Source organism: Perognathus longimembris, chromosome 14 (assembly GCF_023159225.1).
Source record: "Perognathus longimembris pacificus isolate PPM17 chromosome 14, ASM2315922v1, whole genome shotgun sequence".
In the NCBI taxonomy this organism is placed as follows: Eukaryota; Metazoa; Chordata; class Mammalia; order Rodentia; family Heteromyidae; genus Perognathus; species Perognathus longimembris.
Window position 1 is genome coordinate 901,378 of NC_063174.1, and position 129,843 is coordinate 1,031,220.

The 129,843-nt window shown below is 52.9% G+C and overlaps 9 protein-coding genes and 1 long non-coding RNA gene across 18 annotated transcripts in view; 4 read left to right on the forward strand and 6 right to left on the reverse strand.

The window, feature by feature from the left end:
• Ajuba (ajuba LIM protein) overlaps positions 1–1,176 on the reverse strand; it is a 10,625-nt gene extending 9,449 nt beyond the window's left edge. Inside the window, exon 1 of the mRNA XM_048362742.1 lies at positions 33–1,176. Coding sequence (XP_048218699.1) covers positions 33–1,050 — 1,018 coding nt within the window. The 5' untranslated portion in view covers positions 1,051–1,176. The remainder of the gene's footprint in view (positions 1–32) is intronic.
• A 5,468-nt stretch (positions 1,177–6,644) lies between these two features.
• Positions 6,645–31,178, reverse strand: C14H14orf93 (chromosome 14 C14orf93 homolog). Its single transcript, XM_048362802.1, has 8 exons — positions 31,026–31,178; positions 20,649–21,085; positions 20,405–20,616; positions 17,917–18,219; positions 9,974–10,035; positions 9,654–9,757; positions 7,714–7,826; positions 6,645–7,260 (listed from the first exon to the last, which is right to left on the reverse strand). The coding sequence occupies exons 2-8, from the start codon at positions 21,001–21,003 to the stop codon at positions 6,835–6,837; spliced, it is 1,575 nt and encodes a 524-aa protein (XP_048218759.1). The 5' UTR covers positions 21,004–21,085; positions 31,026–31,178; the 3' UTR covers positions 6,645–6,834.
• Positions 21,121–30,305, forward strand: LOC125363591 (basic salivary proline-rich protein 2-like). The gene is made up of 4 exons (XM_048362869.1): positions 21,121–21,475; positions 21,589–21,747; positions 28,687–29,145; positions 30,043–30,305. The coding sequence occupies exons 1-4, from the start codon at positions 21,121–21,123 to the stop codon at positions 30,303–30,305; spliced, it is 1,236 nt and encodes a 411-aa protein (XP_048218826.1).
• Positions 31,179–42,842: 11,664 nt separating the features above from the next.
• On the reverse strand, positions 42,843–48,580 carry Psmb5 (proteasome 20S subunit beta 5). Its single transcript, XM_048362775.1, has 3 exons — positions 48,350–48,580; positions 47,073–47,379; positions 42,843–43,278 (listed from the first exon to the last, which is right to left on the reverse strand). Exons 1-3 carry the CDS (start codon positions 48,560–48,562, stop codon positions 42,992–42,994), a joined length of 807 nt encoding a protein of 268 aa, XP_048218732.1. The 5' UTR covers positions 48,563–48,580; the 3' UTR covers positions 42,843–42,991.
• Positions 48,581–54,198: 5,618 nt separating this feature from the next.
• Positions 54,199–55,041, forward strand: Psmb11 (proteasome subunit beta 11). Its single transcript, XM_048362870.1, has one exon. The coding sequence runs from the start codon at positions 54,199–54,201 to the stop codon at positions 55,039–55,041; it is 843 nt and encodes a 280-aa protein (XP_048218827.1).
• A 2,542-nt stretch (positions 55,042–57,583) lies between these two features.
• On the reverse strand, positions 57,584–66,354 carry Cdh24 (cadherin 24). The gene is made up of 12 exons (XM_048362726.1): positions 66,329–66,354; positions 64,955–65,279; positions 64,574–64,868; positions 64,355–64,474; positions 64,114–64,281; positions 63,794–63,981; positions 62,910–63,163; positions 62,278–62,414; positions 60,191–60,312; positions 59,985–60,096; positions 59,626–59,874; positions 57,584–58,083 (listed from the first exon to the last, which is right to left on the reverse strand). Exons 2-12 carry the CDS (start codon positions 65,144–65,146, stop codon positions 57,584–57,586), a joined length of 2,337 nt encoding a protein of 778 aa, XP_048218683.1. The 5' UTR covers positions 65,147–65,279; positions 66,329–66,354.
• A 1,009-nt stretch (positions 66,355–67,363) lies between these two features.
• Acin1 (apoptotic chromatin condensation inducer 1) lies at positions 67,364–110,078 on the reverse strand. 8 transcript variants are annotated; one of them, XM_048362716.1, is made up of 19 exons: positions 109,891–110,078; positions 108,540–108,605; positions 104,802–104,913; positions 104,279–104,398; positions 93,457–93,545; positions 90,645–91,901; positions 89,900–90,121; positions 89,305–89,405; positions 77,928–78,066; positions 74,541–74,583; positions 73,028–73,158; positions 72,777–72,893; positions 72,253–72,391; positions 71,687–71,832; positions 70,499–70,606; positions 70,075–70,182; positions 69,533–69,857; positions 69,350–69,450; positions 67,364–67,728 (listed from the first exon to the last, which is right to left on the reverse strand). In XM_048362716.1, the coding sequence occupies exons 1-19, from the start codon at positions 110,068–110,070 to the stop codon at positions 67,402–67,404; spliced, it is 3,831 nt and encodes a 1,276-aa protein (XP_048218673.1). In that variant the 5' UTR covers positions 110,071–110,078; the 3' UTR covers positions 67,364–67,401. The 8 variants fall into 8 exon arrangements, with proteins under 8 accessions (XP_048218673.1, XP_048218671.1, XP_048218672.1 ...); XM_048362714.1 differs by having other exon boundaries at positions 72,777–72,929; positions 109,891–110,077; XM_048362715.1 differs by having other exon boundaries at positions 73,028–73,161; positions 109,891–110,077.
• On the forward strand, positions 74,055–83,012 carry LOC125363522. Its single transcript, XR_007213238.1, has 3 exons — positions 74,055–74,066; positions 82,361–82,364; positions 82,499–83,012. It is a non-coding gene; the product is annotated as an uncharacterized LOC125363522 (long non-coding RNA).
• Positions 110,079–110,408: 330 nt separating the features above from the next.
• C14H14orf119 (chromosome 14 C14orf119 homolog) lies at positions 110,409–112,036 on the forward strand. 2 transcript variants are annotated; one of them, XM_048362789.1, is made up of 2 exons: positions 110,409–110,485; positions 111,050–112,036. In XM_048362789.1, the coding sequence occupies exon 2, from the start codon at positions 111,051–111,053 to the stop codon at positions 111,477–111,479; it is 429 nt and encodes a 142-aa protein (XP_048218746.1). In that variant the 5' UTR covers positions 110,409–110,485; position 111,050; the 3' UTR covers positions 111,480–112,036. The 2 variants fall into 2 exon arrangements, with proteins under 2 accessions (XP_048218746.1, XP_048218745.1); XM_048362788.1 differs by having other exon boundaries at positions 110,410–110,476; positions 111,049–112,036.
• A 1,221-nt stretch (positions 112,037–113,257) lies between these two features.
• On the reverse strand, positions 113,258–120,701 carry LOC125363477 (ciliated left-right organizer metallopeptidase). The gene is made up of 14 exons (XM_048362731.1): positions 120,404–120,701; positions 119,589–119,682; positions 119,446–119,497; positions 118,756–118,899; positions 117,496–117,621; positions 117,269–117,353; positions 116,984–117,129; positions 116,729–116,900; positions 116,477–116,546; positions 116,298–116,394; positions 115,828–116,100; positions 114,874–115,100; positions 114,108–114,284; positions 113,258–113,493 (listed from the first exon to the last, which is right to left on the reverse strand). Exons 1-14 carry the CDS (start codon positions 120,699–120,701, stop codon positions 113,286–113,288), a joined length of 2,169 nt encoding a protein of 722 aa, XP_048218688.1. The 3' UTR covers positions 113,258–113,285.
• Positions 120,702–129,843: the final 9,142 nt, after the last annotated feature.

Sequence of the window (129,843 nt, forward strand, 5' to 3'; positions counted from 1 at the left end):
GCCCCGGGCCGGCCTCTCACTCACGCACTCACCGAAGTAGTCCTCGCGGGGCTCCGGCTCCCGCAGGCGGGCGCGGGAGGCGTCCGGGAGGAAAGGCTCCTCGGGCCCCGACGGCTCCGGGCCCGGCGGCTCCCCGCGGGCGCCGGCCTCCCGCCCGCCCGCGCCCCCCGCCAGGCGCAGCAGGGCCGAGAGCTCGTCCTGGTAGCGGGCGCCCGCGGCGCAGTCGGCGTAGCCGGTCACCGAGTGCCGCCCGGGCTGCGCCCCGCGCCGCTCCAGCGGCCCCGCCGCGCCCGCCGCGGCCCCGGCCAGGGCCCCCGGGCTGCCCAGGGCCGGGGGGTACGAGTGGCGGCTCTCCTGGCAGCCGAAGCCCGCGGGCCGGTGCGCGCACAGCCGGTCCAGGGCGGCGCGGAGCTCGGGGTAGGCGGACGCGCCGCCCCCGGGGGCGCAGCCCCCCGGGGCCCCGGCGGCGGGCGGGCCGAGCAGGCCGGGGCCGGCGGCGGGCAGCGGGCTCCCGTGGCGCTGGTCGTAGCCCATGCTGATGCCGCTGGTGCGGTTGCTGCAGGGCCGGCTGCCGCCCGCGCCCGCCCCGTCCAGCAGCAGGCTGCCGCGGGGGCTGGACGGCTTGCTGGCGTCGCTGGCCGAGCTGCTGGCGAAGCTGGAGCGGGGGCTCAGGGCCGGGCCCGGGCCCTCGCACCCGGGCCGGAAGTCGGGCGGCGGCGGCGGCTGGGCGGGCGGCGGGGCCCGGCCGGGCAGCGCGCCCCCGGGGAAGGCGCCCTCGTAGCGCGGCGCCTCGAGCGAGCCGCGCGGGTTCCGCTCCGCGTCCGGCGGGCCCGGCTCCCCGGGGGGCGCCGGCTCGGGCGGCTCGGCCCCGGCGGCCCCCGGCTTCCGGGGCGCCCCCGGCCCGCCGAGGCGCCCCTTGCCCGGCCCCGCGCCGCCCTCAGAGCCGGACCGGCTCGCTTCGCCCTTCCGGCGGCCGAACTTGGCGCTGCCGGAGTCCGAGAGCCGCAGCTTCTCCAGCAGGCGGCTGGCCTTCTCCCCGAGCCGCTCCATGGGCCCGCGCCCGGGGGGACGGGCCCGGCGCCGGGGCTTCAGCGCACGGCCCGGGTGCCCGGCGCCCGCAGCCCCGCAGCATCCCCCGGCGGGAGGCGCCGCGTCGTCCCCGCGCGCATCGGGGGGGCCGGCCCGGGCCCGGGGCCGCGGCTGTCGGGGCGGCCGGGGCCGTCGGTGCCTCTCCGCGCTCGCGCTCCGCCGCCGCCGCCGCCGCCGCCCCGCGCACGCCCGAGCCGGCCCCCGCCCCCGGCGCCCGCACTCCGCACGCCCCGAACTTCGCTCGCCAACTTTTGTCTGCCCGGCCGGATCTACTTTCCCGGGAGGGCGGGGCGCGGCGCGGCGCGCGGGGCCGGCGTGCGCGCAGGGATCCCCGGTGCCCGGCGGGGCGGGGCGGGGCGGGGCGGGGGGGGGGACGCGGCCACCTGTCCCGGGGGGGGGGAGGGGGCGGGCGCCCCGCGACGGCGCGGCCCGGGCGCGGGACTCTTTGTCGGCAGCTGGAATGCGCGGAGGGGCACCGTGGGTCCCCGCGGCCGGGGCCGGACGGCGGGAGGCGAGCGCCCCGCACCGTGACTTTGTTCCCGCCGTGGGGGCCGGGGGGGGGGTGCGCGGGGGCAGGGAGGCCGCGGGGCGGGGGCGCGGGGGGGGGGGACAGGTGGGGAAGGGGGACAAAGACCCAGGGCCGCGGGCCCCTCGACGTGGGAGCGGGCTGGGAAGAGGTCCGGGACCGACCCTTACCTTCGGCGCCGGGGGCGGGGACCCAGGGCGCCCACAAAGCGGAGGGCGGGAGCTCCGCCCTCACCCCCGCCCCGTGCCGCGGGCGGGGCCGCGCTCAGCAGCTATTCCCGGTGACCCAGGGCTGGGGGGAGGCCCGCCCGCGCGTGGGGTGAGGGCCCCGGCTGGGGGGGAGGCCCGCCCGCGCGTGGGGTGAGGGCCCCGGCTGGGGGGGAGGCCCGCCCGCGCGTGGGGGTCAGCGGCCCCGGCTGGGGGGGTGGGGAGGAGGCCCGCCCGCGCGTGGGGTGAGCGGCCCCGGCTGCGGGGGAGGCCCGTCCTCCCGCGCGTGGGGTCGGCGGCCCGGCTGGAGGGGAGGCCCGCCCGCGCGTGGGGTGAGCGGCCCGGCTTGGGGGGAGGCCCGCCCACGCGTGGGGTGAGCAGCCCGGGCTGGAGGGGAGGCCCGCCCACGCGTGGGGTGAGCAGCCCGGGCTGGAGGGGAGGTCCGCCCGCGCGTGGGGTCAGCGGCCCGGCTGGGGGGAGGCCCGTCCGCGCGTGGGGTCAGCGGCCCGGCTGGGGGGAGGCCCGTCCGCGCGTGGGGTCGGCGGCCCGGCTGGGGGGGAGGCCCGCCCGCGCGTGGGGTGAGCAGCCTGGCTGGGGGGGAGGCCCGCCCACGCGTGGGGTGAGCAGCCCGGGCTGGAGGGGAGGCCCGCCCGCGCGTGGGGTGAGCAGCCCGGGCTGGAGGGGAGGCCCGCCCGCGCGTGGGGTGAGCGGCCCCGGCTGGGGGGCAGGGCCGCCCACCCGATGACCAGCTATGTTCCCCGAAGGGGAAGCGGAGAAAGGGCAACGCAAGCGAGCAACACGCGAGCATGACCGAGGTGGCGCCGGCCGGGGAAAGGCGACGTCCCGGCGGAGGCCACACGCCGGCCCCGGCGCTGGTCCGGGTAGTGCGCCATCAGGAGAAGGGGCCGGAGAAGAACGGCTCGGTGCCGCAGTAAATGAGCACGAACGTTACCCGCACACGAATCGTGCCTGTGCGTTCCACCTCAACCTTTCCAGCACCTTTTATAAATTAACGTAGCCTTAGGCAATGGAGGCGGGAAGCGCGTGGGATGGTGTACCAGAACTCTCCTGAGCTGGGGGACCCCGAGTTGAGGTCAGCCTGGGCTCCACAGTGAGAACTTGTTTTGTTTTATTTTGTTTAAAAAAAAAGAAGCTGTGGGGGGGGCTGGGGATATGGCCTAGTGGCGAGAGTGCCTGCCTCGCATATGTGAAGCCCTGGGTTCGGTTCCCCAGCACCACATATATAGAAAACGGCCATACGTGGCGCTGTGGCTCAAGTGGCAGAGTGCTAGCCTTGAGCAAAAAGAAGCCAGGGACAGTGCTCAGGCCCTGAGTCCAAGGCCCAGGACTGGAAAAAAGAAGAAGCAACTGTTGGATGCCTGTGGCTCACATCTGTAAGCATAGCTACTCTGGAGGCTGAGATCTGATGATGGCAGTTTGAATCCAGCCTAGGCAGAAAAGTCAATGAGACTCTTACATCAGGAAAAAGCCAGATCCTGAAGAGAGTTTATAGAAACACAAGTAACAGGGGAGCTGTCACATCACATCTAGAATGTGTTGTGAGCAACATCTTCAGAATTAACCTGAGGCTCTCTATTCCTGACTCCAAATGGAAGGAAATCCTGGATTCTTCCAGTTACTTACACCTGAAATATTTGAACAACATTAATATTTGGAAGTTTTGATGACAAGAGAGTAAATCTTGTTGGTTTTTTTTTTTTTTTTTTTTTTTTTTGCCAGTCCTGGGGCTTGGACTCAGGGCCTGAGCACTGTCCCTGGCTTCTTTTTGCTCAAGGCTAGCACTCTGCCACTTGAGCCACAGCGCCATTTCCAGCTTTTTCTATATATGTGGTGCTGAAGAATGGAACCCAGGGCTTCATGCATAGGAGGCGAGCACTTTACCACTAGGCCATATTCCCAGCCCGAGAGAGTAAGTCTTGTATTACAGGCTGGTGACTCATGCCTAGAATCCTCGTTACTCAGAAGGCTGAGTTCTGAGGACTGAAGTTTGAAGCTAGCCCAGGCAGTCAGTCCAGGAGACTCTTAATCTCCAAATAACTAGCAAAAAGCTGGAAGTGGAGGTATGGCTCCAATGATACAGCAAAAAGCCAAGAGCTGCAGTCTCCGCGAACCAGCGCACAGGTGTGCACACACACCCCACACCCCTTAGGACAAGTAGAGAAGCCACTCAAAGCCCACCTAGGAGTTGGTGGCAGCCATGGGCACCGTTGAGAGAACAGAAAGCAGGGACTAGTGAAGAAGGGGCAACAGTGCTCTGACCTCAGCCTGCCACTCCCCAGTTGAACTGGAGCCCGGAGGGCCCTAGGGGCTGAGCTTTCCCCACCCCACAGTAGAGTTTTTGTTGTTGTTTCAAAGGGTGAATTCAGAGCCTCCTATTTACTTGGCTCGCTTGATCGGCTTGCTTGCTTTGTACCACTTGAACCACACACCCAGCTCTGCATTTTGCTTACTGTTTCAGAGATGGAGTCTAGCGTATGTTTCCATCTGAGCTGGCCTTGAACAGAGATCCTTTGGATCTCTGCCTCCTGATGGTCAGGCCACCATCTCTCATGAGTTTCTTGGCCAGGGCTTGTTTCCAAACCATTTTACTTCTTCAAGTCAAGTGATTCTTCTTTGTGTCAGTCATGCGGCTTGCACTCTGGGCCTGGGCACTGTTCCTGAGCTCTTCAGCTCAAAACTAGCGCTCTACCCCTTGAGCCACAGCGCCACTTCCTGTTTTCTGGTGGTTAATTGGAGATTAGTCTCAGGAGATTAGTCTCCAGCCTAGGATGGCTTAGATTTGTGATCCTCAGATCTCAGCCTCCTGAGTAGCTAGGATGACAGGCGTGAGCCACCAATGCCTGGCACTTAGCTTTATTTTAATGATCATTTCTTCCTCCTCCTCCTCCTCCTCCTCCTCCTCCTCCTCCTCCTCCTCCTCCTCCTCCTCCTCCTCCTCCTCCTTTTGGTATAGGGGATTGAATTCAGGGTTTCATCATTCTTGCTGGGCAGGCATCCTACCACTTGAGCCACACCTCCATTCCATTCCATCCATCCATCCATCCATCATCGATCTACCTATCTTTCTTTCTGGTTCCAAGGTTTGAACTCAGGGTCTTGCCCTAGCTTGCTTTGCTTGCTTGGCTGGTGCGCTATAATTTAAGCCTCCAGCCTGGCTTTTTGCTGGTTATTTTGGACAAGGACGCTCATGGACTTTTCTGCCTGGGCTGCCTTCACACAATCCTCTGGGTCTTAGCCTCCTGGGTAGCTAGGATTACAGACAGGCCAGAGCCACTAGCTCCCAGTTCCCATTGGCTTTTACAAGGTTTGCCTTTACAGACTGTTCTCAGCATTTCTTATCCCCTCCCCTAACTAGTTTGAAGAAGCCTTGTCTGTAGTCGCTCTAGCTGCTGGGCTTTTGTACCTGCTTGCTCCATTTGAGACACTCTCCCGCCCTCTGCCTTTCTCTGGATTTAATCTCCCACTTTCAGATATCAGTTTAAACACCATTGCCTCTGAGAAGACTCTGACTGCAAGAGAAGGTTAGCTACCCCTGCTGAATACTGACAGACTTTCCAACTGCATAATAAAACCTGATCATCTAAACACATCAACAGAGTACCCATAGCACCTTGTACCTAGTGAACAATTAGTGTTGTGTGTGTGTGCACGCACACACGTGTGCCCTGGGACTGGGGCTTTAACTCAGGGTTTTAAGCTCTTGGCTGGCTTTTTTGCCCAAGGCTGGTGCACTACCATTTGAGCCGTATCTCCACTGCTGGCTCTTTGCTGGATAGGAGTGTCTCCGGCTTTTCTGCCCAGGCTGGCGTTGAACCTCAATCCTTAGATCTCAGTCTCCTGAGTAGCTAGGATTATAGGTGTGAGCCACCAGTGCCTAGGTTTTTTTCTTCTTCTCACGGCATAGCCCAAGCTGATCTCAAATACTTCCATCTTCCTACCACAGCTACCTAAGTGCTAGAATTACAGGCACGTGCCATCAAACCCAGCTTTCATATTTCTTGTATTACTGAGTGACTAGGAAGCCTTTCATATCTTATCCATTTGACGTGTGTGTGTGTGTGTATGTGTGTGTGTGTGTGTGTGACACATACACCCTCAAACTACAGCTTGGCTGACGGGACTAAGGAACAACTACAAAGCTATATTCAGCTTGGTCACGGGAGTGGAGACAAGCCATCGGTGAAATATGGAAATTCTTTTAGGCTTTCATGTCCTCCTCTTGTAAAATGTGTACAATAAAATCTTTCTTATATAATCCAGTAAACCGTGGCTATTATACCTAGGTCCCGGTTCCCAGTGACAGAGCCCACGGTCCCTTGCTTAGCTCATGATTGAAACTGCCGCCAGGTGGCGGTATTGTGCTGAACAGATCCTGTTTTGCTGCCGCTGCGGAGCCAGACCAGCAGTGAAGGGGAAGCAAAATATACCACAAGGGCTGCTTCCCTTGAGCTTTGGGAGAGATGGGGGAGGGGGGGGGGCAAAAGAAAACTCAGAGACAGGACCGTGTGTCAAAAAGGCCTCATGTTTCTTTGACGCAACCTTATCCCAGGCTCTGCTCAGGAATCAGCATTTTTCTAGCTTGCCATTCACAGTAGGGGAGTCTCCCCTTCTCCATGAGTTCTGGTATCAGAGCTTCCAGCTTCCACGTCAAGCAGAGACTGTGTTATGAAGAGAGGCAGAGGGGCTGGGAATGTGGCCTGGTGGTAGAGTACCTGCTTCATATACATGAAGCCCTGGGTTCGATTCCCCAGCACCACATACATAGAAAAAAGACCAGAGGTGGCGCTGTGGCTCAAGTAGAGTGCTAGCCTTGAGCAAAGAGAAGCCAGGGACAGTGCTCAGGCCCTGAGTCCAAGGCCCAGGACTGGCAAAAAAAAAAAAAAAGGCAGATCTGCTTGTTCAGTCTGCAGAAGACATCTCCAGAGAAACCCCACTGCCCCCTTTTCTGGGATGTGGGGAGTGGCAGAAGCCAGTTTTCCTTGGTCAAAGAACTCACTCATCCCTTTCCACTTTGATTTCAATGAATGAGTTCAAGTCAGGACAGCAGGTTTTATGGGGTTGGTCAAAAGATGGGGAGATGGGTCCATTGTCATGGCTTCCCTCCTCCTCCTCCTCCTCCTCCTGGAAGTTAGGGTTATACAGTTCTGGGGGAAGGAGCTGGGCCTCAGCAGAAGGCAGTCTGTCTGAAGGAGGTCCGTACACACGGTTGGCTTTGGTGCCATGCTTCGAGTTGGCGTCCAGGTGGTAGCAGAGCTGTGTGAGGCGCTGGGCCCGGAACCGAGGAGGGCGGGCCACCCACACGCCTGGCTCGTTGAGACTGTCCTCCTCGTCGGACATCAGCTCTTCTGTCACGTCCTTCCACAGGTGCTGGTCCTCAGGCCCAAAGTGCCGCATGATACTGGATCGGTTGGCAAACAGCTACGGTAGGACCCCCCAAAACAGAGATCAGGAAGAGAAGCACAGACTGGGGATTTGGGGAGTGGGCGTACGTGGGGAAGCAGGCCGTGTCAGACCCAGCCCTTAAGCTCAAAACTGGTTTCCCTCCACCTCCGCCTGCCCAGCCTCAGACGCCATGACCTCTCGCCTTCCCCGCGATGGCTGGTTAAGATTCAGGGCTTGGCATTTTTTTTTGGGGGGGGGCGCTTGTCCGAGGACTTGAACTCAGGGCCTGGGCGCTGTCCTTTAGCTTTATTGCCCAAGGCTGGCGCTCTACCACTTGAGCCACACTTGCGTGCGTGTGTGTGCGTGTGTGTGTGTGTTTAATGGGAGACTCTCCTGCCCTGGGTAGCCTGCTGAGCAGCTAGAATCACAAGAACGAGCCACGCTTGACCAGCTGGCTTTCGCATCTTGAAAGGAGGCCTAGACCCCTACCCGGTACCGGCGGCTTCGGAGTTTCTTCTCTTCTTTCTCCTTCAGGCCTTTGAAGGGGTTCAGCGAGTTGCGGTACTCCCGCCTCTTGGTGAGGAAGTAGGCCACGCAGGCTCCTGGGGAGGGGACGGGGAGTGAGCCACAGAGCCCGTGGGCGCGCCCTTTGCTCTTCTGCCCTCACAGGGTTGGGCGGAAGGCCGGCGTCACCGTCACTCACTACGAAGGCAGTGGCGCGTCTGGCATGCACAGCAGCGTAGGATGGGCCTCCGCAGTCGGGTCCGGATGAGCACCGTCTCCCACACCGTCTCCTCCCGCGGACCTCCCACGGAAAACAACTGCCGCCCAGCGCTAACTCCACCTTATTACTGCTCTGTTAGGAGATATCAATCACTGCTTCTTTTTTTCCTTTACTGGTATTGGAGTTTGAATTCAGGGCCTGTGCTCATTCAGCTAGTGCTCTACCACTTGAGCCATGCCTCCGCCCTTGCTTTTTGCAGGTTGATGGATTTGTATCTCATGGATTTGTATCTATCTGAACGAGCTTTGAAACATGTATCTTCCAGATCTCAGCCTCTTGAGTAGCTAGGATTACAGGCATGAGCCACCTTGCCCAGCTTCAAGCACTTTTTCTTTTTGTCAATTGTGGGGCTTGAACTGAGGACCTAGGTGCTGCCCCTGAGCTCTTTTGCTCGAGGCTAGGACTTTACCACTTTGAGCCACAGCGCCACTTCTGGCTTTTTCTGATTATGTGGTGCTGAGGAATCGAACCCAGGGCCTCATGCATGCTAGGCAAGCACTCTACCACTAAGCCACCTTCCCAGCCTTCAAGCACTTTTTTAATAGAAGCTTTCGTAATATTCTATCAGTGGTGGAAAGCAACATAAAAGAGCAAGGAAAGCAGAAAACTCGGGACATAATATTTAGGGACTGAAGGCCTACTTTCTGATCTCAGATATAGACCCTGCATAAACATAATGTATGAGGGTATCCTGGCCCTTTCCTTCTCCCATTTGCCTTTACAACTCAGAAAGGAAATAAAAGGCAATTAATTTTTTTTTTTTTGGTCAGTCATGGACCTTGAACTCAGGCCCTGGGCTCTGTACCTGAGCTCTTCAGCTCAAAGCTAGTGCTCTACCACTTGAGCCACAGCACCACTTCCAGTTTTCTGGTGGTTAATTGGACATAAGGGTCTCACAAACTTTCTTGCCCAGGCTGTCTTTGAACCTTGATCCTCAGATCTCAGCCTCCTGAGTAGCTAGGATTACAGGCGTGAGCCACTAGTGCCTGGCAATAAAAGGTAATCTGAAGTAATCCTATAAATAAACCATAGGTGAGAATAACAGTCCCCTAAAAAAGAACAAGTTTTGGGCTGGGGATATGGCCTAGTGGCAAGAGTGCTTACCTCCTATACATGAGGCCCTGGGTTCAATTCCTCAGCACCACATATACAGAAAATGGCCAGAAGTGGCGCTGTGGCTCAAGTGGCAGAGTGCTAGCCTTGAGCAAAAAGAAGCCAGGGACAGTGCTCAGGCCCTGAGTCCAAGGCCCAGGACTGGCAAAAAAAAAAAAAAAAGAACAAGTTTTGTTTTGTTTTACTTTGTTTTTTATCTTTTTTTTGGGGGGGGGCGGGCTAGTACTTGGCCTTGCACTTGGGGCCTCAGACTCTTGCTTGGCTTACTTCACGCAACGTTTGTGCCCTACCACTTGAGCCATACTTCTGCATCTGGGTTTCTGCTGGTTAGCTAGAGCTAAGAGTCTCGTGGACTGTCCTGCCCGGGCTGTCTTCAAACTGTGGTCCTCAGCTCTGAGTCTCCTGACACGCTAGGATTATAGGCAGGAGCCCCCAGCGCCAGCTTCAGAAGAGTTTTAAAATGCACTATCTTCAGTGCCTCCTCCCCTGACCTCGGTGCGGGAGGGGAGGGGACGAGGACAGTTTTCCTCACCTTTGAGCTCCTTATCCGTGTAGTTGTGGGGACTGGTGACCAGCTCCTGCTTGAGCTTTTCCAGGAGGAACTTCACGACGGAGATGTTCCAGGAGGACTTGATGCTGCCGGAGGAGAGTGCGGATGAGGCAGGCGGCTTGTGAGGAGACACCGAGTAGAGCCACCCAGCACTCATCAACCAGGTGCCACCTTCCTGGGCCTAACACGGATGCCAGGGGCAAAGGGAGGGGGAGGCGGAGGCCTCCCGCGGTGCGGCGATTCCCCTGCTTCCCTCTCCTCAGCAAGGTGCCCTGCCATCTTCTTCCCTCAAGACACCATACCTTTCAGACCCATTGAATCTCTTGTCATTGGTGATATGGTTATGCACATTGTGGACCAATTTCTAGGAGGGGAAAAAACAAAAACAAAAACAGAATCAAGCCAGGAGTGGATAGAACGACACCCCTCCTCTGGCGCCGATGATTAAAAGGCATTGTCCTTGTGGGACTCCGGTCTGAGTTCTTTCCACAGCCTTGGTACCACTTTTGTATAGACCTCTGCTTAACCAGCCAGCCAATCCAGGTTGTGTGTGTGTGTGTGTGTGTGTGTGTGTGTGTGTGTGCATGCGCCAGTCCTGGGGCATGAACTACGGTCCTGGGTGCTGTCACTAGACTTTTTTTGCTCAAGAACAGCACCCTCCCACTTGAGCCACATCCACGCTTGTGGGGGTTTTTTGGTAGTTAATCGAAGATCAGTCTCACAGCCTTTCCTGCCCGGGCTGGCTCTGAACCATGATCAGATCTCAGCCTCCTGATTAGCTATGAGTACAGGCTTGAGCCGCTGGTACCTGGCCCACAGTTGTATTTCTAACCAAGCCTTCCCTTACCCCCTTTTCTTTTTTCTTGCCCAGGACCAGAGTTTGAACTCAGGGCCTGTGCTTGCTTGGACCTTGCTTGCTCGGCACGCGCTCTACCCCCGGAGCCACATCTCCAGCTCTGTTGTGTGTTATCTTGGAGGCAGAATCCTGTGGTCCTTTCTGCCTAGGCATTGAACTTTGAACCTCGATCCTCTGATTTTCAGCTTCCTGAGTTGCTAGGATTACAGTATGAGCCACGAGGGCCCCTCTTTCCCTTCCCACATTGCCTTTGTTTTTGGCAAATTCTTTATTTTAATATTAACATTAAAAAACATAGAGCAGGTAACAAACAGTAGAAATGTATCCAATGCCTAACGTATGAAACTGTAACCTCTCTGTACAACAGTTTGACAATAAAAAGTAAAAAAAAAAAAACAACATAGAGCACAGAAAAGGAAAAAAAAACATAGAGCAAGGACACAGAAATCCCACTGTTGTGTTTTCAAAGCAGCGTACAAGGATACATACAATGACAAGATGTTTTGAATTTGCTTAACTTCAAACCCTAAAATGGGAGAAGGACCTTGTAGGTCAGGGTAAGGGGACAGCGAGGTAGACCTGGGAGGTGGTCAGCCCAGAGCCTTGGTTTTACTCCTGCTTGGAGACTTCACCCCACCAGTCACCCTACTCCCACCCCCACTTTTTATTTGTTTGTTTTGTTTTTTGGTTGTTTGTTTTGTTTTGTTTTTTTTTTTGGCCAGTCCTGGGCCGTGAACTCAGGGCCTGAGCACTGTCCCTGGCTTCCTTTTGCTCAAGGCTAGCACTCTGCCACTTGAGCCACAGCACCACTTCTGGCCATTTTCTGTATATGTGGTACTGAGGAATCGAACCCAGGGCCTCATGTATACGACACAAGCACTCTTGCCACTAGGCCATATTCCCAGCCCCCCACCCCACCCCCCTGCTTTTTAAAAATGTGTGTCAAGTCAGGCACTGGTGGCTCACGCCCGTAATCCTAGCTACTCAAGAGGCTGAGATCTGAGGATCCTGGTTTAAAGCCAGCCCAGGCAGAAATCTCCATGGGACTCTTATCTCCAATTAATCAGCAAAAAAACCGGGAGTGGGGCAGTAGCTCAAGTGGTCAAGTGAGAGTCTTAAGTGAAAAAGCCAAGAGAGAGCTCAGGGTCCTGAGGTCAAGCCCTGGTACTGGCATATACACACACACACACACACACACACGGTGACACTGTTCTATATTCATAGTGATGTATGAATGTATGTATGTATGTATTTAGATTAGGTCTCACTACACAGCTTAAGTTGGCCTCGAACTCATGATCCTTCTGCCTCAGATACCCAAGTACTGGGATTACAGGTGTGTGCTACCATGCTCAACTTTATAGTTATTTTACCTCTCAGAAATCCAAATGTAAGGCATCACAGAGGAATGTGTGAATGCTGCAGGAAAATTTTAGGAGAGTTTCCAAAGAAAGAAGGAAAAAAAGAGTTGTGTGTCTTCCAACTCAAGTGGCTTGGAAGAGAGCAGGTGATAAAAATCAAACCAGTCTTAAAGTGACAAGGGAAAATGATCTCAACAATAGGAGTTAAGACTGTAAAGGCTCTGGCTCACCTACCTCCTGAGTGAACTGAGAATAAACATGCTCTCCAAGGGCTTGCTGGACTGGCCAGCCTCTCGGGGAGTGAGGGGTGGGGTTTGGGCCTTTTGGTGCACAGGGTCTCCATCAAGAACCCACAGGAGCCCAGAAGGCTAGAGAGACGCCTCTTGGGTTGGAACAGTAAAGATCTCCCACTTTCCTTGCACTGCCAACCCACAGTCTCGCACAGGAACAGTCTGTTTCTTGTTTTTAAGACACAGTCTCCCTAGGCAGTCCAGACTGGCCTTGAGCTTGTCATTCCCACCTGAGCCTCCTTTGTGCTGGAATCACAGGTGTGCCCCCACACACAGCGCCTAGGAGCCTAAGTTAGCCTTTTTTTTAATCAGTACTGGCGGTTGAACTTAGGGCCTGTGCTTGGTTAGACTGGTGCTCTACCACTTGAACTGACTCCAGTCCTGGTTTTTTTTTTTGGTAGTTATTCTTTTCTTTTTTAAATTAAATTGTATTGACAAGGTGATGTACAGAGGGCCTCATGTATACAAGGCAAGCTCTCTTGCCACTAGGCCATATCCCCAGCCCTTTGCTAGTTATTCTTAAGACAGAGTCTTGCCTGCCAGGGTGACTGAGCCTTGTCTGAGCTCCAACCTACTTCTTTATGTCTGAACCCCAATCTGCTACTCTAGGCTTCACAGCGTTTCAGACACACACTCTATCCTCAGATCTCAAAGGTCCTAATGGGATTACAGGCTCGAGCTCCAACTTGCTTTCTGTGCAGAGGGGAGCCTCATGGACTTCGCTGCTGGGCTGGCCTGGACCTGCCACTGTCCCGATCTCAGCTTGGGATAACGGGTAGACGCCTCTGCACACTGCTGCGAGCTGAGAAAAAGTCTCAGGAATTTTCCTGCCAGAGCTAGCCTTGAACTGCAGTCCTCCATTCTTAGGGCCAAGAAGTTAGGATTACAGGTGTGAAGGTCACCATCCCACACCTGACTTCAGTTTTTTTTTTTATTTTTTTTTATTTTTTATTTTTTATTTTTGGCCAGTCCTGGGCCTTGGACTCAGGGCCTGAGCACTGTCCCTGGCTTCTTCCCGCTCAAGGCTAGCACTCTGCCACTTGAGCCACAGCGCCGCTTCTGGCCGTTTTCTGTATATGTGGTGCTGGGGAATCGAACCTAGGGCCTCGTGTATCCGAGGCAGGCACTCTTGCCACTAGGCTATATCCCCAGCCCCCTGACTTCAGTTTTGACTTTTTAAGAAACTGTACTGAGCCAAGTGCCGCTGCCTCGCGCCTGTCATCCTAGCTGCTCAGGAGGCTGAGATTTGAGGATCGCAGTTCAAAGCCAGCCCCGGCAGGAACGTCCGCGAGACCCTTATCTCCAACTAACTACCAGAAAACCGGAAGTGGTACTGTGGCTCAAGTGGTAGAGTGCTAGCCTTGTGCACGCCCAGGCCCAGAGTTCAAGCCCCAGGACCGACAAAAATAAATAAATGAAAAAAAATTGAACTGACTTGTTGAAGGCCACTGGCCTGCAGAATGACTCGCTTCCTGGATTTGCCCTGTTGCTTCTTCCCAGTGTCCTTCAGTTTGTTTCTCTGTCACAGAACTTGCTGTAAATGGCAAGTCATAGCTAATATTTCTTTTTTTAATGTGTGTGGTGGGGGTGAGAAGCAGCTAGAATATATTCTGGGCCCCCTAACGTGCTACTAGCTATACTAAGACTGCTTCTAGGAAATGGGTAATGGTCCTTATGACATGCTTACATTTGCTGCTTCAAATGTACATTGTACAATTATTTGAAGAGAAGAAGAAGCAGCTGAGCCAGTAGCTCATGCCTGTAATCTTAGGTATTCAGGAGGCTAAGATCTGAGATTTGTGACTCAAAAGCCAGTCCAAGAAGAAAAGTATGTGAGACTCTTACTTCCAATTAATCAGTAAAAAGCCACAAGTGGAGCTATGTCTCAAGTAGTAGTGTAAGCAAAAAGCTAAGGCATAATACTTAAGTTCTGAATTCAAGCTCTAGCTTCAACAAGAAAGAAAAGAAAGGAGGAAGGAAAGAAAGGAAGAGAGAGACAGAGAGAGAAAGACTCAGCCTGGCATGGTGGTACACACCTATAATCCTAGCACTTAGGAGGTGAAGACAAGAATGTTGAGTTTGAGACTTTTCTACGTAACATAACATGATCTTATCTGAAAATAAATAAATAGCTGTGTACTGGTGGCTGGTGCCTATAATCTAGCTGCTCAGGAAGCTGAGGTCTGAGGCTCTTGGTTTGAAGCCAGCCTGGGCAGGAAAGTCTGTGAAACTCTTATCTCCAATTAACCACCAAACAGCCAGGAGTGGAGCTGTAACTCAAGTGGTAGAATGCTAGCCTTGAGCAAAAAAGTTCAGGAGAGTTGCACAGGCCCCGAGTTCAAGCCCCAGGACCAACACATGAAAATAAATTAATACTGTAAACGATGTGCTATATATATGTGCTATAAACCTGTTACTATATGATCATCAGTTTTGTTTTGTTTTGAGCCAAGCTCTTGCTAGGTAGCCTAGGCTGTCCTGGAACTTATGATCCCGAGTCTCTCAACCACTGGGATTATAGTTGCATGCCACCGTGCCCAGCTGCAGAAGACTATTTCAGGCATTCTGTGGTGGGCGGCAGAGCTCGACACTGGCCCTGTCAAGCGCAATAACGGCAAGCTTGATGAACAAATACACTCTCTGGTCCACCAAGGTCTCCGAAGGAGAGAAAGAAGCCGGGTCAACCCATACCTCTCCTGAGTTTCATTTTTTGGTGGGGTAGGAGTGCAGGTGCTGGTCTTAACCCCAGGGTCTGGGCAATGTTCCTGAACCTTTTTAAAAGCTCAGGCCTGGCACTCTACCACTTGAGCTATAATTTTATTCACTGATGGCTAATTGGAGACAAGAGTCTCCTGGATTTTATTGCCCAGGCTGGCTTTGAACTATGATCCTCAGATCTCAGCCTCCTCAGTAGCTACGGTTACAGGCATGAGACCCTGGCACTCAACTCAGGAAAAGTTGATTTTATATGGATTATAATGATTACATTTATTTGCGATTCAGACACTCAGGCTTTGGAGCATCCCTTCAGGTACGTTACTAGCCATAGGAGCAGCTCTCATGCATGAGAGAAGCTAAGCTCATCCCTTGTTCTGCTTACTTGAGAGGCCCCTAAATGTAACCCAAACTCACAATGAGGGTTGGAAACAAGTCTGTACTGATTGTGAATGCTGCCTTCCTGAGGGAACAAGAATTTTCAGTGAAAAGCTGAATCAAGTGAGCCTGGTACCTTGACTTACAACTGTAACCCTAGCTTCTCAAGCTCATGGTTTGAAGGCAGCCTGAGCAGCCAGCACGGCTGCCTTCATGAGCCTCTATCTCCAAAACAGCTGGAGAAAAGCAGGCCTCAAGGGGGCGGGCAGCAGCCAAGAAAGCAAGCTGACTAAGCAGGAGGCCCTGAGTTCAAACCCTAGAGCCACCCCCCCCCCCCAAAAAAAAAATCCCCAAACCACCACAACCAAAACAAATCAAAAGAAAGGGTCAGCAAGAATAGGATGTCTGTGCTTGATCTCGTGGTATAAACCTGCAGTGCCAGCACTCAGGAGGCTGAGGCAGAAGGACAGAGAGTTCTAGCCAGTGTGGGCTACATGGTGAGATCCTATTTCAACAAACAAACTAACAGGACCTCTCTGAAAAATGAAAAGGAAAATGGAAACAATATAAATAAAGAAGGCCTTAACTTTTACTAAGCATGTCACAAGAAGAAACGGATCAGAGAGTCCGACAGGATTTCAGTTGTAGTTAGGTGGCCTGGCTTCCATCCCCGACGGGGACTGTGTAGTTGTTGCTGCCCCGTGGGGTTGGACACCACGGCTCATGCCTAAAAGCCCAGCTACTTGGGAGGTGGGGATCACGATTATCATGGTTTGAGAGGAGCCCAGACAAAAAGGGAGCCCCTACCTCCACCCATAAGCGAGGGCATGGTGTTTGCTTTCTGTGGTCCCTTCTACAGGGAGGCCTAGATAGCTGTCACTTCCCATCGGCCAATATGCAGAGAGTGGAAATGTCTTAATCAATAGGGGCATTGCATGATGAATAGAAAGAAGCTTTGGGGGTGACACTGGTCAAGAGGCATTGTACTCATAAATTTGTTGAATCCTTTGTACAGCTAGTTAAAGAGAATAAAATATAACTTTTAAAAGATGCACTGGACACACAAATGGACATAATAAACTGTAACCCCCTTGTACAACTATTTGAAAATATAAAAATAAAGAAATAAAATATTTAAAAATCTTAAAAGAAAAAAGAAGCTTTTGGAAATAGAACTGACTTAAAAGACTGTGACCACTCCTGAAGAAAGTTTCTCTACTTTTGCATATGATATATATATATATATATTTTTTTTTTTTTTGGCCAGTCTAGGGCTTGAACTCAGGGCCTGAGCACTGTCCCTGGCTGCTTTTTGCTCAAGGCCAGCACTCTGCTACTTGAGCCACAGCACCATTTCTGGTCTTTTCTATCTATATGTGGTGCTGAGGAACTGAACCCAAGGCTTCATGTATGCGAGGTGAGCATCTACCACTAAGCCACGTTCCCAGTCTATGATTTGTTTCTGTACTACCAGATATAGGCAAACACTGTAGCACCTGAGCCACACCCCAGGCTCCTGCCCTCAGCAAGACTGAGCAGGGAACGGTGGGGCTAGCATGTTCCCTGGAGGCGGCTCAGCAGAAGACCTGGCTGCACTGGCATTCTCCCCATCCTCCACCCACCTACCCACCAAAGAATGGAACAATTAGAAAACGTTTTGCGTCCTCTGGGGCAAAATTACTCCAGGTTGGAATTACTGTCCTACAAGATCTCTAAGACAGGACGGGCTGCCAGGCTGGGAGGGAAGAGGGGAGTCCCAGCTCAGCAGGGTGTTCTAGAGCTCCGGTTTTTGCAAGACCTTGGAAGTCCAAGTTCAAGTTGTCTCTTCCCTGGCTGCCAAGAGCTCTTGCAATGACTAGATTCTCCAAACCTCTATTCGGGTTATGGAAATACTGGGAGATGTCATGCCGTTCTTCTCTTTTAAGAGACAATAATTGGGGGCTAGGGATATGGCCTAGTGGCAAGAGTGCTTGCCTCGTATACATGTAGCCCTGGGTTCGATTCCCCAGCACCACATATATAGAAAACGGCCAGAAGTGGCGCTGTGGCTCAAGTGGCAGAGTGCTGGCCTTGAGCAAAAGGAAGCCAGGGACAGTGCTCAGGCCCTGAGTCCAAGGCCCAGGACTGGCCAAAAAAAAAAAGAGAGAGAGAGAGACAATAATTTGGGCAGGGGCTGATGGCTCATGCCCGTAACCCGAACTACTCAGGAGACTGAGAGCTGAGGATTGTGGTTTGAAGCCAGCCGGGGCAGACAAATCTGAAAGACTTACTCCAATTAACTACCACAAAGCCAGAAGTGCAGCTGTGGTTTAAGTGGCAGAGTGGCAGTCTTGAGCAATAAAGGGGGGACAGTGCCCAGGTCCTGAGTTCAAGCTCCAGGCCATAAGTTAGAGAGAGGGAGAGGGAGAGGAAGGAGGAGGGGGAGGGAAGGGGATGGGAGGAGAGGGAGAGGGAGGGGGAAGATAACGTTCTACCTAGAAGAACCTAAAAGCTGATCTGATACAGAGGCACGGCTTATACCTAGGGCGACACTGTAGTCCTATACTCTAGGCTTCTAATCAACTCACCCCCTTCACTCTTCACTTATCTTTCCAGACAGGAAAGGAAAAAGAAAACAAGAAAAGGTGGAGATGGAGCTCACTTACTGAAAGTACCAGATCCCGCTTGCGCCTGGAGTTCTTCTGGCCGCTGCCTCTGATCCTGCACGGAGAAGCGGTGAAGCCGGGCGCGGGCCGCAGCTCCCCGGTGCTGCCGGGGCCCGGCTCCTCCAGGACGGCGCTCAGCAGGTCCTCGGTGCGCGGCGCGGGGAGCGTGCTGCCGTTTTCTGGCCCTGGCTCTGAGGATGCCCGCTGGATAGCCAGCTGTGTGGCTGGTGAGAGCTGCTTGGCATAGGCAGGGACCAGAACTCGCTGTATCGCACCCTCGGAGGCCACGTATTCCTCTACCAGCTAGGAATGTAACACAGAAGTCTATTAGCCAGGCAGATCTGTGCAACCATCATTCTTAGGCCAAGAATGGAGGCCTGCGTGGAGAAGAGGGCACGCAGCGGTCTTCCGTGGTCAGGGCTTGTTACTCTGAGTCTCCTAGAGAAGCAGGGGCCAACTACTTCTTGTGTGCACGGGGCCAGTGGTGTGGGGTTGTTGCCACAGGGCTGTCTACACAAGCAAGGTATGTGTTTTATGTTCTTTTTGTGAGTCATTTATAGTTTGCTCTAAGTATAAGAAACCTAGCCAGGTAAGTGTTTTGTCCATGAGGGATTAGAGAGGAAGTGTTGTCAAGAAAAGGAAACCGGGGCTGGGGATATGGCCTAGTGGCAAGAGCGCTTGCCTCGTATACATGAGGCCCTGGGTTCGATTCCCCAGCGCCACATATACAGAAAACGGACAGAAGTGGCGCTGTGGCTCAAGTGGCAGAGTGCTAGCCTTGAGCAAGAAGAAGCCAGGGACAGTGCTCAGGCCCTGAGTCCAAGGCCCAGGACTGGCCAAAAAAAAAAAAAAAAAACAAGAAAAGGAAACCACTCAAGAATAGGAGCAAGAAAATTAAATTAAATTGCAACAGTAAGGAAGGGCGTGTAGTTCAGGGATACAGTACTTGCCTAGTAAGCCACGGCCCTGAGTTCAAACCCCAGTACGGCCAAAAAAAAAAAAAAAAATATATATATATATATATATGGAGAGAGAGAGAGAGAAATGAGAGCAAAGTAGGAAGAGTCAAAGCCTAGAGAGGATGGCTCGGCCTCCCTCCTCCCCTGTGCGGGGCCAGTCTGCGGCCTCCCCCTGATCGTGGCCGACCCAGCCATCCAGCTGGCTGCCTCTGCCCTCATTCAAGGACACACAGGGCAAGGAGAGGAAGGATGGAGGGAAGCAGAGAGGGAGGGAAGGAGGGAGGATCTCTGCAGCCAAGAAAACAAAACAGTGAAAGGGGGGTGGGGAGGAACCACACACCCAGAACAAAGCGGGGGTGAGGCTGAGATTTATAGACCCGTGAGCAGCTATTCTGCACTGTGAAATCTAATTCCATCTTGTCGGTTTGGAAGCCTCCCTGACTGGAAGAACCCACAGCTCAGGGCCTTGCCCGGCCGGGGACTCTCCTGCCACTGAGCGTCCTGACCATGCATAGGTGAGCTGTGGGGACCGCTGCCTCGCACAGCTGTGTCTGGGAGAGGGCAATGACCAGCCAGTTGCTGCCGTAAGGTGGCATCTATGGGAAAGAATTTTCCACTTGCTCCTCAGATCTAGCAGATGGGCTGGGAGTTTCTCCTCCACCCTGTGTGTTCTGGTCTTTAAAGCCTGTTGGAAGGGGAGGAAGAAGAGAGGGGGCAGATGAAGAGAAGGGGAGACGCGACAGAGCTCCCGCTGGCTCTCGAGCGGTGACACAGCTGTTAGGTTCCCTTCTGTAGGATCTCTCTAGTTGCTCCATCTCTTTTTCGCATTTCATGTGTGACATTCTGCAGTTCCTGCTCTACTCTGCCAGGATTTCCCTGCTCACGGGGCCCTCGAGCAGTAAAGGAACTAAAGCAGCACAAATCTCTATGTCCTTCTCTGCTGAGAAGTTGTGATGTCTCCTGCGTGGCTCTCCTTCTTCCAATTTTATTTCCTCTTCCCCCTGCTTCCTGCCCCTCCTCTCCTAGTCATTTACATGGCGGGTCTTCCCTTCGCACGGGTTCACCTTCTGCTCCCCGCCACGCGGCCCTCTCTCCTACTGAGCAGGCTCTTGGCAAGCAGAGGCCCATGATAAAATATGAATGAGCCGTCTGTGCCGGCAGGCGTTCTCCCCGGGAGGGGCAGCGACAGCTGCGGGGAGAAGATGCCGTGGGGAGCTACAGGGAGGGAGGGAGGCCACCCCACCCCCTCACGCCCTGGGGGAGCGGCCTCCCGCCGGAGCGGACGGGCTGGGCCACCTGTCTGACTTCCCATCCCCACGAAAGGCGAGGGCTGCGGGGAGGCCGGGCCGGCCTCGCGCCCCTGCGGGGCGGTGTCCCCGAGGCCCGGCCCTCCACCACGCGAGCCGAGCCCCGTGCCCCGCTCCCTGCCGGGGGCGTGGAGAGGCGCCTCCCTGGGACGCCGGGCCTCGGGGGGCGCCGGGGAGGGGCCGGGGGGACGGACGGGGCGGGCGGGCGGCCGGCGTACTCACGGGATGGGGCAGCGGGGGCCCCGGGGCGGCGGGGGGCCGGGCCTCCCTCGGCGGGGCCGGGAAGCCCCCGGGCGCCCCGGCCTGGGCGGCCCCGAGCTGCCGCAGCTCCTCGATCACCACCTGCACCCCGCTGCCCAGGCTGTCGCACTCCTCCTCCCCGGGGCTCTCCTTGACGGGCGCGGGGGGCGCGGGGGGCGCGGGGGGCGCGGGGCCTCGGCGGGCGGGGGCGGCGGGCTGGGCGCGCGGCCCGCCCGGCCCGCCCGGCCCTCGGCGGCCTCCGGGGCCTCGGCCCCGCGCCGCCGCCCGCCCAGCTCCTCCTGCAGCCGGCCCAGCAGCTCGTGGTTGGCGCGGGCCAGGCCCAGCGCGGCCTCGGCCAGGCCCACGGCCTTGTCCACGCGCTGGTAGATGGCGTGCAGGAGCTGCTCGGTGCCCTGCACCGCCAGGCCGTGGCCCGTCACCGTGATGGGGGTGCCGGCCTGGGGGCTCCCGGCCCGGGGCCCCGAGCCGCCCCCGCCGGCCTCGCTCTTGCACGCGCAGCAGCAGCAGCGGCTCTCGCTGCCCCCGGGAGGGGAGAAGAGGATGGTGGCGCTGAAGGACATGGCTGCCGCGGCCCGGGCCGGGGGCTTCACCGCTGGGTCTCTGGCCGGGCGGGCAGGCGAGCTGGGGTTCCTGGGGGGTGGGCTGGGAGAGCCAGTGAAGGAGAACACGGTCCAAGGATGGCCTCCCCTCCGTCCGGGGGAACGGCACCCCGGGGCCTGCCCCAGGCCCAGGGCACTGCCTCCCCTCCGTCCGGGGGAGCACGGCACCCCGGGGCCTGCCCCAGGACCCCAGGGCACTGCCTCCCACCAGATCAGATCCCATCAGATCGGGAGGAGGACGAAGGTCTGCACCCCCCGGACCCCAGGGCACTGCCTCCCACCAGATCAGATCGTGAGGAGGATGAAGGTCTGCACCCCCCGGACCCCAGGGCACTGCCTCCCACCAGATCAGATCGGGAGGAGGACGAAGGTCTGCACCCCCCGGACCCCAGGGCACTGCCTCCCACCAGATCAGATCGTGAGGAGGATGAAGGTCTGCACCCCCCGGACCCCAGGGCACTGCCTCCCACCAGATCAGATCCCATCAGATCAGGAGGAGGACGAAGGTCTGCACCCCCCGGACCCCAGGGCACTGCCTCCCACCAGATCAGATCCCATCAGATCGGGAGGAGGACGAAGGTCTGCACCCCCCGGACCCCAGGGCACTGCCTCCCACCAGATCAGATCGGGAGGAGGACGAAGGTCTGCACCCCCTGGACCCCAGGGCACTGCCTCCCACCAGATCAGATCGGGAGGAGGACGAAGGTCTGCACCCCTCCTCCTCCCCCACCCCACCTAGCACCGGCCTTTCACTGCCGTGGCATCGCCTCTGAGGAGTTCAGAACATGTCCCCTGGGTGACAACCCAGGCAACCGCACGGGCAAACACACGGGACCACCCGCCCAGCCCGCACTCCACAAAGGAACCAGGCAGACAGGCGGTGGCTTTCTCGAGCCCAGAGGAAGACATTAGAATCCAGGCCTTGCTATTTGCATGTTCGGGTGACACAATTGATCATGACCCTGCCTGCCTGTCTATAATTTTCATAAGGTGCATTCAGAGTAGGACTCCTCAATCAGGACCACAATGTGCACTAGGGCCCCACTGCCCCCCCCCCCCTTTTAGGACATCATGAGTGCTCTGGGGGTGGGGACAGGGAAAGGAACTGAAAGGCTGGGTCACAGAACTGGGCTGGAGTGGGGCGGGCTGTTCTCTACCTGTGGATCTCCAGCTCCCTTGAAGCCACAGGCCTGTAGCCCATGGGAATCACGTCAGGGACTGATCTCCATTCCTCTGATTTCTTAAGAGAAGAACTAGGGGCTGGGAAGGTGGTCTAGCCGTACAGTGCTTGCCTAGCATACAGGAAGCCCTGGGTTTGATTCCTCAGTACCACATACACAGAAAAGGCTGGAAGTGACACTGTGGCTCAAGTGGTAGAGTGCTAGCTTTGAGCACAGAGAAGCTCAGGGACAGTGCTCAGACGCTGAGTTCAAGCACCAAGACCACCAAAAAAGAAATATGCTCAAGTCCAACAGGAATATCTGTGCTGATACTCCACCCTCATGACCCCCGCTACTCCCCCCCCCCCCCCCGCACCAGTGGCTCATACCTATAGACCTAGCTACTCAGAAGGCTAGATCTGAAGACTGAGGTTCAAAGCCAGCCAGGCAGGAAGTGAAACTATGCAGGAACTGGTAAAGTACCAACTTTGAGTGATAAAAAGCTAAGGGAGTCCGGTACTGGTGGCTCACACATGTAATCCTAGCTACTCAGGAGGCTGAGATCTGAGGATGGGGATCTGAAGCCAGCCTGGGCAAGAGAGCCTCTGAGAGATGTTTATCTCCAAATAACAACCAAAAAAAGCAGAAGCAGAGTGGTGGCTCAAGTGGAAGAGCATTAGCCTTGGGCAAAAAGGTTCAGGGACAGCGCTCAGGCCATTTCTCCCAGCCCCAGGACTGGGGCACATGCAGACGGGCACACACATGCACACGCGCGCGCACACACACACAAAACAACCCCCCCACAAAACCTAAGGAACAATACCCAGGCCTAACTTCAAACCCTTCTACTTCCCTGATGGATGTAGTCCTAGCACACACACACACACACACACACACACACACACACGCATGTGTATGTATATGTGTGTTAAACCAAACTGCCTCTCTCTTTTTCAATTACTGTAGTTAAGCACCTAAACTATTCCAGGAGGGAAAAAAAAAAGACAGTGATAGTGAAGGTTTGATTTGTACCACTGAGAACACTCACAGACACTCAATAATTACTGTCATTTTCTAAATGATACTTGATTATAGAAAAAAGAATTTGGGCTGGGAATACGGCCTAGTGGTAGAGTGCTCATCTCATATACATGAAGCCCTGGGTTTGATTCCCCAGCACCACATATATAGAAAAGACCAGAAGCAGCGCTGTGGCTCAAGTGGTAGAGTGCTAGCCTTGAGCAAAAAGAAGCCAGGGACGGTGCTCAGGCCCTGAGTCCAAGCCCCGGACTGGCAAAAAAAAAAAAAAAAAAAAAAAAAAAGAATTCTTAGCTGGGCGCCGGTGGCTCATTCCTGTAATCCTAGTTACTCAGGAGTTGAGATCTGAGATTGCAGCTCAACGCCAGCCTGGGCAGAAAAGTCCGGAGACTCTTATCTCTGAAAAAACTGGAGATAACTGGAAGTTACCACTTCCAAAACTGGAAGTGGCTCTGTGGGAACGCTAGCCTTGAGCTGAAGAGCTCAGGAACAGCGTCCAGGGCCAAGTTCAAGTCCCACGACCAACGAAAATATAAAAATACAAATAAATAAATAAAAAGAGGATTGTTCTGCCTGAAGCTGTGACAAAACCTTAAGTGTGTTTACAAACTCCCTGAAAGATAAATTTCTATCTTACTCAGTAAATTATAACATCATAACTAAAAAAATAAAAGAGGAGGTTAGGAGAATTTTATACAAATTGAGGTTTGAGTCTTTTGCTTTTTTTTTTTTTTGAATCAGCAATCTCATTTTAGAAATAGGCAATATCAATGCCTCTCAGGTCCCAAAAACATAAATCTGACAATGCATTTTAATTACATTTGGTTATTAAACAATAGTCGTTAATTTGCTCTTTCCATCCTTTATATGGGAGAATTACTTCTCCATGCCAGATACTCACTTCTTGCAAGAACTTAACTCAAAGCCATTTGTAGCTTTGCTGTCATTACAGTTACTGGAAGGCATAGCTAAACGTGATGCTAAAGGTTAAACCAAATTAAAACTAAAGGTTAAAGGAAAGCGCTAAGCGAGTGTATGTCAATTTGCAGATGAATTATGGATGTAATGTATTTTTTTCCCTTCCTAAATAAGGGCCTACACTGCCCTTATTTATTTGAGATTTGAGTGGGGTTTTTTGTTGTTGTTGTTAAAAAAACAACTAACATGCAAAGAATTTAGTCTAAAACTTACAAGACTGCTGAGGAAAGGAAGTTATTGCTGTTTGTTCTTTGTGGGGTTTGTTGTTTTTTGGGTGTTCTGAACACTGGGCCTGGTGCTGTCCCTGAGTTTTTGCACTCAAGGATGGTGGCGCTCTACCACATGAGCCACAGCTCCACTCCCATTTTTCTACTGGAGGTAAATCTCATGGATTTTCATGCCTGGGCTGGCTTTGAACCATGATCCTCAGATCTCAGCCTCATGAGAAGCTAGAATTACAGGCCTGAACCACTGGCACCCTGTGACTGAGAAAGATTTCCTGAAAAAGCCAAGCTCTCGGGGCTGAAAATATGGCCTAGTGGTAGAGTGCTTGCCTTGCATACATGAAGCCCTGGGCTGGATTCCCCAGCACCACATATATACAAAATGCCAGAAGGGGTGCTGTGGTTCAAGTGGCAGAGTGCTAGCCTTGAGCGAAAAGAAGCCAGGGACAGTGCTCAGGTCCTGAGTCCAAGGCCCAGGACTGGCCAAAAAAAAAAAAAAGCAGAAGAAAAAGAAGCCAAGCTCTGGGGGCCAAGAATATAGCTTAGGGGTAGAGTGCTTGCCTTGCATGCTTGAAGCCCTGAGTTCAATTCCTCTGCGCCACATAAACAGAAAAAGCAGGCTCAAGAGGTAGAGTGCTAGCCTTGAGCAAAACAAAGCCAGGAACAAAAAACAAAGAAAAATAAATAAATAAATGTGGGGTTAAGCTGGGCACTGGAGGCTTACACATGTAATCCTAGCTGAGATTTGAGGATTGCAGTTTGAAGCCAGCCTGGCAGAAAAATCCCTATGAGACTCTAAATTAACCACTCAAAAATGAAGTGGGGCTGTGGCTGAAAGTGGTAGAGCATTAGCCTAGAGCAAAAAGGAGCTCAGGGAGAGTGCCTGGGCCCAGAGTTCAATCCCCTGACCAACAAAAGTAAGTAAATAATTAAATATGGGATTAAAGGTATTGATTGAGGGCCACAATGAGACAAAGATAAGGCAGTTGAGAAATGCAGCAATATGTTACATATTAAAGTGTGATGTACATTTCTGAAAACAACTGAGTAGGTCTGAGAAACAAAGCACAAGAGAAGGTCAGAGCTACAATGGAGATCTGGGGTCATTAGCAGGAGACTTAGTGTTGAAGATGACTGTGTGGAGACGCTCCCTCCAAGAGTGTCAGGAGCTGAACCCAAAGGCCAAGGGCAGCCCTTCAAGCTTATCCAAGGAGTGGGCTTCATTAAGAGAAACTTGGGGCTGGGAATGTGGCTTAGTGGTACAGTGTTTGCCTAGCATTCATGAACCCTCAGTACTACAGAAACAGAAAAAGCTGGAAGCTCAAGTGCTAGCCTTTATTTTGGGGGGGGGGGGGGCTAGCACTCTATCACTTGGGCCACAGCACCACTTCTGACTTTTTCTGTGTATGCGGTACTGAGGAATGGAACCAAAGGCTTCAGGCATGCTAGGCAAGCACTCTACCACTAAGCCAGTTGCCAGCCCTAGAGTGCTATCCATGAGCAAAAGAAGCTCAGCAACAATGCCCAGGCCCTGAGTTTGAGCCCCAGGACTGTAAAAAAAAAAAATATATATATATATGTATATATATATTAATTAATTAATTAATTAATGAGAAACTTGCAGCTGGATGCCAGTGGCTCATCCCTGTGATCCTAACTACTCAGGGGGCTGAGATCTGAGGATTTGGGTTCAAAGCCAGCCTGGGCAGGAAAATCCCTGAGATTCTTATCTCCAATTAACCACCAGAAAACCAGAAGTGGCACTGTGGCTCAAAGTGGTAGAGTACTAGCCTTGAGCAAAACTGCTCAGGGACAGCTCCCAGACTGTGAGTTCAACCCCCACAAGAGAGAGAGAGAGAGAGAGAGAGAGAGAGAGAAACTTGGTGGGTGCAGGTAGCTCATTAGCTCATGCCTAGAATCCTAGCTACTCAGGAGGCTGAGATATGAGGATCACGGTTTGAAGCCAGCTTTGTCAGGAAAGTCTATGAGACTCTATCTCCAATTACCCACCAAAAAGCCAGAGGTGGAACTGTGGCTCAAGGGGTAGAGCACCAGCCTTGAATGAAAAAGCTCATGGACACTTAAGTCTTTGGTTCAAGCCTCAGTGATAACACGTGCATACATACACACACATACACACACACACAAAGAAACTTGAGAAAAGAATGGTCAGCAACAGGGAAGAAATTAAGGGTTCAATACCCAAAGTAGAGAAAGTAGTTGGAATCAGCTGTGTGACAAATGCAGGAAAGCCATTTTAAAATAGAAAATTTAGGGCTGGGGATATAGCCTAGTGGCAAGAGTGCCTGCCTCGGATACACGAGGCCCTAGGTTCGATTCCCCAGCACCACATATACAGAAAACGGCCAGAAGCGGCGCTGTGGCTCAAGTGGCGGAGTGCTAGCCTTGAGCGGGAAGAAGCCAGGGACAGTGCTCAGGCCCGGAGTCCAAGGCCCAGGACTGGCCAAAAAATAAATAAATAAATAAAAAATAAAATAAAATAGAAAATTTAGGCTGGGGATATGGCCTAGTGGCAAGAGTGCTTGCCTCGTATACATGAGGCCCTGGGTTCAATTCCCCAGCACCACATATACAGAAAATGGCCAGAAGCGGCGCTGTGGCTCAAGTGGCATGTGGTGCCGAGGAATCAAACCCAGGGCTTCATGCATGCTAGGTAAGCACTCTACCACTAGGCCACATTCCCAGCCCACATTTTTTTTTTAATTTGGTGACTAGGGATTGCGCCCAGGGCGCCAGGCATGCTAGGCCAGTACACACTTTCAGCTACACTCCCAGACCTCTCGGTCCTATATTTTGTTTTTGAGACAGGATCTACCTAATTTTGCCTTGGGCTAACCTCAAACTTAAAACCTCCCTGCCTCCAGTCAGAGTAACTGGGATTACAGGCACGAGCCACCACTTCTAGCTCAGATGTTACTTATTTTTTTATTCACAAAATATATAACTTATCTTCTTTCTGTAGTGCCAGGGTCCCATGCAGGCTAAACACCTTCTCCTCTACTAAAGCTATTCTTAACCCAACTGTTTACCCGAAACTAAGATTTAGATTAGAGGAGGTGGCGGGATTACTCATAATCTGAAGCAGGAGCTTTAGTTCCAGGCCAGCCTAGACAACCTAGCAAGGCTGTCTCAGAAAACAAAAACAACCCCCCAAAATCAATTGTGCACTGGTGACTCACACCGATAATGGTAGCTATGAGATCAGAGGATCAAGGTTGAAAGCTAGTCCCTAGCAGGAAAGTGAGACTCCATCTCCAATTAACGAGCCAAAAGCCAGGTTGGAGGTGAAAGCAAAACAAGTATGAAGTTCTGAGCTCAAATCCCAATACTTGCAAACAAAATTAAACAGTCAGAACAATAAAACCAAGAGTTCAGTTTTTTTGGAGGAAAAAAATATAGAAAAAGCTAAACTTGACTGTCATGTAATAATGTGCATGACTTTTACAGACTCTAGAACTTTTAGAAATGGGTGTGAAGATCTACAATTATATGAGTTGCCAACAAAATAACAAGATGCCAAACTGGGGCTTGCACAGAATTCACTACTGGTTTAATTTTAGCCCATGTGAAATGAGCCTGGAAAACGTCCTTCTCAATATCAATAATCTTGATACTTTTTCATATTTAGATTAAAAAAAAATAGAAAACTCATCTCCTCTTAGACAGACAGTTCAGGGTGAGGCCGTCCATAATCTTAACTATCCCTTCCTCCCGAGTCACATGTATTTTTGTTAGGACTAAATATATCATATTCTTGGCAGCTGTCTGGCTTGCTTTTTCCCCATTTTGGGTTTGAATTTTCTGCATGACTGAATTCACCTCCAAACTACGAAAAAAATAAAAGTTTTCTCACGGCTTGATAGATGGGTATGATACGGTATCCCTCAGATGATCTATGTTCTTATAATGGGTCTTTGACTGGTTCAGGGTTAGGCTAGAAATGGACTTTTCTTCACTGTGACTGTGGAAAAGCATGGCAACTCATATCATAATTCTCATTTTAAGAGACAAAAAGGAAAATGAACACTGAAGGTTCCTACTGGCGTCGGTCCTGTTCTTCCACTTCAAGCTGCAACATGGCTCACTTGTTGGGAGATCCTCTCAAGCTCGTGTGCGTGTGCACGCGTGTGCAGACCCCGGGGCTTGAATTCGGGGCCTGGGCACCCACCCGTGGCCTCTCCACTCGAGGCCAGCCCTCCGGGCTCCGTGCTGGCTGGCTGCAGACGAGGACCCGCAGACCTCGGCCTCCCGGGGGGCTGGGGATCCCCGGCTGCGAGGCCTCACCAGCCGCGCCGGCGCGACCGGACGCCACCGTCCTTCATTCCCACACCCGGACGGGGGGTCCGCGGTGCGGGAGAAGAGAACACCCCGTGACCCGGTGCAAAGAGGGCCCCGAAGGCCGCAGGGGGGCGTCCACACCCCGATTCCCCGGGCGCCGGGCCCTCCGCACCCCGAGTCTCACGGCCCCCGCCGGCGAGCCCGGGGCCCAGGTCAGCAGGAGCGGCCGCCAGCCTCGCCGGGGCGGCTAAGGGGCCGCGAGCGCCCGCCTGGCGAGCCCACGCGTCCGTCTCCCCTCGGCGGCCTGGCGGACAGCCCGCCGCGTGTGCCCGCGCCGCCCCGGCGGCCGGCTCGGAGGCCGCGCGCGCCACCCGCAGCCGCCCGGAGGCCGCGGCGCCGGCCGTGTACCGGGCTGGCGCGCGCACGCGGGGAGGCCCCGCCCCGCTGGGCCTTCAGGCTCGCGGTGATTGGCGGCGGGGCGCCGGCCTCGGGACGCCATTGGCCGCGAGGCGCAGGCCTCGGAACGCCATTGGCCGCGCCGCCTAGTCACTCAAAGAGCCAGGAAGGGGGCCTGCTCGGGGAAGGACACGACGGCAAGGCTTTGGCCAGGCCGTCGACGCCATGTTTAGCTTGTTTTCCTGCCGGCTCGCTTTTGTTCTTGGCTGCTCACACAGCTGTGTGTACACGAACGGGCCCGGGCCCCGGCGCTCCGCCTGGACGCGGCGGCCCAGCCCGCGGGCGACCCCCCTCTCGTCTGTCTACCGAGAGTGAGGGCGTGGGGCGCGCGCCGCCCCGGGGGCCGCGGAGAGCCCCGTTCCGCGCCGCGCGGCCAGTCCCGGGCCGGGCGGCCGGCCGCGTGCGCGCCAGGGCCCGCCGCACAGACCGCACAGACCCCCCCCCCCGCCCCTAGACGGGCAGCCCGTGCGCCCTCCTCGCCATCCGTGAGTACACTCTGCGGAGCGCGGGCACCCTCGGCCCGACGCCGGAGACCCCGAGACCGGCGCCGGAGGCCAGGACAGCCCCGGCCCGGGGCGGGGGGGCGGGGACGCCGGGACGCCGATGGCCTTTTCCCTCGGCAACTCCCCCGAAGGGGCGAATCAGCTTTCCCTCTCCGGACCGACTCGCACCCCCCCCCCCGCCTCGAGCTCCCGCCCCCCCCCCGGCGGCCTCGCCCCCACCAGGCACGGTTCTTCTAAGTTGTACTCGACTGGGTCCCGTCCGCCCCCCGCGCCCCCCCGCCCCACCAGCTGTGGAGGTTTCCAAACAACTCCCAATCGATACACGACCATCTTGTCCAAAAGCCAAGCGAGCCCCCCTCCTGGACGAACGCGCCACCCCAGCCCCGCACGCGGGCCGAACGGACGCGGGGCCGCCGGGCCGCCGCGGGCGCCTCGGAGCCCCGGGGATCGCCGGCTCCCGACCCCGGCCCGCCCGGAAGAGCCGCACACGGGAGCCCGAGTGGAAGCGCCCGGGACGCCAGGCGGGGGGAGGGCGCCAAGGGCGACTCGGTTTCGTGGAACCCTCTTTCGATCGCCTCTGGGAACACAACAGAAACACATCCTAGGGTCTCCTTTTTTGCACACGTAAAACCAAACGAGAACTCCTGAAAGTACAACCTGGTGCGGCACATATACACATACGGTACGCAGACACAAAGAATACACTCCAATAAACCGGTCTAGGAACCACACGCGCGCACACGGACTCGTCCTCGTGAAATGGGGGGCTCCAGACACACCACCAGCCGGGCTCTCCCCGGAGAAGTTCGTGTTCCAGCTAGAGCACCCCCACCTTTCCAACCTCATGGCCCCCCGTCTGCCCCGGCCCGGCCGCTCGGTGTGGGACTCTGAGGAGGGTGTGTCAAAGGCACGCCACGCGCCTTCACGAAGGAGCCTTCCACCTGCCTCCTCCGCCGTGGCCCACGGGGGAAACGGACACGATCCCCTCCGCCCAGCGCTAAAGAAGGCTGTCTCCCCACACCTAGGAAGCCCTAAGTCCCTCGGCCGTAGGTTTACCGGTTCTTGGGGTGTGACAGTGAAGGGGGGGGACCTCTATGCATTGGACTGGAAACGGTGGCACACGGCCATCTTGCGTCTCCACTTCGGGGTGTACTCGACCCCTCGGCCGGGAAGAAGGAAGAGGAGGAGAGAGAGGAGAAGACGCGGGGGGCCGCGCGCGGACCCCCGCAGCAGGTTTCCTCACCCAGCCCTGCCACACGGCTCTAGTCGAGAGAGAAATGTTTACACACACACCCCGGAGCGAGGGGGAAATGGAAAAAGGATACCCGAAGGTCGTGTGGCTCTTTGTATTCGTGTGTGTGCACGGAGGAGGCCTGGCGCCGCCGCGCGGCAGGCCCCGCCCCGCCCCGGGCGCCCGCGCCGATTGGCTGCGCGACGCCCCGCCCGCGAGCACACGCGGCGCGCCGGGGGCGCCGGGGCCGGGGCCGGGCGGGGGCGGCCGGGGGCGCGGGGGGGGGGGGAAGGGGGCCTCAGGGGGGCCGCCCGCGCCCCGACCCCGGCCCCGGCCCCTCACGCTGCGCGCGCGTGTGCGTGTGCACCGGCTTGCGTTTGTTACCGTTCGTTGGCTCCCCCGCCCCCCCCCAGCCCCAACCGCGGGCGCGCCGCCGCCTGAGCCGCATCCCCACTGGCGGGGTTTCGCCGGCCCGGACGCGCGGCCCCTGCCCGGGCCCTCGGATGGATCTCAGCCCCGGGAGGAGCTGGGGTGGCGGGGGTCAGCCCCCAGGCCGCTCTGGCGGGAGCTATCCAGTGAGTGCTGGGAAAAGTCATGATTATGGAGGCAAAAACTCCTTCTCTAGGTGACACCGATCCTTAGGTTCAGATCCTGCAGGAATGTGCCTTCCACAGCCATGGCTGTGTGCAGTTACTGTTCAAGAGTTGTTGGGGGCTGGGCATGTGGCTGAGTGGCGGAGCGCTCGCCTCGTGTACATGAGGCCCTGGGTTCGATTCCCCAGTACCACATACACAGAAAACACCCAGAAGTGGCGCTGTGGCTCAGGTGGCAGAGTGCTAGCCTTGAGCAATGAGAAGCCAGGGACAGTGCTCAGCCCCTGAGTCCAAGCCCAGGACTGGCAAAAAAAAAAAAAAAAAAAAAGAATTGCTCTGAACACTTCACACATTAGTTTGTGTGCCACTAGCTCGTGTACCGCTACTTTCTCCATGTTAGAGAAGTTATTAAGGCATAGGGTGGTGCCTCAGTTGATGTAGTTAGCAGAGAAAGCCCATAGCTCAAATTCGTAAACACGGTGACTCACTGATTTTACAGCAGGTTTTTTAAAAATATGGTTATCTTATTTGATCTTTACAATATGCCACAAGACAAATGGCCTGGACGCTTCCAAGATACCAGTGTTGGTACAGCCACACACTGACGTAGTAAGGCTGTTCCAAATTAAAGAATAATAACATAGGACAGCTAAAAGCAAAGTAGGTTCTGGATTTTTTAAGTGATAATGGCTACTACCACCATAAATAGGGAAAATGAAATATAGCCTAGGCAGTCATTCATCTGACATCTCGCTGGCATGAGGGTTTTACAAGAAACAGATTGCTTACTCAAACCAGCTGATCCAACACCTCCTCACACATTTTGGCACTGGCTATCAAACCCTATGCTTATTGGTTCTCAAAGTCCAGAACATTCTTGGTAGAATCTGGTCTCAGCAGAAAGGCCTGCTGTTGCCTCTAATGTTATTATTCCGCAGCACACTGGCTTATGTTCAAGCTTTGTAGTATCTAGCATTGCCTTTACCAGAAAATGAGACGCTGGTGTATATGTTCTTCTTGGTCATAGGCTTTCTTATTATTGTTTCTTTGGGTTTTTTACAGTCTTGGGGCTTGAACTCAGGGCCTGAGCACTGTCCCTGGCTTCTTTTTGCCCAAGGCTAGCACTCTGCCACTTGAGCCACAGCGCCACTTGTGGCTTTTTATGTGTATGTGGTGCTGAGGAATCGAACCCAGGGCTTCATGCATGCCAGGCAAGCGCTCTACTGCCAAGCCACCTTCCCAGCCTTGTTTGTTGTTTTAATATGGCAGAAAAGAGTTTATTAGAGAGCAAACTACCAGCCCCCCAGCTGTGAGGGTCAGAAAAGAAGGGCGGGCCCCAGAAGGGGCGGGAGGAGGTGTGATAAGGAGGTCTAGGATGTGACCTCAGAGGAAGGGGAGGGGTCTGTCACCTGGTATCCCGGGGGCTGGGTGGAAGCAAAGGGCCGGGGAGCACATGCGTGCTGGCAGGGAGGAAAGCTGCGGCTCTTCCCGGGCAGACCTCACCCTCAGGAGACTGAGATCGAGGGGATCCAAGTTGAAGGCCAGCCGGAGCAAAAGGTTCCAGACACCCTTTCTCAACCAGTAGCTGGGTGCAAGTGGTACATCTGTCATCCCAACTCCAACAGGAAGCGGATTGCACTCCCATCTCAAAATAACCTTTGCTGGGGCTCCAGTGGTTCCCACTTGTAATCCTCGCTAGGAAGCTAGCTGGGACAGGAAAACCTATCAGCCTCTTTGAAGGACTGGTTCCTGCCTCATTCCCCCAGGTCAAGCGAGACACCAGGTGCTCACGAACAGGCTTGACCACATGCCTGTGGGCTTGCAGGTGATTCCAATCTGGGCCTGGCCCAGGACCCCACCCCTGGTCCCCAGGGGACAGTAGCCCTCACACCAGGCCGAGCATCCCACTGGGGGCCTGGCCAAGGACACGGCCCCGGGCCAGAGACCATTCCCCCTTCTCTATATTCTGCTTCCTTGTTAAGCCCTATATAAGCCCACCCCAAAATCCAGTTCCTCGCACAACCTCCAAACCCACGGGAAGGTCTGTGCCCCTCGCTGTCCCTCAATAAACAGTCCTCGCCTACTGTTGACGATGGAGTCTGGTCTATTCCTTTTCCATTCTCCTCCATTTTCCCAACACTCTTTTCTCCATTTAACAAGCAAAAAAGTTGGAATTGGGGCCAGGAGTTTGGCCTAGTGGTAGAGTGCTTGCCTAGCATGCAGGAAGCTCTGGGTTCGAGTCCTCAGCACCACATACACAGAAAAGGCCAGAAGTGGCTGTAGCTCAAGTGGTAGTGCCCAGGCCCTGAGTTCAAGCCCCAGGACTGGCAAAAAAGAAGTTGGAATTGGGGCAGTAACAAGTGTAAAGCATCAGCCTTGAGTAAAAAAAGTCAAATGTAAGTGCAAGGCGCTGACTTAAAGCCCTGGTTCCAGAAGGTTTAGAGGTGTGTCTCAAGTGATGGAGGACCAGCTACCCACATTGAGCAAGCCCTGAGTTTAAATTCCTGTACCAGGAAAAAAGAAAAAAAGTTTGAATAAAGCATTTTTGTGCTGTTAAATAGTGAGAAGACAAAGAAGAATACATCTTTTTCGCACCAAAAAAAAAAAAAAAGATAATTCCAACTCTAAAGCACTTCTGATTTCAGATGTTAGACTTCACAGTTGGCTTGTCAGATGAGGAAAAACTGCTTATCTGGCTCTGAGTCCAGCAGATCTTCTATTGTCTCTTCTGTCTGTGCGATTCCCCAAAGGGGCTTTGCTACAGGGAAATGCAGCCGGCCTTGGAGGGAAGCCAGGAAGCCGGTTTTCACAGTCAGCCATTAACACACTGGAGTAGTTTAGAACAGGAGTGCAAGGAACTCCAAGAGCCAGCTGAGAATATGTCTTCAGATACTGGAGAGGGAAACGAGAGAGCCAAGGTTTAGAGATGAGACAGGTTACACAGAGAGAAGACAAAAAGGAAGAGAGGGAAGACAGAAGAGGGAGACAGGTGGCAGAAGACAGTACTTGAGGAAGAATGAATAGGGGTTTGTGTGGTAGCAGCTGGGGAGTCAGGGTTTGTTGTTGCTTTTTGCCGGCTCATGATCTCGATGTGGCTCAACACTGGCACTGTAATACTGGAGCTAAACCTTCCCTGCTGGTTTTTCGGTGATCAGTTGGAGATAAACGTCTCAGCTGGGCTCAACTGTAGCCCTAGCTACTCAGAAGGCTGGGATCTGAGCACCATGATTAGAAGCTAGCCCAGGCAGAAAGGTCTGCGAGACTCTTATCTCCACTTAACCACGGAAAGCCAGATGTGGAGCTGTGGCTCAAAGTGGTAGAGTGCTGGCCTTGAGGAAGAGAGTTCAGGAACAGCACCCAGGCCCAGAGTTCAAGCCCCAGGATGGGCAAAAAAAAAAGTTTCAGATTTGTCTGCTTGGGCTGGTTTTGAAATGTATCCTCCAATTTCCCTGCGTGAAACTTCCAATCCTGCATCGTTGTGGTTTTTGTTTTTTTGAGACAAAGTCCTGTTCTATACTCGGGCTGGCCTCAAATGCTCCAGCCTCCTGAGTGCTGGAATTATAGCTATGCACCACATCTGGCTCAAGAATTCTTTCTTAAAGATCATTAAGTGCCAATTAATTAGTTTATTGCAAAAACAAAAGAAATTAAAGGGCTGGGGATATAGCCTAGTGGCAAGAGTGCCTGCCTCAGATACACGAGGCCCTAGGTTCGATTCCCCAGCACCACATATACAGAAAACGGCCAGAAGCAGCACTGTGGCTCAAGTGGCAGAGTGCTAGCCTTGAGCAAAAAGAAGCCAGGGACAGTGCTCAGGCCCTGAGTCCAAGGCTCAGGACTGGCCAAAAAAAAAAAAAAAAAAAAAAAGAAATTAAAGACAAACAAATGCAAAGAAGTGAAAAAGAAAGATGCCTGCTCTGTAGCAGTGATAGAATGTTTTAAATCACCATTTGCAAACACCAACAGGAAGCAGAGGACGGTGCAGGGTATGGGATTCGTTACTGTATTCGTTTGCTGGGCCTGCATAAAAATTCTACCAAGTCCATGTGTACTGTACAAGAGCTGTTTCTATTTTTGAAACTCTGGAGACAAGATGTCCACGATCAAGGTGTCAACAGAGCTTATTTCTTCTGAGGCCTCTGTTGGTGGTGCCCCCCTCCCTCCCTCCCTTCTTTCTTTTCTCCCTCCCTCCCTCCCTCCCTCCCTCCCCCTTTCTTTCTTTCTTGTGTCCTATGTGGTCTTTCCCCTGCCCACGCTGGTGTCTGTGTTGGTTTAACCTTACTCTTTTTTTCTTTATTTTTTTTTCCAGTCCTGGGGCTTGGACTCAGGGCCTGAGCACTGTCCCTGGCTTCTTTTTGCTCAAGGCTAGCACTCTACCACTTGAGCCACAGCGCTGCTTCTGGTCTTTTCTATATATGTGGTGCTGGGGAATCAAACCCAGGGCTTCATGTATGCAAGGTGAGCGCTCTACCACAGGCCACATTCCCAGCCCCTAACCTTACTCTTATAAAACCCATGGTCAGGTGGATGCTGGTGGCCCACACCTGTAATCTTAGCTAATCAGGAGGCTGAGATCTGAAGATTGAGGTTCAAAGCCAACCTGAGCAGGAAAGTCTGTCAGACTGTTATCTCCATTTAACCACCAGAAAATGAACTGGAGCTATAGTTCAAACTGGTAGAGCACTAGCCTTAAGACTATGGGACAGCATCCAGGCCCTGAGTTCAAGCCCCACAACTGGTACACACACACACACACACACACACACACACACGTAAAAATTAGAACAAATACACACACACACATATATATATATAAATTTATATATTAAAGAGGATGTCAGCCAGGCACTGGTGGCTGGAATCCTAGCAACTGAGGAGGCTGAGATATGAGGGTTGTGGTTTGATGCCAGCTGGGGGAGAAAAGTCCATGAGACTCTTATCACCAGAACACCAGAAGTGGAGCTGTGGCTCAAAGCGATAGAATGCTAGCCTTGAGTGAAAAAGCTCAGAGCCAGTGCCTGGGCCCTGAGTTCAAGCCCCATAACTGATAAATACAATAAATAAAAAAATTTTAAGGGGCTGGGGATATGGCCTAGTGGCAAGAGTGCTTGCCTCGTATACATGAGGCCCTGGGTTCAATTCCCCAGCACCACATATACAGAAAATGGCCAGAAGTGGCGCTGTGGCTCAAGTGGCAGAGTGCTAGCCTTGAGCAAAAAGAAGCCAGGGACAGTGCTCAGGCCCTGAGTCCAAGCCCCAGGACTGGCCAAAAAAAAAAAAAAAAAAAGAAAAAAAGAAAAAACAGGCTAGGCTGGGGATATGGCCTAGTGGCAAGAGTGCTTGCCTTGTATACATGAGGCCCTGGGTTCAATTCCCCAGCACCACATATACAGAAAATGGCCAGAAGTGGTGCTGTGGCTCAAGTGGCAGAGTGCTAGCCTTGAGCAAAAAGAAGCCAGGGGAAGAAGCCAGGGATGGTGCTCAGGCCCTGAGTCCAAGCCACAGGACTGGCCAAAAATAATAATAATAATAATACAAAAATTAAAAATTTTTAAAGGATTCTATTAATTATAGTATATTTTTGTAATACTTCCATTTTATTATTAGTTATTGTTCATCTTACTGTGCTTAAATTATAAAATTTATCATAGGTATATGTATGTAGAAAAAGAAAGCCTTTACAGGGCTCAGCACTTCTCGTGATTTTAGGCATTCACTAGGGCTATCAGAATGTATTTCCTCCCATAAAAGAGACAACTGTACAATGTTGCTTAATCTTGCTAAAAATGTTTAACCTGAGTCTAATCACAAAGAAACAATCAGATAATTCAGATTACAAACATTGACCCAGGCTTTTCAAAATATAAGCATCATGAACAACACACACACACACAAATGAGGACCTATTATAAATCAAAGGAAATAAAAAAAGACTCAAAAATTCAATGTAGGGCTGGGGATGTGGCCTAGTGGCAAGAGCGCTTGCCTCGTATACATGAGGCCCTGGGTTCGATTCCCCAGCACCACATATACAGAAAATGGCCAGAAGGGGCGCTGTGGCTCCAGTGGCAGAGTGCTAGCCTTGAGCAAAAAAAGAAGCCAAACAAGAAAAAGAGGAGGGCAAGCTGCGCGTGTGTGACCAGCGGGCCCCGAGGCCCGCGGCCCCGCGGCCCCGCCTCGCCCCGCCGCAGCTCCAGCTCGCGTCCCCCCCTCCGCGCGCGGTCCCGGCCGAGCCTCAGCGGCCAGCAAGGCGCGCGTTCCCGGCGCGCGGCCCCGGGGGCCGTGCGTGCCCGCGCCTGGCTTCCCGCCCCGCCCTCCGCCCGCCCCGCCCTCCGCCCGCCCCGCCCTCCGCCCGCCCCGCCCTCCGCCCGCCCCGCCCTCCGCCTGCCCCGCCCAGTCTGCTCGCCCCGCCCAGTCCGCTCGCCCTCTCCCCGCGCCCCGCCCCCGCCCGCCCCGCCCAGTCCGCTCGCCCTCTCCCCGCGCCCCGCCCCCTCCCGCCCCGCCCAGTCCGCTCGCCCTCTCCCCGCGCCCCGCCCCCGCCCGCCCCGCCCAGTCCGCTCGCCCTCTCCCCGCGCCCCGCCCCCGCCCGCCCCGCCCAGTCCGCTCGCCCTCTCCCCGCACCCCGCCCCCGCCCGCCCCGCCCAGTCCGCTCGCCCTCTCCCCGCGCCCCGCCCCCGGCCGCCCCGCCCAGTCCGCTCGCCCTCTCCCCGCGCCCCGCCCCCGGCCGCCCCGCCCCCGCACGCCCCGCCCAGTCCGCTCGCCCTCTCCCCGCGCCCCGCCCCCGCCCGCCCCGCCCAGTCCGCTCGCCCTCTCCCCGCGCCCCGCCCCCGTCCGCCTCCGCCGCGTCGCCGTCCGCGCAGGCGCGCGGCGGCCCGCGGCGTTCCGGTGCCCGTCCCCCCTCTGTCTCCGGCTCGCTCTAGCTCCCCTTCTCCCTCCACCTGCGCTCTCCTCCGTGCCAGCCGCTGTCTGGATACCCTGCAGCCAGTGATGACCTTGATGGCGACCTGCCAGCCTGGAAGCAGTCCTTGCTTATTGATTGGTTGGTTTTAACTTCTGTGACAGAAAGTAGAGGGATCTTGATTTTATTTATTTTTGGCCCCCAGGCCTTGCACATGCTAAGCACTCTTTCTCTAAGGGAACGGCATTGCCGACCTACAAAAGGAGAGTTTTCTAAAGGTGCTGGTGGCTCACATCTATACACTTTCACTGCTTAGGAGGCTGAGGATCAAGGTTCAAAGCCAGCCCGTGCGGGAAAGTCTTATGACACCACCAATACACCAGCAAAACGCCAGAAGTAGCTCTGTGGCTCAAGTGGTAGAGTGCCAGCATTGAGTGGAAAAAACTAAGGGACTCTGGCCAGGCCTGAAGTTAAGCCCCATTACCGACTGGCACACATGCAGGCACGCACACACACGTCAACTAGAGAGAATGTGAAATCTGCCTGCGAAGGAGGAAGTCGAGAGGGGCGTCAGAAGAAGTGAACCTGTTTTGGAATAAGTCACATCGAGGGGCAGCTTAATCTGGACCATACAAGGCTGAGTACCGTGTTGGGCTTGGCACCTCACTCAGAGGCAAATGCTTCTGGGAAAAGGAGTTAAGTTGAATAAACCCAAGAAGCTGACCTGGGTAGAATTTCTTCTGCCTGACCCATTACCAAGTGTGGAGGGGACATTTGGGGAATGTTTTGATCGAGATGCTTCAGTGGGGCATAGCCTCTGGAAGCCAGCACTTGGCTCTGAGGCCAGGCCTGGGGAGCACAGGAGGGAGGGAAGAGGAGCGGAGGAGAGGGGCGGGAAGGGGAGAGGGGGAGGGGAGGGGAGGCTGGATCTGGAGCAGCCGCAGCCACTCATCAGGGTAGTTGTGATTGCTGTGTTTACTCTTGCCTGCTGCAATTAAAGCTTTCCCAATATGATTCTGGCTTCCTGGGGAAACCATAATTTATGAAAACAAGTAAGAAATAAAGAGAAACGGCAGAACTGATCGGCTGAAATGTGTGGATCCTTTAAACCATAAAGCACTGAATTGTATTGTTAGGTCACTGGTGCCAATCAGTTTCAAAGAACCTAATCTGTTGTAACCCAGGCAGGAGAGGTTCTTCTAAGAAAACGAACAAAATAATAGAAAATAAAGAGACCCACATTTACTCACCAAAGTCCTGTGCTCTCCACTGGCCCCCAAAATTCTTGTTTGCGCCTACCACAAGAAATTGGTCCTCTCGGAATCCCCTCCATTTTTCTACCTACCTTACTTCTTTAATCCTATCCCTTAATTCTTTCCCACATGGAATCCATGGGCCAGAATAAATGAGATGCTCCATTTCCCCTCCAAGGATGTGACCTTCTACTCCCCTAATGGCTTTGACAGTTTTCTCATTCGTCAGCTGAGGAGGATAGCAAGAGACACGACTTTGTGGTTTTGCCTAAAGAGGGAACACTCAGTAACTATTACGCTTCGGTCTTCTGAGCTGCCTGAAAATACCGCCCCCCCCCCCCATGCCCTCACCTGCCGACCTCTTCACTTTCTTCTTGAACATTCTGCTCACTCTGCAGTGCTGGGCGGCTCCTCAAGCCTGCTCTTGCCTGGTCTAGAAATGCTGTAAGGCACATCTTTCCAAGTTCCATGCTAGCAAGAGTGCTCTAGGAGCACTGTTTGAACCTGATTAGTCCCCTTAACTATTTGAAGACAGAGTTTAGTGCCATTTAGCTATCTATGGAGGGAAGAGAAACTGTCAGACATCACTTAAAGAGCCCTGTCCCTTGGACACTTGGGAACCGCAGACAAATGAATCTTGCAGCTATTTAAGGCTATTTCTTTTCTATCTTCCTTTGTCAAGAGGAGAAATGAATCTGAAGGGAGTCCCCGGACTGGTACTCTCCACTCAGGGGCATCTTCCCATTGCTACGCAACATGTCATCCCCATGCAAGCAGAGATGGACATCTGCACAGCCAACCCCCTGGCAGGACCCAGCAGCTAGAAATCAAGTGCACGGGAGGGACACCACTAGCTTTGGTACTAGCAGTTTTCCCGCATCTTGGTTTTTTTATTCTGCTAGTCTGGGGCTTGAACTCAGAGCCTGGGCGCCGTCCCTGAGAATCTCTGTGCTCAAGGCTAGTGCTCTACCTGCCGCTTGAGCCACAGTGCCACTTCCAGCTTTTTTGAATAGTTTATTAAAGATAAGAGTCTCACAGACTTTTCTGCCTGGGCTGGCTTCGAACCAAGATCCTCAGATCTCTGAGTAGCTAGGGTTACAGGTGTGAGCCACCAGTACCCAGAATACCTACTAAGAAACGATCTCTTCCTTTAGTTTTGGATCCCAGACCCAAGAGGGCAGAAAACTTGGGGCTCGAGGTTATGCATTTTTCTTGAAATGACTCTGGTGGCACAGTGTTCACATTAAACAGACCACTGCCCAAAGCAAGGTGCTAAGGCAGGATCAGGGGAAGTGGTTGTGCTGTTTGAAGACTCAATTTTCTATTTAGGGGGAGACGGGGGAATCTGCGCTCTGGCATCATGTAAGGGAATTTCAACCTCTGACCCTTCTCATCCTCAAGGTTATTTCCCAGGATTATAGTTTCCAAATGTTGAAGTTCCAAGAAGAAGCAGAGTATGTGTGTCTACCTGAGGGAGGAGCCAAATGTGTGGTGGGGGGTGGTTGCAGCAGGAAGCGCAATGGCTGATTCTCTGACCCCTAAGCTCTACTTCAGCCTGTCTTGATTTCTATCAAGTGTTGCAATTTCATTAAAAAAAGAAAAAAAGGTGGGGGGGGGGGAGAATATGGCAAAATGGTAGAGTGCTTGCCTTGCATGTACGAAGCCCTGGGTTCAATTCCTCAGCACCACATAAACAGAAGAAGTCGGAAGTGGCGCTGTGGCTCACATGGTAGAGTGCTAGCCTTGAGCAAGAAGAAGCCAGGGACAGTGCTCAGGGCCTGAGTCCAAGCCCCAGGACTGGCAAAAAAAAAAAAAAAAAAAAAAAAAACCCACAAGAGGCTGAGACAGAGACAGGAGGATCATGAGTTCAAAGCCAGTCTGGACGACCGAGCACAACTGTTTTAAAGAAACAAGGCCTGATTTTGAAAGGTGTGCAAACCAGGGCCTAAGTGAGAAGACGCTGTGGCATCTCACACACCACACAGGGGTAGCCGCTGGCTGACGGCCCACACAGCACAAAGCGAGGCAGGGCTCCTGCCTGTTTCAGCCGTAGTTTATTTGGGTGCATGCTAGTGGACGGCAGGGTCTCCTGAGATACTCGTCAGCAGTCAGCAAGATGAAGCTCCTAAGGCACAAGAGTCATTTGTCTTCCAAACTCCTTTCTCCATCTCACTAATTCCCAATTTCCCTGCACTTGACGCACGCAGTTGACAAGCCTCCATCCGTTCCTGGTGGACGGCGCTCAACAATCAACAATCAACGTGGAAGCTGCACCAGGCTAAGAGGAAGGAAGGAAATGCGCCTCCTCCATCTAGCTGTCTGGAAACACACACAGGGGTCAGGTCGGGCCGTCCTGCCCAGCACCACTCCCTTCCCTCGGGCCAACCACAGAAAAGGCGGTCCTATGTCCTCTGCCATTTTCACAAGACTTCTCCGGCCAGCACCCTGCATCGTCCTGGCCCCCTGCCACCACCGCAGCTTGGGAGCACCTCAAGGGCTGCGGTGACAGCTCAGGAGTCTCTTCCGCCCACCCACTCCAGCGCCAATTCTGGGCTGCCTTTTGCCCAGGAGGCTACAAGACCACCTCCCCGCGCCTGCCACACAGGTAAGCGTGTTGGGAGACCCAAAGGAAAAGGAGCTCCAAAATGCAGTCACCAGGGCCTTCTCACTCTTCTTGAGGCCTAAGCCTTCCCTTCCCAACTGGGTCAACACTCCAGATGTACGTAGGCAGTTCAAGACCAACCGGAGCCACACAGACCCTGCCTCTGGCTGCCCCTGCCTGCAGCTCTGCTGTCCCTTCCCCTCCCCCACGCCGGCCCAGAGCTTCCCCCTGCAGCCTTCCCGGTACAGCCGGTGAATCTTTCCGCCTCATCAACTTTTCATCTTTTTGCAAGTGGAATTGGGAAGTCTCTCCCTCCTCCCTGCCTCTGTGCCCTTCTCCTTTGTTATTAGCTTCATGAGTGGGGACGTTAATGTATTCACTAGACAATGTCTTCCCACTACTGTTTCCTGTAATTACAGTCCCTTCCCTCCCACTGTCCTGGCTTATTTGACTGCAAAGTGCTTGGAGGAGGGACAGTGTGGACAAAGGACACAGACCAGGCTGAGGTTGAGTACTGAGTGCTGAGTGCTGAGATGCTAACGTCCAAGAAAGTAAACAAACAGCGGCCTGTGGCAGCTCATTTATAAGGGGTGACACACAGCAATCAATGTTTCAGGGGCTTTATAAAAACGTACAGATATAACTGTGGACTCCTCTGCTCTAGAAAGGGTGTTGTAATATTACCAATGACAGTCACCCCAAGAAATCCACCCCTCAAGGGATAGACTTGCTGTACTTCTCATGCAGATCGACTACATTATCACTGGAGACGCGGATCCAGCCGTCTTCACGCACGTGGTACAGGTTGACTGAACCTCCCGAGTAGGCGTCTCTGTAGGTAGCTTGGTAGATGGCCCGCCGGGCCAGATCATAGGCCGCAGCCACTTCCAAGTCATAGGAGTAGCCTCGATCCATGACCCCATAGGCATACACAGAGCCAGAACCTACAGAAAAGGCAGCACCAGAAATCCGGTTCCCTTCGCTGTCCACGTAGTACAGGCCTGAAGAGCAGGAGAAAAAAAATCACCATGAATTTGACACTGCTCATCTTTTAGGGCAGCTTCCCTCCCTTTTGAAACCTAGAGGAAACCAATAAACACTCAAACATCTTGACTTGTAAAAACTGATTTGAGCCAAGTGCTGGTGGCTCACGCCTGTAATTGTAGCTACTCGGGAGGTTGAGATCTGAGTCGAAGTTTGAAGGCAATCCAGACAGGAAAATCCTTGAGACTCTTAGCTCCAATTACCCATCTGAAAACTGGAAGTGGCGCTGTGGCTCCAAGTGGTAGAGTGCTAGCTTGGAGCATAAAAGCTCATCAGGGACAGTGCCCAGGCCCTGAGTTCAAGCCCCATGACCATCAACAACAGAAGAATCTACAACATGCCACCTGTCTCCCCCACATTACAATAATTACCCTGCCCGTGTTCTTCTTAGCACACCCAAAAAGCAAATATGACTTTAGTTTGAAGCTTAAGACTCTAAGCACTAACCTCTAGGTTTCAAAAGGGACGGAAAGAGTTCAAATGGCTTAGTCACATAGCAAAGACTTGCACTGTCCAATACGTGACTACTGAACCACTGGGATTACTGTATGCTAAAATAACAATGGTTTGACTATCCAGGGATAAACACAATATATTCATTTCCTTTCCTAAATAAACACGGCTACTAGAAAACTTAAAATCACAGTAGGAGCGCCGAGGGTGTACCTGAGTGGCAGAGCACTGCCGAGCATGGCAGGGCCCTGGGTTCAACTCAGGTACTGCCAAAAGAGGCGGAGAAAAAAAAGCTCACATTTTCGTTGCTACTACAGACCTGGGGTTGGCCAGGCCGATGGCCTGTGTCTGTGCAGAATGTCTCAGTGGAGGGCAGGCGCTGTGCGCCGCATGCTGGCTGCTGGGCCCTGCCAGCACCGTGAGCACTCATGTACTCCTTTTATTTAGCGTCTGCTGCGTGGCTTGAACGGAGGGCCTGGGTGCTGTCCCTGAGCCTCTTTGCGCTCAAGACTAGTGCTCTACCACTTTGAGGCACTGCACCTCTTCTGGTTTTTGAGGGGTTTATTAGAGGTAAGAGTTTCGCAAGGATTTTTCTGCTTAGACCGGCTTCAAACTGTGATCCTCAGATCTTAGCCTCCTGAGTAGCTAGGATGGATTTCAAGGGTGAGCCAGTGGCGCCAGCTCATCTATTTCTGAATAATGGGAGTACATTCTAAGAAATATGTTGATAGAAGGCAGGTACTGCTGGCTCACGCCTGTAAATTCTAAGCACTCCAGTCACGCCAACATTTTGGTCAATGACAGCTATATATCCAATGGTAGTCTCGTGAGATTGTCATGTAGTGGCATTGTAATGGTTTTCATTTGTATCACAGACTAAGTATACACTGTGATACTTGCACAAAGATTCCTGCTAAGAACAAACTTGTTTGCTTATTTATTTTTGTGCTGTACTAGGGCTTCAACACAGGGCTTTGCTTAGGTTTTTCCATCAAGATTGGTACTCCAGGGCTGGGGTGTTGCTCAATGGCAAAGTGCTTGCCTAGCAAGTGCAACATCCTGGGTTCCATCCCCAGTACCAAAAAAGACAAAAACAAAAAAAAAGAAAAGAAACAAAATACAACCCCACCAGAAAAAAAAACAAAACCCCAAAAACCTTTAAAGAAAGCTGGGGAAATGGTGGCTCACATCTGCAGTACTCAGGAGGCTCAGATGTGAGGATCTCGGTTCAAAGCCAGTCCCAAGCCAGGCCCAGCAGGAAAAGCCATACAGCTCTTCTCTCCAATTGGCCACCAGAAATCCAGAAGTGGCGGTGTGGCCCAGGGACAACACCCAGACCCAGAGTCCAAGCTCCACTACTCACAAAAATCAATCAATCTATCTATCTTATAAATTTGTATGCCTGGGCTGGTACCAAATTGCAATAATCCTATCTCAGCCTCCTGAGTGCTAAGATTCCAAGAGTGTGCTTTCATGTTCTCTTCTATTTCTTCTCATATGCTTTTCTGATTGCTGTGTGTAAAGGAACAAGCACAGAGGGGTTCTTTTGATGGCACAGGGAGGGGTTTGAACTGAGAGATATAGGACATAAATGTACTCCAGCTGTACTGGCCAAAGCAGTAACTGCTGGCCACATGTGGCTTAGAGTACTTGAAATGGTGATGTCATAGGTTGAATATTTTATCTTTCTTGTCCTATATGAGCATTAAAACAATTTCTTTTATTTTTTTCTTTTACATGTATCTCTTGGACAGGGTCTCACTGTACAGCCTAGACTGGCATGGAACTGTAGATTCCAGCCTCCTGGACTATAAAGGTGTACCACATCTGTTTTCTTTCTTTTTTTTTTGGCCAGTCCTGGGGCTTGAACTCAGGGCCTTGGCCTCAGGGCCTTGGCATGGTCCCTGAGCTTCTTTTGCTCAAGGCCAGCATTCTTCCACTTGAGCCACAGTGCCTTTTCTGTTTACGTGGTATTGAGGAATCGAACCCAGGGCTTCATTCATGCTAGGCAAGTAATCTACCACTAGGCCACATTCCCAGCCCCTTCTTTTTAATTTTTATATACATCCAAGAGAAATTTCTAAACTATGTGTGTGTTCATACAACTAAAGTTTTGCGTAGAGTTTTTCCTAGAGTTTTTCTCTTAGCCTATTTAATTCTCAAATATAATTTCTAGGTTTTATTTTATGGAGTAGAAAAATGTTATGTACAATATTTCACATTAGTTACTTGACAGCTGTTTATTCCTTTTTATTTTGGGGTTTTACTTATTATTTATATTATCTTTAAGTGGTTCTTACAAAGGGATTTCAATTCAACATGCCAGTTTATGAGTGCAACGAATATTGATCAATGTCACCCTTTCCATCATTTTCTCTTATTTATTTATTTTTTTTTTGGCCAGTCCTGGGCCTTGGACTCAGGGCCTGAGCACTGTCCCTGGCTTCCTTTTGCTCAAGGCTAACACTCTGCCACTTGAGCCACAGAGCCACTTCTGGCCGTTTTCTGTATATGTGGTGCTGGAGAATCGAACCCAGGGCCTCACATATACGAGGCAAGCTCTCTTGCCACTAGGCCATATCCCCAGCTCCCATTTTCTCTTATTTTTGACATTTGGTATTCAGGACCTTGTACTTGTCTAGGCTGCCATTCTATCACTTTAAGTGATGCCCCTAGCCATGCTTTTTGCTGGGCATTTTGGAGATGGACTTGACTGAACTTTTCTGCCTGGAATGGCCTCAAAATGATCCTTCGGAGTAGCCAGGATTATAGGTGTGAACCACTGCTGCCTGGCTTACATGTATAATCTTACTTAACCAATGTTACAGCTTATCACTCAATGTGAGATGAAGAAAGAGGCTGAGAAATTAAGTAACCTGGCCAACTGTTTTTTGTTTTTGTTTTGCCAGTCCTGGGGCTTGCACTCAGAGCCTGAGCACTGTCCCTGGCTTCTTTTTACTCAAGGCTAGCACTCTACCATTTGAACCACGGCACCACCTGTGGCTTTTTCTGTTTATGTGGTGCTGAGGAATCGAACCCAAGGCTTCATGCATGCAAGGTGAGCTCTCTACCGCTAAGCCACATTCCCAGGCCCCTGGCCAACTGACTAAGCCAGTCAATGACACACAGCAGGTCTAACTTAATGCCTTTTCTTACACTACAACCAATGCCTTCCCTGACCAAGAAGGGAAAACTAAGAACCTAATTAACACATCTTATACTGACTCAACACCCCTTCTTTCATCCCTTTCTCTGTGTTGTCAGCTCAAGGTCAAGGGCTGTATGTAGGACAACTCACCAGGGCCTCTCTTATCCCAGCCACAGATCATGGTGCCCATGGACAGCCCCATGCCTTTGTACTGATACACCATATTGGCAAGAAGTTTGGAGGCAGCTGCCACGGAGATGCGTTCCTTATTTCGAAGCTCATAGATTCGACACTGCCGGGCCAACAGCCGCTCCCAGAAGCTGCAATCCGCTGCACCCCCAGCCATGGTGCCCAGAAGGTAGGGGTTGATCTCTATTACTTTCTTCACAGTCTGGGAAGCAATGTAAGCCCCAGCTGTGGCCCGAGAGTCTGCTGCAACAATGACTCCATGGCGAAACTGTTGAGTCAGAGAAAAGCACAAAACAGGCCCCATTAGACAACAAAAACACTCCCTGTATATATATATATATATATATTTATAAAATTTACATATAATACATATTATATCACACCACACATGCATATTTTTCCCCCCTTTTTGGTACTGTCATGGAGCTTGAACTCAGGGCCTGGGCTCTGTCTGTGTGCTTTGTTGCTCTAGGGTCGCTCTACCATTTGAGCTACAGCTCTATTTCAGGTCTTGTGGGGGGGGGGGGCGGCTTATTGGAGATAAAGAGTCTCCTGGAAGTTTTCTGCTGGGGTTGGCCTCAAACTGTGATGTGCTAGGATTACAGGCATGAGCCAACAGGGCGTGGCTTTTTCTCTTTTGGTGGCAGTACTAGGGCTTAAAATTGGGGCCTGGGCACTGTCCCTGGCTTCTTTTTGCTCAAGGCTGGCACTCTACCGCTTGAGCCACAGTTCCGTGTCTGGCTTTCTCCGTGTATGCGGTGCTGAGGAATGGAACCCAGGGCTTCGTGCATGCGAGGCGGGCCCTCAGCCCCTCTCGTGGCCGGGATGGCCCGGCTTCGGAGCTAGCTTTTACAGAGCTGGGCCAGGGATGCCAACTGCCCCGCTCTTCCTCCCTACGACGGTCCCCGGGCTTAACCGGGCTTGCTCCTCTGGCCGGGCTCGGTCCGCCTCGTCTCGGGCGCACCCCGCCTGTGGGGAACAGTGGCCCCGGCCTCGGGTCGCCCGGGGCCCACCGCACTCGGCGCGGCCCGCCCCCACCTTCTCCCGTCGGCGCCCGGGCCCGGGCGGCCGGGCCGGTGAGTCAGCGAAGCCGCCCGCGAGGGCCGGGCCGGGAGCTGCGCGCCTCGCCGCCCGGGGCCCGGGGCCCGGGGCCCGGGGCCGCAGCGCGCTCCCCCCCCCGCCCCATCCCGCCCGCCCGCCCGCCCGCGGCCCCGCCGGGGAGACGGCGGGCTGCGCACCTTGAAGGCCAGCGTGGTGGTGCCGTGAAGCATCTCGATTCGCGGCTCCTCGGGGGCGCCCCAGGCGGGCGCAGCCAGGCTCAGCCCGCCGCTGGGACTCCCCGGACCCAGGTCCGCCAGGTCCGCCAGGTCCGCCCGACCTCCGAGGCCAAAGAAGCCCCGGCGGCCCTCGGGCAGCGGCCGCGGCCGCTCCGCCACACTGGCCAGCGCCATGTCTGCAGCGGGCGGGCGGGCGGCGCGCTCCCAGCAGGCCGCGCGGGGAGGGCGGGCCACGCCCCCCGCGGCTTCACCGCCCGCTCCCGGCATGCCGCGCGGGGAGGGCGGGCCACGCCCCCCGCGGCTTCACCGCCCGCTCCGGGCCCGCGAGCAGCCATCTTCTCTCCTGGCAGCCGCGCCGCCCGGAACCGCGGGCCGAGCGTGGGGGCGGAGCGGCCCCGTGAGCTGTGGCCCGCGACGCCCCGGGGCTCAGGACGGACATTTCGGGTTGGGTGTGGAAGGCCCTGCTGGATCCGCGGGCTTCCTAAGACGCGGCCCGAACGCCCGCGTTGGGTGCACGGAGGCTGGCCCTCGGCGGCCGGCCCCGGCTCCCCGTCCACCTGGGGCCCCACCGGGGCGGGGCGGGGCGCGCACGCCGGCTCCCCGGTGAGGACGCGGAGGCTGGCATCCCGGACGCCGAGAGCCGGCTCACTGGAGGTCCCGCCCGGCCCCTGGCGGCGGCCCCGACGCTCCCCGCCCCCCCAGGCCCACCCCCAGGTGTGCGCGGGCCTGCCCCCCACCGGCACGCCGTCCATCGCGGGCCCGGGACGGGCCACCGACTCCCTACCCCCCCCCATCCCCCAGGTGTGCGCGGGCCTGCCCCCCACCGGCACGCCGTCCATCGCGGGCCCGGGACGGGCCACCGACTCCCTACCCCCCCCCATCCCCCAGGTGTGCGCGCCCCTGCCCCCAGGTGCACACCGTCCACCGCGGGCCCCGGGACGGGCCACCGACTCCCTACCCCCCCAGACCCCCAGGCCCATCCCCCAGGTGTGCGCGGGCCTGCCCCCCACCGGCACGCCGTCCATCGCGGGCCCCGGGACGGGCCACCCACTCCCTACCCCCCCCAGTCCCCCAGGCCCATCCCTCAGGTGTGCGCGGGCCTGCCCCCCACCGGCACGCCGTCCATCGCGGGCCCCGGGACGGGCCACCCACTCCCTACCCCCCTCAGCCCCCCAGGCCCATCCCCCAGGTGTGCGCGGGCCTGCCCCCAGGTGCACACCGTCCATCGCGGGCCCCGGGACGGGCCACCCACTCCCTAGACCTGGTGGGCTTTCAGTCACCTCTGCCCCCTCGCTCAGATCCCATAGAAGCCTGGTCCACCTCCCCCTCGCACAACCTCCAAACCTGGGAGAAGCTCTGTGCCCTTGCTGCTCCTCCATTTTCCTAACACACTTTCTAGGGGAAATAGTAAATGATGAATTGCTTAAAAGGTGAATACAAGAATGAAAGAAGAAGAAGAAGAAAAAAAAAAGGATCCAGTTAATCCATAAACTAGAGTCTCAGCTCCACATCTGAACAATTGCGTCAATACAGATATACCATCCCCAGCCCAGAGGAGGGCTGGAGCCCCATAAAGCGGTACCAAGAGAGCCTCCAGCTTCAGAGGAGGCTCTCTTTACAGGAATGGGCTGTGTTTCACTGCCTCTTCCCCCACCCACCTACACTCTTCCAATCTTTTGGGAACTGTAGCAAGCCAGGAAGTGGGCATGTGTACGAAATGTTGCCTCCTGCTTTATGCTTCTGTGAAATCAGTGCCTGGCCTTCCTGGTTGTATTCCAGCAGCAACATCTAGCAACATCTCAATTCCACTTTCCTCTGATGCCCAACCTGGCCCCTTCCTTTCCCTTAGCAAACTCTGCAAATGCTATATTTTTAATGCTAAAATTTGGCAGCCCTTTTCAAACCCAACCACCAGACTGCAATGAGGTAGATTTTTATTCAGTGTCTCACACTTCAATGGTGTGGAGAATGTGAGAAGTGCCTCCGTTTGTTGAGCATGTATTATTTTGCAACTGGTCCTTGTTCTGACCTTCAGTGGTTCTCCCAGTTTCCACTAATAAACATTGCACCTCTGTTAAGTCCCTTTCACATTTTACCTGATAGAAGTGCTCAAATGTGCATTTGTCTCATTGATTTGGGAGGGTGTTGTTTGTTTTTTAGGGGGGTGAAAGGTGGAGTGGGCGAGAGGATGTTAGGGTTTCCTTCTATGTGGCTCAGGCTGGCCTGGGACTTGAATTTTGGTCCTCCTGCCTCAGTCTCCCCAGTGCTGAGATTAAAGGTATGCATTCTGAAATTACAGGTAAATAACCCAGTGATTGTTAGTTTCATTGTGTGTGTGTGTGTGTGTGTGTGTGTGTGTGTGTGTGAGTGTATTGGAGTTTTGTTCTCACTCAGCTATCTCACTTAGGGTTAGTGCTGTACCATTGAGTGAGCCCTGCTTCCAGTCTGGTAAATTAGAGACAGAGTCTCAGACTACAGACTTTTCCGTCCAGGCCGGCTTCAAACCACAGCCCTCCAGCTCTCAGCCTCCTGAGTAGCTAGGATTACAGGCTGAGTCATTGGCACCCAGCTTTCACCTCTGGTTTATTATGTATTTTCTCACTCTGAAGTTCTGAAGAATTTTTCCTAAATGAATTTTCTGGTCCTAAGCAGTCACTCTGATTCAATTGGCAGAGCACCAGATTCTATTTGCTATTTTTTTAGAGGGGTGGGAGTGGGGAGTGGGGGTGGGAGGGATTATTCAGGATCAAACCCAGGGCCTTGAGCATGCTAGGCAAGTTCTCTACCACTTGAGCCATATTTTTTTTTGTTTTGTGCCAGGCCTGAGACTTGAACTCCAGGCCCATGTGCCATTCCTGAGCTTTTTTGCTCAAGGCTAGTGCTCTACCACTTGGAGCCACAGCTCAAAGATAAGAATTAATTGCAGATAAGACTCTCTCAGGGACTTTTCTACCCAGGCTGGCTTTGAACCACGATCCTCAAATCTCAGCCTTCTGAGTAGCTAGGATGACAGGCCTGAGCCACTGGTGCCCCGCTTAGCTTTTTTGGAAGTTAATCGGAGAAGAGTTTCATGAGTTTCATCACCCAGACTGGCTTTGAGCTGTGATTCTCAGATCTCAGCCTCCTGAGAAGCTGGGCTTGTAGGCCAGGGCCACCAGCGCTGAGCATTATTCTGTGTTTTGTTTTGGGGACCCTTCTGCCTCCCACCTCCAGAATGGAACTGCAAGCAGGTGCCTGCCACTGCACTTGGCTTTAAAGCACCATCTTGTTATTATCACTCATACGCTTAAAAATATCCTGCAGAGCTCAAGATCCTCCACATGCGTTCAGCTGTTTCCGAGCTGCCGCACATCCCGCTCTTGCTCCAGGGTTGCTCCTTGTGGAGTCTCACAGAGAGGCGCTGTAGTTCAGGGTCTCCTAGATCCCTATAGATGGAGTGAAGTTGGGGCTGTAAGATGGCTTTATTCATTTCCCTAACTACCACCTGGCTCGGCTCCCCTTCCTCCTGGAACAGCCTCCCTGGATGTCATGGTGAGGTGGCAGCACACATCCCGTGCGGTAATCCAAACACAGAAGAAGCAGGAGGAGGGGATAGGAATTCAAAGCCAGACTGTGCTACGCGGCAAGGCCTGTCACAAGAAACAAAACAAGGAAAAACTGGTTGCTGGGCACGAGTGGCTCAAGCCTGTAATCCTTGTTACTCGGGAGGCTGAAATCAGAAGATCATGGTTCAAAGCCAGCCTGAGCAGGAAAGTCCACGAAACTCTTATATCCAATTAGCTAGCAAAAAGCCAGAAGTGGAAATGTGGCTCAAGTGGTAGAGTGCCAGGCTTAAGGGAATAAGCTAAGGGACAGTGCCCAGACCCTAAGTTCAAGCCTCTGTACAAAAACAAACAAACTGGGCTGGGGATATGGCCTAGTGGCAAGAGTGCTTGCCTCATATACATGAAGCCCTGGGTTCGATTCCCCAGCACCACATATATAGAAAACAGGCGGAAGTGGCACTGTGGCTCAAGTGGCAGAGTGCTAGCCTTGAGCAAAAAGAAGCCAGGGACAGTGCTCAGGCCCTGAGTCCAAGGCCCAGGACTGGCCAAAAAAAAGGCTGAGATCTGAAGATCACTGTTCAAAGCCAGCCCAGGCAGGAATTCTGTGGGACTCTTCTCTCCAATTAATCTCCAAAAAACTGGAAGTGTAGCTGTGGCTCAAAGTGGTAGAGCACTAGCCTTGAGCAAAAAGAGTTCGGGGACAGCGCCCAGCCCTGAGTTCAAGCCCCACAACTGACAATAAAAACAAACAAGCAAACAAAATAAAATAACAATCAGGGTGCTGGTGGCTCACACCTGTAATGGTAGCTCCTCAGGAGGTTGAGATCAGAGGATGGTTGTTCAGAGCCAACCTGGGCAGGAAGGTCTGTGAGACTTACTCCAATCAACCACCAAGAAACTGAAAAGTGGCGCTGTGGCTCAAAGTGCTAGAGTGCTAGCCTTGAGCAAATAAGCTCAGGGACAGCGCCCAGCCCTGAGTTCAAGCCTTAGGACCCACCAAACATAAAATAACATATTTTGCTCATGGCTGGCACTTTACCACTGGAACCCACATCTCCGGTTCTGGCTTGTTACTGGTTAATTGAAGACAAGAGTATCAGATCTGTCCACTAGAGCTGGCTGATCATATCCTCCATCCTCCAATCTGAGCCTCTTGGATAGATATGGCTCAAAGTTACCAGCACGCACTTTTCTTTTGTGTTTATTTAACTCATTAACCATTCATTCATTGTGTGTGTGTGTGTGTGCGCTCACGTGTGCCAGTCCTGGAGCTTGAGGTCGGGCCCTAGGCACTGTCCCTGAGCTTTTTTGCTCAAGGCTTGTGCTCTACTACAGCTCCACTCCTACTAGCTTGTCAGTGGTTAACTGGAGATAAGTGTCTCATGGACTTTCCTGTTTGGGCTGACTTTGAACTTGGGCCTCCTGAGTGCTGGGGGGTTGGGTCACATCCGGCCGCCCTCAGGACTTGGGCAAGTGCTCGGCCTCTGAGCTCCATTCCCTCCCAGCCGGGAATGCCACTTGTATTCGCTGACAGGGCACCCACCATCAGCTCCAAGGCAGAAGAGTGGAAGCCTCCCCCCCCCATGCTTCCCTTCACCTCCGCCTTTCAGTGGCCTGCCTCTCTGGAAGGAGCTTGACCTCAACAGCACTGTATTTCACTGTGTCAGACTAGAATGTCCTCATGCGCTGGTGGCTCTCTCAGAACCGAGCAGGGCCTGTGTGCGTGCGCGTGCGCGTGCGCTCACACACGCACTGGGACTTGAACTTAGGGCCTGGGCACCGTCGCTTGGTGTCTTGCTCACGGCTGGCCCTCTACCACGCGCAGGCTGGTCGGAGGGGGGCTGGCTTCAAACTGCCCACCTCAGACCTCGGCCTCCCCTGAGCGGCCAGGACCGCAGGAGGGCGCGACGGGCGCCCGGCCTTCCCACGAGGGAAACGCCCAAGAGGCTCAGCCCCGCGCCTGGTCGGGTGCCCGCTTTCCCTCCTGGTCTCCCCGCCCCCGCCCCTGGGGCTCAGGACGGGGCGGGGGGGGGGGGGCGCCGCCTCTCCCGCTCCGAGGGGAAGGCCTGACGCCCGCTCAGGGGCCGCCCCCAAGCCCGATGCCGAGTGGGGAGACGCTCGCCCGCTCGCTCCGGGTTCTGGCTGCCGTCCAGCTTCTCCTCAGCGTCCCCGGCGCCGCCCCCCCCCCGACCGCGGCCAGCCTTCAAATCCCGGCCCGCCCGCCCCGTCCGGCCTTCACACCCGCGCCCGCCCCTTCCAGCCTCGATGGCGCTGCAGGACGTGTGCGGGTGGCGGGCCCCGGCCCCGGCCGCCGAGGAGGAGGCGGGGCTGGCCCGGGCCCTGCGCGCGGCCGGGGCCGGCGGCGGGGACCCGCAGGGCTGCGCGCGGAGCCCGGGCCCCGGCCCGGCCCACGGCACCACCACGCTGGCCTTCCGCTTCCGGCACGGGGTGGTGGCCGCGGCGGACACGCGCTCCTCCTGCGGCGCCACCGTGGCGTGCCCGGCCGCCCGCAAGGTCCTGCCGGTGCACCGGCACCTCGTGGCCGCCGCGTGCGGCGCCGCCGCCGACGGCGCCTTCTGGGTCCGCGCGCTGCGGCGGGCGCTGCGGCTGCGGGCGCTGCGCGAGGGCCGCGTGCCGGGCGTGGCCGGCGCCGCCCGGCTCCTGGCCGCCCTGCCGCGCGCCCACCGCGGGCCGGGGCCGTGCGTGGCCGCCGCGCTGGGCGGCTGGGACCGCTCGGGGCCCGCGCTCTTCTTCGTGCGCGGCGACGGCGCGTGCCTGCGCGGGGACGCGTTCGCGGCGGGCTCCGGCGCCCCCTACGCCTACGGCGCGCTGGACGGCGGCTACCGCTTCGACATGAGCGTCCCCGAGGCCTACGCGCTGGCCCGCCGCGCCGTGGCCCTCGCCGCCCGCCGCGACGCCTACTCGGGGGGCGGCGTGGACCTGGTCCACGTGCGCGAGAGCGGCTGGGAGCCCGTGCCCCGCCGCGACGTCGGCGAGGCGCGGGGGCGGCCGGGAGCGCCCCGGGAGGGAGAGGCGGCGGCCGACGAGGGGCCGCGCGGGGACCCGGACGCCCGGACGCCCGCCGAGACGGAGCCGCCGCCGCCGTGAGACCCGAGCCCGCCCGCCCGCGCGCCCCCGGCGAGGGCTCCCGTCTCCTTCTGCTCCAAGTCGACCTGCAGCCCACGCGGGTCGGGTGCCCGGGGCGCCCCAGAACCCGGCCCCGGGGTCGGGGCCGCCGGCCACCCGCTGTTCTGCGTGTCTCCATCCCCTCCCCGGCCTCTGTGCTTCCCTGGCGCGTGTGCGTGCGCGTGCGTGTGCGTGCGTGCGCGTGCGCGTGAATACCGAGGCGCGAACTCAGGCCTGGTGCCCCCCGTCGGCCTTCGCTGCTCCAGGCCAGCACTGTACGACTTGAACCCCAGCTCTGCCTCGGCCCCCCCCCGCCCCCCGCCCCCCTCCAGGCGCTTCTGCCCCGCCGGGTGAGCCGCCTCCCAGCTCCGGCTTCTGCTGGTTAATAGGAGATGAGAGCCTCACAGACTTTTCTGCCCAAGCTGGCTCCGATCCGCAGATCTCAGCCTCCTGGCGCCCCGTGTCCCGCCTGCTGGTGGCTCCCCCCCCCCCCCGTGGAGTCCGGATAGCGACGGTTGCCTTCCCTGCACTTCAGCCTCTCCTTCCTGACACTTCCTCTCTACTTCCTCTGGAGAATTAAAAAAAAAAAGCAAGATGGAAGGAAGTCCACGAAACTTTCTCTTTTTTTTGGGGGGGGGGCATCGGGGGCTTGAACACAGGGCCTGGGTGCTGTCCCTGAGCTTTTTTTTGTTGCTTGGATTCAGGGCCTGAGCACTGTCCCTGGCTTCTATGTGCTCAAGGCTAGCACTCTGCCACCTGAGCCACAGCGCCACTTCTGCCCTTTTCTGTGCATGTGGTGCTGGGGAATCGAACCCAGGGCTCCATGCGTGCTAGGCGAGCATCTACCACTAAGCCACGTTCCCAGCCCCGAGCTCTCTTTGTTCAGGGCTAGCTCTGTACCACGTTGAGCCACAGCGCCAGTTCTGGTTTTCTGGTGGGTACTTGGAGATAAGCGTCTCACGGACTTTCCTGCCTGGGCTGGCTTTGAACCAGGATCCTCAGACCTCAGCCTCCTGAATAGCTAGGATTATAGGCGTGAGCCACCAGCCCCTGGCCCAAGAGACTGTTATCTCCAAGTAACCACCAAATAACCGGAAGCGGCGCTGTGGTTCAGGCGGCAGAGTGCTGGCCTTGAGCAGAAAGAAGCCAGGGACAGTGCTCAGGCCCTGAGTCCAAGGCCCAGGACTGGCCAATAAATCAACAACAACACCCCCAGAAAAGGCGAGAAGAGAAAGGGGCAACTTCGGGCTTTGCCTCCTCTCCCTTTGGTGGAATTCCCCCCTCCCCGGTCAAGCGGACCAGACAGTGAGCCAGTCCCTTCATCGCTGCCGTGAGGAGAGGGGCAGACACCTTCCGGCCTTGAACCCCAGGACCCGTCCCCTGGGCTGCCTGCCTCCTCAGGCTCTGGGGCCCTGTGGGGAGACACAGCCCCTTGGCCCGCCAGGGGTCCGGGAGTCCGGCGGCAGCGGGCAGTCACCCGGGGGAGAGGCAGGCGGGTCTGCAGGGCGCAGCCACGCCCGTCGTGAGGACCCTCTCTGGGGCTACAAGGCCGGGCTAGCCAGCAGGCCCCCGTCCTCCTCGCCTCCTCACCGGCTCTCCCGTGTGCTCCTCCTGCCCGCCTCTCCCCCGGCCGGTCCCCACGCGCGGCCAGACAGCCGCAGATCCACAAGGAACGGGGCCCGGGGCCCGGCGCCCTCCCAGCCCGACGAGAAGGAAAGAGCAGGGCGCTCCGCCCCCGCCGGGCTGCAGACACCGAGGCGGCATTACAAAATAAAGTGTTTATTATGAAATTAGAGATGGAGGCCCCTCCCCGTCCTCCCTCTTTCCCCGGCCGCCTCCCCGGCCCCTTCCCGGCCCCCTGGAGGGCCCAGGGCCGGCGGGCGCCGGGCGGAGCTCCAGGGCGGCGCGCGGGGCTGGAGCGGCCGAGGCCGGGAGGTGGGCCGGCGCCTTCGTCCTGCCGGGGCCGCGGAGCCGGGTGAGGCCATGAGTGATGGAGGGAGCCATGCGGGCAGGTCTGGAAGGGCGCGGGGGGGGGGGGGAGGGCGTGAGGGGCGGGCAGGTCTGGAAGGGCGGGGGGGGGGCGTGAGGGGCGCGGGGGGGGGAGGCGTGAGGGGCGCGGGGGGGGGGCGCCCACCCCCTCCCACGCCAGCGGGGCCCGGCTCACCGACCTGGGGCGGGGCGTCCCCCGCGGGAGGGCGGGCCGCGGCGGCTGGAAGTTTCTCTTGCTCGGGGGACGGCGCGGACCACAGGAGGGAACCGAAGCGCATCACGGGGGCCGGAGGGAGGGGAGGCGGCGGCGGGAGACGGACGCGGGGCGCGGGGGGGCGGGGCGACGCCACGGGGTCACAGTGAGACGACCGAGAGGCTGGGGGCCGCTCACGACACCCAGACCTGGACGGGGGGGGGGGGGGTCACAGACAGACAGAGATCCCCGGAGAGACAGACACGCGGACGACGCGGGGGCGGGAGGGCGGCCGGGGCCCCGGGGTGCTCGCGCGGAGCGCCCGCGCCGGGCGCCCGGCACTCAGGGCGCCGCGGGCTCCTTGGCCCCGTACAGCTCGGCCAGGGTGCGGAAGAGCGGGCCCCAGTCGTCGGGCGGCTCCGCGGGGCCCGGCGCGCCGCCCGCCTCGGAGCCCAGCGAGCTGAGCGAGCCGCAGGAGGAGCCGCGGCCCTCGTAGCCGTACACCTGCACCGAGTCGTAGGGCGGCACGCCGGGGTCCTCGTCCGCCTCGCGCAGCCGCAGCGCCAGCAGCTGGGCCACGTCCGCGGGGCCCGGGGGCCGCGGCGCGCGCGGGGCGCGGGCCCGGGGCAGCACGTCGCGGCGGGCCGGGGCGCCGGGCGGCGGCGGCGGCGGGGCGGCGCCGTCGGGGTTCTGCAGGGCGGCGATGTCGAAGGCCTCGGTGTCCTCCTCGCCGCCGCCCTCGTCGTCGTAGGTGATGATGTTCTCGCGCACGTCCTCCTCCTCCAGCACCATCAGCGCCTCCTGCTTCTGCCGCCGCAGGGCCGCGAACAGCACCGCCAGGGCTGCAAGCACAGGGCGCGCGGCGGGCGCGGGGCGGGCGCTGAGCGGGCGCGGGGCGCAGAGGGCGCAGGGCGGGCGCTGAGCGGGCACGGGGCACACGGGGCGCAGAGGGCGCAGGGCGGGCGCGCGGGCACTGAGCGGGCACGGGGCGCACGGGGCGCAGAGGGCGCAGGGCGGGCGCGCGGGCACTGAGCGGGCACGGGGCGCACGGGGCGCAGAGGGCGCAGGGCGGGCGCTGAGCGGGGCGCGGGGCGCAGAGGGCGCAGGGCGGGCGCTGAGCGGGCGCGGGGCGCAGAGGGCGCAGGGCGGGCGCTGAGCGGGCGCGGGGCGCACGGGGCGCAGAGGGCGCAGGGCGGGTGCTGAGCGGGCGCGGGGCGCAGAGGGCGCAGGGCGGGCGCTGAGCGGGCACGGGGCACACGGGGCGCAGAGGGCGCAGGGCGGGTGCGCGGGCACTGAGCGGGCACGGGGCGCACGGGGCGCAGAGGGCGCAGGGCGGGCGCGCGGGCACTGAGCGGGCACGGGGCGCACGGGGCGCAGAGGGCGCAGGGCGGGCGCGCGGGCACTGAGCGCGCACGGGGCGCAGAGGGCGCAGGGCGGGCGCTGAGCGGGCGCGGGGCGCAGAGGGCGCGGGGCGGGCGCTGAGCGGGCGCGGGGCGCACGGGGCGCAGAGGGCGCAGGGCGGGTGCTGAGCGGGCGCGGGGCGCAGAGGGCGCAGGGCGGGCGCTGAGCGGGCACGGGGCACACGGGGCGCAGAGGGCGCAGGGCGGGCGCGCGGGCACTGAGCGGGCACGGGGCGCACGGGGCGCAGAGGGCGCAGGGCGGGCGCGCGGGCACTGAGCGGGCACGGGGCGCAGAGGGCGCAGGGCGGGCGCGCGGGCACTGAGCGGGCACGGGGCGCACGGGGCGCAGAGGGCGCAGGGCGGGCGCGCGGGCACTGAGCGGGCACGGGGCGCAGAGGGCGCAGGGCGGGCGCGCGGGCGCTGAGCGGGCACGGGGCGCAGAGGGCACACGGCTGGCGCTGAGCGGGCACGGGGCGCAGAGGGCGCAGGGCGGGCGCGCGGGCGTTGAGCGGGCACGGGGTGCACGGGGCGCAGAGGGCGCAGGGCGGGGCGCGCGGGCGCTGAGCGGGCACGGGGTGCACGGGGCGCAGAGGGCGCAGGGCGGGCGCGCGGGCGCTGAGCGGGCAGTGCAGGAGCAGGGCACCCAATGGTGCGGGCAAGGGGAGTCCAGGCGGTCGGAGGCTGAGAGCCCAAGGAGTGACCTGCTCTGGGACCCGGGGGAGTCGCTCAACTTCCTGTGGAGTGCGCGCGCGTGCGCCCGTCCCGGCACTGGAATGGGGGCCGGGGCCGGGCGGGCGGCGCAGAGCAGCGCGGTGGGGCGCCGCCACCACACCTGCGCGCCACGCACTCCCTGGCTATTGTGGCTGCCACGGGGGGGGGGGGGGGGGGAGGTCAGGGGTGGAAATCCAGGCAGGAGTGGGGGTTCAAGCCCTGACCCCCGCCCCGCCCTCCACCCCCGCGCCCCACCGCAGCGGCCTGGCTCACCAAGCAGGGTGCCCACGCAGGTGACAATGGCGAGCAGGGCCCCGGTGCTGAGCCCCGCGGGGGCGAGCTGGGCGCCGGGCCGGCAGAAGGCCACGGAGCCGTCGGGCCGGCAGTGGCACACGCTGACCGTCACCGTGGCGGTGCTGCGGAGCGCAGGCTGCCCCCAGTCCCACAGCTCGATGGGCACCAGGTAGGGCGCCTGGCGGGGCGGCGCGGGGCGCGGGGGCAGCCGCAGGCTGGCGGAGCCGTCTGTGGGGAGGAGAACGGGACAGGACTCCATCCCTCCCTCGTCTGGGGCCGGGGCTCGGGCAGGCCGGGCGGGGGAGGGGGGAGGGGGGAGGGGGAGGGCAGGCCCGCACCTCCATTGTCCTGGACCGTGAAGTTGGCGTCGGGCCCCGCAGGGCCTTGGAGGGAGACGCGGCTGCTGTTGCCGTCTTCGTCTCTGTCCAGGGTGCGGATGAGCTGGATGAGCTGGGAGGAGGAGGAAGCGCGGAGGGCGTGAGGCGGGCTGGAGGCCGCGGGGCCCCAGGGCCCCCCCCCCCCCCCCCCCCCCCCCGCCACTCACCTGCCCCGGAGCGGCCGAGTCGCACACGAAGGTGTCGTAGGGCTCGGCGAGCTGCGGCGCGTTGTCGTTCTCATCCAGGGTCCGGACGGCCACTGGCACGCGGGAGGCCTGCGCCGAGCTGTCTAAAGCCAGAGCGCCACGCATGCAAACCGCGCCACGGGGCGCGCGTGCAAGCCGCAAGCCACGCAGCCATGCGGACCAAACAGTCCGGGAAGGCAGCGCCCACGACCTGCCACGTGCGATCACTCGTACGCAAGGCCCACGTGGCACAGACACAAGAGGGCAGACGGGTGCAGACGCCCGCCACAGACACAGATGCAGTCGCACCACAGACCCTGGGCCAGCGTGTTTAAACAAGAGCAACGCACAGGTGTTCCACAGGCGCCCGGAGGGCCCAGAGGAGGCATTTGTATGCAAAGCCACGTGTAGCAGTTGTCAGATGGACAGACAGACTGGCCGGCATGTGAGCACGCGCGCGCACACGCACGCACACGCACACGGTAGAGAGGAGCGGTACAGTAACTTGCATTATGTGGAGCTGACCCTGGAGAGGGAGGAGCCTCACAGTTCCTGGGGACCCCTCCCCTTCACCGGGGAGCTCCCCACCTTACTTCCCATTGTCCACGCCATTCACACGAGGATGCAGAGTGTGTACCCCCCTCTCCTAGGCTGAGCCCCCAATTCCTTTCGCCATTCTTTGGGGGGGGCGGCCGCCCGGGCTGTGGGGCTGAGGTCACAGCTGGACTGCCGACAGCCTCACCGAGGCCGTGGCCTAACCTCACTGCCACGAGGAAGGGCCCAGGACCGGACAGGAAGTGGGGAGAAAACTGGGGGAAACCCCCCCCACAGGTGCAAGCAACCAACCACGAAAACCCGGTCATGTACGTACACACACACACAGACACAGACACACACACACACAGAGACGTCTTCTGACTAAGACGCACAGCGCTGCACACAGCTGTAGGTTGTGAAACCAATCAGACACAGCCAGTTATCGCAAATGATCACCACTCAGACTCCAGACCCATGAGTTTGGGCGCCTCCATCACTTCCTTTGCTGTGCGACCCTGGGAAGTTACTTAACTTCTCTTTGTCCGAGGTTCTTCATTTGCAAATGGGAAATACTGGGGTGGGGAATGCGGCTTAGTGGTAGAATGCTCGCTTAGCAGGCACGAAGCCCTGGGTTCGACTCCTCAGCACCACATACACACAAAAAGCCAGAAGTGGCGCGGTGGCTCAAGTGGCAGAGTGCCAGCCTTGAGCAAAAAGAAGCCAGGGACAGTGCGCAGGCCCTGAGCAGTCCAAGCCCCAGGACTGGCAAGGAAAAAAAAAGGGAAATTCTCCATTATACTATTAATGCATGAGAACAAAAGTGGGAAATAATTCTATCTCCTTCATAAAGCTGAAGTGATGATTAAATGTTAATCCATTTTTGGTACTTAAAATAGTGCCTGGCCCACAATAAGTAATAGATTACTATTATCTGCCCCCAAACAACTACATATACAAAACCACACACACACACACACACGCATAAGTCCCACATGCATAAGAAGTCCTGTGCAAACATATCGCTGCACACATCTGCTCTCCAGTACTTTGCACACGTACAGAAGGACACGCATTGACTTCCTCTCTGCATGCACACATACGCAGTTCTTCTTGGCATGTACACACACGTTCACGCACGCCCCTCTGGTACACACAGGAAGACGGCACAGGCACGCGAAGGGGGAGGGAGGGAGGGAGGCCTCTCATTTCCCCAGGCTGGGGGAGGGTGGGGGGGTGAGGGGGGTGAAGGCCTGCGGTAATGGGGCAGGCAGGAGAAGACCTCCCACGTGGAGCTCGCGGGTGGGCGGGCTTGGCCCCCAGGAGAGGCCGCGCCGCCATGGACGGGCGGGGCTCCCAGCGTGAGGGTCTCGATCCGCCTGGGGCAGGGGCGAGTAGGGTGAGGAGCGTGGGCGGGCGGGCTGGCTGTGCCCGGCCCGGGGCCCCAGCCGGTGAGGGGAGGGCGCGCACCGGGGAGGGCGAGGGGGGGCGGGCCTGGCCCTCTCCCACCGCGCGCGGGGGCCGGGGGTCCTCACCGAGCTCTGTGGCCAGCACGGTGAGGTTGTGCCAGACGCGGGCCTCGCGGTCCAGGGACACGGCGGTGCGGAGGGTGCCGTCCTCGGGCTTGATGGAGAAGCAGTGCTCGGGGTCCGAGTGCGGGAGGATGGAGTACCTGGGGAAGGCGGGGCCTGCGCTCGGACCTCGTGGGCAGCCGCTGGCCCTGCCGGCCCCTGCGCCGCCTCGGGGCTCATCCGGGCGCGCGGCCATGGCTCAGGCGGCAGCCCCTGAAAAGGAGCCGAGCGCGGGGGAAGGTGTCCAGGGAAAGGCAGACGGCCCTTCTGCCCGGGCCCCACTGTGTCCCCTTGGGGAGATGGTTTGGCCTCTGTTCTCAGGGCCGGTGGGCCCGGGTTCAGACTCCAGCTCCGCTATGCGGTGTGGACAGATGACTTAACCACGCACACTTGTGGCTCTGAACGACGGGCGGAGCGGGGACACGGGAGGCTCACGCACGGGGAGTGGTGGGGGGACACCCCCTCACCGGGGGAGACGCTGGCCGGCACTCCTCTAGCAGGTGCCTGGCTAAGGCACCCCGAGAACGGGGGAGCCGGGCCGCCAGGCCCCTCCTGAGCAGGGAGGGAGAGCTGGGCCGGGTCAGTGCCCCCCTCACCGGATCGGGCTGGCCGGGGAGTCCAGGTCCACCGCCGAGATGCGGCCCACCAGGGTCCCGGGAGCCTTGTTCTCGGGCACCACCAGGTGGTAGGCAGCCTGCGTGAAGGCGGGCGGCTCGGGGGCGTCCTGGACGGTCACGCGCACCGAGGCCACATCCTTGAAGGGGCCTCGCCGGAGGTAGGCCGGGTCGATGAGCGTGTTGGTGGCTTCCACGCGGAAGGAGTAGGAGCGGCGGGTCTCGAAGTCTAGGGGCTACGGTGCGGGGAGGCAGGGCGAGTGAGAGGTGCGCGGCGGAGCGGCCCAGCCCACGGCGGCGCGGGGCATCCGGTGCGGAACCGGAGGGGGCGGGGGCGCACTGCAGGGCTAGTAATTGAAGGGCTTCCCCCAGCTCCAGGACAGACTCGCTCAGCGACCTTGAATCCGCCCCTTCCAGGCCTCAGGGTCCACAATCCCTAAGCTCCGACATCCGGGCGGAGCGTTTTAGGAGCCCAGTTGGGAATGAGCCCCCTGAGTGGGGCAGGAGATGGGTGTAATTAGTGCAAGCACCCCCCCCCACGAGGACCAAGTGCAGGGCTCCCCACAGGCCAGGCAAGTGCAAGCACCCCCCCCCCAGGAGGACCAAGTGCAGGGCTCCCCACAGGCCAGGCAAGTGCAAGCACCCCCCCCCCCACAAGGACCAAGTGCAAGCATCCCCCCCCCGCCACGAGGACCAAGTGCAGGGCTCCCCACAGGCCAGGCAAGTGCAAGCACCCCCCCCAGGAGGACCAAGTGCAAGCACCCCCCCCAAGAGGACCAAGTGCAGGGCTCCCCACAGGCCAGGCAAGCTCTCCACCGCGAAGCCCGTCCCCCCCTAGACCGTCCCCGGTTCCCGGGTGGGCTGACCTTGCGGACAGTGAGGAGGCCGTCTTGCCCCTGGGAGTCGGCGCTGATGCTGAAGGCCTCTGCCCCCTCCCCGTCCAGGATGCTGTACGCCATGAGGGCGTTGTCCCCCAGGTCTGGGTCCTGGGCCTGGAGCCGGCCCACCAGGGTGCCGGGCCCCGCCGTCTCCACCACCGAGAACTGGTACAAGCCTTGGGAGGAGACGCGGCGAGACCGGCTCTCAGCGAGGCCCGGGCTCCTTCCCGCCCCTCCGCTCGCTTCCCCCGGAGTCTGGCCCGGGAGCGGGGGTAGGGGCCGTGTGGGAGGGGGGCTCTCCCCCTTACTCTGGGGGAACTTCGGGGGGTTGTCGTTGACGTCGCTGAGGGTGACGGTCACCGTCGTGCTGCCCGACAGCCCCCCCGTGTGGCCGCCCATGTCCTTGGCCTGAATCACCACCAGGAACTCCTCCTGGGTCTCGCGGTCCATGTTGGGGATGGCTGTGCGCACCACTCCTGGGGAGAGAGGCGGGGTCGGGGGGTGCGCCCCCGAGGTGGCCCCCCCCCGGCCCCCGAGCTCCATCCTCACCAGTCTGGGGGTCCACGGAGAAGAAAGGCAGCCCATCCAGCACAGTGTACACCAGCTTCGCGCTGTTCCCGTAGCTGGGGTCATCGGCGTCCTGGGCGGTCACCTGGATGACGGACGTCCCTGGGGGGGGGGGCAGGGGTGGGGGGGCCCAGCATGAGGGAGGCGGCGAAGGGGGCAGACAGCCCGGAGGGAGGGGGGGGCGGGCAGCAGGGCGCTCACCGACGTTGGACATCTCGGGCACCGTGGCGTGGTAGGGCCCCAGCGGGAACACGGGCGGGTTGTCATTGATGTCTTGCACCTTGATGATGAACTCGGACGGGGGCTCCAGGGGCCGGTTGGAAGCCCGGTCCACAGCCTGCGCCAGGAGCACGTACTGCGCCTTCTCCTCCCGGTCCAGGCTCTTGGTGACGTGGATGTTGCCCGTGGCCTCGTCGATCACAAACACGGTGCCTGCCCCCTCCCCGGTCAGCAGGTACTTGGTGCGGCCCTCGCCCCGGTCCACGTCGGAGTGCAGCTGCAGGAGTCAGGGAGGCGTGGGAGAGGGCGGCGGGGGCAGGGAGAGGGCTGGAGGGGGGGTCCCCGCCGAGGGCTGGCCCTTACCTTGCCGATGAGCACGGGCTCGGGGCCGGCGTACTCCTCGATGACAAAGAACTGGTTCCAGACCCAGCTCCTCCGGGCGCGCAGCAGCGTGGGGCCGCGGGGCCCCGCCCGGGCGTGGACCGGGGCTGCCAGGGGCCCCACGCAGCCCCAGCCGCCCAGCCAAGCCAGCAGGAGCCGCGCCAGGCCCCACATCCTTGGATTCCGGCCAGGGCTCCTTCACCGGTCCCGGGGGCCGAGACTGGGCTGCATCTGGTGGCCCGCGAGCTGGCCGCGGTGGGCGGGCAGGTGCGGGGTGGGGGGGGGGTGCTACCCCATGGATCTGCACCTGTGGGACAAACAGGTCAAGGAAATCCGTAACCCTACCGAAGCGGAGACGAAGGCAGTGTGGACGGTGTAGCCCGTCCTCCACCCCACACACTTCAGGCCAGCCAACTCGGGGAAGCCGAGGGCCTGGGATCCCCAACCTCCCCGTCCTCCCAGCGTGGGGCTGGGAGCCGGGAAGCTGGAGAAGGGGCGGCCGGAGCAAGGGCTCCGGGCGGGAGAGGTTGGGGTTCACAGAGGTGGAGCCGTAGGGTGTCCACCGGCCCACACCCGGGCAGGCGGCAGCCCGTGAGGGGCTAGAGCTGAAGGAAGGGACAGGGTGGCCCACAGGATAGGAAGACGGTTTGGGGGTGAAATGGAGCCGGACCCAGAGGCCACAGACAGCAAGGTCTGGGGCTGGACCCAAACCAGGGGTGGTCCAGCAGACGAGACGGGGAGGCCGGGGGACAGAAGGCAGAGCAGGCAGCAGCAGGGAAGGAGAAGGACCCAGGGAGGCAGCCTGGGCATTTGGAGGGCCAGGAGGAGGTGTGGGTACAAATGGGGGTCAGAGCGGCTCGAGGGGGGCAGACGGGGCCTCGGGAACTTCATTCCCGGGCACAGAGCAGCCAAGAGCCGGCAAGGTAGGGAGGGGATGCGGGAAGGTGGGGGGGGGAGAGAGGGGGGACCGTCCCCACCGCGCGCTCTCCTCCTGGGGGCCTCCAGGGGGCCGTGGCCTGCGCCCTCCTGGCCCGGGCAGCCCCGCACCTGCCGGCCCCTTCCCGGGGGAGGGCGGGCAGGCCGGCGGGAGGCGGGACGCGGAGGAGCGGGAAAGCGGGCAGGGACGGCGACCGGGCAGGGGAGGAGAGCGGGAAAGGGAAGCGGCGGGCGCGGGGGAGAGGTGGAGGGAGGGAAAGGCACCGGGCCGGCGGAGCTGGGCAGCGACCGGGCAGGGGGGGCGGGAGGCCGGGGCCGGGGAGGGGGCGAGGGGCCGGGAAGGGGCAGAGCGCGGGAGCGCGGAGCCGCGGGGCGCACCGCACACTGCGGCCGCGGCCGCCCCCGACCCGGCGCCCTTACCTGGCACTGCCGAGGGCCCCGGGCAGCCGGGAGCGCCCGCCGCCCGCCCGCCGCCCGCCGCCGGCTCCCGGCTCCCGGCGCAGCCCCAGCGGTGGAGCGGGCGCCGCGGCCCCGCTGCAGGTCTGAGCGGCCCGGCGAGAACGAGCGAGCGAGGCGGAGGGGCGGGGGCAGAGGCTCCGCCTGCGGAGGAGCGAGCGCCGCGCCGCGCCGCGAGGAGCCGAGCCGGGAGCCCAGCCTCCGTCCGACCCTCCCCGGCCGGCCGGCTGCGCGGGGCGGGGCGGCGCGGCGCCAGGCGCCCGCCCCTCGGCGCTCCGGGGCCGCCGGGCGCATACAGATGCGGGCGCCCCGGCGCGGCGGGCTCCCGGCCGTCCGGGCGGAGGTGGAGGAGCTTGGCGGAGCCGGCGGGCCCCGGGCGCAGGGCGCGCGGCGGGGCGCTGCGGGACGGGAGGGGGCCCGGCGGGCGCAGGGCGGGCGGGCGGCGGGGCGCTCCGGGACGGAGAAGGCCCGCGCGGTGGCCGCCGCCCCCTGGCGGCCGTCTCGGGAAGGGACGCCCGGCCGAGGCGGCGGGACGGCGACCGCCAGCCCGGCCTGCGGGAGCGCGCGTGCGTGCGGCCCCGGCCCCCACGCAACCCCCCCAGGAAGCCACGCAGACACGAGTTAAAACTAAGTCCGATTTTATTTTATTCTTCCATAGACCACATCATTTAATAATAAAAAAAATAAAAATAAAAACTGAACGAAAAGCAAAGGCGGATACAAAGTGGGGCCGCGGGCGGGCGGGCGGGGGGCTGCGGGGCGGGCCGGGAACCGCGGGCGCCGGGACTCAGGCGGGGCTGATTCAGCTCATAGGTGACCCGGTCCTGGCCCGGCCGTCCCCGGGCGCCGGGCGGGGTGGGCGGGGAGGGCCCGGCCCGCGGCGGCCGCGCGCGCCCTGGGATGCGCTGGGAGGATGCGCGCGCGGGGCCGGGGCGGGCAGTGGTGTGCAAGCTTCAGGCCCTGGGTTGCGGGCGGTGGTGATTGTACCTATCCCCGTGCCCCCCCCCCCGCCCCCGGGCCGCGCCCGCGCTCCGCGGCTAGCGGCGCCCGCCGCGGTCCCGCACCGGCGTGCTTCGACTCCGGCTCCGGCTGTGGCGCTTCGTTTCTCTGCGGTCCCTGTCCCGCTCCCGGCCTCGCTCCCGCTCTCTCTCCCGGTCCCGCTCCCGCTCCCCCCGGTCCCGCTCCCGCTCCCGGTCCCGCTCCCGCTCCCGGCTGTGCTCGCGCCGCTTCTCCCGTTCCAGCTGTCGGTTCCGCTCGCGCTCGGCCTCCTTCTCGCGCTCCTTCTGCTCCTCCTCCTCCTGCTCCTTCCGCCGCTTCTCGCGCTCCTTGGCCCGCTCGGCCCGCTCCGCCTCCTTCTGAACGATCTGCAGCCGGGCGGGAGAGTGGGCAAGTGGGCCCGGGCAGCCCTGGGGCCCCCCGCACGCCCTGCTCTGCTCTGCGGAGCCCGGCACAGGCCCGGCTGGGCCCGGGGTCTCCATCATTACCACCCGGCACCTTGCTCAACCTAATTTCTTACATTCCCAAGGGCCAATCACCAAAGAAGCTAAACTACACAGAGAAAAACCTGAAGCCAACGTTCATGAAACACCAATTTCTCAATTAAAATCAAGTGCAAGAAGCTGGGCGAGCTGTGAAATGGTGACCCCTCTGTACACCTTAAGGTTAACAATAACCTTATATTTGAAAACAGCAAAACACCAAGCTGCTTCTGAGCCAGCTGCTGAAGGCTCACTCCCACTGCTCAAGCTGAGGGCGAGGACCATGGTGGGAAGGAAGGCAGCCCCGGGCGTCTGGGGAGGCTTTGCTTTCGTTGGTTGTGGTTGCTGTCTTGGAGCTCTTTTTGCTCAAGGGTAGTGCTCTACCACTTTGAGCCACAGTGCCACATCTGTTTGTTTTTTGTTTTAAAGTAGTTAATTGGAGATAAAAAGTCTCTCTGGGGGGCTGGGGATATGGCCTAGAGGCAAGAGTGCTTGCCTTGTATACATGAGGCCCTGGGTTCGATTCCCCAGCTCCACATATACAGAAAACGGCCAGAAATGGCGCTGTGGCTCAAGTGGCAGAGTGCTAGCCTTGAGCAAAGAGAAGCCAGGGACAGCGCTCAGGCCCTGAGTCCGAGGCCCAGGACTGGCAAAAAAAAAAAAAAAAAAAAAACAACAAAAAAAAAAAAGTCTCTCTGGGGGCTGGGAATAGGGTCTAGCGGCAAGAGTGCTCGCCTCGTATACATGAAGCCCTGGGTTCGATTCCCCAGCACCACATATATAGAAAAAGCTGGAAGTGGCGCTGTGGCTCAGGTGGCAGAGTGCTAGCCTTGAGCAAAAAGAAGCCAGGACTGGCCAAGAAACAAAACAAAACAAAAGTCCCTCCCTCTGGGACTTTTGTGCCTGGCCTGGTGAGACTCTTATCTCCAATTAGCTACAGTAAGCCAGAAGGGGATCTGGGCTCCAGTGGCTGAGCCCTCACCTTGGACTCAGGCCTGGGCACTGCCTATCACTTGGAGGCACAGTCCCACGATGCTTAGCGCTCAGCCTTCAGAACAGCTAGGATTACAGGCACAAGCCACCAGCATCCCTAGAACCCCTTTTGATACTTACAAGTGTGTTTTGTTTTGTGTATTTTAATTTTTCCTTAAAAAAAAAAAAAGTTTTACGTGTGTGTGCTGGCTGAACTCTGGGCCCCAGTGCTGTGGCAGAGCTTTATTCAGTCAAGCCGAGTGCTTTACCACTTTGCACTATAGCTGCACTTCCAGCTTTCTGGTGGTGAACTGGAGATGACAGCCTCACAGACTTTCCTGCCTAGGCTGGCTTTCAGATATCCTCGCAGCTCAGCCTTCACCAGTGTGCCGCGCCAATCCTGCTTCTTCATACGTAGGTCTCTCCTTACTATCCTAAGCCACCGAGACAACTCAGTCTCAACCGCCCCCCATCTCCCAACCCACTCTCCCCATGGCCTTGCTAATCACTGAGCAGGTGCAAAGGGACTACGTACCTGGCTGTCTGTCAATGGGAGCCAATAGATGCACGGAGCTGCCTTAGTCTTACGGAAAAGGTCATCCAGTAACTTAGCAGGTGGCTCTTCCTGGGTTTTCTCTGAGGTAAGAGAAGTCAATCAGATTCCACGCCCCACCCTCTGACTAATCCTATTTGGGCCCGTGTCCCCAGAGCGAAGTACCTTTTTTCTCACTCTTCTTCTCTTTAGATTTTGCACGCTCCTTGCGGCGGCGGTCCCGGGACCGTGATCTGGACCGAGGCCCTTCGCGAACTTTGTCACGATCCCATTCCCGCTCCGATCGAGTCCGCTCCCGCCGCTCCATCTCCCGCTCTCGCTCTGCCCACTGCTCTCGCACGGCCCGCTCCTGCTCGCGCTGCTCTGCTCGGGGATGGGGGGGTGGCTGCACTGGGGGTGGTGGTGGTGGGTGCAGGGGTCGTGGCATACCCTGTTCCTCAGCCTTGGCTTCCGAGGGACGGTCCACCAAGAGGCCCCGGTGATAGTCCAGCTGCAGCCAGAGGGGACGGGCAAGGAGAGGGTCACTAAGAGATGACGACATTCCAGGGGACCGAACCTGGGTACCCCAGTTCCCACTAAAGAAGCCAAGGGGGCAGGAAAAGAGGCAACAACAGAATCTGGGATGACTAACGGCTAGGACATCCGTTGGAAGAGAACGAGAATGGCCTCCCTGTCCCTTCCCTCCTTCCTTCCCTTAGGTTTCTTACCTCATCTTGCTCAGCATAGTCAGCACAAAGGAATTTAGGATTGGATTGGGGCCATTTGACCCCATGCAGAGCTGTGCGGGTGGCTACGGCTTCCTCTACAGTTGAATACTAGTGGAGGGAGAAGGCAGAGAGGTGTGTAGGGTGTTAGCTTCAGCCCTTCCTTCTTTTTTTCTTTTTGGCCAACCCTGGGGCTTGAACTCAGCACCTGAGCTTCTTTTTTCTAAAGGCTAGCACTCATACCACTTGAGCCGCAGGCACCACCTCTGGCCTTTGCTGTTTGGGTGGCGCTGAGGACTAGAGCCCACGGCTTCCTGCATGCTGGGCAAGCACTCTACCACGAAGCCACATTCCCAGTCCCTTCAGCCCTTCTAGCTTGGTTTACACCCTTAAACCTCCCCTCACTGAATCTGTTTCATCTCCTTACCGTTACAAAGCAATGCGATTTGATCTTGTCGATCCAGAAGGCCTCTTCCACCAAGGTTCCCGTACGCCCCAACAACTCCTTCAGTTGGCCTAGAGTGAAGGGGCGGACCTGCCAATGAAAACAGACTTTCAAGATCTTGAAGAAGACAAGGACAGTGACAAATCGAGCCTTGTAGGATTTCCTGAGCTACAGATGCATAGCTTCCAGGTTTCCCTGGGGGCAGAGACAGTAGGACATTATGTATGTACCAAACTGCAAATCCTCAAAACAACCATGAAGGTAGTCTCCCTGCCACCCGTTTTTCAAAGGAGGAGAAACAAGCTAAGTAATTCACTCAAAATCAGCGAGTAGGAAATGGCAGACCTAGTTGAGCTTCAGAAGCTCACACTTACGCACTTGTGCGCATGTGTGCTAAGCCTGAATGCTGTCCTTAGCTTTTCTTTCTTGGAGCTGGTGGTCTACCACCTCAGCCACAGCTCCTCTTCCAGCTTTTGTCTGCCCAGGCTGACTTTGGACTGAAATCCTCAGTTATCAGTAGTTAGGATTACAGGTGTGAGCCACTGCACTCAGCCTAAAGTTAAACTTTTTTTTTTGGTAGTGGTTCTGGGGCTTGAACTCAAGGCCCCAGCACTGGCCCTGAGTTTTTATGCTCAAGGTTAGTGCTCTACCTCTTGAACCACAGCTCCACTTCTGGCCTTCTTGGTGTTTAACTGAGGGTAAGAGTCTCACTGACTTTCCTGCCCCGGCTGGCTTGGAACCATATTCCTCAGATTTCAGCCTCCTGTGTAGCTAGGATATAGGTGTGAGACTTTTTTTTTTTTTTTTTTTTTTGCCAGTCCTGGGTCTTGGACTCAGGAACTGAGCACTGTCCCTGGCTTCTTTTTGCTCAAGGCTAGCACTCCACCACTTGAGCCACTTCTGGTTTCTTCTATGTATGTGGTGCTGAGGAATGGAACCCTGGACTTCATGTATACGAGGCAAGCACTCTACCACTAGGCCATATTCCCCACCCCCCCCATCTCCAATTAACCACCAGAAGAACACAAGTGGTGCCATAGCTCAAAGTGGTAGAGCTGAAGAGCTTAGGGACAGTGCCCAGGCCCAGAGTTCAGGCCCCATGACCAGGACCACAATCAGCAACAACAACAACAACAAAAGAAGCCTGGAATGTGAGAAGCAATGACTTACCAAATTGGAGATATGGACAATGTTACTGATCTTTCCCCTGGGTGGGGAGGGCACCTGGGCAGTTCGGACTGGGTCGTCAATTGTAATGGAAACTCCAGACTTCTGCTGGCTAATGGACCGCCGAGTTAAGGTGTCTCCTAAAGTGACTACCAAAGAGAGCACATGACCAGTTAGTTTTCAGTAAATCAACAGCATTCTCCTATGGATTCTCTACCAAGCAGCCACTCTTTATGAACCAAGTCTGAGTATCCATAAGGGGCAAACTACAGCGCTAGTCTATTCCCATTATGGAGATGCAAAGCTTACACAAATTCAACACTAGCTCCACTGGCTTAGTACTGAGCAGGAGGAAGAGATAATGTATAAAGGGGAAGGGAGGGAGGGAGGGGAGGGGAGGGGAGGGAGGGAGGGAGGGAGGGGAGGGGAGGGGAGGGGAGGGGAGGGGAGGGAGGGAGGGAGGGAGGGGAGGGGAGGGAAGGAGTAATACAAGGTAGAAAGCACAAAGCAAAAGGGGTCCGAATCCAGTGCTTTGGGAATTCTTGGAGCCATGCTGGCGTTTCACCTACCTTTCTTCACTTCATGCTCCACAGGTGGGGGCAAAGCCCCCTCTACTGACGCCTGGGGGGGGACAGGGGGTTCTGCTTCAGGCTCCTTCTCTCCTTCTTCTTCCCTCTGTCCATTCTCCTGGCCCTCTGCAGGTACCACCTGTAAGGGACAGGCCACAGAGGGCATGTTCTCTCCAGCCCCTCTGCTCACCTCCAGCACACCCCACATCGTCACTGTCCTAATTTGTCATGAGGAAAACAGGAGGCAACAATTTTTTTTTTTGTATAAAATAGTAATTTAGGTTGTGTGAGTCTGTTGAAACCTCTCCCACAGAAAAGAGCAAATGAACAGGTATAAGCTGTTCTAACAAAACTTTACTTACAACAGGCAACCAGACGGATTTGGTACTATGACCCTGGAAGTGCCAATGAATCCAACTCTCTGCACTAGATCTCTTCTGGGATTTTACCTCACTCAGCTCCGTAGCTTCCTACTTTGTGCCCCATGCCTCCTCTCCCCTGATGCTGGGGCAGAGCAGCTTTACCTGAGTGACCGTCCGGCATATTTTCAGTCCCTTGTCATGGGTCCCATCGTCGCCATTACGCTCTGTCTCATCCTCAGAGATGCGGGAGTCATCAGCATGAAGATCCACAACAGCCTCCTGCCCCGCCAGGGGTTTGATGTCGGGGATGAGGCTCTGGGACACAGATACCCCCCCACCCCGTTACACTGGGCCCACATCTACTCCCACCTCAACATGTCTTACCCTCCCTTTCCTGGCTCCTCCCATCTCACCTTGAGGGATTCGGTGGTGATGCTGATGGAGGGTTTCTTCTGAGTAGTGGCTGTGCTGGCTCCCCAACGTCGCTTTCGACCTGGTTGACCACCCTCTGTGTCACTGTTTCCAGCTGGCACCCCCTTGGTAGCTGCTGTTCCCAAGAAAGAGGATCCAACCATTAGATGGCCTAAGGCCCTCTGCTGGCTCACCCCACACCCACAGGTTGTTAACTTAGGGAAGTAGTATTTGGGGGCCAGGGCAACCATAGCCCCAGAGTCAACAAGGAAGGGATGGAGTAGCTTTCTGACAGATGGAAACTACGTCTCTAAAGCAAAAAGGGAGTAGCTAGTCTGATAAGCAGTTTAAATTTAAGTGGTAGGTAGAAAGAGCTGAAGTAGCGGGCGCAGACTAAAAGACTTGGGACTGCAGACCAAACAAGATGACTATGTGATGTGATAAACAGATGCTTTTGCAATCTAGAATTCCTCACAGGGAATTCATTTATTTTTTTGGATGTCTTCTTAGAATAAATTATATTCTCTTGGGCATGATGGTGCTCACCTGTAATCTCAGCTATTTGAGAGATGGAGGTAGAGGACCTCCAGTTCAAGGCCAGTCTACCTCAAAACCAAAAGGGACTGGGCATGACTATAATGGCAGAATTATTTACCTAACAACATGTCCAAGGTCCTGGGTCTAAGTCCCATTAGTGCCAAAAAATAAGCCACAATTGGTAAACAGACATAAATATACGTATACACACACATACACATGAGTTTCTCTAACTCCCACTTCAAAAAGTCAAATATCTGAAAAAATACAAGTGCCCTCAAGAACCAGGCATTGGAGCACACTCTTGTACTTCTTTCTCTTCTAGCTACTTGAAAACAGAGGCAGGACTTTCACTCTGCGTAAGGCCCAGTGGGGCAACAGTGAGTCCACCTCCAAAGTAAGCAACTGGGGTTGGGAGTGTGGCCTAGCAGTAGAGTGCTTTCGTAGCATGCAGGAAGCCCTGGGTTCCATTCCTCAGCACCACATACACAGAAAAAGCCAGAAGTGGCGCTGTGGCTCAAGTGTAGAGCTGGCCTTGAGCAAAAAGAAGCCAGGGACAGTGCTCAGGTCCTGAGTCCCATGCCTCAGGACTGGGGGGAAAAAAAAGTAAATAATGGTGTGTGTGCATACACATGCTGATAATGGGACTTAAGCTCAGTTTTCCACTCATGGCTGGTGCTGTATTATTTGAACCACACCTTGACTTTCAGCTTCTTGTTGGCTAACGGCAGATAAGAATCTCAAGACTTTCCTGCGTGGGCTGGCTCTGAACCTCAATTCTCAAATCCTAGCCTCCAGAGTAGCTAGGACAGCAGGCGTGAGTCACCAGTACCCAGCAAGTTTTTGAATTTAAAAATGGAGCCGTACATATGCTGGGAAGGTGAGCACTTGCTGGCTAGAGGGAAAATGGGACTTCACTTTTCTATGAGCAGTGACTTGCATTCCCAACCTTTACTGGGGATTCAGGGCTAGACTTACAGACAACGGAGATCTTCCTCTTGAATGATTTGGGCAGCAAACTCTGTATAGAGAAGATAAGGGGAGGGGAGGGGGGGAGAAAGAGAGACACCCCACAGAGAGGGGGGGAGGAAGTTAACCGAGGCAGTCTTTGAAGAGGCTCCAAGACACACAGACAGAGAAAGAGAGACACAGACAGAGACCATAACAGAAGTGGCAAACGGCCAAAACGAAGCAGAATCAATGCAAGTTAGAGGAATTAAAAAAACAAAAAACAAAAATCATAGCAGGGAAAAGTCATTTACTCCGTATTACATCTGTGTATTAGCTTAACCAGAAATAAGCTGGAAGGGGTCTTCCAGCCCTTTGAGGGTGTTGACCATGCCTGCTTCTGCCTCTAGAGATGAGGACACAAAGTCGACAGGCTGTGTCCAGAACTGACTTAGCTAGTTCTCCTAAGTCCTTGCCAATCCAAGGAAAACAGGAGGAAGTAAGGAAAATCCTCTCTGGGATGGCAACTTCAGCAAGATAACCCTCCTCCTTTTCACTGACAACACAATGGCTTTGGCTGCTTGGACATGCCAGGCCCTCATCAGCGTTTTTAGGGCTGCCTCCCTCACTGGAGGTGAGTCGAGTGCTAACAGACACTTTCTCTGCTAAGGGAAGGTCTTATGAGGCTATGTCCAGAGCTTATTTCTTCTCCAACCAGGCCTCAAGCCTTAGGGGCTCTGCCAAGGAGAAGACAGATTTGGGCAAGTTTCTCCCCCAAACACTCAGCGGAAAGAGACTATGGACAGAGCAAAAAGGAGGAAGACAGAAAAGGGGAACAGAGCATTTTTAAAGATTAACGTGCTTATTTCTGGAAAAACTAAGACCATTCTATTACGCTCCTAAAGGTAGAGCAGAACCCTCTTAATGAAATCTCCTCTCCCATCCACCCTCAGCCCCGTTTGTGTCATCTAACCAAGTCTCCTTGGTCTCTGTTAAGGGCCAGCCTGACCTAGCCCAGCCAGGCCACTCTCGATGGGTTAGTGAGAGGAAAATAAAAATAAATCAACTAAAACAGGAGAAACATGAACCAAATAAATAAATCCAAAGAAATCAGAAAAAAAAGATAGAGGAAAAAAATTAAAAGATTTAAATAAAAGAAGAAGAAAATAAAGAAGAAAATAAACTAGGAATATGACAAATGTTCCAGGTACCATCTCACACCTGGGATCTTCAGTTCAGCCAATCGCACCTCACTGTGTACTGTATCTAGTCAACCGCCGGTCCAATCAGAATGAGCCCTCCCTGCTAGGCGCTGTGCAATTGGTGGGGGGTTGGGTTGGCAAAAAAGGTGGGCGCACGGCGTGGTAGTCGGCACGGCACTGCCAGAGTCCTCCCAGGGGCGCAGGGGGGGCGGGAGGGAAACGTGTGGGGGGACGCTGCCCAGTTTCCGTGATGTCAAGACAGTTCACTGGCGGTGGCCATGCTCAGCGAGGGGTAGAGGGGGGACAAGGGGCAGAGACATCAGTCCTGGCCCTGGAGGGCATCGTCTTGCAGTCCCTGATGAGATGGCCTGTGAGCAGCAGGAAGGGTCCTTGCCTTTTATCATGAAGAGGAAGGCAAGACCCTGTGTCCGTCAGTGGCAAGCTGCGGCAGCATCATCGCCCATGGTTTGGAATCCAGGTGCTGACTCCCGAGTCCCTTTTCTCTCTGCCTGTACCTGGGGAGGGGTCCTCCACCAAGTGGGACCGTGGCGCCTCCGGTGAAGGCAGCCTGGGGACGGCAGGTGAAGATCCCCAGGACCTGGCGCACCTTCAGCAGCAAGGGCAGAAATCATTTCTTCTGGGCCGTCGGTGGCATCTCCTCAGGGACTCCAGCTGAGCCTGTGCTTTCAGTCGGGTGGATGAAGGAGCCTCTGCCTCCAGGGATGGAGGAGAAGGTGGAGCAACCAACGTGCTGCCCTTCACCATGGACAACAGGGACCAAAGGGAAGTCCATCTGATGCGCAAGTGTGACACAAGGCTCGGGCTGTCGGCAGCATCACATCCCTGGGGCCTAGACCCTAGACTCCTGTGCAGGGCTCCCAGCCGTCACAGCTTAAGCCGAGCGAGGGCCCCATCAGCATCGCACAGCATGGTGCTGTGAGCACCTGCTTTGACTCTTTAGGTTTCTCGACCCCGAGATGGGGATTCTCAACAGTCTGTAGCAAACAAGGCAACTCACAGTCCTCAATGGGGTAAGGGCACGTGAATAGGTGCCCCAGCACTGGCATGAGCTCTTCTTGGGGTGTCCCAAGTAGGGAGATGATACAAGTCCACCCCTTTCCAAATGTTTTTGTTTTCTTAATACAAGTCTCTCCAGAACAGTGTTCTTCTTGGCCTCCTGATGTAAGCGAGACAGGGAGGCAAAGGGGGCCCATCACGTGAGCCCATAGACATGCCCCCCTCTGGCCAAGAACCTGGACAGCAGATTTGGCTCTGATTGGGCAGCTCAGTAGCAGCAAGTGGGTCCAGAGGAAGAGGCGGCATCAGCGATTGGCCAGTTGGGCAGGGTTATATTTTACGGGCGGATTACCGTACATGAGGTACTTGGACAAAGTTTTACGGGGAAGAAGGACCTTGTAATAAATAATATTCTGCACATCAAATCACTTTCACCGGCCCCCACCCCCACAACACACACCAGAGAAAGGCTACACACACAACAGTCCCTCCCACCCTGTTATTCTACTCCCAACCCATCTAATTCTATTACTTTGAGAGGCCGGAAGATTTCGCTGGCTCTGATGTCAGGAGCCCCCGAATTGGGTGCAGGTTGTAAGATAATACATATGCAAAAAAAAAAAAAAAAAGGAAGGCAGAAGGGTCACAAGATGTAGAGAGGGGACCCTCCTCGGGACATCCCAATTTGCTGGCTTCTAACACTGTCGCTTCTAACGCTGTCGCATCTTTTTTTCCATGAGACCACTGGGGGGCAGATGAGGAACAAAAATTCCTCAGCATGGTTGACCTAGTAAGAACTGCCAAGGCCCACTAGATGGCGTTGAGCTTAATGGCTTCTAAAAAGGAGGGAAAGCTCAAGGAGTGATCATGGGAGGAGCTTCCAAAGACAGCAGGAAGAGCTGACCTGGGTTTTAGAAAAGGCCCTCAACAGACTTCCTAGTTAGCCACAAACTGTGAGGGGTCTGGAGGGCACTGCTTGCTGCACAGGAAAAAGAAGGGGGCAGGAGCCTTGTGCCCATCACCAGGGTCTCCCTTGCTAAACCAGCGAATTCTCCCTTGGTCCTGTCCTGATCCGTGGCCCTGCCTTGTCCCCTCTCTAAGTTATCCCACCGTGTAAGAGAGGGCCATCAGAATGGCCTGCTCTTCCCCCGGGGTCCACTTCTGCCCACCCACCCCAACAGGTGGTGTGGCTATTTACCTCTTTCTTCTCATCTTCAGCACTGCTCTCAGGGCGGTCATCACTGCTGACTTGGTCTGCAATAGGCACTGGAGGCCCTGGAACCTCGTTTTCAGGTCTGTTTTCACTTGTGTCCATGGTCACTTCCTCCTTCTCCTCACTGTCAGGAAGGGAAGAGGTTGGAAGGGAAGGGCAGGAAAGAACCAGGGGAAGAGAGAACAAGATATTAGCTTCTGGGCCATGAAACCCCCACACCTCACCACTTGGGTGGGGCGGGGATAGCTGCTTTTCAGATCAGACTAGAAACAAGGCTGCCACAGGGAAAGTGGGAAAACATTTTCCTTGGGGGGAAAAAATGCATGGATTACAGCAATCCTATCCACCCACTGCCCAGATGGGATAAAGCTATTAAGTGCGGGGCTAGGGTTCCATCTCTTCTTAGGCAGGATCTCATCAGGGTACTCTTACAGGAAGGAAAGAAGAAAGTCTTCTCTGTAAAGTTCTTCAAATTGGCTGGCATGCCTACAACCCTGGGCTTTCGCTATCCCCCCAGACACGGGCACCATGACAAGCTAGGGGAAGCATGATTCACTAAAAAGGTGAGGGAAAAAATGGCTGTGGCAAATGAGCGGACCTTGTGCCTAATCAACAGCTTGATGAGTAAAGGGCTTGCCGCCCAGCAGGATCTGGAGGCCAAGAACAGAGAGAATGGGGAGTGGGTGGGGGTTGCAGGAAGAGGAGGACCCAGGGCCCTCTTCTCACGTAAAAGGGAGTCTGGAACTGCAGAAGAACACTTAGAGGACTCAGGCCACTTTCACGTGCTCCTACATTGGATTCTCAATTCCTCCCACTCCCTCATTCCAGCTTCCCAGTCAGAAGAACCCCTCCCCAAACCCATCCCCCCACGGAGCCCACCCTCCACTCCAGGCAGTCCCAGAGACTCACTTCAGACAAACTATCTTCTCACCTTCATTTTCTGACTCCATTCCTAACTTCTAACCTCCCTCCTCACTTACCACAAATACTAACCAAAAATAGCAAATCAAGATATTTGGGGCCCAATGTTAAGGAAAGGGAGAGAAACCAGCTTCCCCAGGGCGATAACCCACCACCAGAAAATTCAGCATTCCCAACAGGCTGCCTGACACACAGAGGTCAGCACAGCCTCCCTCGGGCAGTCAGGAAGAGAGAGGCACCGGCCGAGGGGGGAGGGGAACGTCGGGACAGTGCCCCCAGCTAACAGGCCCCCACAGAAACACGCGATTCAACTGCCAATCCGGGAGAAAAAAAGGCTTATCAAAAACAAAACCAAAACCTCAAGGCATCTTCCCCACACAGAGAGGGCAAGTGGGGCCAATTAGAAATCGGCAGGAAGGACAAAGGGGGAAAGCAGAATGACTGAAAACAAGCCAAAATGAAAGCCGGAATGAAAGCCATGAGGAAGAGAAGGAAGATGAGGCGAGCTAGAGGGGTAGGGAAAGGGGGTATGTGGAAATGTGAAGCTCTCACCCTTCTTTGCTTTCTGATAACATGATTTTTTTTCTCCCCCTGGAAGTGCTGTTTATCCCTTTCTGGAATGGAAGAAATAACAAAAACCAAACAAAAAAATCCTAAAAAATTTCAAAAATCAAAAACAAAATAAACCACCTTCCTTGTCCCAAGACCCCACCACCTCCTCCCAGCCACCCGATCCAGAGAGAAAAGAGATGCAACAACCCGGGATCCAAAAAAATGGTAATGGAAGGGGAGGTGGTGGTGGTGGAGCAGGGAGGCTAAAATAGATCTGGCTTTTAAGAGATAAGCGTTAAGTCCTCACGGCAAACCCCGGGTTCGGCTGGATTGGTCTCTCTGGAGGAGGAGGAGGAGGAAGAGGGCCAGGCTGCTGGTAGTAGCTGGCTCTATTGTACTGGCGGAGCGGCAGCAATCAGCCGGAGACATGCAGGGGAGCCATCTTGCCACTTACCCAGCAGCCCGTGTGTGCGGATGGGGGAGGGCCCTGCTGCAGCAGGGGAGGGGAAAGGAGAGAGGGAGGGAGCGGGGCGAGCAAGGCTCTTCCCCACGGGCAGGCCGCTGGGAGGTGGCTGCAGGCTCCGGAATCTAGGCCTTTCTCCTGCTTTCCTCGGGTTACTAGAGCCGGGGGCCTGTCTCCAGAGCCCCAGGGGCTTCCTCCCTGTCCACCCACAGGACGGGGAGCGGAGCTGGGTGGAGAGGACAGCAGAAGGTACAGCTGCTGCACTGGAAGACTCCAGAGGAAGGGAGTAAACAGGATTAAAAAAGAAGAAAGGCAGCCAAAGTTGAAGAACAGTTAAAGACAAACCACCACTCCACCTACAGAATGGAGGGGCGCGAGTAATTGTAGCTTTTTGTGCCCACCACCCTCTAGGCAGGAAGCCAAGGTATGGAATGCTGAAACCGGATATGCTCAGGGTGGGGAGGTGGACTCGGGATCTGTCGTCCCGTCCCCCCCCCCCCCCCCCCCCGCCCGTGGGCAGCCACGTGCTTCGCTGTGCAACTCCACAGTCCTTCCCAGGCCCGGAAAGGTGGCGGGAAGCAGAGAACAGAGAATTACTACAGACAAAGAGGTCAGATGACTAAAGCAATTGATAACTTTTTTTTTTTTTTTGGTACAGGCTTTAATAAGATCATTTCTGCCCCAGGGTACCTAGGAGGCAGAAAGGAGAAAGATAAACCAGAGCACAGGGACCCAGTAAGCAGAAGGAGCTTGAAGGTCACTTGTTGGAAAGAAGCTCAAGGTGAGAGCTTAGAAGCAGGTAAGACACTAGAGGTAAGAACTATTACTTGGGGCAAGGAGGGGGTAGATTAATTGGGCAGAAGGACTGGGAAGTAAACAAAAAATATTTCAATTGTGTGGGCATCTTCACCAGACCAAATGTAAAGTGGGAAACAGACCCAACAATTTAAAAAATATACCATGGCCAATGCTGAGAAGCCTAGCTACCTAGGAGGCCCAGAGACCTGAGGAGCTCCGGCTTGGTGGAATGCTCTCATCTCCAATGAACCAGGGTGGGGGTGGGGGTGAAGCAGAGGTGGAGCTGTGGCCCCAGTGGTCCCTTGGCCCATGACTGGCACACACACACACAAAAGGCTCCAGTAATACTCAAAATAATTATTTGCTGACTGTAAAGGTGCTCTTTTTATACTAATGGCAAGCAGAAGCTTAATGCAAGAAAAGTTTCTGAGAACTTCAAGTCAAAAAGCTTAGTTATCTGACTTTTTTTTTGGCCAGTCCTGGGGCTTGGACTCAGGGTCTGAGCACTGTCCCTGGCTTCCTTTTGCTCAAGGCTAGCACTCTACCACTTGAGCCACAGCGCCACTTCGGGCCGTTTTCTGTATATGTGGTGCTGGGGAATTGAACCCAGGGCTTCATGTATACCAGGCAAGCACTCTTGCCACTAGGCCATATCCCCAGCCCCTGACTTTTTTTTTTTTTTTTTTAAACACTAGAGCTTTTAGCCAGGAATCTTCTCTGCTGCTTAAAATCCTCAACTTACATGCCAACTGCATAGTAAACTTGTCATATTTATGTATTATTTAAAAAATTCCCTCACACAGTGGTCTTTATTTGCTCAGCTGGTGGCTCACATCTAGAACCCTAGCCATTTCAAAAGGATGAGCTCTGAGATCAGAGCCACTCAGAAGACATTTGTAAGGTCCACCCCCAGGAGGGCTCTGTGCGGTGGGTCAGCCCCTCTTTCCTTCTCCCTGGCCACAGGTCAGCAGTTTGAGAATAAACTTTTCTCTCCTGCCTGAGTACTGAGTGGTGTTCTCCTTCACTGGCTACCTACTTTAATAAACCTTACATTTAGACCCAATTAACTAGCAAAAAAAGCTGGAAGTGAAGGTGTAGATCTAGAGGCCTGGGTCAAAGGGCAGAGCACCAGCTGTGGGTGAAAATGGCAAGCAAGAATAAAGCCCTGAGATCATGCCTCAACATTGGTGTGCTTGTGTGCATATGCATGCACGCACGCACGCACACACACACACACGCACACACACACGCACGCATGGACGCGCACAGGAGCAGGAGGAAAAAGGGGGAGGAGGAAGAAACAACTCAGGACCTGGACTGGCTAAAACCTGGCCCAATCTTGGTCCTGGTCTCCAAGGTCTTTACAAGCTGTGTAATACAGGCTAAAAAGTTCCTAGTCCTCTCTGAGTGTCTGTTTTTCTTGTTGTTTTTGTTTTTGGCCAGTCCTGGGCCTTGGACTCAGGGCCTGAGCACTGTCCCTGGCTTCTCTGTGCTCAAGGCTAGCACTCTGCCACTTGAGCCACAGTACCACTTCTGGCTGCTTTCTGTATATGTGGTGCCGGGGAATTGAACCCAGGGCCTCATGTATACGAGGCGAGCACTCTTGCCACTAGGCCATATTCCCAGCCCCCTCTCTGAGTGTCTGTAATGGATGGATAATAACAATACTTAGTTCATAAAACAGTGTGGTAAACATCATAGCCTGGTCTGGATGACACTTCCAAGTAAAGGGAAGGATATGTATAACATGTATAGCCAGTGCTGGTGGTTCACGCCTGTAATCCTAGCTCCACCAGAAGCGGAACTGTGCTTCAAGTGGTAGAGCCTTGAGTGAAAAAGCTAAGGGACAGCGCCCAGACCTTAGTGGCCAGGGCCCAAGTTCAATACGAGTCCACTCAGTAGGTCACTGTCTCATGTGGTAACATTTCTGAAGTGGTTTCGGGTTTGTGTGTGAGTGTGTGTGCACGTGCTCAAGTGCTTTACCATTTGAGCAATGCCACCAGCCCTGTAGGGTTTTATTTGACTTAAAGAGTAACTGCACTTTCTCTGATGCCCAATTACTTACTCAGTGACTGTCATGATAGATTTTTGGCAATGGTCACATCACTCTGTATAATAACTACTAGTTTACCTGCCCCCCCCCCCCCACCCCGCCCCACTACAGAGCTCCTCAAAGTTAGGGACAGCATCCCTGGTCCCAGAGGAAACAAAAAGAAAGGCTCTGGAAACGTGTCTGCATTAGGGCGCCATGACGGGTGCCAAATGAATACTTAAGAAATCCTTGCTGGCCTATACGTTTTCTTGAAAAGAGTTTTAAAATGCAATTCCCCAGAAAATATCAGCCCACAGAAAACATTACCTTCAAATACCCTCAAATGGGTCGGGTGCTTGGTGGCTTGACCTGTAGTCCTATCTACTCAGGAGGCTGAGATCTGAGGACTGTGGTTCAAATCCAGCTCAGGCAGGGAAGTCCATGAGACTCTTATCTCCAATTAACCACCAGAGCACCATGGTTCCAAGTGGTGAGCACTGGCCTTGAGCACAAAAGTTCTGGGACAGCACCCATGCCCTGAGTTCAAGCCCCACCACCAAACCAAACCAAACCAAAAAATATCCTTAAATGAATGTTTCCTACTCATCCATTGTCCTAAAATACTTTCAGCTGCTAAAATGCCCCTTACTGGCATTTTGAGTTACTTGGAGAAAGACTTTTCTATTAGAAAATTTACCTCCCTTTTTTCAAAAATACAAACTTTAGCATTTTATTCCTTGGCTTTCTTTTTTTTTTTTTTTTTTTTTGCCAGTCCTGGGGCTTGGACTCAGGGCCTGAGCACTGTCCCTGGCCTCTTTTTGCTCAAGGCTAGCACTCTGCCACTTGAGCCACAGCGCCACTTCTGGCTGTTTTCTAAATATGTGGTGCTGAGGAATCGAACCCAGGGCTTCATGTATACGAGGGCAAGCACTCTTGCCACTAGGCCATATTCCCAGCCCTTCCTTGGCTTTCTTAAGACCTAGGTTTGTACCTTCCACTTTCCTACTGTGGAAGTTTTTGTGGAACCCAAGAATTCCCAAGACTTTTCTTAATTCTAAATAACAAAAAAACAACAACTCTGAAACTGTTACATTCCTTTTAGACTACATGGCTACCTCTCTTCTCTCCCTTATTTAGGTTCTGCTTAAAGGTTGCTGAAGTCTTCAGTCTGAATCTACATGGGACCAAGAGTGGGAACAGCTATGCACAATTAAATAGCACAAAAAAATGTTTGTAGCTCAGAACAAAGGATAGAACTGCTTGAACAGTCTATAACGTTACAGTACATATGTGAAGCCAGGTGCCGGTGGCTTACACCTGTATCATCCTAGCTACTCAGGAGGCTGAGATCTGAGGACCACAGTTCAAAGCCAGCCAGACTGAGCAAGGAAGCCTCTGAGACTCATATCTCCAATTAACCACTAGAAAACCAGAAGTGGGGCTGTGGCTCTAGTTGGTAGAGTGCTAGCTTTGAGTAGAAGAGCTCAGGGACCGTGCGCAAGTCCTAAATTAAACCCCACAACCAACATAAAACCAAAACAAAAGAGTACATATGTGAATATGAGTAAGATTCAGAGCAGGCATACGTTTGCAATTTAATTTTTATAGAAAAACATGTGAGACTAATGACCTAATATGAAAGTTTAGAAAGATTACTGGGAGTCTGGGAATGTGGCTCAGTGGTAGAGTGCTTGCCTAGCACTCATTATGCCCTGGATTTGAATCCTCACTACCAAATAAGCAGAAAAAGTCACAAATGGCAGAATGCTAGCCTTGAGCAAAAGAAGCTCAGGGACAGTGCCCAGGCCCTGAGTTCAAACCCCAGGACAGGCAAAAAAAAAAAAAAAAAAAAGGTTACTAGGACTCAGCTGCGTGTGGTAGCTATCTGTAAGCACAGCACTAGTAGAGGCTGAGGCACAAGGATTTCAAGTTCAAGGCCACCCTGGGCTATATATACTGAGCTTGAAGTGAATGGGCAAAAAAAAGAAAGAAAGGTGGAGTATGGTTTGAACAGCAGAACACCTGTCTGGTAAGTACAAAGTCCTGAGAGTTCAAGCACCAGCAATGCAAAAACCAAACAAACTGATTTAAAGTTATTTCCTTTCTTTTAAAAAGCCAGGAGGACAAATATGCATAATATTTAAAGCCTAAAGCCAGGAGATATGGCTCACACCTGTAATCCTAACCACTTAGGAGGCAGAAACATGGGGAATTTCAAAGTCAGGCCTGGGGGGGGGGGGGGGAAGTCTACAAGACTCCATCTCCAATTAAGCAACAAAAAAGCAGGGCAGCAAGCCTAGTTCAAGTGGTATAGCAACCAATCATAAGCAAGGCGGCTGACTGAGAGCACAAGGCCCGAGTTCAAGCCCTAGTACCAGGCACCACCAAACACACGCAAAATAAAACCTAACAATGCCACTGTCTGCTAAGTCTGTGTACAGATTGTGCTTAGTGGTAGAGTGCTTGCCTAGCATGTACGAAGCCCTGGGTTCCATTCTCAGTACCACATACACAGAAAAGGCTGCAAGTGGCGCTGTGGCTCAAGTGGTAGAGTGCTAGTAGCCTTGAGCACAGAGAGGGTCAGGGACAGAGCCCAACACTTGAGTTCAAGCCTCAGGACCGGCAAAAAAAAAAAAAAAGATGGGCTGGGCATGTGGCCTAGTGATAAAGTGCTTGCCTCGCATACATGAGGAGGCCCTGGGTGCATTCCTTAGCACGACATATAGAAAAAGCCGGAAGTGGTGCTGTGGCTCAAGAGGTACAGTGCTAGCCTTGAGCAAAAAGAAGCCAGGGACTGGCAAAAAATAAAAAAAAGAAAAAGAATTCAGGTGTAAATTAACTTTTGCAGCTGATACAGCTGTCCACACACGTTTGTCCTCACCCCCCACCCCAGCCCCCAGTTCTTTTTGAAACAAGGTCTTGCTGGTTTAGAACTAGTTAGGTAGCCCAGTCTTGCTCCAGCCTTGGACTGCGGAGTGCTGAGATTACAGCCACACCCCACCATGCCCCCATTCTGTTCTTCAATATAAAGAAAGCACTATTATTTTTTTGCTGTATGAGGACATTTTTGACATATATATCCATGGCAGGCAGAAGACTAAATTCTGGAGTACGACATAACAGAAATAGGACCAAGGGCTCACATACCCCTGAAGAAATGAAAAGACACACCTTACCTCATAAATTAAGAATTCCTCAGGCACAATCACAGTCAGAAGATGTTTAACCAAGTACAGCAAAAAAAAAAAAGTCAGGCAATGTCTTAAACAAGTGATGACAGGTTCTTCAGGTAAAGTCTGATGGTCCCCCACCCACATCCGTCCTTTATTGGTTTTTAGTCCTGTGACTTACTGAGACAGATAGAACACCAAGGCTAAGCCCAAACCCACTGAGTACTGCTGATCCCACTCTGCTCTGCCAGACCCACAGGAGCTGGTACGGTGGAGAAGCAAGACTAGAAGAGTGCTATGAACCAGGGAAAGTGTAGGCATGCTTCTCAAAGAGCTTACCAAACCCAATGCCAGAGCAGCTCGTGGGTTTAGGTCTTTGGCCCTATCTTTACTAGGCTGTTGAACACACACCCTGCATGGTAGGGAGAAGGAAAATGGGATGAGGGATGTGTGCCCACTATCCCCGAGTGCACACTGCTGTTTCTAACCTACAGGCTGCTCAACTGAATTTTGCTTAGACAATAATGGGCAATCTCAGTATTGGCCTAAGGTACTACTTACCTATTGCTTTGTCAGAATCAATAAATGTGACCAGGTTATACCAGTCATAAAATGAAAGTCAAAACCACATTTTACCTAGGGAGAAAAAACTCTTACGCTTCATTTGCCCTAGACCCAAAGGGAAAAGTCCAGAAATAAAGGTGCTTTAAAACAATACAGAAAGCCGTTCTGCTGCTAGGATATTATATACTCAGAGAACTTGAAGGCTTTCAAGAACATTCCTTTTCAGAAGATTCCTTGCTTCTCATGCGGTCTAAGAAGAAGCTCTTCAGGCCCCATTAGTCACAGGTTGCTAATACCTGCTTTGAAACTGCCAGTGTCCAAAGGTCATGCTGTACCTTGGTGGAACAGGGATGCGTAGCAGTTGTTATGTCTGTTTGAATATACATATGAAAGGGAAGGTGTCCTCATTTCCTTCCTCACCAACACTGTAGCTGGAAATTCTGACTACTTTCCAGAACCTGCTGAGTTTTCACTTAATGGTCCTAGAAGCAAAACCCTTTTCCAAAAGACAATGTATCTTAAAATGCAAAACCAAAACTTTCCAAAAAGTGAACTTTTTGGTTTCAAAACCAAAAATGTAACAACCACAAGATGGCAGCAGAGGCAAGAATATGAGAAGATATAGTCCAAACAATAGAGTTTTCCTAAGATGTAAGCTATGTTAAAGAGTTCAATAGTATTAAAATGACAAGAAAGAGTTAATAAATCATGTCACCTACCCACCACCCTCCAAATTCAGAGTTAAAAGACAGACTTGCAAGCACTGGTGGCTCACACCTGTAATCCTAGCAACTCAGGAGGTTGAGATGTGAGGATCAGGGTTCAAAGCCAACCAGGGCAGAAAAGTCTGTGAGACTCTTTTATCTCCAATAAACTACTCAGAAAAAGGCAGAAGTGGGCACTGTGGCTCAAGTGGTAGAATGGTAGCCTTGAGCAAAAACAGGCTCAGGGACAGTGTTCAGGCCCTGAGTTCAAGCCCTAGGACTGGCAAAAACAAAACAAAACAAAACAAAACAAAACAAAACAGACAGAAGCCAGGTACTAGTGGCTCATGCCTGAAACCCTAGCTACTCAGGAGGCTGAGATCTGAGGATCCTGGTTCAAAGCCAGCCTGAGCAGGGAACTCATGAGACACTTATCTCCAATTAACCACCAGAAAACTGGAAGTGGTGCTGTGGCTCAAGTGGTAGAGCACTAGCCTTGAGTTGAAGAGCTCAGGGACAGTGCCCAGGTCCAGAGTTCAAGCCTGACTGACCAAAATAAAGAAAGAAATAAAAATAAAAAATCCTTAATGTTAAATGCTAAATAATCTTATTCCCACCATGCTTCATTTTTTTATTTCCATAAAACTTTGAAGCCAGGAATTTTAGTTCAATGGCCCTTTTCCTCTTTTTCCTCCCTCCTTTTTTCTTTCTCTTTGGGTCCAGCTGGAATGCCCAGGGTTGTCCTAAAACTTGATCTTCCTGTGTCAGCCTCCCCTCCGGATTAAAACATGGCTTGGTCCAATGGCTCCTTAATTCATAATAGTACGTTCAGAATAATGAACGGCACATCAACTCAATTACAAGTTTATTTCTTGCTGGGTACCAGTGTTTCATGCCTGTAATTCTAGCTACTCAGGAAGCTGAGATATGAGGATCGTGGCTGAAGCCAGCCTGGGCAGGAAAATACTCTCTCCCTTTTTTTTTTTTTTTTTACCAGTCTTGGGACTTGGACTCAGGGCCTGAGCACTGTCCCTGGCTTCTTTTTGCTCAAGGCTAGCACTCTGCCACTTGAGCCACAGCGCCACTTCTGGCCATTTTCTGTATATGTGGTGCTGGGAAATTGAACCCAGGGCTTCGTGTGTACAAATCAAGCACTCTTGCCACTAGGCCATATCCCCAGCCCCAGGAAAATACTCTTATCTCCAATAAACTACCAAAAAAATCTGGAAGTGGAGCTGTGGCTTAAGCAATAGGGTGCTATCCTTGAACAAAAGAAGCTCAGGGACAGCATCATGACTGGCAAAAAAACAAAAAAAAAAAAACCAAAAAACCAGAACAACAAAAAAAAAAAACCCTTCGGATTTGAAGATTGAAAAGCTTCCATTTAACTTTTAAGATCAAGGGATCTTAGGCACCCAAATACAAACTTCTGATTTGATAACATGTTCATATTTTGCTCTACTATGTGCTTAAAGGATAGACTATGATTAAACTGTAATAAGGGAAAATACATAAACTAAAAAACAGCATCTCCTATGCCATTCTTTATAGATCTTCAATATACTCAATCAAACCGTGCCAAGTGTGGCAGTGCATGCCTATAATCCCAGCATTGGGGAGGCTGAGGCAGTAGGATGCAAGTTTGAGGCCAGTCTGGGTACCTGGTGAAATCCTGATTCAAGCAAACTAAAGATGCTAGGTAACTGACTGGTGGCTGACACCTGTAATCCTAGCTACTCAGGAGGCTGAGATCTGAGGCTCATCATGGTTTGAAGCCATCTTATCTCCAACAAACCACCACAAAGTTGGAAGTGGAGCTGTGGTTGGTAGAGCACTATCCTTGAGAAAAAGAAGCTCAGGGACAGTACCTAGGCCCTGAGTTCAAAAAAAGCCCAAAAAAACAAAGACAATGACTGGAGGTATGGTTCACTGGTAAAGAGAGCCTGCCTAGCAAGTGTGAAGGCTTGAGTTCAAAACCCAGCACCACAGAGAAAACCAGAGACAAAAGACAGGTATAACCAGTGAGTGTGAGTTAAAGACTGAGTTAGATTCCTTAATTCCCGTACACTGTCTTGAGCAGAAAAGCAGAAGCCTCTGTTGCTTGTCTCTCCCACACTCTTAGTTCCTTGTCATATCCCAGTTAAGATGTGTCACTTACACAGTGTGAGGAACCCTTTCTGACTCTGGTACATTAGAGGTCTGAGGCTGGGTGGCAGCTGGTGGCTCTGCCTCTTCAGCTGCACACTTCTCGGAGCTGCCCTGTTAGAAGACAGGAGAACAAACGTAACAGGGGAGTCGAGTCGGCTTGTTTCACTTTCCTCAACTGGGATGTGGAAAAGGCCAAGGCAGGGCCTATACAATATGGAGCTCACAAATAGCCCTTTGTTATTTCCTTCTTTTGGGGGGAGTAGAGGGGTCAGCTCTACCGCCCTGAGAATTCTAGACAGAAGTGAAAAAAAGTTCCCTTTTAGACAGATAATAGGAAGAGTTCTGAAGAATGAGAACCCGGCTGTTGAGTTTCATGTTCATATGGGACTTGAAAATGAGTAAGATGGATTAACAAGCACCCCACCCCTCTAACCCCTCTACTTGAGACTTAGTCATACTATTTTTTTCCATTTTATAGTTCATAGGGATGCGTGGCATAGGCCTGTTAACCTGTGCTTTTGGGGGCTGTCTCAAAATAGCAATGTGAATGCGAGAATCTGTCTCAATACTCCATACCCCACGTCGGAGAGGTCACAACAGCCTACCTGCTCAGGCTGTAACCTCTGGCTCATATGTTTTCCAGCTTGTTCAGGCTGGCTCAGACGCCTCATTAAGACAGAAGACGAGGAGGAGGTGGAAGGCCTCTCCTTTGGTTCAAGAATCTGCAACTGTGGCACTGGTGGAGCTGCAGCCTCTTGAACAGAAGAGGGATCTTTGGTTTCAGTGTAGCTGGTGCTGCTGTCCCTGGAGACTCCAGGGCTCAGAGACTGAAGAAATACAACACAAAGAAAATTATTTGGTATCTACTGGCTATGTGTACACATGGATATATCTATGTATGTACATAACAATATATGTGAAGTGCACATATGCATTTGTATATATGAATGGGTAATACATTTACTATATTGTCCAATCTGTACTGACCTAATTTATGTTCCAGATCTTTCTGATTTTGTATTTATTCATCTTTTATGATTTTCCTGACTGCTTATTCAGCAAATTTATTTTATGCAGCAAATTTATTAAGTCCTAGCTATGTGCTGGGTACTAAGATACGTAAACATACGTCCATTCCCTTGAGGAATTTCTAGTTAGTAGAGGAGATGAAGTAATGGAATCAACATCCTTTGAAATCAAAGGGACTCAGAATGAAAAAGGACCTAGTTAGTGATCAATGCATTCACTAACACGAGGTAAAAGTATTCAGTCAACTGGAAACCTAAGGCCTAATTATGACAGGTTCCTCTGAAGGTGGAAAACAGAACATGCAGATTCTCTCATGCTTACTTTTCTGCTGCTGCTTGATGCTGAACGGGAGCGGGAATGGGACCTGGATGCTGAGGTTGACCTTGAGCCTGTCTTAAGTTGACCACAAGGGTTGGCCTGAATTTGTGTCTGGGATACACCTCTCTGCTTGGATCTTGGAGAAGAGTGAGACTGAGAGCCTGAACTGTCAGGAGAGCGAGATCTGGATCTAGAACTGGAAGATGACGAGGAGGAGGACCGGCTAGAGGATGATTCGGCTGACCGCTTCAATCTGTGGCTTGGGACAAGAGTATGAGAAGCCCTTGTGCTCTCCTTCTGTTCCAAAGACTGCTGCTGCTGGGACTCCGCAGTCATCTCTTTGGCCGAGGCTACTTCCTCCACTGTTAGAGGGAGTGGCCGAGCAGATTTTTCTGACTCAGATTCAAGAACCCTCTGGGCTGAATATTTAGCTGGTATGGTTTTCTGAACTAGAGGCAAGACACTATCCTCTGACACTTTCTCTGCTGGAGATTCTGCTTTGGTGTCTGCAGGACTTGACAAAGGAGACAGGCCCCCCACCAACTGAACAGTGTGCTGAGCTACCAACAGCTCTCTGCTCTCACCATCTGTATTAGGAGGGGACAACTGAATGAGAACAGGGGGTGCTGGACCCTCTGTGGGCTCAGTGTCTTCCCCACTCTGGAGCTGCACGGGAGGTGGTGGAGAAGACGCTTCCTTGGTAAGTAAAGGAGGAGGAGTCTCCTCCTCACTGGCTGTCTGCTCTGGCTGTCCCACAAGAGGGGCCTTCTCTAGATCTTCAGTCAGTTGAGGAGGGGAAGGAGACTGGGACTTCTCTACCAAGCCCTGTGAAGATTTTACTTCTCTTTTATCTTCCTCAAGGGGAGGAACCATTTGCATTTCTTTCTCTTGCTGCTTTCTGGCCAGATGACTTCTTCTCCCTTCTTCCTGAGATCTTGTAACTCGCCCTCTGCTCTCCAAACCCTCCTGCTGTTCTTGGGATCTTATGTTAGGGTTCTCATCCATTATCTCTTCTGGTTTTTCTCTGGTCATCTCTTTCCCTCCTCCTTCTTCAAACTGTTTCAGGTCTGGTGCCTCCCTAGATTTTTGTCCTTCATCATCTTCTTCCTCTTCATCATCTTCTTCCTCTTCATCATCTTCTTCCTCCTCCTCTCTTTTCAAATTTCTATCTGCTCTGATCCTCAGATTTCTAGAAGGTGTTTCTTGATCCTCTTCTTCTTCAGCAGCCTGGCTGCACTCAGAGAGTTTAGCTGCTCTTGCCTAAAAAAATTAAAAAAAGTTCCAAATATATTTGTTCATAATCAACATAGAAAAAAACATCTTACAAGATAACCTCTAGGAAGGAAAAATTCTGTGACAGATACTTTTGGCAACACAGAAACAGGTGTGACAGCAGATAAATTCACTACAACAACTACAAATTCTTTACAATCAAAATGGTGACCAAAGAAATACAATGATGAAGTTCCAACTAGTCCATTTTTTCCATCATTAAGTTTTAAAACACAAATCTGGCTTGGTACCAGTGGTTCACTCTTATAGCTAGGGCTACTTGGGAGTCTGAAGACTGTGGTTGCAAGCCAGTCCAAGCAGGAAAAGTCCCTAAAATTTTTAATTTTTATCTATACACACACACATACACACACGCGCGCGCCAAAAGGGAAGCTGTGGCTCAAATGGTAGAGCAAAAAGGTCAGGGCTAGCGCTCAGGCCCCGAGTTCAAGCCCCAGGACTAGCACACAACTAAAAAAAAAAAATTGCATAGAACTAGAAAGCAGAGAACAAATAACTACTAATATTTAACATGATTAATTATATCATATTGGTATTTTGTGTATGTGTGTGGTACTGCTTTGAACTCAGGACCTTGTGCTTACAGGCCCTCTACCATGAAAGCCATGCCCCTAGATCTCTTTTCTTTTTTTTTTTCTTTTTTAAATAGGGTCGGGCTGGGAATACGGCCTTGTGGTAGAGTGCCTGCCTCGCATACATGAAGCCCTGGGTTCGATTCCTCAGCACCACATATATAGAAAAAGCCAGAAGTGGCACTGTGGCTCAATAGATAGAGAGTGCTATCCTCAAGCAAAAAGAAGCCAGGAACGTTGCCCAGGCCCTGAGTCCAAGCCCCAGAACTGGCAAAAAAAAAAAAAAAAAAAGACTTCAGCTTCAGCTAAATAGGGTCTAGCTTTTTGTGATTTTGTACAGGTTGGCCTGGCCCATGATCTTATGTTTCCAGTGCAGATGGGATGACAAATGTGTCAAACCACCCCCAACTTTTTACTGGTTGAGAGGGGTGAGTGTCTTGAAAACCTTATGCCCACGACAGCCTGGAATCATAATCCTCCTGATCTCAGCCTCCTAAGTAGCTAGGATTACAGGTGTGAGCCACAGTGTTCAGCACTTCTAAGATCTTAAATTGTGCCCTATCTTGTCTAATAATCCTGTCTAAAATATAAGGAAGTTTAACTTTCACCTGCAAGTTTTGTGTGTGCATGTATTGTGTTTGAGCTCAGGACCTCAAAGTCTGGTTCACCTTTTTCACTCATTCTACTATTTGAATTATACCTCCACTTGAGGCTTTCTGTTGGTTAACTAGAGGTGAGATGAGTACCCAATTTGTCTGCCTGAGCTGACAGGTTCCTACCTCCTGAATGAGCCACCAGAACCCAGCCACAAACAATACTACATTAGAAATATGACAAAGAAAAGAAAGAAGACGAGCACATGGAAATGTACAATTACTACTAAAATAGTTTGAGAAGGCAGGGAATACTAAAGCACAGCTCAAAAAGGTGAGCTTTAGGAGGTATGTTACCTGTCTGACCCTGGATGATCGTCTTTCTCCTCTCCTTGGTTTCTCATCATCAGATTCACCTTTCTCTTCAGAAAAAGAGGAGCTGTTTCCTACCAAGTGAAAGAAAATCAAATCACATTCATGATATAAATACTCCTTTCCAGCTTCTAAAATCCAATTATTCCTAGTAGATGGCTGCTCAGCGTGCATGTTTCCTTTGTCAGGGGTGGGGCTGGGACTCAGGGCTTGGTTGCTGTCCCTGAGCTTTTTCTGCTCAAGGCTAGCTACTAGCACTCTGCCATGGCTGTAGTTCGTTTTCTGGTGGTTAACTGGAGATCAGTCTCAGACTTTCCTGCCCAGGCTGGCTTTGAACCGCAATTCTCAGACTTCAGCCTCCTGAGTAGCTAGGATTACAGGTGTGAGCCTGGCCTTCAGTACTTATTTTTACAAACTTCTTAGACTTTTTTGTTCAAGACTATAAAAAGCATCAAGAGTTAAGGACTTACTGATATTCCTTGCATGTTAAGACTATTTCCAATATCCAATTCATTATTATAAATAACTCAAAATAACTTCTAGGAGACTTCAATATAGCAGGGATATACAAATACAAGTGAACTTACTTCTATCATCACAACTCACGACTTTGTTCTGTGTCCATTTTTAAAAATTGCCTATTGCGGGCTGGGGATACAGCCTAGTGGCAAGAGTGCCTGCCTCGGATACACGAGGACCTAGGTTCGATTCCCCAGCACCACATATACAGAAAACGGCCAGAAGCGGCGCTGTGGCTCAAGTGGCAGAGTGCTAGCCTTGAGCGGGAAGAAGCCAGGGACAGTGCTCAGGCCCTGAGTCCAAGGCCCAGGACTGGCCAAAAAAAAAAAAAAATTGCCTATTGCTACTTACTAGTTTTTATTTTCTTTGAACTATATTCCTCACATTTCAGCCTCCTGAATAACTACGATTACAGGTATAAGCTACTGGCACCTAGCTATTTCCATTATTATTTATTTGTTTTTTGGTCAGTCATGGGGCTTGAACTCTGGGCCTGGGCGCTGTCCCTGAGCTTTTCAGTTCAAGGATAGTTCTCTACCACTTGAGCCACAGGGCCACTTTCCGTTTTCTGGTGGTTAATTGGAGTTAACTTCGAGTCTCACAGACTTTCTTGCCTGGGCTGGCTTTGAACCGCAATCCTCAGATCTCAGCCTCCTGAATAGGATTACAGGTGTGAGCCACCAGAGCTCAGCCTATTTCCATTATTTGTTTTCGGCGCCAGTCCTGGGCTTGAACTCAGGGCCTGGGCACTCTTCCTGGCTTCTTTTTGCTCAAATTACATGTGTGAGCTACCAGCACCTGGCTTATTTGCCAGATTTTTAATTCTTTTTTTTTGCCAGTCCTGGGGCTTGAACTCAGGGCCTGAGCACTGTACCTGAGCTTCTTTTGCTCAAGGCTAGCACTGTCACTTGAGCCACAGCACCACTTCCAGCCTTTTCTGTTTATGTGGTACTGAGGAATCGAACCCAGGCCTTCATGCATGCTAGGCAAGCACTCTATCACTAAGCCACATTCCCAGCCCGATTTGCCAGATTTTTAACACATAACAAAAGGTTTAAATAATGTACAAACCCATGTTCTGCATTAACAGTATTTAAACCAGTGTAAATGAAATTCTAAATAGAAGATCCTCTCTTATTTCTGTATCCCAAGAATCTCTATAATGAACATGGCCTTTGTTTCTGAATCAAACAAAAACAAAACTAACAAGAACTAGAAAACTACACAGATTTTTGAAAAAGTTTCTTCTATAATTACTTAACAAGATATCTGAAGATATACCACTTATATCTGGGTAAAGGAATAAAAATTTGTATTAAAGTAATATGTACAGGATCTGTTTGTAATATATCGTAATAGTCCAGACTCTTACAAACATCTGAACATTTTCTTTTAAGACTTTAGTACGGTGGCTAGAATAATTTTAAAACTCAGTGCCCTAGAAATGGTTAAATTGTAAAGTAAAACCAAAATAAGGTATTTCATCTTCTATGAATTTTAGGCAAAGATCCCTTGAAAACAGTAGCGAAAGGAGCCAATTTATCTTAATTTCAACACAAACCATGCTGGGCCTAGTGATACATGCCTATAATCCCAGCACTTGGCAAACTGTTGAGCTATAACTACAGCCTCAATCCCAGCACTTGGAAGGAAGATACATGAAGATCTTGACTATAAGGCCAGCCTGACACAGCAAGACCTTGCCTGAGAGAAAAGAAAAAAGAAAAAGAAAAGTAGTAGCTCAGTGGTAGAGAATTTGTCTAGCATATACAAGGCTGTGGGTTCAATCTACAGCACTATATGTATGTATGCATAAAGACAAAGGGTAGCTGGGAGCTGGGGCTCATTCAGGAGGTGGAAATCTGCCAGCCTAGGAAGACAAACTGCAGAGAGACTTATCTCTAACCAACGAAGGGCCAGAAGTGGCAGTGCCTAGGTATAGGAGGCTGAGATCTGAGGATTGTGATTAAAGCCAGCCTAGGCAGGAAAGCCCAGGAGACTCTTAACTCTAAAACCCAACTCTTAACCCAAAAGCCAGAGCAGAGCTGTGGCTCAAGAGGCAGAACAAAAAAGCTAAGGGACAGTGCCCAGGCCCAGAATTCAAGCCCTAGTACCAGTGCAAAAAAAGGAAAAAAAAAAAGTTCTGGACAAAATTGGTGAGAGATAGCTTGTCATGTCAAATACTTTGAAACTAGGTTTATGTAAGTTTAACAGCCCTATTCTACACCTATTATAAACTGTGCACTGTTCTACTATAGTATTATTTGTGCTAATACAGGGGCCTGAACGAAGAGACCAGGTGTTATTCCTTAGCTTTTTTTCTTTTTTTGCCAGTCCTGGGCCTTGAACTCAGGGCCTGAGCACTGTCCCTGGCTTCTTTTTGCTCAAGGCTAGCACTCTGCCACTTGAGCCACAGCGCCACTTCTGGGTTTTTCTTTTTATGTGGTGCTGAGGAATCAAACCCAGGGCTTCATGTAGATGGGGCAAGCACTCTACTGCTAAGCCAATTCTCAGCCCCTCAACTTTTTTGATCATCTGGCACACTACCATTTAAGCCACAATTCCACTTCCAGCTCTTTGGTGGTTAACAGAAGACTTTTCTCCCCAGATCTCAGCCTCCTGAGTAGCTAGGGTTATTGGTATGAGCTACCACATACCAGCACTTGGTTATGTTTTATTTTAATGTGTGCCTCTAGCAGCCTAAACTCAGGGCCTTGGTACTCCCTCCCTCCTGAGCTTTTTTTTTTTGCTCAAGGCTATGGCTCTATCATTTGAGCCACAGCTCCATTTCTGGCTTTCTGATGATTAGAGAGAGAATTCTCATAGATTTTTCCAGTCTGGCCTGGCTTCAATTTTTTTTTCTTTTTTTCTTTTGTCTGTTATGGGGCTTGAAGTCTGAGCCTGAGTGCTGTCCCTGAGCTCTTCAGCTCAAAGCTGGCACCCTACCACTTTAAGCTATAGTGTCACTTCCCACTTTCTGGTGGCTAATTGGAGATAAGTCTCATGGACTTTTCTGCCCAGGCTGTGGGGCTGGCTTTGAACGCAATCCTCTGATCTCAGCCTTCTGAGTACTCAGTGAGGATTATAGGTGTGATCAATCAGCGCCCAGCTCTATAGTGTTATTCTTGATACAGTGATAGAATTCTGGATGGTAATTCCTCTAAAAGCACTTGAGGAACAGGTCAAAGAGATGTGAGAAAATAGGCAGAGCTATTCAGAAAGTTTGTCATTATTGCTTTGTTTAAAAAAGAAAAAAGGAAGGGTATTACTTTGCTTAAAAAAAAAAAACAAAACAGGAAGGGGCCCTTAGATATGAAAGACATGAGGGCTGGAGGCCTGGCTCAAGTTGTATACTCCCAAATGTGAGTGACAAGAGAAAGAATAATAGTATAAAATATAAAGGGGTGAACAATCCCTAATTCTCTGGAAGGAGATGTCATATGGACAAGTTTCAGGGACATGTCTTTTATTATGAAAACATAGCCACAGAAGGATCTTATAACATTTTATTAACACATATAGGAACTGGGCACTTCAGCTAAGTGTAGAGCCAATACTAATAATGGGCTAATGAATGTATCCCAGGAATTGAAAGACAAATCTTGATTTCAAAGAGACTAAAGCCAGAACTCTCAGGAGAAAGGAAAAGGTGGTAGCTAGATAGTAAAGAATGTATTAAAAGGAAGACCTCACGATGGGCACTGGTGACTCATGACTGTAATACTTATCTAGCTACTCAGAAGCCCGAGATCTGTGACTCAAAGCCAGTCTAGGCAGTCAAATATGAGAGACATCTCCAATTAACAGACAAAAAGCCAGAAGTGGAGGTGTGGTAGAGGCCAGCTTTGAGTGAAAAAAGTTGAATGCTTAATGGGAAGCCCCAAGTTCAAACCGTATTAGTGGCAAATAATAAATAAACAAATAAAAAGAATGCATCAGGGCCATATTAAAAAAAATAGAGCTTTTTGAGACAGGATATTGCTATACGCTTCAGGCTGGCCTTGAACTCTCAATCTTCCTGCTTTAGTCTCCCGAGTGCTGTGCTGGAATTTGAGTGCTGTGCTAAGATTTGGAATACAGTAAACTTGCATTATTTACATGTAGTTTTGACTAAGCAAGGTCAAAAATATACATAAACATAAAAAAAAAAGTTCAAAACTGAAACTTTTAAATTGCCATGTGTGCAGTATGCTGTCCAGTTGATTCAAGAGGCTCTCAAGTTTTGCACTGTTGTTAGCTGTGTTTATTAAATAGTTGTATGATCTGCTGAGTGATTTCCCCGCCCTCAGTTTTGTGAAAATATGCCTCTTAACAAGCAAATGGAAGCCAGAAGCCAGAAGCTCACTCCTGTAATCCTAGCTACTTAGGAGGATAAGATCTGAGGATCTGATATGAAGCCAGACTGGGCAGGAAAGCCAATGGGACTCATCTCCAATTAACTGCCAGAAAACCAGAAGTGGAGCTGTAGTTCAAAGTGGTAGAGCACAAAAGCTCAGGGACAGTGCCCATGTCCCCCCCTCCCCAGTTAAAGCCGCATGATTGGGGGGGGGGGAGAATTTTAAACTGTAACCCTTCTGTACATCACCTCTATAACAATAAATAAAAAAAAAAATGCCAGACTCAAGTGATAGAGCATACCAACTGTGAGCAAAAAAGGCTGGGCATGACTGAGGTCCTGAGCTGTTCAAATTGAGTATTTTTCTGATCAAAGTCAGTATGTTTTTGGCAGAAGGTGGGTGGTACTATGGGAAAAATCAATCAAGCAACAAGGTACTAAATGATAAGCATTCTGAGCATTTGTGGCTTTCCTCAACTGCAATCTTCTTGGGATCACATACCCATGGTACCAAGGGTCTACTGTATAAGAATGTGCCAATTCTCTAACTTCCAAAGTACTATCTGGGGCTGGGAACATGGCTTAGTGGTAGAGTGCTTGCCTAGCATGCCCTAGGTTTGATTCCTCAGCACCACATATATAGAAAAATCCGGAAGTGGCACTGTGGCTCAAGTGGTAGAGTGCTAGCCTTGAGCAAAAAGAAGCCAGGGACAGTGCTCAGGCCGAGTTTAAGCCCCAGGACTGGCAAAAAAAAAAAAAGTAGTTTTTCATTACCATTCTGATTTCTCTGTCCCCTGCTCCCCTCTGCTTCTTTTATTATTTTTGGTGGTACTGAGGCTGAAAACTTGAGGCCTCCCATTTTTGCCATGTCTCAGCCTGAAAATTAGTTTCTTCATCCCAGAAAACAAATACCTGAGTAAGATTTGTAGGATACAGGTAAGGCAACTAGAAATCACAGCAAAGCCTAAGGTCACAGGGTAGCTGTAGGTAGAATAATAAGCAGCAGCAATTAGGAAGCCTGGCAGAATGGAGAGAGGGTGGGGAAGAACAATTATATGTGTTTTTTTTTTTTTTTTAATTTTTGGCTTGACTGTCTCTGAGCTTCTTTTGCTCAAGGCTAACACTCAACACTTGAGCCACAGCTCCACTTCTGGCGTTTTCAGAGTAGTTTATTGGAGATAAGTCTCACAGGCTTTCTTGCCTGGCTCGTTTTGAACTGTGATCCTCAGATCTCAGTCTCCTGAGTAGATAGGATTACAGGCCTGAGCCACTGGTGCCTGGCATACATACATATATAAATTTTTAAATATAAGTCATTAGCTTAGCTTATCTCCAGAGTCAACATCTAGACTTAATAAAAAGGAATAAAAGAGTAAAGGCTACAAAGGTTGTAAGGTAAAGGTTAGCTAAGGTTACCTGTGGTTATACCATTCCTTTTTGTGTGTTTGACAGTCCTGGGGCTTCAGTCCAGGGCCTCGGTGTAATCTGTTCCAGAGCTTTTTTGTTCAAGGCTAGTACTCTACCACTAAGCCACAGCTCCACTTCCAGATTTTTGGAGGGAGGTGGAGGGTGTTGTTAAATGGAGATATGTTTCATGTATTTTCCTGCCTGGGCTGGCTTTGAGCTGTAATCCTTCAATCTCAATCTCCTGAGTAGCTAGGATTATAGGTGTGAGTCACTGGCACCCAGCTTACTGTACCTTTCCTTAAGGAATCAGTATTCTGGACCAAGAAAAAAATGAATAGAAAAAGAACCAATGTTCTATATACCAACACGTACATTTTAAAACGTTTTTGTATTTTCCTTATTCTTTTTGAAAAGTCTAAAAACAATTTATACACACATTTATAATGTAGAGGGGAATCCCAACAATTTCTAAGGGATTGGGTATGGACTCCCAACATCTTATAAAACTCTGAAGAGAGGGGCTGGGAATGTGGCTTAGTGGTAGAGTGCTTATTTTACGTCCTCAGCACCACACACACAGAAAAAGGTGGAAGTGGCACTGTGGCTCAAGTGGTAGAGTGCTAGCCTTGAGCAAAAGGAAGCCAGGGACAGTGCTCAGGCCCAGAGTCCAAGACCCAGGGGGTGGCAAAAAAATAAAAATAAAAGTCTGAAGAGAGATCTAAGTAGTCAAGAGGAAAGCTGAGCTCCAGCGGTTCACACCTTTGTCTTCTTAGCTACTAAGGTTGAAATCTGAGGATGGAGGTTTTTGTTTTTTGCCAGTCTAGGGGCTTGAATTCAGGGCCTGAGCACTGTCCCTGGCTTCTTTTTGCTCAAGGCTAGCACTCTACCACTTGAGCCACAGCGCCACTTCTGGCTTTTTCTATATATGTGGTGCTGAGGAATCAAACTTCATTCATACGAGGCAAGCACTCTACCACTAGGCCACATTCCTGGCCCCTGAGAGCGGAGTTTTAAAGCCAGATAGCAGACAAATCCAAGAGACTCTGCTCTCCAACTAATCAACAAAAAAGCTACAAGTGAGCTGGGCACCAATCCTAGATACTCAGGAAAGCTGAGCTCTGAGGACAGCAGTTCAAAGCTAGCCTGTTGCAGAAAGTCCATGAAATTCTTATCTCCAATTAACCACCAAGGAGAAGAAAAAAAAAGCTGAGAGACAGTGTACAAGACCTTGAGTTCAAGCCCCAGGACAGACAGACACACATAAACACACAGAGACCCCCTAGATGTGGAGGATGGCTATAGACTGCCAACCTTGAATGTAAAAGCTAACCTGGACTGGTAAGGTCTTGAGTTCAAGCCCTAGGACCATAAAAAACAAAAAGAAGGGAAGTTAGGATTTTACAATCCTAATTTTATAATCTTAGAATTTGTTTTGGTTTTTTTTTTTGGCCAGTCCTGGGGCTTGGACTCAGGGCCTGAGCACTGTCCCTGGCTTCTTTTTGCTCAAGGCCAGCACTCTGCCACTTGAGCCACAGCGCCACTTCTGGCCATTTTCTGTATATGTGGTGCTGAGGAATCGAACCCAGGGCCTCATGTATACGAGGCAAGCACTCTTGCCACTAGGCTATATCCCCAGCCCATAGCCTAATAAAATATAACTGAAAACTGTTTCAGTTAGTCATTCTTTCTTTTGTGTGCCTGTCCTGGGACACGCAAGCCCTGGGCACTGTCTCTGAGCATTTTTTTTTTTTCCTTCAAGGCTCAGCTCTTTCTGGCTCTTTGGAAGTTAAGAGATTAAGCATCTCAAGGACTTTCTAGCCCTGTTGGCTTCCAGCTTTATCCTCAGGTCTGAGCCTCCTGAGTGCCTAGGATTGCAAGCATAAGCTTTTTTGTCAGTTGGTCATGGGGCTTGAACTCTGGACCTGGGTGCTGTCCCTGAGCTCTTCAGCTCAAGGCTAGTTCTCTATCACTTGAGCCACAGCGCCACTTCTGGTTTTCTGGTGGGTACTTGGAGATAAAGAGTCTCACAGATTTTCCAGCATAGAGTGGCTCTGAATCTGGATCCTCAGATCTCAACCTCCTGAGTAGTTAGGGTTAAAGGTGTGAGCCTCGGCTCATTTAGTCACTCTTCAACTGAATTATTCAACAAGATCACACATCCATGTTGTGACTGTGTGTTTGTATGTTTTTAATGTTGAGTCCTAGGACTCACATTCTCTGAAATTCTTGGATTATGTACGGCACAGAAATCCCTAGTTGTTTTTTTCCCCTGAGCATTGCCCTATTTTCTTTTTTATTCAAGGCTACCACTCTCTCTCTTGAGCTGCAGTGCCACTTCTGGCCTTTTCTGTGTATGTGGTGCTGAGGAATGGAACCCAGAGCTTCATGGATGCTAGGCAAGCACTCTACCACTAAGCCAAAAATTCCCAGCTCTAGGAATCCCTATTTTTAAACATAAAAAGAACAAACCCTCAAGTGTTATGAGTGATTAGAAAAATAAATTTCCAGGGGCCTTTTGGTTTTTTTGGTTGGTGGTAGGGCTTGAATTCAGGGCCTTGGGCTCTGTCCATCAGACACTGTGCTCAAGGCTAGTGCTCTACCACTTGAGCCACAGCGACACTTCCATTTTTTTCTATTTATGTGGTACCATGGAATGGAGCCCAGGGCTTCATGCATGCTAGGCAAGCTCTCTACCACTATGCCACATTCCCAGCCCCTTCCTGAGAAATTTTGCTGAAAGCTAGTGTTTTACCACGTTAAGCCACAGTGCCACTTCCAGTTTTTGAGTGTTAATTGGAAGTAAAAGTCTCATAGGGTCTTTTCTGTGCAAGTTGGCTTCAAACCATGACCTGCAGATCTCAGTCTCCTGAGCAGCTAGGATTATAGGCGTGAGCCACCTGAGCCTAGCTCCTTTCAAAAAATCTTAAATCACAGGGGCTGGGGACATGGCCTAATGGCAAGAGTGCTTATCTCGTATACATGAAGCCCTGGGTTCGATTCCTTAGCACCACCTATATAGAAAAGGCCAGAAGTAGCGCTGTGGCTCAAGTGGCAGAGTGGTAGCTTTGAGCAAAAAGTAACCAGGGACAGTGCTCAGACCCTGAGTTCAAGCCCCAGGACTGGCAAAAAAAAAAAAAAAAAAGTTCCCAGGGCTGAAAGCATAGTTCAAATGTTAGAATGAGCTGGGCATCAGTGGCTCATGCCTATAATTCCTAGCTATTCAGGAGGCTACAATCTCAGGATCATGGTTCAAAGCCAGCCTGGGCAGGAAAAGTCCATGAGACTCTTATTTCTAATTAACTGCCAGAAAACCAGAAGTGATGTTATGGCTCAAGTGGTAGAGCACTAGCCTTGAACTGAAGTGCTCAGGGACAGTGCCCAGGCCCAGAGTTCAAGCCCCATGAACAACAAAAGAAAAAAGAAGTTAGAATGTTTGCTTTGCATGTATGAAACCCTAGTAAAAAAACAACACAGTACTACCACTAGAAATCTCCTTCAGGGACTAAGAACTAGGATCAAGAAAAGCAGGCACTGAGTAAATCAGAACCTCAAAATTATATTTACATGTCCCTCTATCTTTTTCTAACTTTTAGGAAATTTCTCTCCTACCATTAAATCTCCCCCAAATTCTCTTTTAATACAGGAATTATATTAATCAGATGTTTGGAAATTTCCAAACATTTCAAAAGTGTTAATAACAAAGGGACCCCCGCCACCACCAATGATTACTAATGACTCAAAGTACTTATTAAATTACGTATTTGTTTTATACATCTATATACTCCTCATGTCTTCTATACGTGTTCTCCTGAAAAAGTACACTGGCACAAACACTTCCCTCAAAACAAAGACTGTATCTACATGGATACTACACGTTATGTATATGTATGTATATGTGCACACACACACTTTCTATGCATGTTATGTAATATATACTATGCCTAGTAACCATAATGTGAAAAAAACGAACTCTGCCTTAACCAATCCCATATAGTAGGTTAGAGCTTCTGTAATACTCACATTAATACTCTGCATTGCCTTTAATAAGAATTTAACATTCATTATATAGTTATTTGTTGAATGTCCATTTTTGCAATTGACTGTAAGTTTCCTTGGGGCAGATTCGTCTTTTTCTCTGGTATATTCCTGGTACCCAGTTCATGCACGGGATATATACTCTATCAGATGCTCAATTTCAGATATAGAATCTGCATCAGATGCTCAATTTTGGAGGATAACTGGATATACAACACATAATATACAGGAAGGGTAAAGAGATGGAAGTTGTTGCTGAATTCAGAGGTATAAGAGTCTGAAGAGAGGTACAAGAAGAAAAATGCTGCCTCGTAAACACTGAGAATACAAAACATAGGTGAAAGACTTCAAAAAGGACATAATTTCCCTGAAAAGCAGATATCAAATATCAATGCTACAGAATTTTCCTGGGACTTTCATGGAGGATTAGCATGAAAGGAGGTGTAACTACCTCCCCCCACCAACTACGCAGGATTGCCAAGACAGCGCAGTGGGGAGGGAGATACGTACTGGGCGAATGTCTGCTGAGCTCCAGCTCTGGTCTCTCCAGGCTGCTCTGAAAGTCAGGAGGCAGCAGGGAAGCCACTCCCTCAGGCTGGATCATCTCGTCCTCCGACTCAGCTGAAGCTTCTGCAAAGCACAGATTGGGTCGGGGCAGGGAGGGAGTGAAGGGCTCAGCATATGGGAATATGTAGAGGAGCGAGGGATATCAAAGTCATAGATACAGAGATGTATACCAAAAAGAGCACTGCACGTAGGAAGAAACTCCCTAGAATTAAGCTCTACTTCATGTAAACAGTAGCTTAAGTTACTTAGAACTCTTCATTTTGGCAATTGTTTCCTATTAAAAGTTAAGTTAAATGTTCCTTTCACTGCCAGAGATAAATAGTAACTCATTTGGCACCATAAAATGCCAAAGAGAATGAGTAGCAGTCTCCCCCTGACTCACTCCTGAGATTACCTAGTTAGACCTATGTACTTGATAACAGGGATAAAATTGAAGAACTTGCTGGAAAGGACAATCTGGGCTTACCTTCAAGTTCTGCAGCTTCTCGAGCTTCACGTTCTAGACGCTGTCTAAGCAGCTCCTGCTGCTTCTCCAGATACTGCTTTATGAAACTGTTCTTGCTCATTTCCTCCCCAATCTGTGTAGAGGAAAAGAAAAACAGAAAACTTAGTAATACAAACCAGGGAAATGAAACAAAATCCACAGAGTCAAGAACCCCCACATTTAGCTCAAACCCAAGGATCTGCTCTTGGCAGATCCTTTCCTAAGCTACTCCTATAAAGATCAGAATAAATAAACTGTGAATGGCAAATAATGACAAAAAAGGAACTTTATTTTGTTTCCTTTTTAAAATTTTAGTGCAACAGGGTTAAAGTAGGGAGAACAGGAAAAAGAAACATTTCCTACTCCCCACAAAGGAAATGGGAGTTAAAGACTCCTACTTTAAAAGAAAAAAATTAAAACATTCAGTTTCCAATCAAAGAAAGATGCTGGTGCATAAGTAATTTAAAAAGAATTAAGATGCCAGGCACTGGTGGCTCACGCCTCTAATCCTAGCTACTCAGGAGGCTGAGACCTGAGGATCATGGCTCAAAGCCAACCTTGGCAGGAAAGTCCTGAGATTCGTTGTTTTTTATTGGCCAGTCCTGGGGCTTGAACTCCGGGCCTGAGCACTGTCCCTGGCTTCTTTTTGCTCAAGGCTAGCACTCTGCCACTTGAGCCACAGCACCACTTCTGGCCGTTTTCTATATATGTGGTGCTGGGGAATCGAACCCAGGGCTTCATGTATACGAGCCAAGTACTCTACCACTAGGCCATATTCCCAGCGCCTGGAAAGGGATTTTAATTAACAGTTGTAACTCCATTTCTTCACTAGTATCAACTAACTGCTACCACCACCACCACCAACAACAACAAAAAAACCTATCACTTTCTTTGAGTGAAAAGATATCCTTGGCATAAAATTTAAAACCCTGGCACTTATCTCCTCCTATTTTTCTCTGTAAGACAATTTCCATATGACTTTTTTTTTTTTTCCAGTCCTGGGGCTTGGACTCATGGCGGGTACTGTCCCTGGCTTCTTTTTGCTCAAGGCTAGCACTCTACTTGAGCCACAGCGCCACTTCTGGCCATTTTCTATATATGTGGTACTGAGGAATTGAACCTAGGGCTTCATGTATACGAGGCAAGCACTTTACCACTAGGCCATATTCCCAGCCTCGTGACTCTTCAGTTTTTAGAATTCTCTTCAAAATTTCTCCTGTCTAGAATCTCGTCCACTAGAACTCCAGAAAAACACACACACATGCACGCGTGCGTACATACAAAATTGAATATTTTTACTAGCTATACTTCCTAAGCATAGTAAACGTTTATTTTAACCTAAAGTAGAAATTGTATCTCCTTATTCAACAGATATCGATAAACATAAGGTACACATATTAAAAAAACAAGTATGGGGCTGGGAATATGGCCTAGTGGTAAAGTGCTCGCCTCGTATACATGAAGCCCTGGGTTCGATTCCTCAGCATCACATATATAGAAAAAAGCCAGAAGTGGCGCTGTGGCTCAAGAGGTAGAGTGCTAGCCTTGAGCAAAAAGAAGCCAGGGACAGTGCTCAGGCCCTGAGTCCATGCCCCAGGACTGGCAACAAAAACAAAACAAATTTAAAAAAAACAAGTATGTTTGGTATACGAATTCTCCTTAATAAAAGTAGACCTGCAAAGACCAAAATGCAATAATCAAAAGGAACATAAGTATAATGACTATTTTATGCAGTTTCTTTTGCTTGGTTTTTCGGCCTGTCCTGGGTCTTGAACTCAGGGCCTGGACACTATCCCTGAACCTCTTTGTGCTCAAGGGTAGCATCCTACCAACTCTAGCTACAGCACCACTTCTGGATTTTTCTAAGTAGTTTACTGGAGACAAGAGTCTCACAGACTTTTCTGCCTGGGCTGGCTTCGAACTGCGTGTGATACTAAGATCCCCGAGTAGCTAGGATTGCAGGCGTAAGCATTAAGTGCCCAGCTTGCTTATTACTTAGCCTTCGGGTAATGGCTAGATTAGGATACCTGTCACTTAATGAGGGGTAATAGGAGAGCAGGAAAGCTTTCTTCTTTTCCACAGTATTCTGGGACCTCAGCTGTACATCACTGTGCTAACAAAGCCTGGGACTTTTCCTTTATGTGTGACATATAATGAAGGGATTTTTTTTTTTTTAATGAAGGGATTTTTTAAAGGCTGAAAGGAACTCTACCATATGAAGTCTAAGAATTTTTACTGTTAAGTGTAGAATAATTTCTTCAAAAGAAATCTTATGTAGAACTAGTCTGGCTTAAGCATGGAGTATGAATTTTGCTGTCTTCAGAAGAAATTACCTTTCCTAGGAAACTCCTTAAAGCAGTTTCACAAAAGCTCAGTAGAGCAGTTATAAAACTATGAATTTTGCCAGGTACCTGTGGCTCATGTCTGTAATCCTAACTACTCAGGAGGCTGAGATCTGAGGATCATGGTTCAAGGCCAGCCCTGGCAGAAAAAGTCCATGAGACCCTTATCTCCAGTTAAACACCAGAAAACTGGAAGTAGCACTGTGGCTCAAGTGGTAGAGCACCAGCCTTGAGTGAAAAAGCTCAGGGACAGTGCCCAGGCCCAGAGTTCAAGCCCCACGAGACACACACACACACACTCTCTCTCTCTCTCTCCCAGTAAGCCTAGCTACTCAGGAAGTGAGATCTGATCATTGCAGTGTGAAGCCAGCACACACTCAGGAGACTATCTCCAATTAACTGGCAAAAAGCTGGAAAATGTTAAATTTCTTGTTCTAAGAATTATTAGTAATTGTTAGGAGTAACTGCATATGGGTAAGCAATTAATTCCAGAAATAGTGGGTGATTTATAAAGGATTGAATATCTTGGAAAATTTATGCCAATAAAAGAGTTTGTTCCCCCCCCCCCCCCCGCCCCAAACTGGGGCTTCTTAAACTCAGGGCCTGGGAACTATCCTTTAGCTATTTCACTCAAGGCTCCTGCTCTACGATTTGAGCCTCAGTTCCACTTCTGGCTTTTTGGTGGCTACTGTAGACACGAATCCTGCTCAGGCTGGCTTTGAACCTTCCTTTAACTTCACATTTCAGCTTCCTGAGTAGTTAGAACTACAGGTGTAAGCCACCTACACCTGGCCAAAAAATATTTTTCTACACTGCCCTATTCATAACCTACTCACATCTATATTTAAAGATATTAACTACTTTTCTCCAATCAATGACATTAGATCCCTGTACTACACTTAATCATAGCCAGGTCCTTTGCTATACTGTTTCAAAAGTTAGAAACTCACTATTAGGTTGGGTGTTGGGGGCTCAGGCCTGTAATCCTAGCCACACAAGAGGCTGCTCTGAAGACCAAAGTTCAAAGCCAGCTTGAGCAGGAAAGTTCATGAGACTGTTTATCTCCAACTAACCACCAAAAAGCTGGAAGTGGAGCTGTGGCTCAAGTGGTAGCACACTAGCCTTGAGCTCAGGGATAGTGCCCAGGTTGGCCCTGAGTTCAAGCTAAGGACCAACACACACACACTTCACTAATAGCAAGCCTTTGTGTAAAACGTGCTTGATTGGAGTTCAACTACCCTAGTATGAGAACATTAACAACCAAAGGTGCTTGGAAAATGTGGGCAAGGAATTAGCTGTCCAACATGTTAACACCAAGTCACTCCATGCATTTGTACCTCTAAACAGCCCACTCCTTGGAAGAAGCCTTCCTTCTTACCTGGGAATTTGGCTGGAATGCGGCATGGGGTGTCGAATGTTTCTGTAAATTTTCTAGCATTAGAGCCTGGAACGGAGAAGGGCAACAATCAGAAACCAGGAGGAAAAGAAGAAAACCAAATCTCCACTCCTCCCACCTCGTCTTCATTAAAGTGGATGACTTAAATACACACTTAAACCATTTTACAGAGTCCCCAGATCCCTTAACTAATACTGTTGTTCTCATTCATCTTCACAAGACCCTTAAAGGTAACCATGGTTACTGCTCCTAAATGTACAAATGTAAAACGCAGGCACACAGAGAACCAGTGACCTGACTATTTCACAAAACCCGAGACAGTGACAGAATCTGTACGAAAACCCCTATTATCATTTGCAATTTTGACTGGAGCCCTTTCTAAATCTATCCGGTAGCCATAATCACTTCAAAAACTCAAAACCAGCATCACAGGGCCGCACCTGTCTGAACGACACTACTCGAGGGAGCTTACCTATCATTTTCAGCAGTGACACCTAGATTTATCCAGTTTATAAAGCTCTCGAAGTCAAGAAAACGACCACCGACCCTGTGCCTACGAACTGACCGAATCCAGCCACGGACACACAAAACTGTCAGTTTCTCTGCAGGCAACGGTCCACCAAGTCAACTCTGGAACCGGTGCAGCCCTGGGTAGCCAGCCTAACGAATCCCGGGGAGAGCCCTCCCCTCGCACCCGGTGCACACACTCACCCCCCTCACACCCGGTGCACACACGCCACGTCCACCACCCGCAACGCCGACCGAAGCCGCCGGCCCGCTCCGTCTTTCTCGCCGGGCTGCTTCGCCCCAACGGCTTCCCGGCGAATCGCGCGCCGCTCCCCAAGTCCCCCAATCCGGACTCGTCTTCCTCTCACCTCCTAATCGACCCACGCAGACATCGGTACTGCCCACCCCGGCTCTACCCCGGCAGGGACCGGCCCCGGCCCCGGCCCCGGCCCGCCCCACTCGTCCCCCTCGGGCCAGCAACGCCCGGGGTCGGGAGTGGGATTTAACTCCCTCCGCGGCGCATGCGCCGAGGCCGCAGACACAAACAAGGAGGGGGTGGGGGAAGGAGGAAGGAGCTCGGGACGCTCCGGGAGCCGGGCGCGCGCCCTCCCCAGTGCGGGCTCGCGCGGCTGCCGTTAGGGCGGGAACCCGGGCGGCCGCCGCGCCAGCGCGAGCCGCGCCAACCACCGCCCGCGCGGGGCCGCAGGCTCGCGCCGGCCGCCCGCGGGAGCTCGCGCCCAGCCCGGACACTGCGCCTGCGCCGCGGCGGAGCCTCGTCCCTGCCGGTCCGCTCCCCGGCGGGCCCCCGGCGACGCCGGCCGCTCACCCCTTTGAGCCGCTTGACCAGGGCGCTCTTCTGCCCGCTCTTGGCTAGGCCGCGCTGCTCCAGGGCGGCCTTCAGGTCGGTCACCCGCAGCGCCTGGAGAGGCTTCCCGTCCAGAGTCACCTCCTCCAGCTCCGCCATCTTGCGTGGGGTACTCGGGTCCGTCCCGACGGCTTCGGGCATCTTCGGGAACTTCCGTCAACGCCCCGCGAGCGTGCGGCGCCGGCCCCGCCCACCGCCATAGTCGACGCCGCGAGTGCCACTCAGCGCGCCCCGGCTTCCTCCGCGGCCGCTCGGCCGTCCCCGCCCCCGCCCCGTCGCCAATCGGCGGCCGCGCGGCCGCCCGGCGCCTGCCGGGCCCGGCGCCTCCGGAAGGGCGGACTCGCCTCCGCCCGCTCGGAGGCGCTCGGCTGTCTCCGGCCGGGCGCGGGGGCGCCTGGGGGCTCGGGGGCGGGGCCGAGGCCGGAAGTGCGTGGGCCGCCGCCGGCCGGGCGGAGGGGGCGGGCGGGCGCGCTCCGGAAGCGCGGCGCGGCGCGGCGCGGCGGCCGGCGGGGAGCCGAGGACCGGGGTGCTCCGAGAGGACCGGGGACGGACGGAGGTAAGCGGGCCGGGCCGGGCCCGGTGCCGGCCGACCTCCTCCGCTGGCGGCCGCCGGCGGCTCCCGGCTTGCAGGACGGGGAGAGCGGGCGTCGTGTGCGCGGGCCGCCCGGGGCGCGGCGGGCTTCCCCCTGGAGGAGCGGCGTCCCGTGGCGGCGCTCGGAGCCCGGGTGGAGGAGTTCAGTTCCTCCTCTCTTTCCTGGCCGGTCGCGGGGCCCGAGCTCCGGGCCGGCGCCCTCCCGCGGGAGCCGCAGCGCCACTTCCGGCTTCCTGGAGGGCCTCGGACTTGCCTGCCCGGGCGGCCCCGGCTTCGAACCGCCGTCCTCAGTGAACCCCACTCTGTCCCACAAAAGCATTAAGCGAGTTAGATGGAATGACGGGCGCATTGCAAAGGCTGTATATTATAATATATATATATATATATACATACACAGTGGCAGAGACATTTTAACTTAAACTGTGCTGGGCTCCTCCCTAGCACACAAACAGAAAAAGCTGGGAGTTGCTAGAAAAGTGTGTTTTGGTCACTGTTTGGAAAGTATCTAACGGTGCTTTTATGTTTCAGGATGCCACTGGAGTCACCTTCCTCTTCCCTGCCCCAAGCCTTGCCTTCTCCATTGCCCTCAGTACCCGACAGTATTACCAGCTCCTCCCCTCCTCCAATGTCGTATGTCACCTCCCAGGAGATGAAGTGTGTTCTTCACTGGTTTGCCACTTGGTCTGGTCCTCAGCGGGAACGTTTTCTCCATGACATGGTAGCTAAAGCAGTGCCGGGAAAGCTGCAGTCCCTGCTGGATAGTCTGGAGCAGCTTAGTGTGTCTGGGGCAAATCGACCACCTTGTATCTTTGAGTGCCAGCTGCGGCTTTGGGATCAGTGGTTTCGGGGTTGGGCTGAGCAGGAACGCAATGAATTTGTCCAGCAGCTGGAAGTTAGTGAACCAGACTTTGTGGCAAAGTTTTACCAAGCAGTGGCTGCTACAGCTGGAAAGGACTGATAGTCAGATTGAAAGAAGATACCATAGCCGATGGAGCCGAGGCCATGACACTAAAGTGAAAACACTGTTCCGATGTGGAGCTTGAAGATTTTTTTTTGGGGGGGGGGGGGTCCAGTGAGCTGACTGAACTTGCTAATAAGCACAGGCATGCCTTTTTCAATACTAGCAACATATCAACTGGACTCTTAGTGGAAATGTTATTTGTCTAAGCAAATCTAGATCATATCAGTCTCCTAGTTTGCTTTCCAAGAGATGTCAGACCTCAAGAATTCAGTGACTTTTGCAGCTATAACCAAAAAGTACCTACTTGTTAATAACTAGTCCATGGTCCATAGTGGGTATAATGTAAAACTCACCTTCAGAAATAGCAAAGAAGAAAAAGAACAGGTATTTTTTTTCTACTTTAGCTGCATTCAGATGGCTGGTTTTATACTCTTATCAGACCCTAGCACAATTATGTGACTTCTAAACCAATGTATGTCCTAGTGATGGTTTGAAAAACTATAGAAAATCAGTGGGGATGGGAGGGAAAAACTGAAGAGAACCAAGAAAGGGCCGACATTGTCCAAAAAGAAGTGTATACTCTACCTTATGTAATTGTAAACCCTCTGTACATCACCTTCATAATAATAGTAAAACAGGTTTTTTGTTGTTGTTTTGTTTTTGCCAGCCCTGGGGCTTGGGACTCAGGGCCTAAGCACTGTCCCTGGCTTCTTTTTGCTCAAGGCTAGCACTTTTAACACTTGAGCCACAGCGCCACTTTTGGCTTTTTCTGTGTATGTGGTGCTGAGGAATTGAACCCAGAAGGTTTGTGCATGCTGGGCAAGCATTCTACCACTAGGGCACATTCCCAGCCCATAAAATAGTTTTAAAAGAAAATCATGGAAAGTCAGAGGGAGATAGTTACTCTAACTTCTATGCTTTCTGACTCCCGATAGCAATGAAAAATAAGTAAAGATACAGAATAGCAATGCCCTAAAGTGTATGGGATACCCTTGGGGGTTGGTAGCAGACATTCTTATTTTGTTCTTGTTCTAAAACAGTATGAACGTGACACTTTACAAGTCAGGCAGTTTTATTTTTTTAATATCAAAATAAAGACTGGGGGGCTGGGGATATGGCCTAGTGGCAAGAGTGCTTGCCTCGTATACTTGAAGCCCTGGGTTCGATTCCCCAGCACCACATATACAGAAAACGGCCAGAAGTGGCGCTGTGACTCAAGTGGCAGAGTGCTAGCCTTGAGCAAAAAAAAAAAGCCAGGGACAGTGCTCAGGCCCTGAGTCCAAGGCCCAGGACTGGCAAAAATAAATAAATAAAGACTGGATCTTTGTAACCATAAGACTCTTTTTTTTTTTTTTTTTCATTGTAATGCTAGTATGAAATTGGTATCATGGGAAAGAGGCAGTCTGAAGAAAGTGAAACTTAAGTGTACCTGATTTATTTTCCATCCAGTTATGCCTTAGGAAATCATTCTCAGCCAGGCACTGGTGGCTCATGCCTGTAATCCTAGCTAATCAGGAGGCTGAGATCTGAGGATCATAGTTCAAAACCTGCCTGGGCAGGAAAGTCCATGAGAAGACTCTTCACAGCCCCCAGGAAACAAAGTGGCGCGGTGGCTCAGCATGGTATTGTGCTGGCTTTGAGTGAAAGCTCAGGGACAGTGCCTGGCCTGTGAGTTCAGGCGCCATGACCAACTCTAAAGAACAAAGTCATTCTCAGTCCTTTCGTCCTGGGTAGCACTGCAGTTTCTGCTTTTTTATTTTATTGTAAGTGATGTATAGAGGGGTTACAATTTCCTAAGTAAGGTCATGAGTACATTATTCTTCCAGTTGGGCTCCCGGTTCCAGGTATGTCTGGTGATGGCAAAGGGGCAAGTGGTCCCACCTGAAGAGCGGCTCGTTTTTGATAGACCACAGTTCCCAATAGACCCACCAGAATTACCAATGATAGACAGAGTCCCATGGACAGAAATATATGACTCATAGGCAGTGTATGATCCAAGGAAACCAGCAACCTAGAAATGGAGAAGGTACTGTTTAGCCTGGACTATTGCCTACTCCTCGGAGGTGAAGGTCTTTACTATTTTCCTGAGTTATTCATACAATCATGCGGTATCTAAGCATTAGGCTAAGCAGGGAACATAGAACTGATAAGTAGGAATATGTCCAAGATCCAAGTCCTGTCTGGTGCCAGTGGCTCATGCCTGTTACCCCAACTCCTCCAGAGGCTGAGAACTAGGACTATGGTTTGAACCCAGTTCAGGCACAGAAACCTGTGAGACTCCATCTTTAAAATAACTAACAAAAAGCAGTTGTGGAGGTATAGCTCAAGTGGTAGAGTGCCCACAAAGAGAACAAGCAAGTCAAGACCCTAAGTTCAAGCCCTGGTGTCCCCCACCTCACCCTCCCCAAAAAGACTGGGACCCATCAGTACTAGAAATGTGGAAATGCGCTTTTACGTATGGAGAGGGTGTCATGATGGTGTGTCTAAGGTGACCTCAGGGATCTCGGTTTCCTTAGGTATATACATAGCCCTGTGTAGGACAGATGTGAGTGTGCTTATTAGCAGGTGAATTTCAAACATCTTGATTCCAGGGATTAGAAACAAATACTTGGAATCTTATTTTACTTGCTGTATTTTGTGGTAAAGCAGGCTTCTCCACGACAGACTTCCAGAGGCTTCTGGAGAGTCAGGGTCAGGGCATCGTACAGCACGGTGACTGGAGGTCCTTGGCAGTCAGGGAACTTCCACATTTGCACAGTGAAGACCAAGCTAGTGTTGATTGATGGGTTGTGGAAATAGCACCTAAGTGCACATTGGATCTCTTAATGACACGTAGCTAATGAAACTATAAGGTCTGCTGAGGAGTTACGAAGTAAAAGACAGGAGTTCTCTGTGGCCCATTGTACACTCAGCTTCATGCCTGCTGTGATCCTAGCTATTCAAGAGGCGGAGGGCCCAGGATCACTGTTCAAAGCTAGCTCAGTGCATGAGATTTATCTCCAATTAGCCAGAAAAAAAGTGGGGGGAGGGGGGAAGGGAAGTGGAGGTGTGGCTCATGTGGCTCAGACCTTGAGCAAAAAAGCTAAGCAGGGGTCTGGGAATATGGCCTAGTGGTAGAGTGCTCGCCTCGTATACATGAAGCCCTGGGTTCAGTTCCTCAGCACCACATACACAGAAAAAGCCGGAAGTGGTGCTGTGGCTCAAGTGGCAGAGTGCTAGCCTTGAGCAGAAAGAAGCCAGGGACAGTGCTCAGGCCTTGAGTTCAAGTCCCAGGACTGGCAAAAAAAAAAAAAAAAAAAAAAAAGAGCTAAGCAGGAGCTGAGTATTGGACATGAGCTCCAGTACTGGACAACAAAACAAAAAAGACACCTCAGCCCGACCTGTCCCTTACCTGCCAGTGCCGCTTCTGTTCACCAGCGCCTGTAGTACTGTCTCAGCCAGCTCTTCTCTCTGTTCCTTCCCCAATGAGTGGCCTGGAGGTCCAGCTAACCCTAAAGACAGCTGGAAGAGCAGACCCTGGGTTGCCAGACTCGCAGATGAAGTAACTGCATTGGCGCCTTCATCATTCTGACACAGCCGATCTCGGGGACAGTAGAGAAGACCATAGTACCCAGGCATCTGGAACGAAACACATAGCAGGGTATAGATACAGCCTCCATTACCTGCTCAGGCCTTTCTTCTAAGGGAAATAGACACTTCAGAGTTTTTCAAGTATGAAATAAAAGAACAATACAATAGGTTACATGGGGCTATGGGTATAGTTTAGGATAGAGTGGTTGCCTAGCATGTGCATTGCTTTGGGTTTGATCCCTAGCACTGAAAAAAAAAAAAGGTATTTCCCAACTTTTTCTTTTTTTTTTTTGCCGGTCCTGGGGCTTGAGCTGAGGGCCTGGGCACTGTCACTGAGCTGCTTTTGTTCAAAGCTAGCACTCTACCACTTGAGGCACAGCACCACTTCTGGCTTTTTCTGTTTATGTGATACTGAGGGATTGAACCCAGGGCTTCACACACGCTAGGCCAAGTACTCTACCACGAAGCCACACTCCCAGCTCCTAACTTTGGGTGTGTGTGCCAATACTTGGGCTTGAATTCAGAACCTGGGTGCTGTCCCTTAGTTTTATTTATTCAAGGCTAGAGCTATACTACATCTCTACTTCCAGCTTTTTAGTGGATAATTGGAGATTAGGAGTCTCATGGACTTCCCTGCCTGGGCTGGCTTTGACCCATGCTCCTAAGATCCCAGCCTCCTGAATGGCTAGGATTTATAGGCATGAATCACTAACACCCAGTGCATTTTCCAACTTCTCTTCGCTAGTGTACCCCACCTCTTCCTCTTGAACCCCACCTGAATGGCCTTTCCTGGAAGGCATGGGACCCAAGGCGATCCCTCCGCTTGCACCTCGTACTCTCCTTTCTGTGTGCACTGGTGTAAGTAGCACCGGCCAGTGAGCTCTGCGTCCTTGAGCCATGGGACTTGAGAGGGATGGCTGGTTTCACCCCCAGGGAGCAGTCGAGAAGTGAGGTTGGCAAGGAAGCAACGACTCTGGGGATGGTAGATCTCCCCGTGTGGATCCTCAGCCCCAGTTGGAGGGCCATTTTCTTTCTTCCAGCATTCACTCTGCAGTGCAGGGTAGAAGGCAGAAAAGTGTTGTCTTGGTGCCTTAGAAGTGAGAGCTGTAATACTAGGTACTCAGGAGAATGAGAACCAGAGGATCACAGTTCAAAAAGCCCTGCCATAGGTATGGCTCGTGCCCTAAGCCAGCAGGCCAGGCAAGAGCACCCCAAGTTCCATTCTCTTTTCCCTAGCCTACTCACCCTGTTGGCTAGGGGTTTGTACATGTGGCAGCCTTCCAGCATGGGGTCTGAGGAACAGATTCCCTTGTCCAAATGCAGGTAGTGGCAGCCCAGCCCGCTGGATGGAAGGGATATTAATGTGACACCAAGATCACTGACAGTTGTACAGGCCCCCCATATCTCCAGCCGCACACACACACCTGCCAGTACAGAAGAAACCTGAGGAGTCAGTCCCACAGGTGCTCACCAGGCCAAACGCTAGGCCAGATCCTGCTCGAGAGAAAAGGAAAGGAATATCCTTCAACTTACGGAGGCCAAGACATCATCTCTCCACAGTAGCTGGGCTAACAGCCTGAACTCCACCGTAGGACAGATCATCCTTCCCAACCTATGCCATTCAAGACCTATCTTGGGTCGTGAGCGTTGCTCTTCCTATTGCCTTTATTGCTCACCCTGGCCCCACAGCAGCTTCTCGGCAGCGCTGTGGTTGACCTGATACCAGCCCGAATCTTGGAAGGCAGAAAGAGTGATTGGATCAAGTTGAGTGCGTTGGGCACTGTCGAAAGTAGCAGCCATGATGGAGCCCTGGAAGAGTCTGGCCTCCCAGTGTGAGGATAAGCGGCCCTGCTGGAGGAGATAGCAGACGGCTGGCTGCTGTTGGGCAGCGCCTTCTTCCTCCCATCAGCCCAAGGTGTTACCGTTCTCACCTCTTCTTCCAGGGGACCGCCTAGAGAAACCCCCAGCACTCCCAAATGTTTGGCCAGGCTGTGGCTAACGGTTGGGGTGCTAAGAAGCAGCTGTCCCCACTTATCTCGTCTGGTCACCTGTTGCCTTGTAGAACAATTCTCCTTAACTGAGTACAGAAAGGGAGGAAGGCAGTGATAAGGCGAGGAAGACATAGGAAGTAGAATTGGAACAGATGAGGTCAGGAGGTAGTAAATTTCTTCCTGTGAACGGTGTGGGAAATCCTTGCCCTCCTTCCGCCCACTTACCACTGAGTCCTGAAGGGCAGTCCCGCCATCTCTTGAAGAGCTGTCCGGAGAAACCCAGAGTGTGGAGCAGTTCGTGTAGCGTGGCCTAAGGTCAGAGGGGTGCCACGTGAGGTGGGCTGGGTATGGGATAAGATTCTGCAGTCCCACCCTCAGCCCTTCCACTCGCTGGGAGGCCGAATGCCCTGCCCCCGCAACCCGTGACTCCCACTTCATCATGCAGCAGTCACCGTGACCAAGTCCCTGTGGCTGAGGCGGGGGCTGGGGAGGTGCTGGGCACAGTAGATGATGGTACCAGCGAGGGGCCTGTCTTCTGCGTCCAGCTGACAGCAGGCAGCATAGGCAATGACAGAAGGCTGCAGATGGGCAAGGAACAGATGAGGCAGGAAGAAGGAGGTAACCTAAACAGGACGAATATTCTTGAAAACAGCTCTACAGGACAGGACCGAGTCATGGCTTGGGGGCTCCCAGCCCCTTTCAGTTTGTTTATTTTTCCTGTGCTGGAACTGGAACTTGAACTCCCGGGTTGCAAGCTGTGGCACAGCTTTTTCTGCTCCATGTTGGTGTTGTACCACTTGAGCCACACCTCCACTTGTGACTTTTTGCTGGTTAACTGAAGAGTCTCTTGGATTTGTTTGCACGGACTGGCTTCAAACCTTGATCTTCAGATCTCAGTTTCCTGAGTAGCTAGGATTACAGGCTTTAGCCATCAGTGCCTGGCCTTTTTTTTTTTTTGTGCCCGTACTGGGGCTTAAACTTAGGGCCTTGTGCTTTCCATTGATATTTGCAGCTCAGGGCTGCTGTGGAATGAGCTATACTTCCAGTTCTACCTTCATTCAACTTAGGTTTATCAACATGTCCCAAGCTGCCCCCAAAGAAGCACAATTTAACAAAATCTGTCCTCAGTAAAGACTACGTCCTATCCCAAGATTTAAGATGAAGAGATCCAAGTGCCAGTGGGTCATGACTATAATATTAGCCACTCACAAGGAGGTTCAAAGCTAGCCAGGACAGACAAATCTGAGAGATGTTTGTATTGGTCCAACTAGCCAGCAAAAAGCCAGAAGTAGATATATGGCTCGAGTGGTAGAGCACCAGTTTTGAATAGAACAAGCTAAGTAAGTTGGGTGCTGGTAGCTCATGTCTATAATCCTAGCTACTCAGGAGGCAGAGAGCTGAGGACAGGATTGAAGTCAGCGGGGACAAGAGAGTCCGTGAGACCCTCATCTCCAATTAGCCACCAGACAACTGGAAGTAGAGATGTGCCTCAAAGTGGTAGAATGCTAGCCTTGAGCAGAAAAGCACAGGGACAGCAAGCCAGGCCCCGACCGACCAAAAGAAAGAGGGAGAGAGAGAGATAAGAGAGAGGAAAGAGAGAAAAAAAAGAAAAGAGAAAGCTAAGGGGGGGGGGGGTTGGGCGAGGCTCTGAGTTCAATCACGCACACACACCATTAAGAGAGCAGAGAAAGCAGATTTGGTTGCAGCCTCACCTCTTGGTGGCACTTGGAAGTGTGACCGACCCGCACATAGAGGAGAAAGTCAGCATTTTGGACTCCGGGCCCATCCGGCTGGACGAATTGTGGGGGCCCATGCTCCGGCCACAAGGCATAACCACGGAGATGGGCATCAGGGATCTGGCAGGGAGTGGAATGTGGCATCTAGCTTAATGGATGAATGGGGACGGGGTGGGGGGGGGTGAGGACACTGGGTACAAGAAGGAAAGAACAAGCATCTTTGGTCTGCCTTCAGCCACCCACATCTCTGCTTTCATACATTTTGGAGGATGAGGATGAAAAAAAGAGTAAGGAAGCCGGGCACTGGAGGCTTACGCCTGTAATTCTAGCTACCCAGGAAGCTTAGATTGAGGATCCTGGCTTGAAGACAGTCCACAAGACTCTTGTTTCTAATTCCAGAGTGGAAAACCAGAACTGGAGCTGTGACTCAAGTAGTAGAGAGCCAGCCTTGAGCGGGAAAAGCTGAGGGATAGTGACTAAGCCCTGAGTTCAAGCCCCAGTTCCAGCACAAAGCAAAAAAAAAAAAAAAAAAAACAGAACCCAAGAAAGACTAAGAAACCCATATTACTTGTGAAATACACGAGTAATTCTAATCTACTGAAGGTTTACAGAAGGACTGATGAGGTAGAGCTCTCCCTCTCCCTGGGACTGGAAAGCACTTCTCACCTTTGCCCCCAGGCAACTCTCTCCTTGGTACCCTGGGTTCAAGAGGCTGCACCTGCCAACGATGAGTGTCTGTGAACGAGCCAGCTCGCACAGTTTCCGTTATCCCCAGAAAGATGTGTACGTTCTCACAGCCACAAGCTCACCTGTGGTAATTTGGAGTGTCTGGGTCTCCCCAGACAGCATGGCAGTATTGTGCGGGGTCTCGACTCAAAAGCAAGGGTCCTTGCACTGGAAGGACTTGACAAAAGAAGAGGACCATTTGGGAAGAACAAAGGAAGGGGTGACATTGATCAATATGCACTGTACTTATAAACTGATCTGTTTAATTGGAACCCCTTTATAAAACTACTTAAGGGACTGGGAGCGTGGCTTAGTGGTGGAGTGCTTGCCTAGCATGTACGAAGCCCTGGGTTCGATTCCTCAGCACCACATAAATGGGAAGAGCTGGAAGTGGTGCTGTGGCTTAAATGGTAGAGTGCTAGCTAGTCTTGAGCAAAAGGAAGCCAGGAACAGTGCACAGGCCCTGAGTTCAAGCCCCGGGACTTGGGGGTGTGGGCTACTTAAAAGATACTTTCAAAAAATTAAAGACAGTTTTTAAAAAGGAGGATAATTTTACTTCAATATCTGCATTCAGTTCCTTTCTTTTGCTGCTCCTGAGGCTTGAACTTGGCCTCGGCACGGTCCCTGAGCTGCTGTGCTCAAGACTGGCACTCGACCTCCTGAGTCATAGCTCCACTTTAACTTTTTGGCAAATAATTGGAGATGGGAGTCTCCCGGGCTTCCCTGTCCATGCTGGCTTCAAGCTGTGCTCCTCAGGTCTCTGCCTCCTCAGCAGCTCCCATGACAGGCTTGAGCCAGGGGTGCCCAGGGCAGAGTGTGTGTGTGTGTGTGTGTGTTGGTCTTTTCCTTAGACTGGCTCCCCCTCAGCCCTGCCCGTGCCTAGGGGCCCCTCACTCACCCGCGAGGACGCCCCGGATCCGCCAAGCCGCTTCCCTGGCTGCCGCCAGGGCTCGGGCCGCCCCTCTTGGCATCCCATGCCTCTCAGGACCCCAAGCCCCATCTGACGGGGGCTCTCCCAGATAGCAGGCTTGGATTCTGAGGGGTTGAGGATGGCGGGGGCCAGGGACGGGGAGGGAAGAGGAGCGGAGGTCTGTGGGCAGTTGGGAGGGAGGGGGGCTGAGAAGGTCCACGTGCTGCTGGGTCTCCTCGTGTACACATCTGCTTGTGGCCACCCCAAAAAAGAGCAGCAGCAGCATCTTCCGCTGCAGTCTCTCCGCAGTCTCTCCACAGCCTTCCCTGGACCCGGTCTCCAGTCCCCCTCTTCCCTGGCTCGCTGATTTCAAGCTTCCCCCTGTCCTCACTGTTCACATCCCCTTGTTTTCTCAAGCTCTGAGTGCGATGGGCTGAATCTACAGTGCCTTCAAGGAGGTAGGGTGTAAAGCACACTGGGGGAGGGGAGGGGAGCCCCAGGCCGAGCCCAGGGGGAGGAGAGTGTGATCGGGTCCTCAGCCTCTCCAAGGAGCCTGCCCTTTCCACAATAAGACCCTCTCGTAATCCTCCTCTTGCCTACATCCTAATTCTCCTGCCTTTTTGAATAGAAAACCTTACAAACTCCCCAGGATTTTAAAAACAACAACAAAGAAAGTCAGGAGCCAGTGGCTCACACCTGTAATCCTAGCTACTCAGGAGGCTGAGAGCTGAGAATCAGGATTGACGTTCAGAGTCAGCCTGGGCAAGAAAGTCTGAGATTCTTATCTCCATTTAACCACCAAAAACCCAGAATTGGGGCTGTAGCTCAAGTAGTAGAGTGATAGCTTTGAGCAACAAAAGCTCAGGGACGGCTTCCAGGCCCTGAGTTCAAGCCTCAGGACTGGTACCAAACAAAAAGGTGGCTAGCTGGGGCTGGTAGTATATACCTATAATCTCAACATTAAGGAAGAAGCTAAGGAAGGAGGATGGTGAAGTCAAAGCTAGCCTAGGCTACATATTGAGATCTTATGTCCAAGAAAAAATTGGTGGCAACAAGGGGCGGGAATGTGGCTTCGCGGTAGAGTGCTTGCCTAGCACGCACGAAGCCTGGAGTTCGATTCCTCAGTGCCACATCAAAAGAAAAGGCTGGAAGTGGTGCTGTGGCTCAAGTGGTAGAGTGCTACCCTTGACCCCAGAGAGGCTCAGGGATAAAGCCCAGGCCCTAAGTTCAAGCCCCCAGACCAGAAAAAAAAATTTTTTTGGTGGCAATAGAAGAGTGGTGTTGCTGTTGTTTTGTTATTTTGGTACCAGTACTAGGGCTCGAACTCAGGTACTGCACATGCTATCCTTTAGCTTTTTCCACTTCCAGCTTTTTGCCGGCTAATTGGTGATAAGAGTCTCACAGACTCAGCCTTCGGCGGCTTCCCACCACAATCCTCTGGGATCTGATTGCCATCTGAGCGAGCTGAGCTTCCGAGCCACCCAGGCCCCGGCCAGGGGTATTTTGATTCCCTCAGGATGCCTGCCTGCTTCCTCAGAGGCAAGTAGACACGCTTCTAGGCTTTCCCGGCCCCAGCGCCAGCACTGCCTGTCCTCTAGCTAAACTTGAAGGTGTTCAGGAATCTGTCTTCTGTGTGGGCTGCCAGGGGTGGATAGCAGGCCCTTGACAAGGCCCCTGTGAGGCTCGATAGAGCCCTCCTAGGGATGACAAGGGAGAGACAACAAACAAACGTTAATCAATGTTCAGGGATGTTCTTAGGAACTGGTAGAGCACTCTTTTGCTTTCTTTGCTCACACTGTGTTTTCACATCCTGTTTCCCCTGCTTGGACCCCTTCTTTCTTCCCTGGGGAGCCTTTCTTAACATCTCCTGTCCAAATTCCACATCCATGGGAGGAGGGGCCACCTCAAAGGAGGCCCTGTCCTCCGCTTGCCGGCTCGCTCTCGCTTGCAGGGACAGCACATCCTCTTCACCAAGTGTTGGCTTAGAGTCCTGCCTCCCACTCCCACACTCCTGTGAAGTATGCCTGCTTCCAGCTGGTCTTCCACACAGCCATTGGGTCTGGTCTTCAGTGACTGGATGAAGGGATAATCTAACTCGTTATTGAACTTTTTTTGCGGGGGGGGGAGGGAGAGGAAGGGGAAGCGACCAGAATTTCCTCATGTTGCTCAGAACAGCGTCCAAATCACAATCTTCCTGTCTCAGCCTCTTGAGTGCTGCGGTCACAGAAGTGTGCCACTATGCCTGGATCTTTACCCCTTCAGTGTCTTAAGGTAACATAGTTACTCAGTACAACGACTGGAGATTTTAAAATTCTCAATTCTCAAGGAGGCTCAGGGTCATACTTTTACATATCTGAACTGTGTCTGAAACTGCCGGTGACAGGGAGACACCCAAACTCTGGAGCCAAAGCTACTCTTCTACCTTCTGTTTATGCCATTTGGACCAACTGCCTCAGTTTTTCTGTCTGTAAAATGGGCCTGATTGTTGTGAAGAACAGGTGAATGTTTGACAAGCACTAAGAATAGTGTCTAGCGGCTGGTAATACTAAGTCAAGGAAAGAACACAGTATACAAGCTGGTAGTGTAGCTCAGGCATTCAGCACTTGTCTACCAAAAGCAAGATCCTGCTTTCATTCTCTAACACAGGAACAAAGAAAGGAAGGAAGGAAGGAAGGAGAAAGCTAGGTGTGGTAGCATATGACTATAATCTCAGCACTTAGGAGGTTGAAGCAGTTTGATGTCAAGGTAGAGTGCTAGTGGCCTGTGCCTGTAATCCCAACTACTGTAGTTTGAAAACAGCTCTGGCAGAAAAGTCCATGAGACTCCAGTTCACTACCACCACCAAAAAAAGCCAGAGTAGAGCTGTGGGCCAAGTGGTGGACTATCAGCCTGAGCAGAAAGTTGAGGGGCAGCTCCCAGGCCCCGAGTTCAAGCCCTGAACAAAACTAAAATAAAAGAATTTGAACCTATTTTAGACTACACAGAGTCTGTTTCAAAATAGAGCATACAAAAATGTGGAAAAGGGCTGGGAATGTGGTCTAGGGGTAGAGCGCTCACCTTGTATGCACGAAGCCCTGGGTTTGATTCCTCAGCACCACATAATCAGAAAATGCCAGAAGGGGCACTGTGGCTCAAGTGGCAGCGTGTTAGCCTTGAGCAAAAAGAAGCCAGGGACAGTGCTCAGACCCTGAGTTCAAGCCCCAGGACTGGCAAAAAACAAAGTGGAAGAAGGAGAAGGAGGAGAAAAAGAGGAGGAGGAGGAGGAGAATCATTACACAGCCAAGTGTCTGTAACCCTAGCTACTCAGAAGGCTGAGATTTTAGGGTTGTGGTTCAAAGCCAGCCCTGGCAGGAAAGTCTATGACACTCATCTCCAAAAACCAATGAAAAGTCAGAAGTGGAGCTGTGGCTCACATGGTAGAGTGCTAGTTTTGAACAAAAAAGCTAAGGGCCAGTGCACATTCCCAGAGCTCATGCTCCAGCACCACTGTACACACACACACACACACACACACACACACACACACGCACACAGAAGAGCATGCACTTTGTTGTAGAGAAGCGCTTCTCTTTAGGTGATTGTTGTTCTTTCTCTAAGACGGATGCACTGTCCTGAGTGTCTGGAGCCCTCTTCCCTGAGAGCAATGCTCAGGACTGCGTGGCCGTCCCTTGTGGGAGGCCCCCTCCTGCAGGCACTCCCAGTGCTCTGCTGCTCCCTTGTGGCCAGGCAGAGAGAGGGCTGTTCACACCGGTGAACCGGGTGGCGCTTGAACTGCGCCAGCTAGCAGAAGCAGCCCAAGGACACCTCAGCTTCCTTCCGCAAGGCTGTAGGTAGGCCCTGTGACAACGCACTCCTCACGAGGTGTAAGGCACTTATTGCAACCTTGTGGACTTGCTCTCAGTCCTCCACCCCACGTAGGAGAAGCCTTAAAGAAACACCTCGCACAACTGGGCACTGGTGCCTCACGCCTATCATCCTAGCGACTCAGAAGGCTGAGATCAAGACAGCCCAGGCAGGAAAGTCCAGTGAGACTCTAACCTCCAATTATCCACCCCAAAACCAGAAGTGGAGCTGTGGCTCAAAGGGGTAGAGTGCTAGCCTTGAGTGAAAAAGCTCAGAGAGCAGGGCCCAGGCCCTGAGTTCAAGCTCCAGGACAAAAAAAAGAGAGAGAGAGAGAGAGAGAGAGAAAGGAAGAAGGAAGGGAAGAAAGAAAGAAGAGAGGGAGGGAGCAAGAGAGAGAAAAGAAGAAAAAAAAAGAGAAAAAAAAAGACCTTGTGTTTACTCCTCTGGAATATCTTTTTCCTGCCTTTGCATTCTTTCTCCTTTTCTTTCTTCCCCCTCTTCATCTTTTTCAAGATTCAGGTCATCTTCACATTGAGATGCCCTCTTTCTCTCTCTGTCTCTCTGTCTCTGTCTCTCTGTCTCTGTCTCTGTCTCTGTCTCTCTCTCTCTCACACACACACACACACACACACGCACGCGCACGCGCGCTCTGGCTTTTCCCCTCACGGCTGGGACTCTATTGTTTGAGCCACACCTCCACTTTCATATTTGTTGCTGGTCAGTTGGAGAGAAGAGTCTCTCCAATTTTCCCTGGTAGGTGTCCCAGTGGACTCCTCAGAGTTCCCCCTCCTGAGGAGGTAGGGTTACAGGCAGGAGTCACTGGCATCCAGCATCTCTTCAGAGACAAGGCTTTGCTGTGTAGGCTGACCTTGAATTTATGATCCTCTCGCCTCTGCCTTCTGAATGCTGGGATTATAACCATAGGAGCATGCTGTGCATAGTTCACATATTTGAGGCAGGACTTGTTCTGATTTTTGCATGTGGGGATGATGTTGGAGATAGGGTCTTACCATGTATCCAAATCTTTCCTGGGCTCATGATCCCCCTCCCTCCCTCCCAGTGCTTGCATTATAGGCATGTACCGCTACCACTGACTATCTTGACATGTTATCTTGTATGCTTATTTTCCTATCAGACTTCAGGCAGGAGCTGCGTCGTAATTCATCTCTGCTTGCTTGAAAACATACGGGATAGTTGTGGAGGGAGAGGGGAGGTGAGAGACGGAAGATGGGGAGGGAGTGAGGGGAGGAGAGGACACTAAGAAGAATCATGTTTATCAGCGCTGGGAGTTGGTGGCCCGTGCCTGTCATTCCAGCTACTGAGGAAGTGAGGATCGTGGTGTAAAGCCAGTCCTGGAAGGAAAGTTTGTACGACTCCCATCTCCGAATAACCACGCAAAACACAGAAGTGGAGAAGGGACGCGAGTGGTGCAGCACAAGCGTTGAGTGAAAAAGCCAAGTGAGAGCTGAAGGCCCCAAGTTCAAGTCCCACGACTGGCACACATTTTTTTTTAAATCACCTTTTTACTGGGAGAATGATGGGAGGGGTGACATTGACCAAGATGCATTGTACTCATAAGCTGACACACTAAATTGAAGTCTCTTTGTACAGCTAGTGCAAAAATAATTTTTAAGAGAATCACATTACCAAGCACTCTTCATGCCCTGACACAGTTCTAAGCACTTACTACTGAAGTAATTCTGACAACCATAGAGGTAGGTAGTACTATTATCATTCCAGTTTTAGAATTGAGGCACAGCGCAATTAAGCCATGCATTAAAGTGGTAAATGGCTGTGTAGGATTTCAACCCACATAGGCTCCTGGGAGCCCAAGCCCAAGCGGTATGACTTCTCAAGAGCATAGAGAAAGGAGGGAAAATATTGTTATGAAGCGAGAAAGAGGACTGGGAGGGAAATGAGGGGAAGGAGAGAATAGGGTGACAAGGCAAGAAAATGAGTGTAAGCTGGGCACTGTAACCCTAGCTACTCAGGAGGCTGAGATCTGAGGATGGAGGTTCAAAGCCAGCCTGGGGAGGAAAGTCTGTGAGACTCCAGTCTCCAATTAGTCACAGAAAAAGCCAGAATTGGTGCTGTGGCTCAAGTGATTGAGCGCTAGTCTTGAGCAGAAGAGCCCAGGGACAGCACCTAGGCCGAGTGCAAGCCCCGAGATCAGCAACAGCAACAACAACAACAACAACAAAGGATAAGTGCAGAGGATGAATGGGAAGGGAGGATAGAGTTAGGTAGGAGAAAAAAGTGAGAAGTGAGAGCAGCTGGGCGTTGGTGGCTGGCACCTGTAAGCCCAGCTACTCCGGAGGCCGAGATTGCAAGATTGCGGTCCAACAAGCAAAAAGCCAGAAAGAAGCAGAGCTGTGGCTCGAATGGCCGATCACTGGCCTTCAGCAAAAAAGCTCAGGGACAGCATCCAGGCCTTGAGTTCAAGCCCCAATCCTCACGCACGCACACAGATCTCGGCTAGGATTACAGGTGTGAGCCACTCGTGGAATATTTTGAAACATTGCTTTGGCTCCACATGGTGCATTTATGATTTCTCCATGGCATTGTGTATATCATTGTGTATATAATTGGTTTATTTTGATAGCAAAGTGATAGTCTATTGTATGCCTGTGTCACCTTTTGTTTATCCATTTTCTTGTTTGAAAAAAGCTGCTTGTGGTGGTGGTGTTTGTTTTTGCTTTGAGTTGTTTTTTGTTTTTTTCTTTTAAGGGGGGCAAAAGGGGCTGAAAGGGAAGGAGAAAGGGTGAAACATGCAATCCTGCTATTCAGTATAAACTATGTGGAAAATGACCTATGGAACCTGTGGGCGGGGATGGGAAGGGCTGACATTGTCCAGAAAAAGAAATGTACTTATCACCTGACTTAGAGGCCTCTGCATAACACCTCAGCAATAACGGTAAAATCACACACACACACACACACACACACACACACACACACACACACACACACACGGGTTTGGGTGGCTCAGTCCTACAATCCTAGCCACTCACTGAGATCTGGAGGAGAAAAGCGGGCAGGGCTGCGACACTCCGTCCGCAGCCAAAGTCTGGCCTGGAAGTCTGGCCAGGTTATGAGTGGACAAGCAAACATGAGGCCCCGAGTTCAAGACCCGATACTGGCACAAGGGAAAAAAACAACCAAGGGAGAAGAAGCCGGAGGATGGTGTGGGGATGGGCAGTAGAGCCAGGAGGAGCCATGGGTGAGGAGCAGGGACGGCTTCGGGGGGCGGGCCCACCTCCTGCCATCGCGAGCCTTCTCCACTCCACACTTGCAAGCCCGTCCCCGGGACACACGCAGTCTTATCATCACCAGAAACAGCAACACCTACGAAATAACCGAATCAAACATCCCCCTCTCTGATACCATCTCCTTTCCTTAGGGTTCGTTTGCTAAGTTGGCTCACTGCATCGGTTAGACGAACTCAACGGGAACCTCGGCCCATCCCGTTTCTGCCTCCTCTTATCTGTCTCAGGTCCCCGGCTCACCACACCAACCCTTCTTTCCTAAATGTCCCGACTCCTCTCCCTGCCTCCTTTCGACCCTACTGCCTAGGTTGGGGATCAAGCATAAATGGACCCCGTATTTGTCTGCACTGTTCCTGAGCAGCTAAAACCCAGTGGAGGAAGCCATGTGAACACGAGCATTGAAGTGCCCCACAGCAGATTCGATTGCACTCTTCCAAAGTTGGCCATTCCCTCTTCCACTGGGACTTCACACCCCTCCAGCCCCCCCCAGCTCCTCCTCCTCCCCCTCCTCCTCCTCCCCTCCTCCTCCCCCTCCCCCCTCCTCCTCATCCTCCTCCTCCTCCTCCTCCTCCTCCTCCTCCTCCTCTTCCTCCTTTCTCTTTTGTTGTTTTCTTTCTTTCTTTTTTTCTTGCCAGTCCTGGGCCTTGAACTCAGGGCCTGAGCACTGTCCCTGGCTTCTTTTTGCTCAAGGCTAGCACTCTGCCACTTGAGCCACAGCACCACTTCTGGCCTTTTCTATATATGTGGTGCTGGGGAATTGAACCCAGGGCTTCATGTATGTGAGGCAAGCACTCTACCACTAGGCCACATTCCCAGCACCCTCTTTTTTCTTTAAGTTTTTATTGTAATTATAAAGGTAATGTACAAAGGGGTTACAGTTACATAAGTCAGGCAAAGAATACATTTCTTCTTATTTTATTATTTTAATTTTTGTTGGTCATGGAGCGCTGTCCCTCAACTTTTTTTTTGCTCAAGCCTAGCGCTCTACCACTTTGAGCCACAGTGCCACTTACAGTTTTCTGGTGGTTAAGTGGAGATAAGGGTCTCATGACTTTCCTGCTCAGGCTGGCTTTGAACCAGGATCCTCAGGCCTTAGTTTTCCTGAGTAGCTAGGATTACAGGCATGTGCTATCAGCACCCGGCAAGAGTACATTCCTTTTTGGACAGTATCACCCCTTCCATCACTCTCTTCTTCTTACTGTGTTGGTACCAGGACTTGAACTCAGGATCTAGCACTGTCTCTTAGCTTTTTTCGATCAAGCTGGCTCTCTATCACTTGAGCCATAGTTCCACTTCTGGCTTTTGTTGTTGTTCCTGAGCTTCTTTGTTCAAGGCTAGTACTCTAACACTTGAACCACAGCTCTACTTCTGTTTTTTTTTTTTGCTAGTTAATTGGAGATTACGAGCCTCACAAACTTACTTGCCCAGGCTGGCTTCAAATTGCAACCCTTAGCGCTCAGCCTCTTGAGTAGTTAGGATTACAGTTGTGATCCACTGGTGCCTGGCCAGTTGCCTCTTTTTTTTTTTTTTCCCACAATGAAAATAAGAGTCATAAGACAGGAACCGCCTCCATCGGTCACAAACATTTGTATCGGTGTCCATTATCATGGATTCCCTTTCTTGCTAAAAGCTCTGGGAAGCTGACACGGGATCCACCGGGGGAAGCTTTAGCCTCACCCTCTCTGCCTCAACCTGAGCCTCCCTCTCCCTGTTCAATCTTGGGTGTCCCAACCTTCAACCCCCAGTGTCTGCTAGTGAGTAAAGAAGATCTTCTGTTTACTGCTAAGAACCCTGCTTTTGCCAGATGAAGCCTCCTCAGCTCTTGATATCTCCCTCACACGAGTCTTTCCCAGCCCTCACATTTACATCAGACACCCTCATTGACATCCGTCAACACCTGTTACTTCTGTGCAAGAAATGGTGGTATACACCTGTAATCCAAGCACTTGGGAAGCTAAGGCTGGATCACAGGTTCAAGATCAGTCTGGGTTACATAGTTAGACCCCATCTCAAAATAAACAATGTCTATTATCAGTCACTCCTCATTTTTGTCACATAGTACAAGATCTAGATTTATGCACTTGCTTGTGTTACCATGTTTTCCTGTCACCATGAACTCCATAGGGCAGGGACTACCTTTGCTTATCTTGTAGCTCCTCCATGTGCTTTGTCTAGATTAAGTGTTTAGGGCTGGGGATGTGGCTTAGCCATAGGGTGCTTGCCTTGCACACATGAAGCCCTGGGTTTGAGTCCTCAGCAACACAGAAACTGAAAAAGCCAGAAGTGGCGCTGTGGCTCAAGTGGCAGAGTGCTAGCCTT

Excerpts from the sequence above, each read along its gene's own strand:
- C14H14orf93 (XM_048362802.1), bottom strand. The coding sequence starts at position 21,003 with ATGTCCTTCAGCGCCACCATCCTCTTCTCCCCTCCCGGGGGCAGCGAG. Across the intron at positions 18,220-20,404 it reads GGCCCCCGCTGCCCCATCCC|CTGGTAGAGGAATACGTGGC; the intron begins GTGAGTACGCCG and ends TTACATTCCTAG. Across the intron at positions 7,827-9,653 it reads CACGGATAAGGAGCTCAAAG|GAGCCTGCGTGGCCTACTTC; the intron begins GTGAGGAAAACT and ends TCCCCTCCCCAG.
- Acin1 (XM_048362713.1), bottom strand. The coding sequence starts at position 110,070 with ATGCCCGAAGCCGTCGGGACGGACCCGAGTACCCCACGCAAGATGGCG. Across the intron at positions 78,067-89,304 it reads GAAAGGGTTCCTCACACTGT|TGAGGAGAAGGAGGAAGTGA; the intron begins GTAAGTGACACA and ends CCTTCCTGACAG. Across the intron at positions 74,584-77,927 it reads CTGAAGATGAGAAGAAAGAG|AGTTTGCTGCCCAAATCATT; the intron begins GTAAATAGCCAC and ends TTCTCTATACAG.
- LOC125363477 (XM_048362731.1), bottom strand. The coding sequence starts at position 120,701 with ATGCTGCTGCTGCTCTTTTTTGGGGTGGCCACAAGCAGATGTGTACAC. Across the intron at positions 117,130-117,268 it reads CTGCCCTTCAGGACTCAGTG|TTAAGGAGAATTGTTCTACA; the intron begins GTAAGTGGGCGG and ends TTCTGTACTCAG. Across the intron at positions 115,101-115,827 it reads TTCCAGGAAAGGCCATTCAG|ATGCCTGGGTACTATGGTCT; the intron begins GTGGGGTTCAAG and ends GTTTCGTTCCAG.
- Psmb5 (XM_048362775.1), bottom strand. The coding sequence starts at position 48,562 with ATGGCGCTGGCCAGTGTGGCGGAGCGGCCGCGGCCGCTGCCCGAGGGC. Across the intron at positions 47,380-48,349 it reads CCACCACGCTGGCCTTCAAG|TTTCGCCATGGAGTCATTGT; the intron begins GTGCGCAGCCCG and ends CTGACTCAACAG. Across the intron at positions 43,279-47,072 it reads CTGGGATAAGAGAGGCCCTG|GCCTGTACTACGTGGACAGC; the intron begins GTGAGTTGTCCT and ends CCTGCTCTTCAG.
- Psmb11 (XM_048362870.1), top strand. The coding sequence starts at position 54,199 with ATGGCGCTGCAGGACGTGTGCGGGTGGCGGGCCCCGGCCCCGGCCGCC.
- LOC125363591 (XM_048362869.1), top strand. The coding sequence starts at position 21,121 with ATGGCCTCCCCTCCGTCCGGGGGAACGGCACCCCGGGGCCTGCCCCAG. Across the intron at positions 21,476-21,588 it reads AGATCGTGAGGAGGATGAAG|ATCAGATCCCATCAGATCGG; the intron begins GTCTGCACCCCC and ends GCCTCCCACCAG. Across the intron at positions 29,146-30,042 it reads GAGGCCGCGGCGCCGGCCGT|CCAAGCGAGCCCCCCTCCTG; the intron begins GTACCGGGCTGG and ends CTTGTCCAAAAG.
- C14H14orf119 (XM_048362789.1), top strand. The coding sequence starts at position 111,051 with ATGCCACTGGAGTCACCTTCCTCTTCCCTGCCCCAAGCCTTGCCTTCT.
- Cdh24 (XM_048362726.1), bottom strand. The coding sequence starts at position 65,146 with ATGTGGGGCCTGGCGCGGCTCCTGCTGGCTTGGCTGGGCGGCTGGGGC. Across the intron at positions 60,313-62,277 it reads CGTGCTGGCCACAGAGCTCG|ACAGCTCGGCGCAGGCCTCC; the intron begins GTGAGGACCCCC and ends CTCTGGCTTTAG. Across the intron at positions 58,084-59,625 it reads CTGCGTGGGCACCCTGCTTG|CCCTGGCGGTGCTGTTCGCG; the intron begins GTGAGCCAGGCC and ends CTGTGCTTGCAG.